Source organism: Mustela putorius, unplaced genomic scaffold, assembly GCF_011764305.1.
Source record: "Mustela putorius furo isolate JIRA1106 unplaced genomic scaffold, ASM1176430v1.1 tig00000179_pilon_pilon_pilon, whole genome shotgun sequence".
Lineage (NCBI taxonomy): Eukaryota > Metazoa > Chordata > Mammalia > Carnivora > Mustelidae > Mustela > Mustela putorius.
This window is the reverse complement of record NW_025421305.1, coordinates 4,298,617-4,442,795: the sequence shown is the minus strand read 5'-3', so window position 1 is coordinate 4,442,795 and position 144,179 is coordinate 4,298,617.

Genomic DNA, 144,179 nt, shown 5'->3' with positions numbered 1-144,179 from the left:
CACTGAAAAAATATGATAAAAACTGAGAAAGTGCTCAACCTTCAAAATGCGCAAATATTTACAGTATAAGTTTTGTGTAAAATAAACTACAAATCTTAAAAATCCTGAGACGGATATTTCATTTTGTGTTACTTCTTCTTACAGTTTGAACACACCTGTTAAATGAAATATGGGATTTTTGTGACCGCTTTTTCACAGTTAACTAAAATACAATATGTGTCATATGTATATTTGAGAAGGATAACTGAAAAAACAAATTTTTAAATTCTGTTTTAATACTTTCTGAGTACTTAGCACCATTTCATTATATACCCTGGCATTTTCTTCTGTATCTATATAGATATAGGTGTGAATTTATATTTTATATCCATTTTTTTCCCTCCTAAAAGAATAAAGAATTGTGTTGGGCAAATTTTTTAAAGTAAAATCTAAAACTCCATTAAACAGTTGTTTTTCTATGTTAAATTTACTTACAAAATGGAAAATTTTTCTGATCTCTGTATTCTGTAGTGAAACGGGCAGTGTGGTGACTAAACATAGGTTCTCAGGAGGCAGAGCCCTGCCTTAACCACATTCCATACTGATTGTCTAAACTTGGTAACATTTTTTTTCCATAGTTCACTTTTCATTTATAACTTATTAAGTAACTTAAATTTTCCACATAAACTTGAAATAATAGTAGGAAGAAGAACAAGAAGGAGAGGAAGAAGAGTGGGAGGAAGAGGAAGTATACCATTGGGTTGTTTTAAGAAATAACTAAAACATGTAAAACACTTAAAATAATACTGATATGGGGAAATAAATCATTCAATGTGAACTATAAATTTTTGTTCTGCTGTGGAAATTAAAGTTATTGTCATGATTCAGCAACAACAAAAAAATACCTCTACTCCTAGATTACCAGTGAATTACCAGACTAATTTTTGGTGTTTGTTTTGTTTTGTTTTATTATGTTAATCACCATACAGTGTATCATTAGTTTTTGATGTAGGTTTTAACAATCTATCCAAGACTCTGATTCTGTTTATAATATGGGAGTTAAGATGATGAGTTTGATCAAAATGTTGTCATCACAAAATAAAACCTCTCAGATAGGTTCTGTAAACATCACATTTTATAACTAGGGAAATTAAAAAAAAAAACTAAAGAGAAGATATTAAATAATTTGTATTCTTTTAAAGTATCTGCATTTTACTTTGCAACCCATTTGGGAAAAATTTATCACAACTAAATTCAATTTCATATTTCTTCTCTAAGGAAAATTCATAATTAATGATTAAGCAATTTTTGCTCCTTAATTGGTATACCTTGTCAGTTTAAAATATGTCACCTCCGTATAATGGTATCAGTGATTTTTAGGTTTTGAGCATCTTAAATATCCCTTAACTGGTATTTCAAAAAGCTATAATATAACTATCTAACTCTGCCATGTATGAAAATTAAGTTATAGAGGCATTAACATTTGAAAATTACAGGAATAAACTTTTTCTGGGAATTAAAGTAACTAAGTTTCTTCCTATCTACTAAGGTAATTTGTTTGGTTCATTTCAGATCTTCTGAAAAATATCGTTCCAAAAAGATCTATGAACTTACTTTTACGATTGCTAATGTACTTACAGCTATTTTATTTAATATGACAATGTGAAATAATTTTAGTATTTTATGTGCAGAGAATTGAGGTAGCCATACTTCTCAGTTCTCAGTTCTTTTTAGCCCCTTCTCTTGAGTTATGAGTGCATACATACATACATATGTTCTTTTTTATTCTCATTAGTATTCACATTCAATTATTAATGTATGTAACACATATTTTATTTAAATATAGTTCTTTTTTGTTGCATTTTTTAATATTTTCAGATGCTAGCTTTATTCAAGAGTATAAAACATATTGTTACAATCCATAGTGGAAAGGACAGTACACTGATGACATTTGCATTCATATTCTTTACTTTCACATTTTAAGTCTAATTAAATGCTATCTATATTAATGTGGCAACGCAGAAACCAAGAGAGTACAGTGTTTCAGAGAGGAGTGGTTGGCCAACTGCATTCAAATCTTCTAAAAATGAACTAATGGAAGGCTGAATTTTATCCACTGGCCTTAGAAGCATATGAGACTTTTATGATTGGATACAAATCAGAGTTTTAAAGCTATATTGTCATATGATTAACAGTAGGAGATGAAGAAGAGTAACAGTGAACACCTATTTCTGGGTATGTGGAGGACAGGATGCTTTTGTAGAGCTTTTATTGGTTGGTTGGTTCAATCTGAATGGAAAACTGCACTGATATGAACACTAATGGCCAAAAACTCAGTTGAGAGGGGGAAAAGGAAAGGGAAACAAAGGGGGAAAGATGATTCTAAGAAGATCATTCATATTATACTCTCTCTGAGAAAACTGCTGGGAATGATGTTCAGAAAACAGGTGGAGTATTTAGCTAATCTAATATGATTTAACTTGGAGACGGTAGGTCCGAAGCTGATAGTTTAAAGTTGATGAAAATTTGAGAGTCTGTGTCATATGACTACTTCCCCCCCTCCCTCTCGCTGAAGGGCCTTGTGTTGATCAGAGATGAGGGAAGAGGAAAGGTTTAAATGCTCTTTGGCAACAATGAGAAGCTTGTCTCATTCAGTAAATAAGGGATACTTCCTGTGAGTTTTGAGAACTCACTTGCAGATAATAAATTTATAATGGCTATAACACTTAGAGCTTGTATTATTTTCACTAGTATAATGGCTTATTTGTGGGTTCATATAGGGATGATAATCCATGCATCCATCAGTGTTAGGCTTTTGCTAATTAGGTGGAACTTAAGGGACCAGTGTTGAGGAATCTTAGTATATCTTAAATAAGAGTAAATGACATAATGTGTCATGGATCTAAAGAATTCATAAAGTGAAAGAAGGGAAAAGAGGGTTGATGAATAGAGACAAAAATCAAGAAAAAATGTATGATTATAGTATCTGAATACACATGTTAAAATAAATGCTTAGGATGCCTGGGTGGCTCAGTTAGTTAGGCATCTGCCTTCTGCTTAGGTCATGATCCCAGGGTCCTGGGATAAAGTCCTGCATTGGGCTCCCTGATCAGCAGGGAGTCTGCTTCTCCCTCTACCCCCCCCCCACTCATGGGAGTGCCCTGCGTCTGTGTGCTCTTTCTCTCTCTTTCTCTACCTCTTGTGAAGATATATAAATTGAAAAAATCTTTAAAACAAATAAGTTTTTAAAAAGTAATTTAGGAGGGGAAACCATTTCTTGTGACAGCAAGTTAAAATGTGTGACTGTAGAAACTGTTGGTGAGATCAAATAAAGAATGAAATTTATGAGAAAGTCAAGAAACAGCATGAAAAGAGGGTTGGATATACTGTCCATAGAATAATAAAGTCACTCAGAATTTTGGCAGCATTTGATTTGGGTAGGAAAATCCTATGCAAGAGAGAAAATATTCGGTGAATAAGTGAATTCAGAGTTTCTAAGAGGGCAGTGGGTTTATATACTAATCATAAGAAGTGAATGGGGAATCTGTGTGGAATGAGGCTTAAAGAAGCAAATAACAAGAATGTAGAAGAAGAATGAAGAACTAGCGTTAGAAATTAAGTAAAACACATAACCCTATTTCCTGCCATTGAGGTAGATGCCACGTAGCTGCAAGGAAAGCAATAGTCTTAGTTGATACACAAATTTTGGTTAAGGACAGGAATAATATAAGGTATAAGAAATACTCAAAGAAGCATTCTGGGCTGATGGATGTAGGGAGAGAGATTATTATTTTTTTAAAAGATTTTATTTATTTACTTTAGAGAGGGAGAGTGTGAGAGGGGAGGGGTCAGGGGGAAAAGCAGACTCCCTGCCCAGCAGGGACTCCATCTCAGGACTCCAGGATCATGCCCCAGGCAACATTTCCCCCAATTAACACTAAACTAACTGAGCTACCCAGGTGCCCCAGGAGGGATTATTTTTTAAAAAGAATATTGGTCAAGCCTCAGATGTTAGTGGAAAAGTTTCTGACATAGAAGAAGAGTGATAATTTAGATCAGGGAATAGAAGGCAGAACTCTGGGGGGCAGAGAGAACATCCAAGTGGTTTGTATTTTATTGACTGTCAAGAAAAGCTTGAACATAAAAGAAGACAAACTTAGATTTGAAGGACTGTTGAAGGAGGCTGGGCAAATGAGCTAACAGACAAGAAACTGACCCAGACATTTTATTTTCTATTGGTAGAGTTTTTATAATATTTGAAAAGACATAATTCTTATTGTTCATAGAATGGAGAAAAAGGATGAAAATTGAGATAATTTGTCTCATGAAGCTTCACTAAACTTTTTAACAGAAACTGACAAATATATTGAAAATTAAAAGTTTCAGTCATAAGTACATTAGACACCCAAATCCAAAATAGAACACTAACAAATACAATTTAACAACATTTGAATGTATAAGGTGTTATTATGAAGCAGATATTTCCCAGGACTCTGAGGATTGATAAATATTAGGAAATGTATAGTATATACATATATAGTATATTGTATCAGCAGTTAAATAAAAGAAATATCCTGATAGTCCCAGTAGATATGAACAATATCTTTGATGATATCCAGTGTGCATTAATTCTAAACTCTGAGTCAACTACGAATAAAAAAAATAGTTTTCTTTTCTTTTTATTTTTTATTTTTTTTTAAAGATTTTATTTATTTATTTGACAGAGAGAAATTACAAGTACACTGAAAGGCAGGCAGAGAGAAAGAGAGAAGATTTTATTTATTTACTTGTCAGAGAGAGAGAGAAAGAGAGAGCAAGCACAAACAGGGGGAGCAGCAGGCAGAGGGAAAAGCAGACTCCCTGCAGAGCTGGGAGCCTGATGTGGATCCCAGGACCCTGGGATTGTGACCTGAGTAGAAGGCAGCCATTTAACCTATTGAGCCACCCAGGCATCCCAAAAGAATAGTTTCTTAAAATGATAATAAAATATTATAGGGGCACCTGGGTGGCTCAGTGGGTTAAAGCCTCTGCCTTCGGCTCAGGTCATCATCCCAGCCTGGGATCAAGCCCCACATGGGGCTCTCTGCTCAGCAGGGAGCCTGCTTCCCTTCCTCTCTCTCTGCCTGCCTCTCTGCCTACTTGTGATCTCTGTCTGTCAAATAAATAAATAAAATCTTTAAAAAAAATATAAAATGAGTCAACATAAAGTATTATGTTTTCATGTAACCTTTCTCTTTGAACATTTCAGTTGCTTTCCATTATACCATTGTATAAATGATAAAATCCATATTGCCGCCTTCAGGGTCTTTGATTGGGTTTTACAGTATCCTTGGTGTCATTCCAGACACCCTTTCCATTGCATTCTTTACTCTGCCCCAGGGGACCACTTGTGTTTTGATCTCTCTCCCTGTAATGCTGGGCTTTCCTGTTGATAAAATATAACACCTTCAGCTCCCAGAGAAATTGGCTATGGCCACATACATTAGTAGGATCCTCTAATTATTTGTATGTCCCCAATCCATCTCCTTCTAACATGATTACACTTCTACTTATAACTTCTCTATTCCTTTTTAACTAATATGTCTATAGGGAGATAGAAGTTGTCAGGTCTATTCTATGATGTAGGTTTTAGAGCCTAATATTTATACATATTAATTGGGAATTCTCCACAGTACAATTGTTCAACCTTCCACCTCAGAACATATGAATGGATTTGGATCTATAATAAAGCTATAGAAACTATAATATAGATAGGCATGTGATTTAGGCATGAATATTTAGGCATTCCTAAGAATATTCTGAAACAAGAGAGTGACAAAGTATGGGTAGTGACAGTAAGGCAAACTGTGACTCCTTTTTCTAGCAGTTGTGGTTGTGACTGTGACAATGCCAATGGCAGTTGCAGTGAGGGCATTGCCATTAATTGGCTTTCTGTGACAAGATATTGGCTAAGGTTTTTAGCCACCCTGATTTCAATGTTTCATCCCAGGGAGTCATTGGCTTTACTATAGATTACATGAGCTATATACTTTACTTCCTTGAATCCTATTGGTCAAAAGCCCTTTTTTAATGTAAAATATAACACAAAGCTTCACATACAGTGACCTTCATGGATATTTATAAGTTGAATACGGAACCAGCTCTTATATCAATAAATAGACTTTCTAGTCATTAGAGAATCCTCCAGATAGCGTATCTCAAAGCTCCCAAACCTGAGATGACCACTATCTGCATGTAATGGTAATTATGTTTTTGTTTCACTTTATAGTTTTATAAATTCAATGGGCATTTTAAAATAATGTAATTTGTTTTTATCTTCTTTTAGAGGGTGCTTATATTTTTTAGATCTTCTTTATTAAATGTTCCCTCCACAAGTTTTGTTGTTGTTGTTGTTTACAATTTCATTTTGCAAGAAAATAGCTAGGGCTTTTTCTTTTTTCACTTGACAATTGAAAATGGAACTACAGCATACCAAAAGTTATGATACAGCAATAGCCATTCTAGGAGAGAATTTAATAACAATAAACACCTACAAGGGTGGAACACTTCCAAATTCATTTCAAGAGACCAGTATTACCCCAATTAACAACAACAAACAAAAATAGACAAAAGCATTACAACAAAAGAAAATTAGAGACCAATATCTCTGATGAACATAAATGCCAAAATCCTCAACAAAATATTAAGAAACCAAATTCAACAGTAGATTAAAAGGATCAATTTTCCATGACCAAGCAGGTTTTATTTCAAAGATCCAAGGATGTGTCAATGTCTATAAATTGGTAAATGTGATATACCACATTAACAAAAAGAAAGATACAAATCTTATTAACTAGTGGAGATAAAGCATTTGAACAATTCATAATAAAAACTCTCAACATACTGGGTATAGAGGGAATACCTTCCTCTGCCCTTTTAGCTTCCTGTGAATTGATTACTTAATCTGGGAATGTTATCAGTTTCAACAGACATATACATAGATGATATTTGTAAATATTTCTTTTAATTATTTTAAATAAATTAAAATATATTTATATAGAAGTATAAAGATATAAACATGTAAAAGATAAATCTATATTTGTATATACATAGCCAAATACACCTAGGTAGGTGATATGTGTGTGTGTGTGTGTGTGTGTGTGTGTGTGTGTGTATTTTTAATTTCCTTTTGGTAAGACTTCTTTGTACTTGACATTGCATTCTCCCAGTAAGAAAAACAGCATGACTGTTTTTCTTTTCTTTTCGGGCTATGTTATCAGTCAATTGTCCTTATATCCTAGAGATACAATTCATTAATGATATTTAATTATATGCCTTCTTCATTTATTGGCTGGAAAATGTATATGAATAAAAATATTTACTTATCTAATATTTTATATCTCAGAACATTTTTACTGAAAACATAGGCTAAATTATTGAATTTTAACCTTAATTTATGTATTTAAAAAACTCTGAATTACTTCTTTATGACCCTTTAAATTTGACAACCTTGTTAAGCTTTTTGGTTTACCTTTATTCTAGTATATGAATTCAAAATATACAACTTAAGATCTAGTGTATGAACTCAGAATTACACATCTTACTACACCTTAAGATTTAGGTCTTACAAAGAGGTCTGTTAGGCATTTTGAATTAATTTTGATTATTTATTAATTTTATATACTATAGAAGGTAAGGACGAAAGTTCCATTTTTCTTTGTATTCAAGTATCCAGATGTCCAGCATCATTAGTCCAGTATCGATGGCTGTCATTTCTCTCCTGAATTTCTTTGAACTTTATAATTTATAAGTCTATTTCTATACTTTTTATTATGTTCCATAAATCTACTTTTCTATCTTTATAGGTATACCACATTATTTTGATAAATGTATCTTTACAGTAGTTCTTCAAATCCATTAAACTAAGTCCTTGAACACGATTCCATTTATGTAAAGTTGTTTTGCTATTCTACTTAAAAAGGAGAGCATTGTCTAATCTCAATATCTTTTATTTTTATAATTCATTTTTTGAAAAAAGAAGTTTGGACTTACAGAAATGTGGGGAAATTATTACTCTCCTCATACATTCTCATATTTTCTTACTGTTAACATTTTAAATAATATCATAGATTAAAATATTTTTTAGGGGCGCCTGGGTGGCTCAGTGGGTTAAAGCCTCTGCCTTCAGCTCAGGTCATGCACCCAGGATCCTGGGATCGAGCCCCACATCGGGCTTTCTGCTCAGCCAGGAGCCTGCTTCCTCCTTTCTCTCTCTCTGCCTGCCTCTCTGCATACTTGTGATCTCTGCCTGTCAAATAAATAAATTTAATAAAGATAAATAAATAAATAAAATATTTTGAATAGCATTGGTTAAATACTATTAATTGTCAACTTTATTCATACTTCATGAGTTTTTCCACTAATATAATTTTCACTTTATTAATTTATGAATACTGATAGTAAGTTTTATTGATTGATTCTTCAACTCCAAGCACAGTGATAGGTTCTAGGTAAATGGATATAATTAAGACCTTCCTATCTTTAAGATCACAGTTTATTCAACATAGAGTGTATAATACAATAGGCAAATGTCACTTCAATTTAGTGTTTAGGAAGACCTTAAAAGACATTAACATTTGAAATTGTATTTATCATTAAATGAGGCAAATAAAGGCCTAATAGAAGATTGTCTTTAATAAGAATTTTCTAGTTGAAAAATATAAACTTAAGCTTTTCCTGAGAGTTTATTTTCTCAAAATTCATCTTTACTTTTCATTTCTAAAGCAACAGGAGACCATTGCAATGAGGCAAGAATCTTTTTGAGTCCTATTATTTCTTTAACAACCAGATGTCATTTTAGTAATAATTCCAAATGTACTATTTTTTTCTAATGTTGACTTATCATTTGAAAAATTTATTTTAATAAGCAATTTCTAAACAATTTATTTTGGATAAAGGGATACATACAGAGTTTAAATATTTTGTATGTAGCTAAGAATGCATCTATACATATTTCAGAGGTACCAAAAAGAGATTTTTGGGGAGAAATAATGCTTTAAAATGGCTTTTTTTTTTTTTTTAGATTTTATTTATTTATTTGTCAGAGAGAAAGGAGGAAGAGCGAGCACAGGCAGACAGAGTGGCAGCAGAGGCAGAGGCAGAAGCAGGCTCCCTGCCAAGCAAGGAGCCTGATGTGGGACTCTATCCCAGGATGCTGGGATCATGACCTGAGCTGAAGGCAGCTGCTTAACCAACTGAGCCACCCAGGCATCCTTAAAATGGTATCTTAAGAGTAATTACCGGGGCACCTGGGTGGCTCAGTCATTAGGCATCTGCCTTCGGCCCGGGTCATGATCCCGGGGTCCTGGGATCGAGCCCCACATCGGGCTCCCTGCTTGGCGGGAGGCCTGCTTCTCCCTCTCCCTCTGCTTGTGTTCCCTCTCTCACTGTGTCTCTCTCTGTCAAATAAATAAATAAAATCTTTAAAAAAAAAAAAAGAGTAATTACAATAAAGAAAACTTGTTTCTAGTTTTTATTGCTTAAATTTGTAATTGTATTTGGTGAAATTAATAACATCAACTCACTTTGGAATTTGACCAGTAAATTTTTATATACAATTTAACAAATATTATAATGTAAGTAATTCAGCTTTTACTCACCATTTGAGAAATTCCATAAGTAATTTAGTTTGTTACCAGTTTGCAAACTTAGCAAAATATTTTCAAAGAAATAATATTCTGTGACAGGCTTATAAAGTTCTTTTCTAGGTATCTGTATTTATTTGGATAATGGGGAATTATAAAAGAAAAATTCACTTCTCAAATGATGTAAGGCAAAAATTGGGTCAAACAAAATGTGTGAATTGTTGGGATATTTCTAAGGTCTGTCTTCACTTTCCCATGGTCTATCCTGCCCATTTCCTGCTACCATATACTCATGCAAATTACCTAGAAGAGTATGAAATAATTCAAATTCTGGAGACATCAATCAATAACTTCAGCAGTCTTTGGTAAAAGGAGGTATGGAGAAGTTTATATTTTCAAAATTATTTTGTATTTGTTTAAAGAATTTATTTATTTGACACAGAGAGAGCGCACAAGCAGGGGAAGCGGGAGAGGAGCAGGGAGCCAAATGCAGGACTCAATTCCAGGACCCTGAGATCCTGACCCGAGCCAAAGGCAGATGCTTAACGGACTGAGCCACTCAGGCATCCCACGCTTATTCTGTAATTTATTTCACATTATTAATTTAGTATAAGCTAAGTCTTCCATTGGACAGATACAGTAATAAAAATAATTAAGAGGTTATGTAACCCATTCAGCCTTTTCAACTTTATTAAACCTATAATAAAAAAGCATATGAATTTGAGATTTTCTCCAAAAATAGAATATACAGAATAATTTACATGCTGGACTTTTTGTGACATTCCCCAATAAATTCAAACAATATCAGTGCCTCAATAATATGGTCAACAAATGCACAGAATGAATCAGTGAGACAAAATGACCACGAAGAATGTGAAAGAAACTGTAAAATTATGTTAGATCATATAAGCAAATAAGCAAAATTATCTGTATTCCATTTTTAGCCATTATCTTACTATAAGTTTCTGTTGTGAATTAAATCCATTTTCTATTATTCTAATTATGCTGTTTTAAAAGTTGTTTTGGCTAAGATCTTATATGCAAAAGCAAGATTGAGTAAATAGTGGCTTAAAAAAAAATGGTCCTCTCTTAAACATGTAAAAGAATTTTACAGGTTGTCAGTGCATGACTAATGTTTTTGAGAACAGAAACCTTGTCTGGATTGTTCTGGATTGTTATGCTATTATCTGTTGCTTTCATTTTCAAGGTTATTTCAAAGAAAATTATGGTTTTTGCAGTTCCAGCCATTGCATTTGCATTCCAGGCAGGAAGCATGAAAGAAGGCAGAAAGAGCATGTGCCCTCAATTTAAGGAATCTTCCTGAAATCATCCACTAATCTTCTGTTCATAGTTCATTAGTTAGAAATTTGCTACATGGCCAGAGCTAGCTACAAAGAGCATTTAAAATATGTCTTTAAACCACAGTGGCAAGTCGCTACAATAAAATTAAGGGTTATGCGCTTTAAGAAGAAGAGAGAAAAAACAGTTAAGGAAATTAGAAGTTTCTGCACAATTGGTATTTTTTAAAATATTAGTTTTTTTCATTGATCTTATATCTAACCAGGTTTTGCAAAATTCTCACTAATTCAAATAGCTTGAATTTTTTTTTTTTTGAGATTACCAGGTAGGCAATAACTATGTTTGTAAATAATAAATGATTTATCCCTTCCTTGTGATATTTTTACATTTATAATTTTTCCTTATCTTAATGAATTGAACGCTGCTGCCAGTAAAATGTTAAACAATAACTTCCATCTTTGAATCTAGCTTTTAATGGTAATGTTTAAAATAGTTTACTCTTTGGCATCTGACTTAAAGGTAATTTATTCAGATCTTTTTCATATGGTCTCAGGTAGTGTATATAAAACGGAAATACTCTTCAAAGCTTCCCTAAAACTAAAAACTGTGTAAATCATATGAGATTTTAGAAAAAGCTCTTCCACAGCAAAATGTTTGTGAGACTTTGTTAGTAGGGTCGATAGAGAACAGGATGAAAATAATAAAAAGACAACAGGCTCAGACAATGCACTTCAGATACATCTCTGTAAAAACTATCAGAGAAATGGGGCAGAAGTTGCAGCAGGATTTTGGATACTGTCTAATAAATACCAAGAATAACGACTCAAAACAGGTTATCTGACGAATTTATCTCTGAGGGAACCCTCCATCCCAAGAACAAATTCCTGCAAATACTGACTTTTTTTTTTTTTTTTTTTTAATTTTTTTATTTTTATAAACATATATTTTTATCCCCAGGGGTACAGGTCTGTGAATCACCAGGTTTACACACTTCACAGCACTCACCAAATCACATACCCTCCCCAATGTCCATAATCCCACCCCCTTCTCCCAAACCCCCTCCCCCCGGCAACCCTCAGTTTGTTTTGTGAGATTAAATGTCCACAATAGCCAAACTATGGAAATACTGACTTTTTAATTGTTTGCCTTGTTAAATACAATTAGACAGTCAAAACTCACCAGGTGTTTTTGGTAAAGTCTATGTCTATAAGGTATTGGAGACCAAATTAATAAATGAATAAAAGACCTTTTCATAAGTTTTATAATACATTAAGGAAATATTTTTTAAAGATATACTATTTTAGATGTAATATATTGAATTCATGCAATAGGATATCAATATTTTCCAGATTACCTGAGTTCCTGTGTAAACACATGGTGGAGTAGTGCTTGGTAGAGAGGTCAAAGGAAGTCTTATGGTTAAAGCACAGATCTTAAAAAAAAAAAAAATAGTCATAAAATCTGAGAAGATAAACCTTTTACAGGATCAGTCCATCTAGAATAATCAACATCATAAGAAAATAGTACATCCAGAATGATAAAGAGGAGAGGTTGAGATGAGGAAACTAAAAAATAATGCAAATTTATTTCATGAGAGTGAAAGATGGCTCTTCAGTAGAAGACTCTTTGAGTAATAAACACAATGACTAAAGAAAGAACCAATGAAATTTATGTGATTGAGTAGTTAAGGAAACTAATAAAGGTTGCTTGTTTGTTGGCATTCAAAGATGGGAATAATAAAAATACATTAAAGATGACATTTTAAAAATTTGGAGTAACTAACTGAGCGACCCCAGATGCCCCACTCTCCTGCTCTTTCTAATCACAAAATTTGTAAATGAGAGAAGGGGTCTTGTATGTCACACTTGATTCTCCAGGCTCCCCTTCACTTTAGTAATTTAAACTCACAAATATTTCTGTTGTGGTAGTTCTGTGATGTTTCCAAATGTATTATTCTTTCCTATTATTTTCTGCTGAGTGTTAATTTTAAAGAAGCTATTTCAGCATTGTTGGAAACAGAATCCCTTATAACAATGTTATATGTCCTTTTAATATAACCTGATCTTCACATTTTACTTCGATCTTCTAGAATGTACCACTTTATTTTGATATTTCAATGAATATACATAACTAAACAATTAAGTTGGACTTAACTGTTTAGCATAGATTCGACAAATGTTCAGACTTCTCAACAATTTAGAGAATTTAACATGTTTTAAAAGTTATTTTAAAACAATGTCAATATATATACATATATATATATACATACATTATCTTATATACATAAGATAAATTTCTACTTATTTTATATTGTGACTTGGGGTAATTAAATAGTTGAAATGGTCTTGCTATGTAGAAGAGAGAAATATCTAACTTCTTCTGCCTCTCACTTTGCCACCATGTATCCCCTCTCTTCTGCTTAAGAAAAGCTAAAGGAAAGTAATTAAAGAAGATTTTGAGGTTGTACAAGATGTATTTTCCAAGGCATCACAGAACTACCATGATAGAAATATTTGTAAGACTAAATTACTGAAGCGGCGGAAGTCTACAGAATTGAGTATGACATATAATATCTTTTGTTTAAAAATTGGGTGATTAGTAAGAAGTTGGAAAGAATAGGGGTAGAATATGTCATCTGTCTGGGTTCTATGACATTATAGGGGGAGAAGTGCAATATATTTTTTCTACTTTCATTTCTTCATTTTCAAGAGATACAATCAGTAATAGGGTATAGGGAATGCAATTTAATGTTATAATATCAACAAGAATAAATGAAAGCATGACCTAGGGGAAAGGCAGCAGACATCAAAATGCTGAGGCCTAATTTTAGCAGATCTTAAAAACAGTTGTGTAGTGGTGACTCCAAATGTTGTGTAGCTAAAAGGACATCACCAAGATGTAGAGAATAACTGCTGATCGATGGAAGTATTTCCCTTAAGAAAATAAACATTGTTGTATAATATCACTATTATCAAACAGCAAAACACAATAAAATTGCATCAATGTAAAATTTATGTAGGTAACATTGATCATATTTATTGCACCTATTGTTGAAATCATTATAGCAAATATATAGATATATTATCATTTCTGTGCTGAGGCTAAATTGTGATAAATATGCCCACCATAGAATTTTATAACTGAAGGGTAATACAGAAGTGATCTTTTAACCACACTGACTTCTAAGTTTACCAACTTAGGATCACACTTTATGTCAAATATGGGGAATACAGGTGAGCTGATTAGTTAAAAAACTGATTTTTAGGTGTGCCTGGGTGGCTCAGTGGTTTAAACCTCAGCCTTTAGCTCAGGTCATGATATCAGGGTCCTGGGATTGAGCCCCGCATATCATTCTCTGCTCAGCAGGGAGCCTGCTTCCCACTCTCTCTCTGCCTGCTTGTGATCTCTCTCTCTCTCTGTCAAATAAATCAACTCTTTAAAAAAAATTGATTTTTAAATGAAATTTGAATACAATAGGTTTCTAATAATTGTGTCCGTAGAGAGTTTTGGAGAGCAAACTTCCTGACCATTAGAAAGTAGTTCTAGGGGCACCTGGGTGGCTCAGTGGGTTAAGCCTCTGCCTTCATCTCAGGTCATGATCTCAGGGTCCTGGGATTGAGTCCCGCATCGGGCTCTCTGCTCCACAGGGAGCCTGCTTCCTCCAATCTCTCTCTCTGCTTGCCTCTCTGCCCACTTGTGATCTCTGTCAAATAAATAAAATCTTTAAGAAAAAAAAAGTAGTTCTATATTAATTAATTCGATGCTATTTAATTACACCTAAACATTAAAAAAAAATTTAGTTCCTAATATGTAATCTGTAGTCCATGTGTAATTCAGTGTCTATGAATTAATTCTTATGTTAGAATTGAAAAACATTTCTTGAAAGGCATAAATATAAATGTCAATGATCTGTTTTTAGATACTGACAGTAAGTTTTGCTTTGTCCTGGAAAAATAAGGATATTTATGAGTAAGATCTGCATTGATCAAGACAAATAATCCTGTTACTTGTCAAATTGTTTTAATAAATTATCAAACCTTATGTTAAACACAGCTTTAAGTTAAGAAAATTTGGCCCAAGCAGTTGTGAATAGTTGTCGTGATATAATCATTGTCCGTATGTTCTTTAAATATTTGCAGACTACATAAGGATAACTCAATCTTTATTAAAAGTTTATAAAATTGAATTTCTTTCCACTTATCTCAGATAACTTTTTGAGAGTGAAAACTTTGTCATAATAGTACTTTGATCACAAAAAGGAAAATAATTTTCAACGTGTTTCAGTTATCTCCTCCTTTTAGACGTGACTTGTTTTTCATTTAATTTATTGTATAGAGTATACTTCCTTTTATTTCCTTCTCATGTATGGTGATGGTTACTCTTCATATTTTTAAAGACTTTGTTGTTCTAGGTTTATAACAAGATTGAGAGGAAAGTATAGAGATGGCCCATGCACCCCCTGCTCCCAAGCATGCATAGCTTTCCCCATTATCATCAGAATGGTACATATTTTTACCAAGAATGAACCTACATTGACACATCAGAATCACCAAAGCCCATAGTTTATATTATAGTTCACTCTCGGTGTTGTACACTCTGCGAGTTTGGACCAATTTATAATGGTATGTATCCATCATTATGGTACCTTCTAGAATATTTTCACTGCCCTCAAAATCCTTTGTGCTTTGCCTTCTCATCTTCTCCCTTCAACACTGATAACTACTGAAACTTTGTCACTATAATTTTGTGTTTTCCAGAATGTCACATAATTGGAATCACACATATGTCTGTGGCCTTCTAAAGGTTCTGTACCCAAATTCAAATGTGTGGCAAACAACTCTTTGATACCAGCTGAGTGTCTTACAATTCAACTTAATTATGACACTGTCTACCCAGAGATAGTATCAGATTCCACCAGTTAAGGGCTAAGTCCAACAAGATTATCCTCCATTTCATATGTTAGTCAAAAGTCCAGGTTGTCATTTGTGCTTCTGACTGACCCAGATACAAATCAGAAGTTCCAATCACCCAGTCCTTATGTTTGATTATTTTGCTAGAGTGGTTCATAGAATTCAGGAAACTTAATTCGCTCACTAGATTACCAATTTATTAAAAAAGACATTAAAGGGTATGAATCAATAACCAGATGAAAAGATACATAGGAGGAGGTCCCAAACAAAGGAGCTTCTGTCACCATGGAATTTGGACCTGACCTGGTGGCACTGGAATCATGTCTCACCAACCTGGAAGCTCCCTGAACCACCTTCCTTCCTTGGGGTTTTTACAGAGGCTTTATTACATAGGTGCAATGGATTAAATTATTATCCATTGGTGGTTGATTCAACCTCCAGCCCCTATCCCCTCCTTAATTCAATCAAGGGATAGAACTGAAAATTCCAGTATTCTATTCACACTCCAGTTCCCCTGGCAATCGGTCCTGTTCTAAGGTACAGTCCAATTGTCCACTCATTAACATAACAAAAGGTAACTTTAATTGCTCCTGTCACTTAGGAAATTCCAAGAGTCTTAGGATCTCTGGGCCAGAAATGGGGACTAAGACCAAATATATATTCTTATTATAAATCACAATAGCATACTTTTCAGTTGGTTTCTTTTGACTTAATAATATGCATTTAAGGATTCTCCATGTCTTTTCATGGCTTGATAGTTCACTTCTTTTTAGTGCTGAATAATATTCCATTGTCTAGATGTACCACAGTTTATTCGTCTACTAAAGGACATCTTGGTTGCTTCCAAGTTTGGGCAATTATGAATGAAGTTGCTATAGATATCCATGGATTGTCGTGTAGATAAAAGTTTTCAGTTCCTTTTCGTAAATACCTTGAGTTTGATGGCTGGATTTTGCGTGTCATGAGCACACTATTAGGGCACATGCACAAGTTGTGCCTTTCCACAACGTCAGCTTTATTCAATCATAAAGTAAAGTTAAATCACAATTATAAAGCAGGTTCAGGATCCGAACTCAATGACAGTTCACCAGGTGATTAAACTTGGCTTGTTACACAGCAGGACAGAAGACAAGCCACACAACAAACAAGATAACAGAATGGTATAGGAAGTTAACAAACCAAACGTGAAGTCCATCTATGGTCCTGCAGTTGAGATAAGGCCTTGGTTGGTCCGGTCCAGGTTAGTTCATGGCACTTTTTGCTTCTGATGTTCAAGCAGTGAAGGATCTCCATTCTGTTGGGAGATCAGCTGGGCAAAGCCTTCAGTAGCCATTGTCTTTTTTAAGTGGTTAGACATAGAGGGGTCAGGTCTGAAGAGTCTGACAGTTTGCTGTCAAAATCCTTCCCTTTTTAAAGGGATTTAATCAGTTTTGAGTCTCTGCAGACCTCCTCTGGTTCTGCTCATTTTCAGTTCTGGGGTGTCAGCTGACATTTTGTCTGGGTGGTATCTCCAAGCTGCAGTACCTTACTTGCTTGCATCATTGCTTGATGCAGGCTCCTGCTTGACATGAGAGACTCTATTTCGCTCTACAATGTTTTAAGAGTATGTTTAGTTTTTTAATAAGCTAGCAAACTGTCTTCCAAAGTGTCTGCACCATTTTGCATTTTCACCAGCAATGTGTGAGAGTTTCTGTTGTTCCACATCCTTACCTGTATTTGATGTGAGTATTTCAGATTTTGACTAGTCCAACAAAGTCTGGTGTGGTATCTCATAGTTACTTTAATTTGCATTTCCATGAAGAATGTTGTCATGTGCTTATTTGCCACCTGTATATCTTATTTGGTGAAATGAGTTTTAAGATCTTTAGCCCATTTTTAAGTTGGGTTGTTTTCTTACTGTTGAGTTTTAAGTGTTCTTTCTCTATTTTGGATAACAATCCTTTATCAGATGTGTCTTTTGCAAACTTTTCTTTTGTGGCTTGTCTTCTTCCTTTATTGCAGAAAGAAATTTTTAATTTTAATGAAGTCTATCTTATCAATTATTTCTTCTATGGTATTGTATTCAAGAAAGCATACCCAAGTTAATATATGGAAAATCATGTTATCTTCTAGGAGTTTTATAGTTTTACATTTTATAAATCCATGATCCATTTTGAGTTAAATTTTACAAAGTGTGTAAGGTCTGTGTCTAGATTCTTTTTTTTGTTGTTTCTTTTTAACATGTCTGTGTCCAATTTTTCTAGCATCACTTGGAGATCATCTTTGCTCCATTCTATTGCCTTTGTTCTTTATCAAAGATAAGTTGACTATATTTATATTTGGTTTGTACTGAGTCAATAGGTAAAGTTGGGAAGAACTGACACCTTGACATTATTGAGTCTTCCTATCCATGCACATGTAATAGCTCTCTATTTATTTCGTTCTTCCTGATTTATCAGTTTTATAGTTCTCCTTATACAGATATTACATGTAATTTTGTGAGACTTTTATCTAAGTCTTCCATTTTTGGAGGTTTTTATGTTAATGGTATTGTGAATTTAATTTGAAGTGTTAGTTGTTCATTGTTGATATATAGGAAAATTGACCTTTTTAAATTTTTATATAATTTTCCCTTTCCAATATTATGTGAAAAAGTCAACATATTAACCTAACTTAAAGGACCATCTATAACTATCTTTTACATTTTGTTATTTGCCATGAGATAAATTATTTATTGCTTTTCCACTAACGTTTCAAAATTTAGTGGTTTAAATGAGTGAAGAATTATATAATCTGAGTGTCTGCAATTGGGATTAGACTATGTTAGGGGAATCTTCTACTGATCTCGGCTAAATTCATTTGTTTACAATATGCTGACAGAAAATGACAGACAATTTAAGTGTGTGACAGTTAGCTGACCCTTGGTTGGTGAATTTGGATTACTGGACCATTATTTTTTAAGCAGAATGGACCTAGCTTATCACATGTTAGTAGCTGTAGGATTCCTAGGAAATGAGAACAAACAACTTCCGACATCACAATTGTTAATATATTAGCCAAAGCAAATCACATAACTGATCTATCCCCCCAAAAGTTTGAGGTTATTCAAAGGTATAAGGTAAGTATTTTAGGATAATTTGTAATCATATTTGCTGTCTACCACCACCATATTCTATTTCTTTGTATCTGTATTTCCTTATATGCAAAATGAAAATATTGATAATAACTTCTGTATAAGGTTTTTATGAGATTCAGTTAATCAATATGTTAAAGTACTAAGAATAAAGCCTAGCAAATGTTAAGTCCTATATATTTTTGGTTATAATTGTTGACATTGTTGCTAAATAAATATCATCAAAGGGGGAAATTTATATCTTAAGTCTGTTGGACTTACACAAATTTGGAATAAAGTTAGTGTCTGCTAGCATCTACATGGAACATAATGAGTAATCTATAAATTCTATGACTAAATTAATTTCTTAAAGTTACATCACTTCATTCAGCTATCACTTCGAATACTTCTTGAAGAGACTGGCTTCTGTTTACAAACATGTGTGTGGGGTGCCTGGGTGATTCAGTGTGTTAAGCCTCTGCCTTTGGCTCAGGTCATAATATTCAGGTCCTGGGATCGAGTCCCGCATTGGGCTGTCTGCTCAGCAGGGAGTCTGCTCCCCACCTCCCCGACTCTCTCTCTCTCTCTCTGTCAAAAAAATAAATAAAATCTTAAAAAACAAACAAACAAACACGTGTGTAATTTTTCAGGCCTGACCACAGGCCATTATGAAAGCTTTCTCTGACAGTCCTCACAGGGAAAGCTGGTCTCTCCATACCAGACTTGGTGCATAGCCACTGCATTGTAGTGTCCAAAGGGAGGGGCAGTCCAGGACTCCGCCCCTTCTGGTCAGTCATGCTTTTATACTTTATTTACATTCCTATTCCCAGTGCATTTGGAGGTCTCTTGATTGAGGCCTAAAACAGAAGACTTAGTGCCTTTGCTGACATCACCTTATTGGAAGGAAGGGGCAAACCTAAAAATGCTCTACTCTGATTCAGTACTCAGCATTTTTCCTACTCTTTCCTCCCCTTACTTCTGCTAAGGTCTGTAAAAACTGCAGCTGTAGAAGTCTTTTTTACACAGGGCAACTTGGCAGTGGAACAACCTGTACGTCTGTGCTCATCCACCTGACCCAGTGTCTGGGGATAGGGGTGGAGGTGGGTGGGGTTACTATATCCAGTCTAGCTTCTCGTTTATATTTTCACTATAAGTGATTAAGGGCTTTATTGTTACCATCATTTTTGGTCTGTTGTTTTTACAACTCAGGAGAGGGACCTGAGCTGCCAGGTATCAGATTAACCAATTAAAACAATAAATTGGTATATTTATGTATAACTAGACTATAACTAGACACTGTTATAAGTAAAAAGCAATGTCAGGTCATTGTGAATTACAACTCTTCTTGAGCTTGGTCAGTAAAAGCTCCTCTAAGGAGGTAGTATTAGAAATTTATTATATATTATAAACAAATTTATTTGTTTACTTTCTGTGTCACCATTTTAATATAAGCAGCGTGGAGATGGAGAATTTATCTCATTCTTTGTTGTATCCCCAGCCAGCGTCTATGAGTGTCAGGCATCATCACATATATCCTCTATAAATGTTTACCCACTATATTAATGGCTGATATTTTGTATAGACAGTAATGGAATTATGTTTGTATCAGAATTACTCTGAGGAAGGAGAATGTATACTGTTCAATGTGATGGTATTATTTCGGTATTGTGCCATATTGTCTTATTGCATTTGTGCCATGTGTATCTCTTCTTTGGAAAAAAAAAATGTCTGTTCAGATTCTCTCATTTTTTAACTGGATGTTTTGTTTTTGTTTTTGTTTGCTATTGAGTTGTATGAGTTATTTATATATTTTGGATATTAGCCCCTTATAAGGTATATGATTTGCAAATATCTTCTCCCACTTAGTAAGCTGCCTTTTTATTTTGTTGATGATTTTCTTTGCTGTGCACAAGCTTTTTAGTATTATAAAGTCCCATTTGTTTGTTTTTGCTTTTGTTACTTTTAGTGTCAGACTCAAAAAATCATTAAGACCTATCCATGCTAAGGAGCTTATTGCCTAGGTTTTTCTTCTAGGAGTTTTATGGTTTCAAGTTTTATTCAAGTCCTTTAGGCAAATTTTAAATAAATAAAAAAAAAACAGACTTCACTAATGGTGCTATTTATTATTTGAATAATGGATGAAAAATCCATCTCTCTTAAACAAACAAATGTAAATGGTTAATTTCCTAGCAGCGTGTGTATCTGTGTGCGTGCATGCACACACATGTGTGTCTATGTATACTTTGAAAAATTTTGGAGGGAGGGTCAGAGGATTTGGGACAGAAAAGACCAAAAGAAGTATTTCATTTTTAGCATTCTAAGACCTTTGTGAAAGTCTCTTTGTTTTAATACAATCCCATGCTTACCTGAAGTGTGTTGAACTCAAGGGTTTAAAAGGATCATAAAAATTCATTTCTTTGTGCTTTTTCTTACTTAATTATAAACCCTGAGATAATACTTGTCATATATATATATGTTCATATATATATATACACATATACACATATAATATATTAAATAAATATATTTATATTATACATACTATATTCTCTATTCACACCCATTCCACATTGTTTGTTCATACATTTTTTCCTATCCATTTAATCTCTATCTTCTGGTACATCAGCAGCAGGGAGCTTTCATTTGTTATTTGTTTAAATCTCAAATCTTCTGAAACATCATGTTTAATGGCATTAATTTCAGCTTCAGTTAGCAAGTTTCCTTTCATGATGGCTTGTCTCCAACCTGTTATATTTTTTTCATTTATTTAATCTAGTTGTCAAGTCAGGATATTTGTTGATAAATTGCTAGAATATTTTCTGTCTCTGCATGATTGTAATATTTTCTGATTGAATACCTCCTCTAAAACAGCACTTACTATAATCTTATGCTTAAAAATTCCAATTACTAGGACATTTTAGGTATAAAATTCTGATAATTGGGTTTCTAGCATCTGCCAAAATAATTTAACCACTTATATTAAAATGTCTTCAGTGTTTGAATTGTTTGTAATACATTTATTTTTGAAACTTTGAGTAATTGGGTAAGTAATGACCCCCATTCTTAGATTTATTTGACTCTTCTGAAAGCTACATCAACCTAGCCTATGGCTCTCTCTACTTTTTATTGTTATTTGAATTACTCTTGTATAGAATTCTCAGATCACCTGCCTACATAGGCAAGATAGAATGTAATAATATATAGTTTTGGAAAGTTTATTAGCATGTAGTACCTGAATACTATATATACTTAACATGCACTAATCACTTTTATTTAGTCACAGGCTTCTAGGTAATTTCAATATGCATGTTACTGTAAAACACATACACTGGGGCACCTGGGTGGCTCAGTGGGTTAAACTTCTGTCTTCAGCTCAGGTCATGATCTGAGGGTCATGGGATCTAGCCCCACATTGGACTCTGCTCAGCAGGGAGCCTGCTTCCTCCTTTCTCTCTCTCCCTGCCTACTTGTGATCTCTCTCTCTGTCAAATAAATAAATAAAATCTTTTAAAAAATAAAACATATACACTACCAAAAATTAGACTCATATTCCTAATACATATATACATAAGGTGCATGTATGCATATACCTGTAAATATACAAATATATAAATCAGCATACATTTATGCCAAATGCAAGATGATAGACACAAAATTGTGCATTCTACTTATATTTCTATAAAACACAAACTAAGCTACACTGACAACATTAGATCTGTTTATCTGAGATCAGAGATTGAAGGAGGAACAGATTGCCAACAAGTGCAAAGAAGTTTTAAAAGGAATGAACATGATCTTTAATGTCATTGCAGTAAAATTCATGAATGTGGATAACCATTTAAATTCAAGTTATACATTTTAAATTATTATTGTGCTTTATTCTCAATATAGGTACACTATTCCTCAATATATTTCATAATGATACAACTTGATGACTACAACTTGATTTATTTTAGAAGAAATATACATTCTAAATAAACCTTAAAGTTCCATTTTATCAATTCCACTAACTTCTAGTATAAGCAGAAGTCATATCTTTGGATAATAGTCTCCTTACTGTTATCACTCCTTCTCTTTATTAAATATTTTTCAGACAAAGTCAGAATAATCTTATGAATTGATGATGCCTATTTTATTTTTAAAATATGGAAAGTCTCTTCTGTGCATTCAGGGTAAGTTCCAAAGTCCTTATTGAGGCCTGAGGGACCATGAATTTTCTGGCAAGCACAGACCTTACCAGCTACAATTGTGTAATCTATTCCAAGCCATATAGTCATCATTTAATGTTATTCAAACATACCAAATGCTTCTCCATGCAGTAACTATGTTTAAATGTCATAGTTTGACCTGTGATTCCTTCTCTGCTCAGAAATTATTTTAATGGTTCATTGGATATCACCCTGGATTGGTTTGAACCACATTCTCTAGTTATATAATCTCATGAATCTGTGGACTTTTTGACTATTTAGTATTTACCATACTGGATACTTATTAAACTTTGAAGTGTCATCTGTTTTTTTTAATTGCATATATCTTTATTTTTTTATTTTTGACTATTTAGTATTTACCATACTGGATACTTATTGAACCTTTGAAGTGTCATCTGTTTTTTTTAATTGCATATATCTTTATTTTTTTATTTATTGAGATATAATTGACATGTAATACTGTATACGTTTAAGATGTATAATATGATTTGATACACATATATATTACAGAATTATTACCACAATGTTAGTTGACATTTCTAGCCCCTTGCCATTTTTGTGTGTGTGTGGTGAGAATATTTAGGATAAACTCTACTAGAAACTTTCAGTATTGTTAACTGGAGTACCATGCTGTACATTTAAATTCCCAGAACATACTCATTTTTGTAACTGGTAGTATGTGCCCTTTGACTAGCATTTCCCATTTCTCTCACCCTTAGTCTCTAACAACCCCCATTCTACTCTCTGTTTCTGTGAGTTAAGCTTTTTCAGATTTCACATGTAAGTGAGACCATACAATATTTTTTCTTCAACTTATTTCACTTGTCATAATGCCTTCATGGTCCATCCATGTTGGTACAAATGGCAAGATTTTCTTCTTTCTATGGCTAAATAATATGTGTGTGTGTGTGTGTGTGTGTGTGTGAGAGAGAGAGAGAGAGAGAGAGAGAGAGAGAGAAAGAGAGAGGGAGGGAGAGAGAGAGATTTCTGTTATCTATTATCCATAAGGGACACTGAGGTTATTTCCATGTCTTTGTTATTGTCATTAATGGAACAGTAAACAAGGAAGTGAAGACATTGATTTGAGATGATGATTCTGTTTCTTTCAGATATATACTCAGAAGTGGGATTGCTGGGTAATATGGTATTCTATTTTTAAATTTTTCAGGAACCTTAATACTTGCTCCCATAGTGGCTGTAACAGTTTACACACCTGTCAAATATATGTAAGTGTTGCCTTTGTCACATTCTTACCAACATTTGTTATGTCTTGCCTTTTTTATAATAGCCGTTCTAATAGATGTGAGGTAGTATCTCATGGTTTTGGTTTGCATTTCCTGTCATTTATAAAGTTATTTATGCAATTAAAATGTACAATGACTTGGACAACCAAACATATATTTAGACATCATTGGGAGGTCTTGCTCAACCTTATTCTAAGTGGCTCTTTAAGTGATAAGAAAAGTAATAGTTGAAACAGAATAAAGAGGGAATATCTATGAACTTTTTTCTTCCCTTAGTAAGCTAGAATAAAATGACGACTGGGAGTGGAAAGAAGCAGCTAATACAGAACATAATTATTCTTAATCACAGTTTTACTCTACCTATTGCATATTTTCATTCTAGGGGAAGGAAATCTTACTGTAAGACGCCCTGTTCACTAGGGAGGTAAAAGATCACATTAATAGATCAGTATTCTGTTTCAGTATACTAAATCAAAAAATATGAGTTTGAAATCAAGACTACCTGACAGGTGATTACTTCTTCATAAAAGTTTATTTTATATGAGTCGATAATTTGGGTTATAAAAAAGTTCTGTCCATCTGAATATTCACATATTACATCATAGCTCAGTATAAAATTTTATTACAAATGTTTTTCTCAGTAACAAGTTTGGTGGGTTTTTTAACTTCCACCTTTATAAAATATTCATTGGTTAAGGGAATCTTGACTAATCACCCTCAAAACCAATGGTGCATATTTAATATGTCATCTTACCATGTAATATTTTAGACTTTTAAAGTGAAGTCAGTGTTATTCAACATACATGTATGTTTGTGAGAAGCAGGAAAAATTTCATGTTTCTTTAATAATTATTTAAATTATTGTACTATGTGGAAACACTATTTAATGTTATAATTAAACATATTTTACATTGGATGATATATATTTTTCAGGTATAATGATGTTATTTACCAAAAAAACCCACCAATGTTAATTACCAAATACATACTTCTGGAAAGAAAGAACTCATTTACACTTTCCTTAATTAAGTCGTGATGTAGAATGCATCTGACTTAATATTCTCTTTGTTTCAGTATATCAGACTTTATTAGGAGCATCTTACTAATAAAGCTTCACAGTAAGTATTTTAGGGATGAAGCAATAACCCAAACAAATATAATTAGAAGACATTAATGAAGAATACAGTGAACAAAAAGAACATATTAAGAAACAGGTAAGATTTCCAAATGAAAGTGACAGTTAAGCTGAGTTTTTAAATATTTAAGATTTGGCAGGCAGAAATGAGGAGAGAACATTGTAAGTGACATGATATGAAAAAAGTAAACTGAAAAAATTCAGAGTACAGAAAAAAAATATCAAGATGATTTAATTTGTAAAATGCTTTAATTGCAAAACTATGTGTTATAAGATATATAAATATATCTATATATTACCATCTAGATATGCCAAATATTTAAGTATAAAGTATACTACAGTGATATAAATAAAATATAACTATGCCAAAATTTTACACATATATAAATTTTTGGCATAATTATATCTTATTTATATCACTATAGTATACTTTATACATAAATATTTGACATATCTAACATGGTAATATATAGATACATTTTATAGCTAAATCCATTTTTAACTGTTTCTTTTTTTTAACTGTTTCTTATATTAATTTATTTGTAAACTAAAATTTATAAATATGGTAATAGATGTGAGTATGGGTTGTGGGCAGATCTATGTATAAATGATATGGCCAACACTTTCCCTGCCCTCATTAGGTTGAACCCAATGTACTCTAGTACTCTAGACTCAGGAGCACTAATACTCTGCACCTTTGCTTCTCCCAATTTTATTGCAAAATGTTGAATATTTACTTTCACCTAAGCTAATAGATGTAAGCCCTCATGTTCTCAAGTTTTCCTTATCCCCAGTTTAAAAAAAAAAATCTGAAATACAGTTACTTTTTTTTTTTGTTAACATGGCAAGTACATGATTATAAAGCTCTTAGTAAGAGAAATTATTGTCAGGATAACAAGAGAAGTTTGAATGATATTCAGTAAGTCCATCACTTCCACTTAACAAAAGTGGGGTGACAGTCATTACCAGAGAAACTGACAGGTTACTATGTAAAAGATAGTAACATTCTACCTTACCAACCAGTAGGTATGCTGAAATTCATGCAAAAATATACTTAGGAAAAAGAACAATTCTTATTCATGATTACTTTTCTAGTTACATGCTGAATATAAAATGATGGTTAATTTTCTGTACATTAGAGCATGGGAATATGTCTGTATTTAGTAAATTCCTAAAAATCCTCTGATCATAATGTAACTCAAATTTAAAACATTGGTTCATATTATATTTAATATAAAAATATATATGCAATAAAAGAAATTTACTACATTAAATCATTTATGTAGGCAAAGAAGTGAACTTCTTCATTAGTTTCTTAAATTTGAATAGGAGTGTATGAGTCCAGATTTAATTTCAATTAAAATAAAATTGAACTTTCAATTTTTGTAATTTCAGAAATAAGAAAAGGATCTAATAACATCACCCAATGAGTTGTTAATATGACACTGAAAAAATATTTTACCCTATGGGTTTTTTATTGTTGTTGTTGTTCATGGTACTTATTTCGAATAGTTATTATAGAAAAACATAGAATGTGTTTTTATGAAGTTTTTATTCTAAAACTTTAAAAAAGAGTCAAAGTTTAAGTGAATAAAATTGTGTAGCATGTCCTTTCCTTGAACGTCTTAAAAAATGAAAACCTAAAGTAGCCCCATAACATGTTTTCTAAACATGGCTCTGTGGGGGAGCAGCTTATTAGCATCCTATTGGTGTTGCAAAGAATTTTGTAGCTTTCAAACAATGAAAATTGTTTGGAAAACAAAATAAAACAAAACAAACAAGCAAACAAACAAAACAGACCTGAGATGAGAAATCCAAAATTGGGTTCGATGGACTAATAAGTTACTGGCAGGGCTATATTCATTCTGGAGACTCTAAGGGAGAATCTATTTTCTTACTTTTTCCAGCTTCTAGAAGATGCTGACATCCTTTGATTCATGGCCCTTCTTGATTCCACACCAAATATGGAGAGTCTAGTCTTAAGATGCATCACTCTAACACTAAATCTCCTTCCTCCCTGGCTCACTTAGGAGAGACCTTGTGATTACACTAGGCCCATCCAGATAATCCAGGATATGCTCCCATTTCCAATCAATTTAATCATAGCTGCAGAGTGGCTTTTCCCATGTCTTGTAACTTATTCACAGGCTCCATAAAGACTAAGGTGTGGACATTTAATGGTGGGAAGGGGATGTAATTTATCTATTGTAGTAGCCCTGAACATCTAGTATATAGTTTAAGAAAGAGAATAGTAAACATCCTTAGAGTATTCCCAGTTAAACATCTGACATTCCTAGACCATATTCTCAATATTTACTTTTTTTATCAGTTCCATGACTTTTCTTTATAATTTGCCACATATCTATATATCTATAAATACCACTTAATTTTGAATATTGTTAAAAAATAACATCAATATGCATATTTAGTTTATTAAAGCTTATTATTTTCATTTGTCCAACATCTAAAACAGACCCCTAATATTTAATGCTTTTCCTTTTTCTTAATGAAAATAATGCAGTATTCTGAAACCATTTTAATGTACATACAAATGTATTTCTATTTTGAAATGTCATAGGAACAGATTGTTCTTAGTTGAGAAAAAAATATCTTTAGCTATTCTTCTAAGATTTCAATTCAAATTTTTTCCCACATGTCTGTATCATAGGAGTCTAGATCACTCATCCACATACAAATTTATTCCCAATTCTGTGTATTTATGTGGTCAAAATGGGAAAGTGAAACAAAAGTTATGGTGAATTAGGTTAGATCTTATGACTAAATATTTTATGTATTATATAGGTATTAAATAGTGTATAAAATGGAAGAATATCATCAAATTGGTATTTTGAGCAGTTCATATTGCTCATATGGGGTATACAAATATACACAATTTTTTGTCTTTTAAAGAAATGAAGAATGCAGAGTACCCGGGCTGAGTTTGTTGGGCTTCTATCAAAATTAGTTTGTAAAAACTGGCCATAATGGAAGGGTAATTTTTCAAATGGACTTTTCTCTTCAGAATATGAATTTCTCCCTCTTCATTTTTCCCTTCTCCTAATGTCCTCCATGCTATCCCTTATGTTCCACAAACAAGTGAAACCTTATGATAATTGACTTTCTCTATTTGACTTCTTTCGCTTAGCATAATCTCTTCCACATTGATGCAAAAGTTGGGTATTCATCCTTTCTGATGGCTGATTAATACTACATTGTGTATATGGCCCACATCTTCTTTACCCATTCATCTGTTGAAGGTCATCTTGGCTCTTTCTACATTTTGGCTATTGTGGACATTGCTGCTATGAACATTGGGGTGAATATGGCTCTTGTTTTCACTGCCTCTATATCTTTGGGGTAAATACCCAGTAGTGTAGTTGTTGGGTCATAGGTTTCTTTCCAAAGTTAGATGGACTCCAACAACGTAGTAACAGAAGCTAAAGGTCTTTCTGTATTAGTTTGTTAGTGGAATTTCAGCCAAATGTTCAGAGAGCATGTGGAAAATCATAGAAGACAACATGTAGTTGTTACATTAGATAATTTGCAGTCAGTGTTTAGTTTACCTTGCATTTACCTTCTTCCATTGATGGATTTCCAAACATTTATCTCCTATAAACAATACTGTAAGAATCCACCTCATATGTGTCTTAAGTCCATGTGCAAAGTTTTGTAATGTACATAGGTAAAAGAAGTATCACAGTGTATATGCCTATATATGGAATTTTGTTTTATATTCTGTAATATTCTAGAGACTTGAAATAATATACTACAAGGGGAAGTGACATATAGGAGCTCTGGAGTGATGGAGCCCAGTCAATTCTTCCTGAGATGTTACTCATGCTTTCAAGTAGCACAGTGTTTGTCATATTTCCTCTTCATTACATAGGACCCATTTATAGTTGACAGCATCTCATTCATTGCTGTTCACCATTTGGTGACAGATATTAGCTGTCAATTGTGAAAGAAACTTGGGTTTCTTATAAAACCTTCAGCATCATACAGATAGGGGAATGGTAAGATAGGTCAATAAATAAATGGTGCAAGATAACAAATGACAGTACAGGACTTTGGCTTTATTATGTGTAAAAATAAACTGATTATAGAATTCTGTGTTAGATTAAATGTGGCAACAGAATGTTTAGTACTCTTTCCTTTAAGAGTGAAGCCCATTTTTCTGTACTCTCACCTGACCTTGCAGCTTGGGGTGCATCAGCAATGATAATGTAGTGAGACTTCTGAGACTCATTCTTAGGAGACCTTGCAGCTCTGTTTTCACATTCTTGGAACAGGTGATGGAGAAGACTGGGTTGAAAGACTGTGTGGAGGAAGCCCACCCCAGCCTAGCCTAGCCTAGCCCAACCTAGCTACCAGATAGTCTCAAGTACATCAGAAAGCTCCGGCAAGACTAGCTGAAGAATTGTTCAGGCACCCCACAGAATTAGAAGAAATAATAAATCATCATTTGAAGCCACTAAATTGTGGGGTGCTTTGCTACATAGCCATGAATAATAAAATTCTTTCCCTTAGTATTATAGAAATCAAAGGAAATGTTTATCTGGTAATTTCAGATAAACAAAAGAGACTTTACCAGTCTTTTTACTAACAATTAACTCTTTTTTTTTTGTTTTGATTTGTTTTGTTTTTTCTCTATAACCCAGCCTCCTTTCCATAGCCTCCTTCCCACAATTAATGGCCAGTTTATTTCTTCCCTTTTTTTTTTTAATGGCCAGATTTCAAAGAATTATATTACTTGTATTGCTAGTAAGCATTGATGGCCATTGTTGTATAAATGATATTTATGAATAATAGCAATTTCCTTCATTTTACCTTTTAAACCATAAATCATAAATATTATTTTGAAAATTACTAATTTGTATTACTTTACATATATTCAGATAATCCAAATGTCTTAATGCATTTGCTTTTTAAAATCAGAATTTAGTTCCACTTTGGAGCAATTAAACCACATGCAGCTGTCACATTGAAATGTTGTCACTACAAACAATCCCTGCCTTTGTCCTGCTGGCCTTCGATAAGATTTACCCTATGTGATGCTTTTCTAACAGACATCAAAATACCAATGGAACTATTACATATTTAAGTCCCTTTGATGCAGCCACACTGCTAAACTTGGTATATTCAGCAAATGGCATCCACAGCAGCTGACATTTAAGCACACTGTAATATGCATAAATGAACAGGGCCCTCCTGGGTTGATGATAGCAGAAGTTCCACTTGTGGCTGAGTTTTGGAAATCAGAATTATAAAATAATTGTAACCCAGCTCAGACATTTTCACATAGTCTCTTCAGAGCTCGGTCTATTCAAGAGGCACTATACAAAAGGTCTATCACTTCTATGCTAATGAAATGGGAAGACTGTTCTCTTTTTTTTTTTTTTTTTTAATCCAATGAGTAAAAATCCATTGCGCTCTGGAAAAATTGTTTGGTTATTAAAAGTTTCTTATTTTTGTAATTCATCCAAGTGGTTTAAATCTTGCAGCAGTAGAATAGTTCTGTGGCTTGAAACAAGAGTGAGCCCTACCTGGGATTCTCAGGCTAAATGAAAGTCCAGATTTGGCACAGTGATTTGTAACCATAAGATTAGAAATGTTACCTAAGCCTGTCATCGGCCACTGCTTAAGAGAGGTATCAAACACTGGAGTTCATCACGATTATAATAATTAGAAGAATGACTGCATTTGATTTACTCTTTTCTATTTCATAGGGATAGTAAGATTTAAATATCTTATCAAATGTTACATGGCTTAAAAACACAGAATTTAAGTACATTTTGATACTCAAGGTAGGATTTAAGTTAATGACATTGACCCTGACATTTAATATAGGAGAGACTGTTGTGTGTTGCATTTATGGTTCATTTATAGTTGAAAAAAAATTAACTTTTGGAAGAATTTTCTTCTTACAGATCAAGTTAGCTTGCCACACATTACCTCCTCAGTTTCTTGGCCAGAATGGAAATGATGTTTGCTCCTAGAGGTAAAGTCTCAAAATCTTTACCTAAGAGTTTATTCTGTCATTCCCTCTGCCAATGTGATTCTTATCTTAGAAGGGCATTAAGGAATTCACTTTCTTGTTTTGCTGACCTAAACTTAAACTTATACCCTTCTGTTTTAACCCCAAACTAAGTATACAGTAAGTATACCCTAGTAGTGGAACTTGAGGTCAGTTCGCAATAGGATATTTTTTCCCAATTTTATTCTATTCTAAAGCACATGATCTGGCAACCTCTCTGCTAATCCATTCTCTTAGACTATGCCTTGGCTTGGCTTGCCTATTTCCAACCAGGAATTGACATTCTATCCTTGGAGCTCATTCTCATAGAAATTTTAGCAAACTGATGGATATTCTTAAGCTCAATCATTGAAACTATTCTGTTCATTGTTTTCTGGTCCTATATTATTCTACTGTACTCTGATAATTTCTATAAACATAGATTTTTCCTAGTAGGTTATAATAAACTGCCTTACACTCTCATCACCTGTTTATCTCCTTTATTTACCCAGTATTATCCTGTATGTGTGTGTATATATTTATACACAGTGATAGTACATATACATACACATGCATATGTATATTACTATATGTAATGCAGTATATGTGTTGATAGCAGTAAGTAACAATATAAGGAGTTTTTACTTTATGTCATGCAACATTCTGAACAATATCATATCAACTTTCTGAACAATTCATAATGTAAGTATTTCACATATTTCATATATGAAGAAACTAAAGCACAAAAGCATGTGGCATTTAAATCACCTTATTGATTTTATGCAGCTAGTAAATGACAAAATAGGAACCCAACTCATGAAAAGTGAACTGCCCAAAGGGAAGATTTTATTATATATATATACATTCTAAGAAAAATTTAGAATCCTTAAAACCATACATTGGAAGATGGTGCTCTCTGGGCTTATCCTAGGAGATAAGATTTTGCCTTTGTTAACAAGTTTCCCTGACAGTGCCTCAAGGGAATGCAGTTGCTCTCCCTCATCACACTACATTTCTTCCTTCAGTCAGGTCTTAGCCAGCAAGTTGGAAGAGAAGATTGCTATCGGCAGCACTGAGGATTGCCTCTAGCCTAACTACCAGGCTTCTCGGAAATGGGAATACATTAAGGCACTTCACATATCCTCTACCTTTCAGGGAAGTTTTCAGACTAGGTGCAAATTCAGGAAAGTTTGGGGCTAAACTCCCAGTGTCAGCTGACATTGATCAATGTCCATCATATACAACATTACAATATTAAGAACATGCGGAGTTATTGTGGCTTCTGAAATAAGTTTCTCTAATACGATTCTATTTTGAAAATGACCTAAGCAAATTTTATCTAAAAATTTATAGTTCTAGGGACACCTGGGTGGCTCAGTTGGTTGAGCAGCTACCTTCGGCTCAGGGCATGGTCCCAGCGTGCTGGGATCCAGTCCCACCTCGCGCTCCTTGCTCAGCAGGGAGCCTGCTTCTGCCTCTGCCTCTGCCTGCCTCTCTGCCTGTGCTCACTTTCTCTGACAAATAAATAAATGAAATCTTAAAAAAAATTTATAGTTCTATAAGTTTGTATGATTATTCTCCTTTTAACTATCTTTATATATTATCATATTTTTTCTAATATCAGCCCCAAACTCCTTTTAATATCTTATTCTCCAATTCTACTCTATCTTCCACTTTGAGAAATAATTATTTTTCTTTTATTCTCATACAAGACAAAAGAATATGCTTTTAATTCTAGAACAATTGTGCTATTTCATATGTCCTTTTTATTTTTCCCATGTTTTCCTTTGGTGAGGTGCTGATGAGTCATTAACTAATATGAATACTGATAACCATTCAGTGTTATTCCACTGAAATTAAAACTTCTACATACCATGTTTATGTCCTTCCATTGGGTATTCTTATAAAATTTGATTTTATGGTTCATATTTTCATACAAATTAATTTTATAAAGGCAACTAAACTTCAGATGCAGTTGTAACAACCCTAGTTTATATGTGCCTATAAATACTATATATTTAGAATATTATACTCAAATTATCACTTATTTCTGAGTTTCTCAAAAGCCTTTTATTTGAGATAATATATAGCATTTTGGGCAGAAAATTCTATGAATTAATACCCAGAATGGTTCGATTTGATTTTTGTTTCTCCAAATAACTATAAGATCATTTACTTTTTCGATGTAATATGATGCAAATCTGAACTCTTAGTGTTATACAATAAAGGTTAACATGAGAAGCACAAGGGATAATAGTTTGATTAGTCATATTCCATCCTTTGGAATGAATACCTACACAAACACACGCGTGCGCGCGCACGCACACACACACACACACACATTTTAAGGGTCCAGGATAGCAAGGAGAGGTCTAAATGCCACTGGACTAAGAGATGATAATATCACATAAGTAGAAGTGTACCCGAGGGGCAATAAAAAATGTTACAAAGTATGTATAAGATTTCATTTTATAATCAATATTAAGCTAAGGAAAGGAGATTTCTTACTAAGAAGTTGAACCCAGAAAGGCAGTTTTGCTTGTGGAAGTATAAAGAATATGTGTTGGTAAATGTGGAAGGAGGGTAAATTCTCAGGAGATGATCTAAGGGAGGTATCAAGGGCCAATGGATTATACTTTATCTTGAGGCTAACTAGATACCTGGTCAGAAAGTTCTGTTCAAGGGACCAACATAACTCATCTGTCAGATTTACAACTTAGAAGAACACAGTGACATATATATGAAGGGTTGAGTAAGGTTAAGTAGGGGAGTGGGAAAAAGAAATTATAGTAGGAAATCCCATTAAAATTACTGTATAATTTTTATAAGTAATGGAAAAATGATGTAAGTATTTAGTAGTTGATATCAATAGATACTAACGTCTTATTTAATATGTGTGTGTGCATATCTGTGCATGAGAAAGGGAGGAAAGATGCCAAAGAAGATTTGAGTTCTGGCACCCAAAGGTTAGAGGCCTGTAAGCCTGAAATACATAATTTGGTTACAGAAAACCTAGACAAAGCCTATATCCAATCTTGTTCTTATCTCAGCACATATTTTGAAGCTGCTGGGAAGAAGGCATGATCAGTAATCGCAGTAAGACTCAGTGCAATTTTCTAAGTCTGTTTTGCATTCTCTTGAGTTATTTATTTTAATTGACATTGTAAAAGAAACACTTAAGCCAGCTTTAGTATTTCCTTGGCCTAAGTTTCTGGTTTCAGACTAGAAAGGGTTGAGTAAGGTTAAGTAGGGGAGTAGGACAAATTGTTCTTATGGATTCTTAGGTAATAAATACAAATGATGTAGCTTTATAACATATATGTGTATTTAAACATATATGCTTTATAACATATATGCTTAACATGAAGGAAATTATTATTGCTTAATAAGGGTGATCTTTTTCCCTGCATTTATTCAATAAGCATATGATATAATTTTTAAAATTTTTCTGTTACATTTACCACAAAAATATATTTAATTATTTTGGAAATTTTACCTAAATTTCAGAAATTCAATGTGGAATTCTGGGAGTATTGAAGGTCAGTTTCACTCTTTGATTTGATAGAGTAATTTCACATGTAAAAAGAGATTGTCAGGACCACATGCCATTTATTACTTAATTTTAGTTATCGTTCTTTAATACTCCAATGAGATTTTTGTTCGTTCAATCTATGTTGAATTATCAAATGACTCTACATCATTACATTCTGGGACAATGTACTGTACTTTGAAGAATTTATTCTTTGTTGGAAAAAAAATGATCTCTTTGATAGGTACAAGTCTTGTTCCCAATTCAGTCTCTTAGAATGTACCTTTAAAATAGCACTTTCTAAAAATCTTTCAAGCACTACATGATCTATTATATGTCCTCTTGATATTTTCTGTAACTGTTCCTTTTATTCATAACATATATCTCAAATTTAGTAATTTAATTTTTTTTTCAAATTGGTTGTCTTTCTGCCTCTGATAAGCTCAGTTGAGGTCAAGACCATATATTGTTTTCTTCCATATTGTATTCTCAGCATCTAACACAAAACATAGTAGGCAAACAAAACAAAACAAAACAAAAACACCGACAAAAACTTGTTGAATAAGTGCTAAGCAAGGCCCCTTCCAAGTAACTTCTTCAAATACCTGGAAACTATTTTATTTCATGATTTTTTTTTTTCCCTTCTCCAAGCTAGTCATCCCCGAACTTCCTTATATGATAGTTTTGTCACCCATCTCCACCCTAATTGCTTTCTGAACATGTTCCAGGGTGTCTAAATGGTTTTTAAGTTGTGATTCCCATAAGTGAATGCAGTCAATTTCATCAGTCTGTGCTTTTGTTATGTGTTTTTTATTTAAAATAGTATTAATTTGACATTATTAAACAAACATCTCAAGCTAATTTCAAATATTTTGAGCCTGTTAAGTCTCACCTCCCTGTGTTTCTCACTCTCTTACCTGGTTTCTGTACAAACTAATAGTCAAATAGTATTCTGGGACATTCATTCAAGTTTTCTGCTAATTTTTAAAAGAGGGCTAGTTTTAATTATTTTCTAAAGAACTCTAAGAGAACACATCATAGAGTGATGGTTAAGGTACATGATGGATACTTTAGAAACTGCAACTGCAAATCAACTAGAACCTAACTTAAGACACACACACACACACACACACACACACACACACACCCTAAAAAACTCCATATAAGTTTTTATCTGGAGAAGTAAAAATCATACCACTGCTAACAAAGGGAATTTGTAAATTAACAAATTCTTCCTCTTTTGTTTGACTTTATTTTGCTTTGATGTTTGGACTCAATGAGCTCTCTATAGAGCTTCATGAGTAAGTTGGTATTTGAACTGTGTAAGATATCTTCCTTTTACTTTCTTTGTAATCAATTGGCAGTTGCCATCATGCAATGGAAACATTTGCAATGAGCTGTGTATTTCCATTGTTGAGAAAGTATCTAAAACAGAATACCTGAAGGTTCTGGTTGCTATTGTTTATTCCAGTTTCAATGTTTCCCCTCTTCCATTTACTGATATTTTTCCAAAGTTCTTTAACAATAAGATAATGTGGGCAGTGTTAGCACTAGTGATGTACTTTAAAACTGACAGTGTATTCAAACTGCATTTAGATCAATTCTTCTAAAGCAGAGCCTTTACTTCACAATGCTCAAGAGCCACTTCAACCCATAACCACTAAATTCTTTCTTACTTTCAATATTGTCCTGCAAAACCACTCAAGGATAAGTAATGAAAGGCTCTGTAGCAATTAAGCATATTAGACAATGTAAGTGTTTTGAAGACTCATTTTGCAATGTGTTTTCATTATAATGTGCCTCTTGTAATTTTCTTCCTTTTTTGGTTTAAACTGAAAAATAATAACAAAATAATAACAAAAATGTCAGGTATGGACAAAACCACCAGAAAATACTAGATTCGTATATTGGTGTTCAGTGACTCCTAACAATATCACTGAGTGAACTTTAGTTCACTTTTTTTTTTTTTACACTTTTTTTTTAAATTTTTTATTTTTTATAAACATATATTTTTATCCCCAGGGGTACAGGTCTGTGAATCACCAGGTTTACACACTTCACAGCACTCACCAAATCACATACCCTCCCCAATGTCCATAATCCCGCCCCCTTCCCCCAAACCCCCTCCCCCCGGCAACCCTCAGTTTGTTTTGTGAGATTAAGAGTCACTTATGGTTTGTCTCCCTCCCAATCCCATCTTGTTTCATTTATTCTTCTTCTACCCACTTAAGCCTCCATGTTGCATCACCACTTCCTCATATCAGGGAGATCATATGATAGTTGTCTTTCTCTGCTTGACTTATTTCGCTAAGCATGATACGCTCTAGTTCCATCCATGTTGTTGCAAATGTCAAGATTTCATTTCTTTTGATGGCTGCATAGTATTCCATTGTGTATATATACCACATCTTCTTGATCCATTCATCTGTTGATGGACATCTAGGTCCTTTCCATAGTTTGGCTATTGTGGACATTGCTGCTATAAACATTCAGGTGCATGTGTCCCTTTGGATCACTACATTTGTATCTTTAGGGTAAATACCCAATAGTGCAATTGCTGGGTCATAGGGCAGTTCTATTTTCAACATTTTGAGGAACCTCCATGCTGTTTTCCAGAGTGGCTGCACCAGCTTGCATTCCCACCAACAGTGTAGGAGGGTTCCCCTTTCTCCGCATCCTCTCCAGCATCTGTCATTTCCTGACTTGTTGATTTTAGCCATTCTGACTGGTGTGAGGTGATATCTCATTGTGGTTTTGATTTGTATTTCCCTGATGCCGAGTGATATGGAACACTTTTTCATGTGTCTGTTCGCCATCTGTATGTCTTCTTTGCAGAAATGTCTGTTCATGTCTTCTGCCCATTTCTTGATTGGATTATTTGTTCTTTGGGTGTTGAGTTTGCTAAGTTCTTTATAGATTCTGGACACTAGTCCTTTATCTGATATGTCGTTTGCAAATATCTTCTCCCATTCTGTCAGTTGTCTTTTGATTTTGTTAACTGTTTCCTTTGCTGTGCAAAAGCTTTTGATCTTGATGAAATCCCAGTAGTTCATTTTTTCCCTTGCTTCCCTTGCCTTTTAAGTTGTTCCTAGGGGAATGTTGCTGCGGCAGAGGTCGAAGAGGTTGCTGCCCGTGTTCTCCTCAAGGATTTTGATGGATTCCTTTCATACATTGAGGTCCTTCATCCATTTTGAGTCTATTTTTGTGTGTGGTGCAAGGAAATGGTCCAATTTCATTTTTCTGCATGTGGCTAGCCAATAGGATTCAACAGTACATTAAAAAGATTATTCACCACGACCAAGTGGGATTTATTCCAGGGCTGCAAGGTTGGTTCAACATCCGCAAATCAGTCAATGTGATACAACACATCAATAAAAGAAAGAACAAGAACCATATGATACTCTCAATAGATGCTGAAAAAGCATTTGACAAAGTACAACATCCCTTCCTGATCAAAACTCTTCAAAGTGTAGGGATAGAGGGCACATACCTCAATATCATCAAAGCCATCTATGAAAAACCCACCGCAAATATCATTCTCAATGGAGAAAAACTGAAAGCTTTTCCGCTAAGGTCAGGAACACGGCAGGGATGTCCATTATCACCACTGCTATTCAACATCGTACTAGAGGTCCTAGCCTCAGCAATCAGACAACAAAAGGAAATTAAAGGCATCCAAATCGGCAAAGAAGAAGTCAAATTATCACTCTTCGCAGATGATATGATACTATATGTGGAAAACCCAAAAGACTCCACTCCAAAACTGCTAGAACTTATACAGGAATTCAGTAAAGTGTCAGGATATAAAATCAATGCACAGAAATCAGTTGCATTTCTCTACACCAACAGCAAGACAGAAGAAAGAGATATTAAGGAGTCAATCCCATTTACAATTGCATCCAAAACCATAAGATACCTAGGAATAAACCTAACCAAAGAGACACAGAATCTATACTCAGAAAACTATAAAGTACTCATGAAAGAAATTGAGGAAGACACAAAGAAATGGAAAAATGTTCCATGCTCCTGGATTGGAAGAATAAATATTGTGAAAATGTCTATGCTACCTAAAGCAATCTACACATTTAATGCAATTCCTATCAAAGTACCATCCATCTTTTTCAAAGAAATGGAACAAATAATTCTAAAATTTATATGGAACCAGAAAAGACCTCGAATAGCCAAAGGGATATTGAAAAAGAAAGCCAACGTTGGTGGCATCACAATTCCGGACTTCAAGCTCTATTACAAAGCTGTCATCATCAAGACAGCATGGTACTGGCACAAAAACAGACACATAGATCAATGGAACAGAATAGAGAGCCCAGAAATAGACCCTCAAATCTATGGTCAACTAATCTTCGACAAAGCAGGAAAGAATGTCCAATGGAAAAAAGACAGCCTTTTCAATAAATGGTGCTGGGAAAATTGGACAGCCACATGCAGAAAAATGAAATTTAGTTCACTTTTTAAACTCCATATTCTAGTTGCTATAGACCTTAGTGATAGAATAAAAGGGTTCTCTGTTGATTATAATATCAGAAATGGTTAGAACAGTTTCGAGACCACAACGTTATGTGATTGTTTCATAGGGAAATGTAAGTAAAGATAAAAACCCACAGGTCAATTTAAATAACTACTTTTTATTACTCCTTCATCCATAAAAACTCATATTTGTTTATGGGTCGTTTGCTTTTGGCTTCTTATACAAATATTCTATTTTACAAAATTTTGCTTATTTTTGTTACTTTCAGGACAAGAAAATTTAAACCAAACAATATCCATCTGTGAAAAAACAGATTTACAATTGTATTAATCATTCATACCAGTAAATGTCAAGCTCCACCATGAATCAGTATACAGAAAGTTGATGCTCTTCTAATTTTTCCAGTGATGTTAACAGTATCCTCAGAATTTGTTTCATTGTGTTTCATGAATGGTGTTTTAAGTTCAGTTTGACATCTGCCATTTTATTTTTCTCCTGCTTTGTACATATATATTTCTATGCTGATATCCTGTGCTCTGCTTAATATGCTTCTATTGCTGCAAAGTCATCAAGGCAGTAAGCAAATGCCAAGGAAGTCTATATTTTAGTTTTTTACAGTCTTTTAGAGGGTGTATTTCTGGTTCACTGCCCATTACTTTGGGAGCTCGATGAATTTGTGTATTCTACAAGTCATTCTCAGTGAAGAAATTGTCATTTACTCTTTCCCACACTCAAGCAAATAGGAAACAAGATATTGTTTCTTAATTTTCCATATAATTTTCTGAGAGATCATTGAAACAGTTTTAATTTTTACTTGTTCTTTGTAATAGCTCCTTCTTCATTGGATTCTGAAATGAGGACAGTCTGAGTAACTATTTCCCATTCTTGGGTAATTTCTCTGCTCTGATCCTTCTAAGCTGTTTTTGCTCACACTTGGGCATTTCAGCTTCTTCTATGCTTGGGATGATTTTTTTTTCAAGAAGTTCCTAATATAAGATACTTCCATATACTGTCCAAATATAATCAGACATGTCTGAATATTAAAGGTGATTATTTCTTAGTTGCCTACTTCGGTTCTTCAGGCCACATGGTCATATGAGCAGTATGTACATAAATCACTAGTATTTACATTCATAGCATTGCATGATCTATAGAGAAAATTATACATTTCCTCTAATAACAAGGGCTTTTTCTATACAAATTCTTTATATTTCCAGGTAAACATGGCAAATGAGCCCAATGCTTACTACATTATATTCTTTCAAACACCAGATTACCCTAGATTTTTTGAAATTTTTGTTTAAATGTTGCTTCTCCTCTAGGTCAAGGGTTGTGTCTATATTACTTTATACCTAGATAGTTACTAACACATAATAAAATATTAAACTTCTAAAAAATTATTTTCGAAATAATTTCAGAATTAGAGGAATTTTTCAAAGGTAGTACCAGAGGTTCTATGTGCCCTCAAATTAGGTTTTCTGTAATGCTAGCTTCTTACATAATAATGTTACGTTTATCAAAATTTTTAAAAATAGCATTAGTACAATACCATTTAAGTAAAATATGGACTTCATTCAAATTTCATCAGTTTTGCTTCTAATTTCCTTTTATGTTCTTCCAAAATCAAATTCAGGATATCAAATAATATTTAGGAGCCATCCAATCTGTGACAGGTTCACAAAATTTTCTGATCTTTAAGGACCTTGAAATTTGAAGAGTAGAGTCGAGGTAGATTGGCTGGTCAAAATTTTTTATTGATAGTTGATCTTCTTGAATTTAAGTGTGACATGACTTAGTGGTAGTTTCTTCATGTTTCTTGTACTTGACATTAGTTGAGATTCTTGAATCTGTTACTTTAGTATTTTAATTGAATTTATAATATTTGTATGTATAGTATTTGCAGCCCTTACTTATTCAAATATTTTTGTGCCCTCCCTTTCCCTTTTGGGATATCAATGATATCTATATATCTTTATCTATCTACATATATATATTTATTAGGGTACTTGAATTTGTGCCACAGTTCATTAGGTTTTCTCTTGATTTTTGTTAGTTCTCATTACTCTCAGTGTTTCATTTTTTGTTCATTTTATTTCTAGGATTTCAGTTAATTATTTCTTTAGCATTGCCAATGTGACTAATGCCCTCATTTGGGGTATGCTCACCTCATATTATAGTTCTGTTACAATAAGTTTCATTTGGATCTTCTTCATATCTTTTATGTCTCTACTTAATTTTTGAACTACAAAATACAATTATAATTATTATATCTATGTCAATTCTCTGTCAATTTCCACTGATTGATTCTCTCCTCTCCCCCACCCTCCCACCCCCGCCCCCTGCCACCCAGCACACACACACACTTTGGAAACCTTATTTTCTTGCTCTTATGTATGCCCGGTAAATTTTTATTGGAAGACAGACATTGTAATTTAAACTTATTGAGTATATCTTTTTTTGTTTTTCCATAAAGATTATTGAATTTTGTCTGTGATATTGTTAATTTACTTAGGATGAGTTTGATATGTTACAATCTTGCTTTTCAGATTTATTAGGCAAAATTGGATAAATATTTATGGTAGGAAAAACTGTTTACCATGACGTTTTTGTACTCAGCCCAGTGCTTCATGAATGTCATTTTCCATTCTAACTGTTAATCCCATTCTGTGAGGCATTAACTAATCCTTTGTTCTTCCCAGCACTGGGCAGTTTCCTATATCCTTCTGTTGATCAATACTTATTTGAGTACTTAGGAATCTTCTACAAATGCCTAGTGTGATCTCTGTGTCCAACAACCTCCTCTCAGGTCCTCTGTTCTGTGAGCTCTGCCTTTAATTCTCCTGACTCTGTTCACTGTTATCTTTTCAACTCAGGTAGTAATCCAGTCCAAATGGGTCTCTTCTCCCTATATCAGAACTCGGAAACTTCTTCAAAACAGTTTATGGAAATAAAGAAACAAAGAGTTCATGGGTACAAAGATAAGACTCACCTTGTCTTCCATCTCTCAGAATTATTGCCAGTATTGCCTGACGTTCATTGTTTTGCACACCATTTTCTCATCTGTTATGTCTGTTTTTGTTGTGTCTGGCAGGAAATTAAATTTGGTCCATGTTACTTCAACCTGACTAGAGTATAAGCCTAAAACTACTTTTGAGTTAACAAGTGCTGAACTCTAAATTATTCATATGTAGAATAATTTTATTTTATAAAATTATATATTAAGGGCTATCTGGGTGTCTTAGGCATTAAGGGTCTGACTTTGGCTCAGGTCATGATCCCAGGGTTCTGGGACCCAGCCCCACATTGGGCTCCCTTTAAAAAATAAAATAAAAAATTTATATGCTAATATGTGGAATAAGTCATGAAATATTTATCATATATGTATATTTCCTAGTAGTAGATGATAAATAATATATTTTAATAAAAACTTCTAATATATGGCCATATTCAATTTAACAAAATATGTTTTTCTTTTTTTTTCTGTCTATGTTTTCTAATTAATAGGTTTTGTATACCATTTATAACATACATTATAGCATAAAACCGGAAATATATTTACTTGCATTTTCTACTAAAATTTTAGTTTTATTTTTGACATTTTATCCTATAATGATACAATAATTTTTATAGTTTTATTAAAACTTTTCAATGTCATTTAAAATATAATTCCCATTTTTCTTGAGTATAATTTAAGATCTGTCATTTATTTAAAGTAAAAATAATTGAAGTTGAAAACTGAATGTATTTATTGTTACATGAATGTTCTAGTTCATAAATTTATATAATCTTCAAACTGAAATTTTCTCCAAAAGAGTAAAAAAGGCATAGAATGGAAGATGGAAATGAAAAGTCATATATTCCAATTTCTTTTTCTTGTGAGGGAATTGAGAACTGTTGATTATAAATGACTTGGCAAAATTCATGCTCAGGGCCATTGGCAGAACTTAAAACTATATCTCTTTCTTCAAGTTACTACTTCTTCTACTGCATATAATCTACTCAAGTTCTGAAAATTGTTCTTGGATTTTTATTCTCTAATATCAGGGTAAGAGTTCTATCAAAATAGAGCCTGGTAGTAATCCTTCTATGACTTTATAATAGCAGCAAAATGGCAGAGCAGAAAAGAATTAAATGTTATTTTATTCTTACTTAGACAAGAGGTAGAGCTTTGGTTAAGTTTATTTCTTATTTATTTATTTATTTTTTTTACAAATACAAAACTTGGCTGCATGCAAAAGCAGACATTTTCTTTATTGAGAGGAGAAAGACAATTTTTTTTTAAAGATTATATTTACTTATTTGACTGAGATTACAAGTAGGCAGAGAGGCAGGCAGAGGGAGAGGAAGGGAAGCAGTCTCCCTGCTGAGCAGCTAGCAGATGTGGGGCTGGATCCCAGCAACCCTGGGATCATTACCTGAGCCAAAGGCAGAGGCTTTAACCCACTGAGCCACTCAGGCACCCCAGAAAGACAAGTCTTTTCAGGGTAGATGAATGGATGATAGATATTGCAAGCACTAATATCAAAATTGTATGACCCTTGAAAATATTTGTTTCTTCCACATTACACCAATTTTAAGAAACCCTAGAAAATTATATATTTTAACTTTACCTAAGGGATTAATTCAGAGATACCCTGTTAGAAATCTCAGAGGATTTATAAAGTAATAAATGTAAATGTTGATGAAAATTATTATGGATTATAATGGATGGAGAAGAGAAAACCTATGGTGGGTGTGAAGGCCCTGATGCCATGTAGGTCAAATTGATATCTTCGGATGGTCATGAATTTATTGTAAAAAGAGAACATGCACTAACATCCGGAACAATAAAAGCCATGTTGAGTGGCCCAGGTCAGTTTGCTGAGAACGAAACTAATGAAGTCAATTTTAGAGAGATCCCTGAACTTAATAGGAGCTAAATTTAGTGGTGAAAGAATCACAATGCTCTATAAAATGTTGTAAGTCAAGGGCTAATTGAAAACAGCACAAAACCAAACCCAGTGATTAAATTCAATTATCAAATCTACACCTTCATACATATATATATGCATACAATGGCAGCTGATATAATAATGTCATAATTACTACTTTGAATACTGTCTCCAACGTGCCATGATATATCTTAGTAACCTTTGCTCTATAACTGAATAGAGAAAGTAATTTAAAATCAATAAAGTTGGCTACACGTCTACATAAAAAGATAGGAAACTAAAATTGCAATAGCCAGTGACCATTCATCTATCACTAATTTATTCATATATATATGTATTTATGTAGTTTTATGTGATATATATGTATAGGCTTCATGTGAGACATGTTTCTTCAAATAGAGTTAAAACTAATTGCTAAAGTTAGCAATGTCTTTAAATGTAAGAAAATATTAATAAAGGTAAAAAATTTAGGGGCACAAGTGTGGCTCAGTTGCTTAGGGTTAAGGGTCTGCCTTTAGCTCAAGTCAGCCTGCATGGGGCTCCTGCTCAGTGGGGAGTCTGCTTCTCCTTTTGCCTTTGGCACTCGCACTGCTTCAGCATGTGCTTTCTCTTTCTTTAAAATAAATAAATCTTTTTAAAAAAATTATTGAAGTTATTGCAATTAAAAGATGCAGAAATACAGAAGTAATATAGTCAAATATGATATTATTACAGAAATAAAACTACATTAAAAAGTATAGAACGTGTTTAAAAGACAAAATTTTAAAATTCTTTTTAAAATAGTTTAATATTAAATTAACTAAATTAATGTTTATTTAACACTAAATTAAAAATTTAAAGGGAAAATACTTAATATGGATAATATATCAGTATTCAACCCTTCTTAGAGATAATATATCAAGTTTTATTATGATAAAAAATTTTCAGAACACTACTATTCCTATATCCTGGAGAAAATCTTTCTCCGTTTTTTTTTTTTTTGAAACAATATGAGTTCTATAGTAATATAAACAGACTTGAACTATAACCCTCACTTTAAAATTGTGGGTATAACTCTCTGAGCTGGTTTCTTAATATGAAAAGGTGATGAGACTAGAGAGATACCATACACATAGCTAGTTGTTTTGTGGCCCAAACACAATAGATTCTCAATAGATGACATCTATGCACTTTTCAATAAGTACATATTGAATACATATGTCAAAAACTATTTTAGATACATGAAATGTACACACACACAAACTTGAATAAAATGCATGAACTAGTGCTTGATATAATTATGTTCTGTTGTCTGAGACAGACTAAAGCAAAACCTATATTAGTTCATGAACATTGTTTATAGAAAATACACTGCTTGATTATTTCACCTAGTGTCTGTTATAGTATCTTGGTATCTGCTTTTGAGCCTGGTCATATAGTATAATATTGTCTCTGTGACCACAGGTGTATGAAAGATGCCTCCTGGAATAAGACTGATTGTCTCCTAAGACTTAGAAATCTTGCCCATGTATTTGCTGCTCACAAATCATAGACTAATCCCAGTCTATGCTGAGAAAGGACTCAGAGCGATTCTCTTTAGGCTGGATCCTCTCTGACGTTTGCCTGGGCACTCTTTTCCTGTTGTATCATACCTTTTATTCTTATTAAAGCTTTATGTGAATATACATTTTAGAGCTTCATTAATCCTTTAAATTTTCTGACCCTGTGTATCTGCTGTATTTTTTTTTATTCCAATGTGAATACCTGTATGCTAATACATACTCATAATTACCAGTTCATTATTTAAAATTTTATTATATAGGGCATAGTACCTACTTTACTCTTAGCTAATTGCTGATGCATACAAAGCTTAAAATAGGTCCATTAAATTGTCCATGCCCCCCCCAAATTTACTGAGACTTTGATTGTGATTACTTTGAATCTGTAGATCAATTTGGAGAGATTTAATAATTTTATGATATTTTTTCTGGTCCACAAATACTCTATATCTTTCTATTTATGCATTTTAAAGTATCATTAAATGTTATTTATTTTGTCCATAAATGTCTTGGACATGTTTCCTTTTATTATTTTTACTACATTTTTTGCTTTTGGAAGTGTTATCATTTAAATTTTATTTCCTGATTATCTTTCTTTTGGAATATAGAAATGTACTAGATTTCTGCTTATTGATTTTTTTAAATCTAACACATTTGACATATTCAATTAAATTTCAATTAATTTCAATTCTGTATTACTATATTATAAGATAGATGGAATATTTTATGTATGCTTTAATATTGGCTATAAATAATCAATTTCATCTTTTTTCATAAACTATTTTTTAATTTGTTTCTTTTTTCTTCCTTCACTGAATTGAACAGAATCTCTAAAGTAATGTTGTAAAGATGAATTTTAACAAAGGCAATCATATTCAATTTTTTTATACCAAAGGGTAGTTTTTTCATTGCCCTGCTAACTATGTTTATATATTTATTAAGGTTATTCCTTTTCAACTTAACAAAATTTCTTACTCTTTCTAGCATTGCTGAAAATTACATCATGATTACCTTAATTTTTTTAATCTAGTACACTCTGCAATTGTGGAATTTAAGATAGTTCTTCAAAGAAATATTTTTATATTTATGGCTTCCATGTTCTTATTATATCACTTATTTTTAAGAGTTGTATGGTTTTTCACATTTTAGTTTTTATTTTTCTATTTTAATTTGTTCTTATGTGAACTTTATTTAGTTAAATATAATGTATTAATCGTTTTCCATTTGCATCTATTAATTCTCTTATTAATATTACTAATGATACAATTCTGTTAATTTCTTTTTTTTTTTAAGATTTTATTTATCTATTTGACAGAAAGAGAGGTCACCAGTAGGTAGAGAGGCAGGCAGAGAGAGAGGGGGAAGCAGGCTCCCTGCTGAGCAGAAAGCCCAATATGGGACTTGATCCCAGGACCCTGAGATCATGACCTGAGCCAAAGGCAGAGGCTTAACCTACCTAGCCACCCAGGCACCCCTGTTAACTTCTTCTTCTTTTTTTTTTTTAATAGTACCTTATTTCTTTGCACATAATTTTGTATTTGTTTTTTGTACCATGGGTTCATATTCACCATCTACTTGTATCATTACCAGTCCAGAATCACTCTACTTTAACATCTTGATTGAGGTATCATTGTGTGACCAATGTAGTGTGAGCTTGTTGCACAAATTTACATGACTGCTGTCTTGACCTTCCAAAATCTCAAGGGTGATTGCAACCCACAAGTTAAAATCTAAACCAACTTTCTAAATAGAGTGCATTCCATGGCTAGGGAACTATTTCTTGCTACTATCATACACTAAATTTGTAACCCTTCATGAACCCATCTATATGGGAGAAAGAGCTCCAATTAGATTGTCTCGTGTATTTCTTGGTTTTGTTCTTTTATTATTTCTGGCACCTGCTGCCGAGGAATGAAAACTGAAGTTTATATCCAAACTCAATATCAGCACATGAATTTGGTTTTAAATCTAGATATACATTATATCGAACTAAACCTGTACTTGAATAGCCTTTAGTTAGTCTTTTTGTTCTAAGAAATCCTTATTTCCAGCTAGTTTGTTGTTTCATTTAAGACTTCCAGAAAAACACACAGAATTTTTCACTTTTTTAAAATTATAAAGTCAATCAAGATATCAAATCAGATATATGGCACAGTTCTAGAGAGCACCTGTCACATTGTGCAATAAATGAATAGAGATCCTTGAAAATACAAATGATACAGCCTGTGCAATCAGATTTGACTGTCTGACCAGGCTTTCAGTATTACCAAACAATGAAGTCTTGAAGATTTTTTTTTTCCCCAAACTGATGCTTTTAATATAATTTGAATCTATAAGCCTAAGGGATATTAACAGAATCAATACCTTTTAGAAAGGTCTTCTCCCACACTGTGTATCCTAAGGATGCCACTGAATGTGTATTAAGGGAGCTTGAAAAAAAATAGCATGTAATTTCTTCTTTCAATTAAATACTTCCAGTTATATGATGGCAAGTGCTGCATTTTATGAAGTGCTGTGGGTAAAGAAGCCAATGTATTATCTTACATAGAATACAGAAATAAAACAATAGAGGCTCGTCAAGTTAAAAATGAGAAATAGGGACGCCTGGATGGCTCAGTTGGTTAAGCGGCTGCCTTCGGCACAGGTCATGATCCCAGCGTCCTGGGATGGAGTCCCACATCCGGCTCCTTGCTCGGCAGGGAGCCTGCTTCTCCCTCTGCCTCTGCGTGCCTCTCTGTCTGCCTGTGTTTGCTTGCTCTCTCTCCCTCTATCACTGACAAATAAATAAATAAATAATCTTAAAAAAAATTTTAAATGAGAAATAATGGGGTGCCCACGTAAAACATTTATTTGAAAAATAATTCAAAATTATTAAACTGAGAAAATTAATTAAAACATATAAGAAAGTAGTAAAATTCCTATCATGATTGAAGACAGAAAAGCAATGGCTAATTGCAATAGGAAAAATTAAGCATTCAAAGAGGTTGCTGAAATAGCAAGCAAGCACAAAAAAATGGGGAAAATGCAATATTGAAGATGCTCATGTTGAGATTTTAACATCAGAAACTTGTTCATTTAAGAACTTATTCTGAGAAATGAGTGCATAATTACAGGGTCAATCACAAGTCAAAATAGATGTGTCATTCTCTAAATCCACTGCATCAAATGAAACCAAAACAAATAATAACCAAAAAAAAAAAGTATGTAAAAATTGCTAAATGAGAAGAATATGAATATAAAAGGATAAAGTAAATGATCCAATGTTACGAAAAACAACACTCAAAGGACTTGTACAGTTTTAACATCCAGAAAACAAGCTACCTTTTACAAAGTGAGATAACAAACATTTTATGTCCTTCAAAATGTTAAAGTAGGCAGCTCTATGTGAAATTATTCATAATAATACTAGATTAAAATGTTCTCTGGCTTGCAATTATGAGTGTAGGTATATCTAACATACTTCAAAATGTCTATGAAAATAAATGAAAAGATAAAAGGAACTACTGCCAATAAAAATTAGGACTGACTACTCACATGTTCTCCCAGAATGTAGGAAGGAACTTATCTAAAGTTAGGGTAATAAAGTGAATTGAAAAATCCCGTTAATAAAATATAGTCACGGAAATAAAATTAAAGTGCCTACCTCAAGGTAGGCAGAAATTCCATTTAACCTTACTTTACAATATGCCTCCAAAATATTCATTTACCATTAGTCTTCTTCTTTGAGAATATTAGCCAAATGATCACCTCCTAATATCAGTATTATCTATTTTCACACATTCATTTTAAAACCAAAAACCCAGAAAAGAACCTATATGACACATTGGTAATATAAGTTGTAAATTCTATCATCAGTGTTAACACAGAAAAGAAAAACCACTCTATATAGTTTAGGTGAAAAAAAAATCTAGCATATCAAATACATAGAAAATTGGTGGAACAGTTAGAGGAGCTAACTTGTAACTGGCCCCTAGAAATATCACCCAGAACATTACTCAAAACTAGTGAACCAGGAGACCTGTTAACCTTCCAAGAAAAATGGAGTCAGAAAATTCATAAACTTCCATTCAAATAATTCAGTTCAAGAACTTATTTCCTTAGATGATATTCAGGGATAAGAAAACTGAGATCAGAAAGGTAGAGATAGTGTATGTAATAAAACTTTGTGTTTTGCTTTTATTTCCTCCCTATTGTTAAAAAAAAAAAAAAGTAAGGCTCAGACACTACTACTTTCCTCACTTTCAGTTAATCTTAAAGAGATAAGTCTCTACACTTCTATTGCAAAAGATATTTCCAAATATCAACACTCTTTGACAGCATTAAATAAGTAAATGCTGTCATAATAGGACCTACTATCCCATCGAACTTTATATCTACTTTTGTGTGCTGTTTATTCTTTAACTCTATCTTAATCAAATATTCGAGTCTTAAGTCTAAAAAATACATTAAATTTATCTACTATCACCTAATTTTGACCAAGGTTTCAGAATAGTAAGGACAGCATTTACTTTTCTTCCTGAAATAATAAAAACAAAATAAAACCAAACACAGTATAAGAAACAATTTTCAAACTAGGTAGCAGTCAAAGAGACAGTAATTCCTGGAGAAAAAAAAAAAAAGGAAAGGAAGAAAAAAGATTGTAAATAAAAAAGTTGAACCCTAGTTCCAGGTTATTGTCTTGAAAGAGTATTTAGTCTCTTGGGAATGAAATGAACTTCCTGATTGAGGAGTCTGAACTAAGAATTCTGGAAGAGTGAAGAAACAAAAGTCCATTTAGAATAGCTTATCAGAGAGGAGGTAGCTAGACAGGACCCCAAACATATGCACAAGATCCTGGTCAAGTATTGATTTCATTCCAACATGTATTTGAAGAAGCTATTTTCTATCTAAGTGTGTTGTAAGTGGGGGAGTAACTCCTCTTTCAGTGGTCTTTAAAGATCAATCTTACATGGTCAGGGAAATTACACTCAGAAAAATATGAAATTAAAGGATTTATTGTACTCACTGGTCCTAAAGAAGGAGGCATGACATGCCCAGAGGGCCACACAAAGTTACCCAGAAGCTTGGATAAAGTTTGGCTATGGCAAGCAGAGAAATCACAGCAAGGACCTGTGCCCTTAATAAGGACCATGAATGGGGTAGGTTGGTTTCATAGGAAACATAATTTCTCATCCATATGAGTTATAAGTAACAATTTTTGGAACTTGATCAGTCTGGACACAGTGCCCATTCCCATGAGCTGGAACAACAAAAAACACTAATTTATGTGACAATGGGTACTTCAGAAAGTTTTGCTTCAATAGCATAGAATAATTAATCCAACACTGAACATTCATTAGACCAAGCTAATCATAAAAGCAAAACATGAAGGCATCATATTCTTTTCAATAATTTATTTTAGCATTTAAGAAAAAAGTTAAACTTACCTGAAATATAAAGTACCCAGCACTCAACTTGGTAAAATATAAAATGTGTGACATCTAATTCAAGATTACTGGGATTGGATGGAAAAAAAAAATGTTCCATAACGAGGAGAGTAAGTAACCAATAGTAATAGATGTATGAGAGATACATATATTGGAATTAATAGATAAGGATATTAAAATATTTATTATAAATGCATTCAACATGTTCAAAAAGTTAAGTAGGGATCTGGGATAGAGTCCCACATCGGGCTCCTTGCTCAGCAGGGAGCCTGCTTCTCCCTCTGCCTCTGTCTGCCATTCTGTCTGCCTGTGCTCGCTCTCTCCCCCTCTCTCTCTCTGATAAATAAATAAAATCTTTAAAAAAAAAGATATAAAGAAGATCAGAAACAGCCTTCTAGTGATAAATCTATAATACTGAGATGGAAAATACAGCAGATTAGATATTGCAGAAGAAAAGATTAATAGGTTGACATTAGAAGGCAATGAAACTATCCAAAATGAAGCACAAAGATAAAGAATTGAATAAATGAAAAGACCTTCAGTGAGCTTTGGGACTGCTTGATGTGGCCTAATTCATAGACAGTTAGAGTCTCTGAGGGACAAAAAGGAAAATGGAAACAAATATTTAAACATGTAATGGCCAAAAATGTGCCAGTCTTGATGAAAATTGTAAATCCACACATCCAGAAAATCATAACCAACTCAAACACAAGCAACAAAAGGATAATGACAACTCCTATCAAAATTAGATTGCTCAAAATTCAGTTGTAAAAATAAAATTTAAAAAAAAAACAGCCAGTCAGAAGGGAAAAAAAGACATGTTAGAGAGGAATGAATGTAAAAGTGACATTCAATTTCTTCCTGGAGACAGTATGATCAATGATGATACAGAACATCGTTAAAATAGTGAAAGGCATTAAAAAATAGTAAATTAAGGGATCTAGTATCCTATACCCAGCAAACATATCTTTCAAAAGCAGAGCTAATAAAGATATTTTTAGAGTTATAAGAGCTGAACATAATTACCACCAGCTGACTGTATAAGAAATGCTAAAAGAAGTCTTTCAGGCAGAAGAAAAATGGTACCATATGAATGTCTGTCCCTGTATAATGGAATGAAGAGTACCAGAAATGTCAACTATGGGAGTAAATATAGAGTTTTCCTTATTTTTAAGTGATAAGTGACTCCTTAAAGAAAATAATGCAGTCTGAGGCTTATCGCATATGTAAAAGCAAAGCATCATGACAAAATAAAGGTTAGGAGGAATGAAATGAAGGTAAAGCCTCACAAATTACTTACCCTATAAATGAAGTAAGTTAATATCACTTCAGGCTAGAATGGGATAAGTTTAAGATTAATCTTTTAAACCTTGAGGGGAAAAAAAGTTCTAAAATTAGAGAAAAAAAAAAAAGCACTAGATTCATCCAAAATAGGGGATATAATGTCAGGCAAAGTTTTAGTGATGGTAGCTGTCTGCCTACCCTTGCCGTAGGGCTTTCCACCAGTGACCTCAGGCTACACAGTTTTTTGACCTTCCTCTTGCAGACTAAAGCTTTTGTCTAATAGGAAAGATGAGGGACATACGTAGCTGAGAAAAATGGGAGGAAATGGGTCTGAAAGGAGACTTGTGCAATGGCTGCTCTTCCCCCTCGGCCAGTACCAGGGAGGAGTTTCTTAGGATTCTCCCTGTTTCCTGTGACTACCCGGTAAATTTGGAGGAAAAGCCTGCCAGAGGGTGCAAATTTCCCTATTATCTATGGTGACTAGATTCTTCACACTATTGTGCCTGTCCATATTTGGTCTGAAGCAATTTGTTAACAACTTATGACTCTTTTCAAAGATTGATATGCCTTTTAGTAGTATCTGCTTCAAATAAACTAATCCTCAGGTCTTGCTTCTCACAGCAGAGGATGGTGTCTCTCAAGGTAGTGTGCCCATGATTTTAGTTATTTGATGCATTCAAGAATATCCAAAACAACCAGTTTCTTCAGCTATTTTATTAAGAGTCTGAACAATGTTCTTTATAGTTCTCTACATCTCTGAGCTGTCAGAATTTGCTTCATGGGCTTTGAAGCACTGCTTTTAGGACATACATATCAGGATTGTTATACTTTCTTATAGAATGGTGTCCTTTATCATTATTAATCTTTTTGTTATAATTTTAAAGTCTAATGTGCCTGATATTAATATAGTTAATCTGGACTTTTGAATAGGGTTTACAATATATAACTTTCACCATCCTTTACATTTAAACTATATATTTAAAATGATTTTTTTTTAAAGCATTTTTTTTTTTAAGATTTATTTATTTATTTATTTGACAGAGAGAAATCACAAGTAGGCAGAGAGGCAGGCAGAGAGAGAGAGAGGAGGAAGCAGGCTCCCTGCTGAGCAGAGAGCCCGATGCGGGACTCGATCCCAGGACCCTGAGATCATGACCTGAGCCGAAGGCAGCGGCTTAACCACTGAGCCACCCAGGCGCCCTAAAATGATTTTTTTATAGACAACATATAGCTGAGTCTTGCTTCTGTTATCCAAACTTGACAATCTCTGTCTTTTTTTATTTTTTTTAAAGATTTTATTTATTTGTCAGAGAGAGAGAGGGAGAGCGAGCAAGCACAGGCAGACAGAATGTCAGGCAGAGGCAGAGGGAGAAGCAGGCTCCCCGCCGAGCAAGGAGCTTGATGTGGGACTTGATCCCAGGACGCTGGGACCATGACCTGAGCCAAAGGGAGCTGCTTAATCAACTGAGTCACCCAGGCGTCCCAACAATCTGTCTTAATTGGTGTCTTCAGACTGCTCTCATTTAATATGATCATTGACATTGTTGGTGAAATCCACCGTTTTTCTAGATGTTTTCTATGTGTTCTTGATTTTTTTCTCTGTTGTACTATTTGCTAGTATATAAATTTAATTTATAATTTTTATAATTTTATTTCTATACTGGTCAATTTTTAATGCCTTGGGCTTAATTATACATTATAGTTAATGATCTATTTTCAAATAATTTTCTATGGCTTCATATGTGCTTTAGGGATCTGACTCAATTTCTAGTCTTGATTCAATTTCTCTGTCATGTACTTTGTGCTTTTGCTATTACAAATTGCAACTTAACATACGCTCAAAATCAGTTATTTTTGCTTTAGACAGTGAGTTTTCTTTTAGAGCAATTAAAATATGAATTAAAAAGCTCACTTTCTTTTTCTATTTCTAGTGCTCCTCATTTCTTTGTATAGATCCCAATTTTTCTTTATTATATTTATTCCTTTGTCCTTTAACATTTCTTATAGTGCTATGAGTTGCTGGCAATGAATTCTTTTGGTATATGCTGTCTCTTTTAGTTTGTTTTGTCTTAATTGGTCTGAGAATTGGTTGTTCATTTTTGAAAGATATTTTTGTGAGAATTCTGAGATGACAGCTTTCTTCTTTAGCACTTTACATATGTCACTCATTCTCTTCTGACATACCTGGTTTATGATGAGAAGCCTACTTTTGTCTAACCTTTATTCATTTGTATATAGTATGCCACACACCACTCCACTCTGACTGTTTTTAATAGGTGTCTCACCTGTACTTTGCTTTGGGCCATTTATTTTGGAATATTGCAGGGGTAGTTGTTCTCATCCATAAGATCTATGGATGCTTATAGCATTATAGATGCTTTCTGAGGACCCTTGTTAATGAGTGTGTGCTCATGTGTGAGCACAAGTGCATGAGCACATACACATCATTTGACCTTAACTTATTCATTAACAATTTTAGGTCAGTTTTTCTCACTGATGTCTGATTTTTGTCCAGTTAAGCAAGCGTGGCTTGTCTCTCCTCTCAGGTTTAATCTTTCCTTAGTTTCAGAATAGGTGATTTTTCTCTGTTCTTTATCAGGTTCAACAAAATCATTACTTTCTAACATTTTTTGTGGTGGTTGTAAAGGTGGGAGTGATGGTATTTCCACCATTTCACAGTTTGGGAAGTAATCAGAGTGCTGTCCTTGGTTTAAAATGTATCTGCAAATTCTTTGCTTCTCTCCCATAAAAATATGGAGTCTAAATTTCTTTTTCTTAAATATAAGCCTGCTTTCATGATTTACTTCAACAAGATAAAATGTAGGAAAAGTGCTACTACATGCTTTTTTTAGGCTGGGTCGAAATAAAAGGTAGTTTCTCCCTGTGAAATTTCTCATATTTTGTGCCTTAAAAGCCCTAAACCTCCATATAAGGAAGCTAGCTCATTTAAAGCTGCCACATTGTAGGGAGACCATGGAGAGAGAGAGAGCACACAGAGTTGGGGAGAGGGGTGCCAAAGGAGCTTCTCCAGCAACAGTTCCAGCACCCAGCTATTTGAATCTTCCCAGGTCAGACATTGGCCATCCAAGTAAAGAAGCAGCAATCAAGGTAAGGTGACTGCACTCCTTGCTATCATCTGACAGAACCCTCATGAAACCCTGAGAGAGTCATTCAGTCAAGCTGTTTCCAAAATTCTGACACAAAAACCATGAGAGATATTAAATCAGTATTTTAAGCCCCAAACTTCTATGGTGATTTGGTATGCAATGATAGAAGACATAGAATCTTATTTATGAATTCCAATTTATTTAGAAATTCCACTCTAAGTCTATGTTGATTGCTTCTCTGAAGTATTCTTATTGGGTTTTTCTCATTAAATCTGAATTAAAATGAACAAAATGAACATGATCACTAGAATTATAACAACATTCCAGAAGCTGTTTAAAAAAAAAAAAAACAAACCCAAAATTCAGTTGTATTTTTCCACATTCCTTACAATTATGACAGAAATTCCTAACTTTGGACAGTGATCCTTTCAGTCTGCATAAACAGAAATAAAATTATGCAATATTTGGGCTAAAAATTTTTAATTAAATATTGGGTATTATTTAAAGTAACTCTAGAAGAATGCTAGACATCTCTTTACACACAAATTTACTTAGTTTTTGGCCAGATAAGTCTCCCTTGCCCTGAATATTTATCAAATCATTTTAGAGAAAGTGTTCCCTGATTCCCAGATCTGTTTTAGAGCTCCTTTTATTTCTTTTGTAGGCTCATGAATTTCACTATTTTACATACTCCTCTATTTATCTGATTATCATATTGAATAAGCTATTTGAAAATAAGATCTATATCTCATTCATTTAATATCAGAAATTGATAAACAGTAGCCAGTTGATATTTGCTAAATATTGAATGCACTATTATATGAATTTATCAGATAAAATGTCAACTTCTGTGGACAAATGACATAGAGTGGGTCCTTATGTTTTTCCTTTTCCTTAAACTCTTGTCACTCATACCATGGAATTGCAAGGAAGAGAAACGTATCAAAGTATTTATCATTTTTCTGTATATTACTTTAGGTGTCCAGAGCTGCAGAAGGAGACATGAAATTTGATAATATATGGGGAGAGACCAAGCTTTCCTAGACAAGGGACTGAAATGTGATGAGTTTTGGTAAGGAAGAACATAAGATACACTGTAGATACTATGAGTTTTTGCCTGTAGTAAATGAAACCAGAGATGAACAGAAGTTTATAATCCTTGAATATGTTTTCTTAGTTGTAGAAGAAACATCCCCAACCTACATCCAGCTAGGTATATATAAAAGAAGGAAGGATAGGAATTAAGTATGATATTTATATTAAAAGCTGTTAAAAATGGTATGGTCTTAAATTACTTTTTTTTTTTTTTTAGATTTATTTATTTATTTATTTGACAGGGATCACAAGTAGGCAGAGAGGCAGGCAGAGAGAGAGGGGGAAGGAGGCTCCCTCGTGAGCAGAGAGCCCGATGTGGGGCTCAATCTCAGGAGCCTGGGATCTTGACATGAGCTGAAGGCAGAGGCTTTAACTCACTGAGCCACCCAGGTGCCCCTCTTTTTTTTTTTTTTTTCTTTTTAAGATATTTTTATTTATTTGACAGAGATCACAAATAGCCAGAGAGGCAGGCAGAGAGAGAGAGACGTGGAAGCAGGCTCCTCGCAGAGCAGAGAGCCGGATTCGGCACTCCATCCTAGAATCCTGAGATCATTACCTGAGCCGAAGGCAGAGGCTTAACTCACTGAGCCACCCATGTGCCCCTGTATGGTCTTAAAATTCTTATAGTAATTCTGTTCTTATTAAATTTCCATATCTTTGAATTTGAGTTTATAGTTTAGTCAACACCTATATCCCACCAGAAAAATGAGAAAATGGACAATTGTAGTAAAGTGTTTATTTGTTTGTTTTTTGCTGAATTAGGAAGGTTATATCAACTCTAGCGTAGATGCATATTAAAACGCAGATCCACAACAATTTTTTGGTACAATTCTTCTTTGTTTTACAAATAACCTCATGAAATAATTAACAGAGGGGGTCTCAAAAGGTGCCAGATATATTTATCATCTCGTACAAAATACATTTTTTAGTTCATATCAGAAAAATAGTTTTTATAGCTTGCTATAGATACTTATTTAAAGTAATTCCTCAATTCTCATTTTGCTTTGTTTTGTTCCAGTCTAAAGAAAAATTAATTTCTCTATTTTTGCTTTCTTTATGTATTGACCTATATCATTTTTTCAGGTTCATAAATCATTTTTTACTCACCTTATTATTGTTTTAGGTTTTTGTTGATCTAAGGTCATTGGAGTCATCTCTTCTATTTTACCTCTGTCTACTTTCAAGTATCCCTAATCAATTTGATCAATGAAAAGCATCAATTAAAAATCAATATATTTAATTTATGGCTTAGCCCCTTGCTAGTTCTCTGATCTTGAGTAAAACACTAAATTCTTTTTTTTTTTTTTTAAAGATTTTAATTATTTATTTGACAGGCAGAGATTACAAGTAGGCAGAGAGGCAGGCAGAGAGAGAGAGAGGAGGAAGCAGGCTCCCCCGCTGAGCAGAGAGCAGATGTGGGGCTGAATCCCAGGACCCTGGGATCATGACCTGAGCTGAAGGCAGAGGCTTTAAACCCACTGAGCCACCCAGGCGCCCCCAACACACCAAATTCTTCTGAGGCCATTTCTTTGTTTGTAAAAAAGGGAAACTCTTTTATGTGAATGTGTAGGCAAAAATGTTAAATAATACATCCACAATACTTGGTACTGTGATAAGACATACAGGAGATGTTTAATACATTGGATTTCATTACTGTTCTATACTATAGGAACAGAGTAATATATTAGGGTGGCTAACTTTAGGAATTTGAAATCAAACGTTTTAGATTCTAATCCAATTTTTTTAAATAAATGGGATGTTTTGTGACTTTGGACAGTTTTTTTACTTTTTTTTTTAATCTTAAAGATTATACAGTGAGCGTAATAGTATGGGAATAATAGTAACATATACATATGGACTTGGGAGAATTGATTAAATTAGTACATGTTTGTTGCTCAGAACAGAATCTGGAAGATAATAAGCACTCAAATATATCAGTTGTAATTATTTTATTTATAAATAATATGTGATTTAGTCTTATTTCAGATAGCCCCAGAAATTTAGCCATGAAATTTGATTGAATTTCTTCATGCAAATATTGTGTTTAAGATGGAACATAGACTCTACACATAAAGAAGCTATTATTTAATATTATTATCATAAAGTTTTATCTGTAAAATAATTTATAATGGTTCTTTTTTATTTTGCATGTCATATTCAATACTGAGAGCATATTAAGATTTTTATTTATTTATTTATTTATTTATTTATTTATTGAGAGAGAGACAGTGAGAAAGCATGAGCGAGGAGAAGGTCAGAGAGAGAAGCAGACTCCCCGTGGAGCTGGGAGCCCGATGTGGGACGCGATCCCGGGACTCCGGGATCATGACCTGAGCCGAAGGAAGTTGTACAACCAACTGAGCCACCCAGGCGTCCCCTGAGAGCATATTAATGTCTCAGAACTATCAATTTAATTCTCCATTAAATAACTTATACTCTGTCAGGGGCCTCTCTGATGCCCCCCAGATTCAATGATTTGCTAGGAGGATAGAAGACTGAAAAACTCTTATTCTTCTAAGTATGGTTAATTATAGTGAAGGCTACATGAGAAAAAAGTAGAGCAGAATTAAGTCCAAGAGAAAACACCTACATGTCCACATCTAGGGGAAACTCACAGGGATGCATTAATTCATTTAATTTTCCCATCTTCAGTGTATTACATTGGCCAAGTCTTCAGGCACACAAGAAAGTCATTTGTCATAAATGCAGTGTGCCCCCAAGGCCACAGGCATATGAAAACACACTTAGAAAAAATATTCCAAAAAACTCAGAGATTTTCTGCCAGTAGCTGGCCAAGGGCCAGTTCTTAAAATAGGTCTTTCTTTGGAATATATAGAATTTGAGTAATTGAGGTCTGCTGAGTTAGTGTTTTATTCACAGTTGTCCATTTTCTGTATTTCTTTCTCATGTTTTCCTCATTTAGCCATTCCTTCTCAGATTTTCTCAATATCCTTAATAAACTTGTTCCATATTAGATCTTTATATCAATAATTTTTCCTACAGTTTATTTCCACCCACTTCCCATCAATCAAAATATTTGATGCATACACACACACACACACACACACACACTTATTTATTTATTTTCTGGTTTCTATATGTATATTCAAAATATACTTCTTTTTGTAGGTTTTGTAGGTTTTGTTGTCTTTTCATTCTGACCAGCAATTCTGCAAGATGGTCAGTCTATTTCATAAAATTATTTGACCATATTATCTTGATTTACTTTGATAAAACATGAACTTATAAAGTTTATGTTATTTTTTAGAATTTTTGAGGCATAATTGAAATATAAAATGATAACATATTTAAAGTAGAAATCATGATGATTTAGTATATGTATACAGTATACAAATATTCCCCCATCTAGTTAGTTAACACATCCATCACCTCACATATTTCTCTTTTTTGTGAGAATATTTAAGTTCTACTCTATTGGTAAATTTCAATTATGAAATTAAATGCAATTTTCTTAACTATTATGATGTTTTAAAACAGTTACTCAGAACTTACCCATCATAGACCTGAAAGTAAACATCAGTGTCTTCCTATTTTCCCTAGCCTCTGGCAATCACTATTTTAATCTACGTATTTTATGAGTTTGACCTTTGTTTTTAAGATAGCACATCCAAGTGATAACACACAGTATTTGTCTTTCTCTGTCTGGCTTATTTCACTTTGCATAATGTCCTCAAGGTCCACCAATGTCATCACCAATGGCGGTTTTTCTTTCTCTCTTTCTTTCGTTCTCTCTCCTTCTCTCTTTCCTTCCTTCCTTCTATATGTAATATATATTAAAATATGTATTTTATATATTTATACATATTAATATGTATGAAATATATATTATGCATAATATATATTCTGTTTATTAAATAAATATAAAATATATATTCTATATGTTATGCATAATATATCATACATATTATACATAATCTGTATTATGTATATTCTAATATATAGATTCTAATCTAATTATTTTATATATTATATATACATTATATATTTTATATATGTATTATATATAATACATTATACATCATATATATTATAAATAATATATATTTCATACATATTACAGATATAGATATAGATATAAATATAGATATAGATATACACACTTAAAAATCTCACATTTTCTCTATCAGTTCATTTGCTGAAGGAAACTTAGGTGTTTGCCGTATCTGGATATTATAAAAAATGCTACAATGAGTATGGGAGTACAGATATTTCTTGATACCCTGTTTTCATATCTTATGGATATATATCCAGAAGTGACATTGCTGGATCAAGTGGTACTACGGTTTTTAATTTTTTAATGAACCTCCATATTGATTTTTTTAGTGGCTGCAACTGTTTACATTCCCATCAACATTGCACAAGGATTTTCTTTTCCTTGCATCTTTGCCAACACTTGTCTTTTTTTATGTTAGTCATTCTAAATAGGATGAATAGACTTACCACTATTTTCTTTAGAAGTACTACTACACTGTATTAAATTAAAAATGGTCAAACATTTTAAAAGGTAGAGGCACTTACTAAGTAAAGAGAGCCAAAATATAGAAATTTGGGGAAAAAAAGATTTTTGCTGCAGACTTTCAAAAAGTCTAAGAAATTGGCATCACCACTTATATTAAAATATAGAAAAATGGTGGGACTTGCTCAGAGGAAGATCTTTCTGAAAGTTCATACAAGAAGCACATATTTCTATCATATGATCTCCCTGATATGAGGAAGTGGTGATGCAACATGGAGGCTTAAGTGGGTAGAAGAAGAATAAATGAAACAAGATGGGATTGGGAGGGAGACAAACCATAAGTGACTCTTAATCTCACAAAACAAACTGAGGGTTGCCGGGGGGAGGGGGTTTGGGAGAAGGGGGTGGGATTATGGACATTGGGGAGGGTATGTGATTTGGTGAGTGCTGTGAAGTGTGTAAACCTGGTGATTCACAGACCTGTACCCCTGGGGATAAAAATATATGTTTATAAAAAATAAAAAATTAAAAAAAAAAAAGAAGCACATATTTCTTCTATACATCTGCCCCCAAGGCATTAAGCACAATGAAGTCAAGTTACCAACTCTGACAAGAGGAAAGTTACTCTTCCCAGAATATGAACAAACTAGAATCTAATGTTAAGGATCTTAAGCATATCAGAGTGCTACCATGAGGCTCTTTACTGAAAAGGAAAGGCTTGTATATAGAATGAATGATAGGAACAACTGGCCTTTCCTCTTTAGCTTCCAGAAGCCTGGTATTATGTTTAATCTTATCAATAAAAATAAAAATGCATAGGGATTGTCAGACAAAGCAAACAACAATAACAACAACTAAAACTTGTTGCAAGAGATGGAAAATGATGTCAAGTCCCAAATCATCACAGAAATGTATACTTGTTAATACCAACTAATAGTGTAAAGTTACTCTGATGTAATATTTTACTATTGACATCATAAATTTGGAGTTACATCCCAAAGGAAATATTAGAGTTGGAAATGTTGACCTCTGAGCTATAATAATCAAGGGGAAGATAACATGGGAAAAGGACATGCCTTTGCCATTATAATCCCAGTAGTGTAATATAACTTCTGTGTGGGAACATTTACATTTTCATATGTAAAAATGATGACTTTTATAAAATGTATGTCATGTTTACAAAATGAATAACTTTTGTAAAGTGACTCCTGTATTTTGTGTTCAACATAAAGGAATGATGACTTGGCTCCAAGAAAAGAAAAAGCTGATTGGAATTTTAAAGGGTTATTTTGCTATACTCTATTTATTGGTCATTTAGAATAGTTATTTTGACAATGCCAAATGCTGTTGAGGATGCAGAGCAAAAGGAACTCTCATTCATTACTGGTGGGATTGTAAAATGGTAGAAACGTTTTGGGAGACAGTTTGGCAGTTTCTTGCAAAATTACATATATTCTCACCATAAGATTCACTCATCATGTTCCTTGGTATTTACCCAAAGGAGTTGAAAATTTGTCCACACAAAAACATGCACATGGATGTTTATAACAATTTTGTTAATAATGTAACCTGGAAAGTAACAAAGATGTCCTTTAAGAGGCAAATGGATAAACTGTGGCACATCCAGACAATGGAATATTATTCAGTGGTTAAAAAAAAATGAGGTATCAAGCAATGAAACAACATAGAGGGAACTTAAATGCATATTACTAAGTGAATGAAATGGGTCAGAAAAGGCTACGTACTCTATGATTCTAATGATAGGACATAGGAAAAGGCAAAACTATGGAGCAAGTAAAATGATCAGTGATTGTCAGGAATTTGGGGGTATGGGGATGAATGAGTAGGCAAAAAACAGAGGAGGATGTTTAGGGCATTAAAAATATTGTATGATAACCATATTGATGGATTTTTGTCATTATACATGTGTCTGAATGCACAGAATGTATATTACCAAAAGTGAGCTATAATGGGTGATTATACTGTGTCAATGTAGAGTCAACAAATTAACAAATATACCACTCTGATGAGAGATATTGATGATGGGGGAGATCATGCATACGTGGAGGCAGAAGATTAATGGGAATTCTCAGTACCTTTGCTCTCAAATCTCCTGCTTTCATGGAACCTACAGTCAGAGCTGAAAGTTTAGTCTTCCCAGGTGTTTTCTGAGCATGCCCCCAGTCTAGGGCATACATATGCCCTTCTAAATTCTTCTGCACAAGTGAATTTTTTAATAATACTTATTCCCTCACATATCTTTATCCTCCTCTTCCTTTTTCAGACTTTTTGTCTTTGTCTTTGCCCCATAAAGTTGCAGCTTATATGTTTTCCTTTAAATGCTTTCAACATATACCATACAGGAGCATGCTTCAGCCCTGAGAATGTTCTGAAGTTGGGGAAACAAAGGCAAGCAAACCCCAAAGCTATGTCTCAGGAAGCCATTGAGCAAATCAAAATCCATAATTACAACTTTTTGAGTAAAATGTCTGTTGTGTTAAAATGAATAATGACCTCTTACTGAAATTAGCAGCTTCTTTCTTTATTGAGTGCTCCTCAGGTTATTGTAAGATGTTGATTCAAATACAGAGTTCAGTAGAAGTTTATTCTGCTAAGTTTTTCCAGCCTAATTGCTGCATTCATAGAGGAATAGAGATTTGGAGTTCTGTACTCTGCTGATTTGGGCCCATTGCCAGCAAAGTATTTTCTATCCTCCAAATACAGCTTGATTAATAGTCACCATATTTTATTGCAACAAAAGTAATACTGGATTCTAGCTGGACTATATTCCTTCAGATATTGAACATCTTTTAAAAAGTTTTTGATGTTTTAACATAGATAATCAAATTACAGTGAGCAATACTCTGACCATCTTAAATCTGACAATAATCATACAAAGAGTGAATCATGGTGCTGTTGTGGCCTGGGTATTTAGAATGACTACCAAACAATCCATGCCTTTAAAAGAAGGATGCTTTTAGGGGTAAAAAAATATATATATTGTGAACATAGAGCTTTGTGCCTATAAGAGGAATGCCTACTTGGTTAATCTGAAATATAGCTAGAATAAAATTTCACAATAGAAATAAAAATGATTTTATATTTGTATGTCTAATGTCACAGAGTAGTAGGAAATACCACAGTATCTAGCATGTCAGCACATCATTTTCTTTTGGTTATTTCCTGTCTCATCCTATTGCTAATGAAGATAGCATGCTGTTACTACACAATTGGAGACTGATTGGAAGTCTCATAAGTATTCTGGGATATTTTGATTGCATTAATTGCATGCTCATACGAGGTAAGCTTGTTTATTTTTTTTCATTCATAAAATTTCCTTTAATTACATATGTAATCTGTGCCTGTGTTTTGCTCAAGTATTTGATTTTATATACTGAATGCAATCCTTATATTTTGAGGAAATATAGGTAAACGGTTCATCTACTCAGATTCATGGCAGGAAATGTTCCTTTCTGTTTGTAGTATTTTTGTCTTAATTCTAGTTATACAATTTGAACATGAGACTGGAGGTTGGGTGGGATAATGACTAAAGACATTGTTCACTTTCATTTTACATGTTGTATTCTTCCCTCTTGTATTCTGGATTTTTAAGAGTTCTTTCCTCATGTTGCCTTGTCCTGGAGCAGAAAAAAGGAACCCAAAGATGACAAATCATGTGTTTGATCCTTTTAATACTTCATGCTCTTCCTGGAAAATTCTTTGGAAGTAGCTACAGATATGCAGCATATCTATGAAAAGCAGATTCTTTTATTTTGTTCCAGAGGAGGTTATTAAGTTCTTGACTTAGAATTCCTCTAGTTCCCAGTACTCCCTACAGTACCACTGGTTCCAGAAGCAAGATGGTTCAGTGATTCTCTACCCCTACCTTCATATTAAAGGTAGAAAAAAATGTTATTTAAAAGAGAGAGGGAAGGACTAAAGAGGGAATATTGAGAACTTTCCACCAGTGCATTTTTTCATCTTGCCCTTTCATAAACTTTTTCTCCATTTATTATGTATGATAGAGGTAATCACTAGTGTGAAATTAAAGTACTAAACTTTAATTGTATTTTTTAATTTTAGAAAACATTTTTAAAATGATGTTTTGAGTATAATGAAATGTATTTTCTATTTAAGTGTCTAAAAATGCTCTTCTTATAATTAACCATTCTTACTCCATTAGCAGTTTATCTTGGTAGTTGGAATTTAACTGCAGATTTAAAAATAACATTTATATTACAATATATAGATATTTTTAGTTTTATATCTTGAAACAATGGAAGGTGTGAATGCAATTCTATTTCAACCAAATCTTGCTTCATTTATAACAATTTTTGCTTAAACCAGTTTTTAGAGTTTGCATCTGTATGACAAAGTATTTTTCACAATATATTTATGTACCATTCCCTGACTTCTTTTTATTCCTTTACAACTTTCTTTCTTTTTCTAATAATTGCCTATTTTTTATTTTCTTAATTTTACTATTCACTAAATGATCACCAAGTTTCCTGTCCAGAGACTGTATCTTCTTACAATAATTTTGAGGTTCACTATTTAGTCTGAATTGTGTGTTTTCCAGACCTATTGCAGCACACACATCTGAGGACTGCTCTCAACATTGCCTTCAGCATCTTCTCTGCCCCTCCCTCCACGGCTGAAAACCCTAAGTCCTAGACCTATAGCTCCCTCCTTCTGGCTTTACTTTACTTTTGCAAGATTTCTTTCTTTGTAAGATGACTTTCTGAGAATGTTGAGAGCATTTGCATATCTAGGAATATATTTATTTTACACTCACACAGGTCTGATTATGTGATTGATGTAGAATTCCAGCATAGAAAATAATTGCATACAGGATTTGGAATTCCTTGGTTCATAAAATGTGGAATCCAGGACTGTTTTAACTGTTTTGAAACTATAAGTCTCAATCATTTAAGTATGTGTGTGTGTTAAGTATGTGTGCATGCATACGTGTGTATGTGTGTGTTAATGTGTCTGTCTATGTGACTTCTCTCTGGATGTTTTTAAAATATTCTGTTTTATTTCTGGCATTTTTAATTTCACAATTTTGCAATGGTAAGTCTTGGTATGGAATTTTAAGTCTGATTTTCCTTCAGTATGTAGAAATTTTATTATGTAGTTGATAATTTCTTCCCCTTAATTTTCTCTATATTCAGTTTTAGGGCTTCTTTTTCTTAGCTGTTGGACTTCTCGGCTTAATATTCTAATATTTCCACTAGTTTATACCTTTTTTTGTTTTCATGTGTGATTTTAGAAGAATTCAACAATTCTAATGCTTGTTTAATTTGCATAGCTTATTTTTAACCCCTAATACATCCTTTTATATTTTCTGAGTTTACTCTATATATTCTCATGTAAAAAAAAATATATATATATATATACTTTTTTTCCTTATGAAGTATCTTAGATTTTTGTTTTATTTTTCTGTTTACCTGTTTTATTCTTTATTTTATTTTAAAGGGTTTCCTCAAATAAGTATTGGACCTAATGGTTTCTTTACACTTAAGCTATGCCTTTATAGAGATTAATGAAAACTTTGTCTTTCATGAGCATCACTATCAGTTGCTCAAATCAGGACCAAGTATTTATATTTAAGGGAAATTAACTTCCATTAACATTTGACACATTATTTGGAGCTATCATTTTTCTAAAATGCTTATCCAACCTTCCCTCATTATCAGAAATGTGGCATGTGTGGGAAATGCCTCACCATCCAGTATATATACTATCTCATTTAACCCCCCTTATTTTTATATATTCCCTTGCCCTCATTTGTGATTCATGTTCCCAGATTCTCTGAAAAGATCTCTGAGAGAGAACAAACTTTCATTTCTTTATTAGATTGATGGCTGGTGTTTAGTTTTCTGTGGCTGCGATTATAAGTTAGTCATACTTGGTGACTTAAAACAACAAAAACTTATTTTCCCACAGTTCAGGAAGCCAAACATCTTAAGTTAAGGAGGGATTGTGCTTCTACCTCCACTCCTACCCCCTGTCCCCGGATGCTCTAGGAGAGAAGCTTTTCCTTGTTCCTCTCATCTTCTGGTGGCTGTGGTCATTCCTTACATGGTGACTACACCACTCTTCTGCCTTCATCTCCATATCACCTTCCTCTCTGGGGACTGTGTTTTCTCTTTTTCTGTATCATATGTCCCTCCATTTTTTTCTTATAAGGATGCTTATCATTAGATTTAAAGCCAGTGCTGGTATTCCAGAATGAACTCATCTCGAGTTCCTTAACTTACAATTGCAGTGACTGTTGTTCTGAAAAGGACACATTCACAAGTTCCAGGGGTTTGGATTTGGATCTATCTTTTAGAGGGCCACTATTCTATGCACTAAAGGTGAGTAATTCTATGACTACACAGGTCAGCAGATAGGCTCTAGGATTTCTTTTTCTTATACAGGCTTCATACCAGTCTTTTCATTTTTGGCATTGCACTAAATGTTTTGGAGGCATTTTATTACAGATGTTGTTACATGGTTCTAGGCCATAAACTGTTGTTATTTTTTGTCATTATAGGCATGGTTCTCCTGCACTTCTGCTATGATAGTTATCCTCTCATACCTGCTCTCCAGCTTCCAGAATGTATTCAGCTGCTGTTAGCTATTGTAACCTTTTCTGATCTCCCTGTCATTATATTCAATGACTCTTATAAATGTTATAAACGTCTTTGATAGTATTGTCTTTTTTTTTTTTTACATTTCAAAGATACAAGAAGAATATTTATAATTTAAGTCTACATTTGGAACATAGGAATAATGATATACAACTTTTTAATCTCCATGTATTAGTAAAGTGCAACAAGGTGGATTTTGTTTGCTAATTACTATCAACAGACTAAATTCTCCATAGCATATAAATGTCTTATAAAGATTTTGAGTACCCTTCTACTAAAGCTGTTTTTCATTCTCTGAAAACATTTGGTAAATTTACTGTTTCATGAATCAGCAAGCTTTGACCCTGCAAATAAAATCATTAAAGGAGGGATTGTGTAAATTACCATTCATAATTAATGTTTTCAAGAAAAGCCAAGTAGATCTGAAAATATTTGTTAGTCCAAATCCACCTAATGCATTTATATGAGTATCTTAGGTTATGTATACTGCCTCCTGATCCATCATGCTGATATTTGTTTTCACGAATACTTTAAAGGTTGAAAAATGATTCATCAGTCCACGATCAGGTGCTCATGTATGATCAGCTTATTGACCAAAATGAACAGTCTGCAGTTCCATTAAACTAACTAACCAAATAATAGCAAGAAATTAACAAAATATGGTAAAGCAAAAATTTAAAGAAGTTGAAAGATTGCAATAAGTTCTAGAATTCATAATAGACTAGTGATCAGGAGAAATATATATCAATCTCTACCCATGTGTTATTAAGTCGATTTGCCTTCTGAATTTCAGTCTCTTTATTTCTAAGAGAAGTACATTTGCTTGCAATTTGGTATCAGAGTCCTGCATATGGTGCATATTCAGAGTTTTTGAATGAATTGCTGGCTGGAAGGATTAAATTGTGGATGAATGAAAGAATAAAAAATATACATTTTTTTAAAGGGTTTACTGAAATGCCAAAAGCCATGAGGAGAATTTTTGCTAGTAGTTTGGACTTCTAAAATACCAATCATTTTGTGAGAGCTGGCAAAACAGTCATTAAATATAAACTTATAAAAAAATCCATTTATCCTTGAAAAGGAGGAATGGTAGGGAACAGCTACCTTTTCTCTGCTGCATCTGCTGATTTATTTACCAACAAACTACAGCAGACAATCAGAAAAGGACTCAGAGAAGAATTTAGGACTCAACCTTCTATTTAAAACTGGGTCATTTCTCTCACATGTCTTCTTGTTATCTATTTTATGATCTCAGAACTCATAATACCCTGGGTAAATGGCATACTAGTTGCGATAGTATACTTAAAGAAGTTGTCTGGGGAATTAGATCATACCCTTTGAATTTCCAATTCTCTATTACAAATTGTACTTTAACTTGTGCTGTGGAAAAAAAACATTTACTGACGGCATCCTTTGTACACAAATAGTAACAAAACCTATTTAAAAAGGTAACACATTGTTTCACAAACAGCTCTGGCCTAGTATAGTTTCATCTGATGGCTTGTTTCTTCTTTTTTTTTTTTTTTTTTTTTTTTTTTTTGGGTTTTGTTTATTTTTTAAAATTATTACTCCATATTATTTTAAGGTGAATAAGGGTATGACACAAAATTTCATAGTGGCACACATTTTTTATAATAAAAAGACAAAACAGGTAATAAATAAGTAATAAACATATACAACCTAGTAATTGAATAAACCAATATATTGAATGAAAATGATATACAAATAAATGCCTAATATGCAAAACTTTGAAGGAGTGATGTACATTAACTGTTTTTATGGAGTATATAATTATAGCAACCTATTTTTAAAAACATTAATAGAGCCTAAAATAAATTTACATATTATGATTATAATTGTTTGGTTCAAATAAATGTAAATATTAAAAATTAATTATTAGTTTATTTTAAAATATTTATATTTCAAATATTTTTCAATATCAGTGATGCTTTATTTACTTTTGGATGGTTTCTGATTATTGCTGTCATCCATTTTTATCTCCCACAATATTCTTATTTATTCATATAAATTTTAACTTAAAAACTATTCATTTGATGCCTGTGTAGTGCCTGTATTTTAAGCACTTTCATAAACTACCTACACCTAATTTAGCTTTAGAATAAGTTACTATCAGGTAATAACAACTAATACCCTCAATTTGTATCTGGTATAATTTTTTGCCAGAAGGTAATATAACTGGCTAAGTTTACACAGCAAAAATTGAACAAAATTAGGTCTTGATTCCAAACATGACTGAATTTAAAGCCCAATTTTTTAACTTTATTATTATCCTTTATATACATTACACAGTATAATTAGTGACATAATTGTGATAATCCAAGTTGCTATGGATGCAGAAAGTAAGAGAGAACTGCTTAGAAGGTTAGGCAAACATTGCATGAAATAAATGCTGATTGCCCTAAGACTTGCAATATAAAGAGCATTTTATCAAGGATAGAAGAGGAAAGGGGTATGGAGAAATAAAAACCACCATCAGAATTTCTGTACCCTGGGTATATATCTGGAGGATTTAAAATCCATATCTCAAAGAGATATGTGTACCCCCATGTTTATGGCAGCATTATTCACAATATCCAAGATAGGGAAACAACTTAAGTGTTCTTTAATGGATGAGTTGATAAAGAAAATGTGACATACATACATAGAAGAGTAGATATTGGTTGTAGTTTTCTATTCTCTTATTCTTACCCAAACCTCTTCTATACCATATTAGTTAACTATCATTATTAGAGGTATCCATGCCAAAGAGCTATGATAAATATTTAAATTGTTATCACTCTCAGTGTATATATTCAAATGTGCAGTTTTAAATGGTGTAATTGAAGTTCTATGCCAAAAGAAAATATTATGTGTGAAAGGGATTAATCCCATTTTCTTTAAATTATATGGGAATGGAACTTGATAAATTATCAAAGCAAAATTTTCATCCTAATCCTTGTCCCTACTAAGGAAAGACTGTGCATTCTAAATTGGACATTGTATTTTGAATATTTAGGCACATAACGGTCTGAAAATTCCTAATGACTATTTGTTAATCACATTTTTAAAGACCCTTTGGTAAAATTCTTTGAGAATGACCAACCTACATCATAAACTATGAACTTTCACTGATATAGAGACATCATACTTCCTACCTCAAATGTCATATTTTAAAAATATGCAAAATAATATATAAGTGGGGAGGTAGAGAGATAATTATTTTTTTTTTTCTTATTTGTTTTCTTTTTTGTTTTAGTTTCTTATTTCTTTTGATAAATATCCCTTAGACTTGTAGTAAAGAAAACATGCATTACTTGAAAATAATACAGAATTCAAGTAATTCAAAATTGGAACTTTTTTTAATAAATATTTTTATTTATTTATTTGACAGAGAGAGAGAGATCACAAACAGGCAGAGAGGCAGGCAGAGAGAGCGGGGGAAGCAGACTCTCTGCCGAGCAGAGAGCCCCATGCGGGGATCGATCCCAGGACCCTGAGAACATGACCTGAGCCAAAGGCAGAAGCCTTAACTCACTGAGCCACCCACGTGCCCCCAAAATTGGAATTTTTAAAATACCCAAATAAATTCAACAATGAACACAAATTAAACAAATGCCAAAAACTGTCAATGAACTTCAGATATCTGGTGGGTTTCTGAATTGTTGACAGGTTTCTTCCTGACTGCTGTGAAATCTATTCTATCAAAAAAGTCACCTTTGGTAGCTTAATTTCCATATTCCATGAAATTCCTAATTATTAATTGTTCTTCAGTGATTTCACTAATACTGTGTTTGGCAGTCATTATGTCACCAATCTGTAACAAATCTGTGTGTTTTATACTGTTTGCTACTGCCATATGGTACTACAGCATGTTCTATTAGATGGTGGACATGCCCAGATATGGAACATCATTTCTCTCTTCATCTTTCCTCAGTCAGCATTTTATAATCCCCACACAATTTATTCAGGAATAAGGGGGAAATCTCACAGTTTTGGGATTCCTAGTAGGCTAGTGCATTAATTTAATAGGCAAGAATAATGATCTCATTTTATTTTATTTTATTTTATTTTTTTAAGATTTTATTTATTTATTTGACAGACAGAGACCACAAGTAGGCAGAGAGGCAGGCAGAGAGAGAGAGGAGGAAGCAGGCTCCCTGCTGAGCAGAGAGCCAGATGCGGGGCTCGATCCCAAGACCCTGGGACCACGACCTGAGCCAAAGGCAGAAGCTTAACCCACTGAGCCACCCAGGTGCCCCATGATCTCATTTTAAATTAATGAAACTTGAAAGTAAAATATTCCATGTGTGGACAGTGATATTTACTGACTCATCTAATATTTCCTTTACATCCCTATGTTTTGCATTTCTGATTTAATGGTTTAGGTTTTATAGTTCCTCTTGGTGACAGAAAAACAATGTAACTAGGTCTTTAAACAAAACCCCTAATAGACTATAATACTTTTTTTTAATTTTTTATTTTTTATAAACATATATTTTTATCCTCAGGGGTACAGGTCTGTGAATCACCAGGTTTACACACTTCACAGCACTCACCAAAGCACATACCCTCCCCAATGTCCATAATCCCACCCCCTTCTCCCAAACCCCCTCCCCCCAGCAACCCTCAGTTTGTTTTGTGAGATTAAGAGTCACTTATGGTTTGTCTCCCTCCCAATCCCATTTTGTTTCATTGATTCTTCTCCTACCCACTTAAGCCCCCATGTTGCATCACCACTTCCTCATATCAGGGAGATCATATGATAGTTGTCTTTCTCTGCTTGACTTATTTCACTAAGCATGATACGCTTTAGTTCCATCCATGTTGTCGCAAATGGCAAGATTTCATTTCTTTTGATGGCTGCGTAGTATTCCATTGTGTATATATACCACATCTTCTTGATCCATTCATCTGTTGATGGACATCTAGGTTCTTTCCATAGTTTGGCTATTGTGGACTATAATACTTTTAACTGGCAATGAAAAACTGAGAAACTTAAAAAATAATACAGAACATGTAAGGAGACAGAAGCCTTCTCATCATCACAATATAGTACTTCATCGTATAGATGAAAATTTTTTCCTGAAATTTACAGAAAATAAATATATAGAAACTTCTACTATTCCAAAATTTCTACTAATATTCTGAGAGCTAATTATTGTTGAGGGAATTTCTATCTACTCTTAATGTTTTCTTCCTATCAGAGGGAGATGAATAGAAATAACTCTCAGTCCATTCACTTCTTTACTGACTCTATCCCAATGGGTGGAATTTTTGGTCATTAGGCAATGGGCCAGATATTTCTTTTGTCTTTTTGAGAGCAATAGTGGTCATAAAAAGTAAAGAGTTTCATTGACTTTTCCATTATATAATAATCATCAGGTATGTCTGCCAATGATGCCTATAGTCAAGTGGCGAATTCAGCCATATTTAGGTATGTGAATAGCAATCACACTTAGTCACCATTCTAAGCCACACCTGGCCAAAATTCTTCTACTTATATTACTTAGATATTTCCATTTCATCAGGTACATCAGTTCTCACTCTTTTCTACTTCATTTAAAAAAAATCTCTATTAGATTATTGTCATCAACAATCAAATGTGCTGTTATCTCCCTATGACACTTAAAAATTTCCATTTCTACCTCACTCTAGCCCTGTTTTTCTTCTTATTTTTATAGGAAAAGTGGTTTCTATTTGTGATCTCCAGTTATTCACATTATTTGTGGAATTCATTCCAATTAGTCTTGTGCAGAATGCCATTCTGACAGCATGTCAAATTCACCCGAGATCACAATTTTGATAAATTATACTGCCATTTTCCAGCCTTCCTAGACCACTTGATGTGCTTGAAGGAATTTCTTGTAGAACACTCTACTGGCTTTTCCTTTCCCTCACTGTTCACCCCCCGACACATACTCTGTTTTACTTGAAATAAAGAAAAAACACATGTAACTGGAACATTCCATTCCAGGCTCAGTCTCATTAAATTTAGTCTTCTGCATCTATACTCACTGCCTTGAGGACTTCATCTAGTTTTATTACTTTAAATGCCAGGTATATATGGAAGACTACAACTTGCACAATTCTTGGCCAGGACTTGTCATAAACTCTAGTCTTATAAATCCCACTGCCCACTCTATATCAATTTGGATGGCTGACCAAGCAAAGTCTCAGATTTATTATGTGAAAGACATAATAAATTTTATTTATTAATTATTATTTATTTAATTTATTAAATATTAATATTACATTAATTAATATTTATTTAATTATTTACATAATTTTATTTTCTCTTTTCCCTAAACTTACTCATTCAACAGACTTCCTGAGTTCAGTAAATGGCAACTTTCTTCTTCAAAATATTTTGTAAGAAAACTTGGATTCATAACCTCCTCATTCTATGACATATTACATCTTGTGTATCATTAATTGTGTATATATATGACTTTACATATAAAATATATTTGTTTTCCATTGTTTTCACCAATGCGATGCCACTACCTGGTACAAGCTATTAACATCTTTCAAATAGATTACCACAATAGCCTTCTAAATTATCTCCTTCTTCATACCTTCATCTTTAACAGGTTATTGAGAAGACAGCATCCAAATTGAACTTGTTAAGTATCAGTCAAGTCATGTCAGGTCTCTCTTCAAAATTCTCCATGAGTTTCTCATCAAATTTAGAGTCAATATCAAAGACATTTAAGTAGTCTATATGCTCTGCATTGATTGACTCCTCTCGTGTTATACATCTTATATCTTACATCCCAACACTCTCCACTAGACACACCAGCAAGGTGGATAACCTTGGATCACACCAGCAGTACTTTTTCTGTTCCCTGAACCTAAACTCCCTTTTTTTTCCACCAGATATTCCCAGGACCATTCCCTTTGCCTCTTTTAATCTGATGTCCTTTGAAATCAACCCTATGCTCTCACCCAACTCTCCATCTTTGCTCTATTTATCACTGGAGTACTTATTTTTATACAATATGGGTATCTATCATATACTTATGTGTTTATTGTACTTCTCTAAACAGACTGTAAGTTCCACATGGACAGGGATTTTATTTGCTTTTATTCATTGTTCTGGTCCCAAAAGCTATTCAGTGTCTCTCATGGAGTATCTCTTTAATAAACATTTGTACATAAGTCATTTCCATTAATATTACTTTTTCTTGCTATTTCAGTTGACTTCATATTGAATTTTGAATGTCCTTTACTATACAAGCAGAATCTGCTTCTCAGAATGTTTATTTCCAACAGTTTAATATTTTTACCTCTACTTAGTTATAATTTTTTAAATTATCAAAACATACGTACAACATAAAATTAAAGGGAAATTTATTTTCAAACATTTGGGACATTTAAATTTTAAGGAATTAAAACTAATTTTTATAAAGCATTTCAATAAGGACATCTAAGCTGATCAAGAGAGCACAAAAATATTAGAAATGGCCATAATGAATATTGATGTTAAGAATCTTGATATCTGGACAGTTTGCAATTATAGGGTGTTAATTCCTTTTTGTCAGTTGGTGACACTTTTTTTGTGACACTTTTAATTATATATTTGAGGTTGTTGTTGCTGCTGTTTTGTTGGTGATAATTCCTGATATTTGATAGTAGGTCTCTTTTATTCTTTATACTTTAATCATTCTTTAAATTTTGGACACTGTGTGCAACTACATTTATGTTTTGGCTCACTAATGTACATTTTGTCTAATATGAATTTTAATATATTGAACAAGGATTTCATTAACAATGCAATTAGTGTATTTTTTTCATTTCTTAGTTATTCATGTAAGCATATTTTTAGTCTTTTTCTTCCACTCAATCCATATTTTTAGGTTTTCTGGCATCCAATCCTGCTGCTTATTAATTCTATTATGATATTCTGTCTTTTTCTTTCTTGACTTTTTAATATTTTGTAGTTTGTTTTCCTTCTCTTTTTTGTCTATTATAAATTTAAATTCTGAGAGCATTTTTGAAGGGCTTTATGGTTTAGAATTCTGGCAGGCCAAGGACAGGTTTCTGATTAATATGTAATTTGCATTAATTTTTTCCTAACTTCTTGACTATTTCAACCTAAGACCATTTGATGTTGATTCTTAAGCATAGGGTTCACAAGGTCATACATATTATGAAATTAGCCAATCCATAGGGAGCCCTTGAGAAACCTAGCTAACTCTAACCTACATGCCATACATGGACTGTCCCCTATAACTCTAGCACTGTTATCTTGTCCCTATGTGCATGCCCTTTGTGGACTTACCTGGAGTCCTTTTTCATTTCTGCCTTTCATCTGAGTGTCAGTCTGTTGGATCTTGCCATCAAAAGAATCTTTAAATCCTATAAAACTATTGACTTCACGCATAATGGGATGGCCAAGACTGTTGACTCTTGGTTGGGTTCCTGGAGGGAGAAGGTGCTCTTGGCTTCTAACTGGTTCCAGAACATCTTCAGAGCTGTGTCTTGTTGGCAAGTTTATGCTTAACTTTGTTGCTTGCTGCTTTATCTTCAGGTGGTTCCCAAGTCTCTCCTTACCCAAATTTCCTCAGGGGGTAGATACTATCCCAGGTGGGGGTTCACCTGGGTCGATAGAAGTGAGAGGCCACTTGAACTGTGCTTTCCTAGGTTGGGGCATCCAGGTATTCCTGTTACAGTTTATGTTTGACAGAGAACTTTTTTAGAGTCCCAATTCTTCTTCAGCATTAGTGTTTTTAAAATTATTATTTCGGGGGATGCCTGGGTGGCTCAGTTGGTTAATCAGCTGTCTTCTGCTCAGGTCATGATCCCAGCATCCTGGGATCAAGTTGCAAAACAGGGTCCTTGCTCGGCAGGGAGCCTGCTTCTCCCTCTGCCTCTTCCTGCCACTCTGTCTGCCTGTGCTCGCTCTCTCGCTCTCTCTCCCTCTCGTTCTGACGAATAAAATCTTTAAAAGTAAATAAATAAATAAAATCATTATTTTGGGTTAGAACCCAGGTGACCTTTGTTTAATTAGATGTTCCGCATTACCTGATCTCTTTTATGATCTCACATTGTTGATGTAGTCTTACTATTAGGAAATTTCATACATACATGTCTTGAATCTTTTGGTGTCAATATTCACAGACTGTGGTTCAGTTTCCCCTGTGTATAACTCTTCTCATTATTACCTTTTGGTGAGGAGATAGAAGGTGTCTTCTTTCTAGAATTAATATAATTCAGAAAATTAGGAGTAAAGGAGTGAAGAATGAATGTTAGAGATAATTTATGAGTATTTAACCCTATTATTTTTATAGCCAATGTTTCAATTTTTTTAAAAATAAATTTTGATGAGTTCTTTGCTCATTATTGCTTCTCACATCCCACACTTCCTTTCTGATTTCACTTCTCTTTTGGCTGGTGCATATCTTTTAATAGTTCTTTCATTGAAAGTCCGTGGGATATAAACATTCTGAAAGTATTCATGTCTGAAATTCTATGTACACCTCCACAAATTTCAAGTAACAACATAGCTGTTATATGGCTTCTGTATTTGTTGCCCTTCCTTGGTATTTTATTATATGTCACCATAATTTTCTCAAGTTTAATATTATTGCAGGTGAAACATTACAACATTGCAGCATTGCTTGTTAAGACAGTATTCACATTTTAGGTATTTAATGACTGTAATTCCATACAATTCTCTCTGTATTTTCCATTCTAGAGTCTCTCACAACTGCATTCAAAAAAACATTTTATTTTGTTTTTAATTTTGGGGCATGGGAATGATTTATATAATCTGTCATAGTTTCCTGAAGCTTTTTGAGGGACATAGATTCAATATGTGCTCCCTTATGATCTAAAAATATAAAACATCCATTTCTTTTGTATACTTTGTAGTTGGTCAGTGTCAGATGCAAAGACCTTTTTATTAAAGTTTAAAATTCACATATACTTATAGGAAAAGCACACCTATTCATTTACATTTTACCAAGGCCTTCTGGAATTGAATGTAGTTTTCATTGAATCTAATATTTCCTAGGTATTACTGGATGTTTCCTATCTTCCTCTTCATTCCACACCACTGATTTCATGCAAAATTGTCTGGAATCTTCTTATTGCATGCATATAGTAGCTCTACTTATCTCTTCCTTGGGTTGTTTTATTTATTTAATTTTTTTTCAGAGTCTATCTTTTTTTGCAGAGTGTGTATATACATATGTATATATATCCATATACATATATATAGGTATATATATATATACCTAAAAATATGAGTTCTTTATAAGATTATCTTTCTGAATCTACACATAACTTATTTGACCTCTAATCCCATTCCCCCCTTATATATTGGCATTTAAAAGCATTCCGAGATATTTTGTTTTATACTTAAAAGTAATGAAGTTCAATTTGTACAGCTCATACTACTCAAAGACATATATGCCTTATTTTAAATACTTTTATTTAGTAAACCATAACTCCCTATAGAAATAATTAATATAATTCTAATAATGATAACACCTGCCATATTATGTTCTATTTTTTTGCCAGTGTACTAGTTTTATCACATACATCACCACATGAAAAACTTACCAGTTTTAGAGATATAAAATATTAGATGTTAAAAGATAGAGTTTTGAATTCATATCTTTTTGGAGCAAAAGTTCATCTACCTCTTACCACTCTGTACTGCCATATGCCACAAGTATGAATAATTTTAAGTATGTTTATAAAAATAACATAAATCTATAATCTGCATTAGAAATGCAGGAAATAAAATTACAGGGAAGGTCCATTTTATAGTTTTAAGGTTTTGTTGAAATACTTATAATAATAACAAATTCATTTATCATTCACTACTGTTTTTATTTTGCGGTATATTGAATTTACAGAACAATTAACTGTAATATGTTTGTTTCTTACTCTTGGCATGAAATTGTGTTTAGCATTATGAAGAAACAAAAAATGTTATGATGCAGTTCCTCTTCCTAGGTCTCTAAAATCCAGTGAAAAGTTCTTATTATAGGGTAGGATAAATGGGATAGAGACACCTAAAAAATATTTGTTAACCAAAATAATTTAATAGTATTTTCATATCATGCAATAACAAAATTATAAGAAAACTAATGACTTACTTCTCTTTTGAAGTCTTGTTATCCTTTTGATTTACAAAACCAGAAACCTCCATCTATGCTTAACTCTAAACAATTTAACAGCCTGAGACTGCTCCATTTCATAATTGGGACTATCCACTGACCTCTATGTTTATGAATTTAGGCTATTGTCTCTTGTTCCAAAAAGAGGTACAAACTTCCTTTCTGAAGTCCTAGGAGCTCTGTTTCTGGATGACTTTCAGTCTTCCGTGAGTTGTTCCCAGGGGAATTATCTACATGCAAGATGTGTCCAAAGCTCTAATGAGTCAATTAAAACATGAAAATATTCAATGTTTTTTATAGAGTTTAGTTTGATGAGTCTTCAATATCTGGAAGATAAAACTACAGAATATTTTTCATATTTGTCAGTATAGTTCCTTTTATACTCTTCCCTCAAGGCTAAGTTTAAGGCTCGATAAATATTACAAACATTCCTTTGCATATATAGTCTTCTGAATTTCTGCAAAAAATTGAAAATATTCTAAGAAAATAACATAATTTGGAGGCACTGAAAATCAAAAGTACAAATTTAGAGAGAAGAAAAAGGATAAAGCGACAAAACTGCAAACTCTTCATGAACCCAGTTTGACTAGTAGGTGCAGTAAATTTTATCAAAATACAAAAACAAAAACATCCTTTTTTTACATACTTCATAACGTAAGTAAAACATTCATCAAAATGTTTTAAAATAAATTAATTTATGCATACATGCATACATAAATGCCTGTGTGTATAAATATACATAAATAAAAACTTGTCTCTTTAGACTGATCTTAGCTCTACCCCCATGGAATATAGAAACCTTTTACAAGGCTCAAATAATACTCCAGATGCAATAACTTTAAAGACACATTCCCAACCAGACAACCATCATGTAATTTGATATTTTAATGATTTATAGTGAAGTGAAAATTATCTCATTAGAGAAATGACACTGGGAAGGAAAAGAAAGATTAATAAAACTTTATTCATGAAGAAATAACTAATCAGCCTGTGGAAAGAGATTTAGATGTTAAACTTAAAGATTTGAAGTCTGAATTCTTCCTATAAAAATTATATTATCTCTGATATGAAAAGCAAAAAGAATGTCATCTTGTATAAATGATGTCAAATATTATGTTAAACTTGAGGATCCTCACAAATCATATAACAGTGAGTAATCAGAACTAGAAATTACTAGAAATCTAGTAATCAAACTAGAAATTGAGAGTTTGTATTAGGGTTTGCTAAAGAAATAGAACCAATAATATATATAATTTATATTTAATATAATTATAATTTAGTTAATATATTTCATATAGTCAGGTATAGTAATAATATAAATAATATGTACTATATAACACTATAAATAAAATAATTGACACATGATTCATATGATTAAAGGGGCTGAGAAGTCTTATGATCTGCCATCTGCAAGTCAGAGACCTAAGAAAGCTAGTTGTATAATCTCAGTTTTAGTCTACAGGCCTAAAAATTGTGGCAGCCCAGTCCAAGGGCAGGAAAAGATCAATATTCCCCCGAAGCAGTGAGTCAGGAAGGAAAAGCGAATTCCTGTCTCTTGCCTTTTGAAGGATTTAGGCCCTTGAGGGATGGAATGGTGCCCACCTACACTGGGAAGGGCAATCTACTGAGTCCACCAATTAAAATATTAAACCATCTAAAAATACCCTCACAGACACATCCAGAAATAGTTTCCAAGCAGCCTATGACACAGTCAAGTTGACATGTAAAATTAATCATATAGAGTTGTATTCATCCAGGTTAAAAAATGAAAATGAACGGTTATACCATTCTTGAGGATCTGAGATGAAGAGAAAATTGATTACCTAACATTAGGAAACTTTTACCTTTGTAGGATATGAGAACAAAGGAATCAAAAAGGAAAAGGAAAAGTGTTTTAAAAGATCAAAATTAAAATCCTTCAAAAATTAGTAAAAATTCTATAGAAATTTGTAATGTAACTTTCTTTAAATGTACCCATGCAGAGTTTGCACAAAACCTGGAGAATTACCAACTCCTTTTGAATTTAGATGATGTCTTAGAAATTCTCAGATTTCAACATATATCTTTATGTACTCATTACACAGGATCTGAGAATATTCTTATACAAATCTGTATATATCTTCACTTTGGCTTATGCAATTTACCATGTTATCCCCATCAACACTCAGCTGTCAAGAATGTGATGGACGTTAAACTAATGAAGTGGCAAAAAAGATGCATTTGCTTCTGTAGTCTCTTTGCTGCAAATAAACTTCTGATGTCCTTTTTTATCCTCTCTTATTTCTTTGAGCAGTTCTGGGTCATCCTCGGTCCTGATCCTGTCTGATTACTAAGCAGATACAGTGTTCAGCACTCACTGTCAGATGTGGCTGCTATTTTCCCAGTGGGTGCATCCTGTGACCCTGACAAAGATTCATCATACCACTGATCCCTTTGATTGCTGTGCTGATTTCTGTGATTGTTGCCATCTGCTATACATATCAACAACATCCACAACAACAAAAAAGAAAACTAGAGAAAAAAAAAACTAATGAAATCACTCTAAACGGAAGTAGCTTAAATTATATATCTTACTGCAACTCACAGACTGGAAATGAATTAAACAGTCTAAATATCTAAGAGTTTATAAAAGTTAAGGTACATTTTAAATATGTTAAACTTAAATGAATAACAACATACAACATAAATGTAATTAATGTTAAAGCTTATAAGACAGATAGTTATCTTTATTTACCTCTATGCAATTCACAAAAACAACACAGAAGAAATTGAAATTCTAAAGAATGGCATCTCCAGGAAAAGTTATAACATAGTACTATCTGAATTCCCTGCCATATCGAATTAGGCAATGGCTTTACAATTTATACATTTCATATTTATATATATAGATATATTATATTTATTTTATTATATATAATTGTATATAAAATTTCATTTAAAATGCAAACATTTGGGGCTCCTGTTTGCTCAGTCAGTAACATTTATGACTCTTAATCTCAGGATCAAGAGCACAAGACCCACATGGGTATATAACCTACTAAAAACCAACCAACCAAACCAAACCAAACAAAACCCAAAAACAGAGCATTACCATTCCACAAATAGTTAATTTGCGGAATTTCTAGTATTCCAAATAACCCCAATGTCACATATATAAAATATCTAGACTAGTATATTATTCTGTTTACTACTTGGAACTCACTTAACTTTATTTGCACCAAAAGACATTTCTTTTATTTTTATTCTATGGAATTTAGGGTTTTTCTAGTTTCTAGTTTATTTTGAGACTGAAAGCACAAGATGTACAGCAGAATTCTTTAACTGAACTACCAACATCTTGTGATATGAAGCCTGAAGGAAAAATTAATTTGTTTGCATGATGAAGGGGATGACAATGCATTTTTCTCAAAGTGCAGGAAGTATCTTTGACATGAAGTGTTCCCTAACTTCCATGTGTATTAAAATATGCTTCTTATAAATAACATTAAGATTTTACAAAATTAGTTTATAGAAGTGTAAGAAATACTGAGCGCTTTGTGTTCTTTTATTTTCTGCATAAGATAAATACAAGGAACTACTTATTTCTGTCATCCATACTTCTGTTGTCACTGAAAGTGAATAAAATTTACAGGGATAAGTTAGTCGGAAAATAGATTTTTATAAGTGATGTTATTTGACCAATAATAATCATGGAATTGTGATTTGGCCAAAATGTATAATTTCTTTATATCCATGGATATATTTCTATGGTCACTCTTCCTTTAATGTATATTCATTATTTGCAGAGGATAAAATAGTTTGTCTAGTAAATTAACAAGAAAACTGTTAGAAACAATGGAATTTAATAAGGTAGCTAGCCGCAAAAGTAACATATCAAAATAAAAGATCCTTTATCCAAAAATGTCACATTTACAAGTTTAAAATACATTTCTTAAAAACTAGGAATAAACATAATAAAAATTCTAGTGAGGACCTTAAAAAAATGTTAAATAGCTGCAAAATGCAAACAAAATTTCTTAAAACTTTTTCTCCCTCACTATCTAAAACAATTGGAATTAAAGTAAAACAACAGAATGTTTTTACAGATTGGCAAAACTATTTGAAAAATTAATATTTGAATATTTAATTGTACAAAAATAACCAACATATTTGGAAAGTAAATGCAATTAGTGGGAGAGCCCAACATGATATAAATCACATTATATTTCACCTGATAATTAAAATTGATTAACGTTGGAGATGATTTAAGTAAATGCTTCTGCTTATTAGAAATATCGAGTAGGTTTTTAAAATATTAAGATCATGCAACACCATAGATTAACTAAATTAGAAACCCTTGGGGTTAAGCCCAGGCAACATCATTATATTTTTCCAAAATTCCCAAGCAAGCATAACTGTTGTAAATAAATTTACCTACAAAACCATCTAAGCACACCTTTGGAAATGTTGCTCTCTGCCTTCCTCTCCACATCCACGTTGGTCAGTACTAATTGGCAAACACTCTCTTCACCTCTCTTCACACTAGCTTTCAATTTCTTGACCTCCTGAGACTGAAAATTATTTTGATTTTTTACTTTATTTTTTATTATTATTTTCAGCTAGCCAACATGCAATACAAAAAAGTTATTTTTATTTTTTACTTCCCACTTCAAACTCCTATTATTATAATCATTTCCTCTTCATTATCAAAAGTAATTCTACAACACCAGTATTTCCATTTGAAGTATTTTACATTTGAATCACTATTATCTTTGTAGATCACGTACTCTGACATCATTACTCTAGCAACTCAACCCAGTTGGTATACCCAATTCCTGATCTACAGACAAACTTCACTCTCTTATTTCTTGTCTCTTCACTCAATTAATATTCCATTTCAAATAAACTTATGCCCTTGTTAAAACCACTTTCTCCATTGACTCCCTCATCTTCTATAATAATTTCTGGGAAAAGACTAGTACTTCTTAAGCTCTCCTATTTGTTTACAGTACTGCTGAAGAATTTTTTTTTTTAATGTGCTGAATGATGTCACTCAAATATTATGATAGGAAATCATCCTCATCATATAATCTTGTAAATTTTTTAAATATACTTCTTCCCATTTTATAGACTAAATTGTGTTCCCCACCATCTCTAATTCATATGTTGAAGCCCTAATTCCTAGAATGACTATATTTGGAGACAGGGCCTATAAGAAGGAAATAGAGGTTAGATCATAAGAGTGAGTCCTTATAAGGACACAAGTCCTTACAAGAAGAGGAAGAGACAAGAAAGTGCTCTTTCCATATTCACACATAGAAAAGGCCATGTTGAAGGCATGGCAAGAAGCTGGATGCCTATTAACCAGGAGGAGAGATCTTACCAGAAACCTACCTACCCTGAGCATACTTTGATCTTGAACTTTTAGCCTCTGTAACTGTAAGAAAGTGAATTTTTGTTTTGTAAGTGTGAAAAAATAAGAAAATAAAAAAAAGATATCTTTCTATCTTTCTATCTACCCTTGGTTCCTGGCCCAGAGCTCCAAAAATCCTTTGTAAATGGGGTGTTAGGAGAATCTTTTGTTCTAGAATTTAGTTTTTGACTCCAGTTCCTGACACAGAGCTCCAAAATCCCTTTGGAATTTCTTGGGTGATTGCAGTGTCTCTGTTCTAAAGAGGTAGTTCTTGGTGGGTTCCTAGATAGGGCTGGTCACCATAATGACCAAGCTTGTAATTTTCAGCTCTATACCCCATTCTTCAGAGATGGAAAAGGGATTGGAAGTAGATTTAATAATTGATCATTCCTGTGTGATGAAGCCTCCATAAAAATAACAATAACTTTCATTCTTACTAGCCAATAAAATTGCTTTTGTCAATGTAACCAGTTACCTTCATCTTTTTAGATGTTATGGTCAATTTGCCACCTTTTTCTAAATGGAACTCTTATAGGATCTGAGATATTACTCTCTTCTTTAAAAAAAAAATCTTAAAAAAAAAAAACAACACACAAAAAAAACTTGTCTATTTGTCAGAGAGAGAGCACAAGCAGTGGTAGCGGCAGGCAGAGGGAGATGCAGGCTCCCTGCAGATCTAGTCTTGATGGGTCTCCATCCCAGGACCTGGGGCTCATGACTTGAGCTGAAGGCTGACAATTAATCAACTGAGCTACCCAGGCATTTAAAAAAAAAAAAAAAAAAAAAACATCTTTATTAAAATATAATACACATTTCAAAACTTCAGCCATTTAAAGCATACAATTCAATTGTTTTTACCATATTCACAGTGTTATATAACCATCGTCACAGTCAATGTCATAATATTTTCATTATTCACAAAAGAAACCCCCCCCCCCTATTTGTCATTCCCCACCTCACCCCCAGGGCCTAGGTAAGCACTAATCTCCTTTTTATTACATAAATATGTTTATTCTTAACATTTAATAAAGAGAAAAATATAATATGGGAAATTGCAACTTGCTTTTTGAAATTAGTATAAAATTCTCAGGGCACCTGGATGGCTCAGTCAGTTGAACACCTGCCTTCAGCTTGGGTCATGATCCCAAGCTTCTGGGCTCAAGTCCTGCATCTGGCTCTCTGCTCAGTGGGGTGCCTGCTTCTCCCTCTACCTCTGCCTGTTGCTCTACCTACTTGTGCTCTTTCTCTGTGGCAAATAAATAGAGTCTTTAAAAAATATAAAATTCTCAAGATTAATTGATGTTGTAGCATGTATCAATATTTCATTCCTTTCTTGGTCTGGTAATATCCCATTGAACAAGTATACCACCATTTGTTTAGAAATTTATAAGTGAAAAGACATTTAGGGTGTTCCACTTTTAGGATATTATAAATAATATGATAATGAACATTTTTGTACAGGTTTTTGTGTGGATATAGTTTTTCATTTCTCTTGAATATACACCTAGGAGTGGAATTGTGTCATATAACTTTATGTTCAGCATGTGAGAGGATGTCAAATTGTTTTTCAAAATGGCTGCACCATTGACATACTCAATAGTGAGGTAGGAAGGTTCCCAATTTTTCACATCCTTACCAATGTTTAATATCATCTGCCCTTTGGGTTATAGCCATTCTAGTGTGTGTGAGGTAGTATCTATATTTATTTGTATTTTCCTAAATAGCTAATGTTGTTGAGAATCATCTCATATTCTAACTAACAATTTTTTATATTCTTCTTTGGAGAAATGTCTATTTAAATTCTTTACTCACTTTTAATTGGTTTATTGTCTTTTTATTATTAAGTATTTAAAATTGTTTACACATTCTGAATAAAAGTTTCTTTACAGATAGATGATTTACCAATGCTTTCCTCCATTCTGTGAACTGTCATGACACTTTAATGGTATGATATACACATGAAAGTTTTTACTTTGGTATAGTCTAATATATGCATTTCTTAGAAATTTGTGCATTCAGAGTCATCTAATAAAATTTCACTTACCTCAAGGTCATAAATATTTGTTTCTGTTTTTTTCTGGGAGTTTTATAGTTTAGGTCTTATATTTAGGCCAATGGTAAAGTTTGACTTAATATGTGTGTGTGGTATGAGTGGGGATCCAATTCCATTTCTTTGCAAGTGGAGGTCCAATTGTCCTAGGACTATCCAGTTATCCCAGCACCATTTGTTGAATAGACTATTGAAAAGACTATTGTTGAAAAGACTATTGTTGAAAAGACTATTATTTTCTTCACTGAATCATATGGATGCCTTAATTAAAAATAATTGATTGTAAAACTATGGATATTTTTGTGGACTTTCAATTGTGTCTCACTATTCTATATCTTAATCCTTATATTAGTAGCATAGTGCTTTGATTAGTGTAGCTGTGTAGTAAGTTTTCAAATTGCTATGTATGCCTCCTCTGTCTTTGATATTATTTTTAAAGATTGTTTTAGCTATACTGATTTTCTTGTATTTCCATATGAATTTTAAAATCAACTCATCAATTTTTCCCGCAAAAGGCAATATGAGTTTGTCAGAGATTGTGTTGAACCTGATGATCAATTTGAGGAGTATTGTTATCTTGATAATGAAGTCTTCTGACTCTTGAACATGGGATATCTGTTCATTTTTTATATTTTTTAAAATTGTTTCAACATTTATTGTTGTTTTTTATGTATAAATATCTCACTTCTTTTGTTAAATTTATTCTAAATTATTTTATTCTTTCTTATGTTATATGGAATATTTTTATCATATACGGAATTTTTTTAAATTTTAGTTTTGTAGGGGCGCCTGGGTGGCTCAGTGAGTTAAAGCCTCTGCTTTCGGCTTAGGTCATGATCCCAGAGTCCTGGGATCAAGGCCCCACATGGGACTCTCTATTCAGCAGGGAGCCTGCTTCCTCCCCTCTCTCTGCCTGATTCTCTGCCTACTTGTAATCTCTGTCAAAAAAAAAAAAAAAAACAAAACACAATTAGTTTTGTAATTATATGTTGATTCTTACATCTTACATACTCACTAATTATCTTTATTCTTTTTTTTTTAAGATTTTATTTATTTATTTGACAGAGAGAAATCACAAGTAGATGGAGAGGCAGGCAGAGAGAGAGAGAGAGGGAAGCAGGCTCTCCGCTGAGCAGAGAGCCCGATGTGGGACTCGATCCCAGGACTCTGAGATCATGACCTGAGCCGAAGGCAGCGGCTTAACCCACTGAGCCACCCAGGCGCCCTAATTATCTTTATTCTTTTAGGGTTTTTTTTTGGTAGATTCTGTAGTAACTTATATATATAAAGAATTATATATTATACTCATAGAGAGTTTAATTCTTTCTTTCCAGTCTGGATACCTTTAATTTATTTTTCTTCTTATTATTAACTTTGGCTAATTGTCCAGTCAGAAACTCTAGTACTGTGTTGAAGAGAAATAGAAAGAATGAACATCTTTATCTTGATCTTGATTTTAAAAAATTTCTTTCTTCTTGAAGGATTCAGTTCTGTGGAAATTGCTAACTCCACCCTTTCCTTATTCTCTTCTTTTATCATAGTCTATTTTATATAAACCTTGTTTTCAAATTTGTCTTTCTTTCTTCGATTCTAAATGTTGAAATTTCCCTAAGATTATCTCCCACCCGTTTAATATTATTTCTATTTCCACTCTTATTTCTCACTTGAACTCTTGGACTATCATTGCCTTAAATATCATCTCCATGAAGATTAATCCCTAATTTATGTTTCCCTAATTTCTTACTTGCTTCATTCTTGAATATTTCAGCTGATAATTCCCCCAAAAGTCCAAAAGTCACATGAAACTTATTTTAACTAAACAGAACTCTTGCATTCATCTTACTAGACTGTTCTGTCAATTCTCTCATTTAATCATACATCTGCCCATTTTCTCAGGCCAAAGCTTAGTTAATCATTCTTTCCTTACTTGGCATAACCAAACAAAATTATGAGCAATTTTTACTGTATCTACTTCCAAAATGTTACTTTAAAAAAGTGCTTTGTATCATCCCCAGTTCTTCAGTCAAATCTACATGTCTTTTTCCTAGGCTTCTACGATAACCTTGTGCTTGGTCTTTTGACCCATTATTCTCCACATCATATATTCTCCACAGTACTAAGAGATCCTTTAAAATCAGAAAATGAGATTATGTCATTCCCTTTCTAAAACTTTCCAAAACACCATGTAATTATGTTATAATCAAACTTTCCCTCCTTTCACAACAAATAACTTGCCCAGTTATTTTTCTGTTAGTATTTTTATCCCTTCAACTTATTTTGAGAGAGAATAAAATGCTATAAAAGTGCTGCAAGACTAGTAAAATCAGCTCTTATATATTATTTACCTAGATCAGGAAATCATTAACATTTGCCACTTTCTCTTTTATCTCTGCGTGCTCACACACACACACACACGCTCACACAGTTTTTGGAAACTTTTAAAAATTACGTACAGACAGCATGTCACTTCATCCCAAAACATTTCAAATATTTTATAAAAACTAAGCCATTCTTTCACATAAATCCAATATAATAATCACATTGAAAAAGTAAAATGTTGACTTAAAATTGATACAGACTAAAATCTAATGTATTATCAACATGCAGATTTCCTCAGTTGTCTCAGAAATGTCCATTAGTGAACTCTGTGCCAAGCTGGAGAGAACAATTTCTGCAATTGTAGTTGTTCTTGCTTCTTTTCCACTGTATTTCTACAGTGGAACACATTTTCATTTTTTGCCTAGAACTGAGGTAGTAGGTATTACTATCTCCTCTCTGATTTTTTCTGGTTTTCCATCTAGCGGCTAACATAATTCTTTCTAAGCACCATCTAAGTATCATTCATGAGAAGTCTCAGGATGTTATAGTTTATTTTATATCCACTTACTGTATTTTAGTGATGAGAGGGAGGAAGAGGAATTAGCCTTATGGAGATTTTCTTTTATTTTCCATTACATTTCCTGGATGTCATTTTTCTAAAATTATTGGTTATAAAAATTATATTTGATGCTATCTTAAGGTTTTGCTAATGATTGTGTTTTTGAGTTTAAAGAAGTTGTTTATTTACATTATTTTAGATATTAAAAGCTTGTGATTTTGATTTGGATTATTTTCCAGAAATGTTTTACTAACTCTTTTAAATTTAAAGATTATATAATCTATTATGACAGAAAACACCATTAAGGATCATGCATATGTAGGGTAGTAGGAAATATGTAAAAGATTTGCAATAAGAAATAAAATAAGAAACAGGGATTCTTGAAACATCACTTAAAAGTAATACTTAAAATTATCTAATTATAAATTATACATATGAAAGAATTGATTACTACATATTCTTTACTCTTTGATTATAAAAATATATGATTTGCACTTTCCTTTTGCAACAGTTACATGTTCAATACAAAAAAAAATAAGTACTTACAAAAAAAAGGGAAATTGCCTTCAGCACTTATATTGGATGATATGATATCAGAAATGCTGATAAGGCCAGGTCTGTAGAAATTCCAGTTAAGTCCAAAAGTTGCTTGATGACACAGTCCTATACCCAAAGTCTAGACAACTTACAAAATTTCAGGAAAAGGAAAAAAAAAATGATGAACTGCTGTTATAAGGTACTCAAAAATCTATTATTCCTTACTTCATATCACAGTACATGGGCTATCTCTTCTGTCACCTACCTCCAGGCAAAATCACACCTAATTTGTCAGAGAGATGAGTCTCTTCAATTCTTAAAATCCTGGGAAGCAGATATCATAGTTGCCTTAATGTTAAAAAAAAAAAAAAAAAAAGCTTTTAATCAGGAAGTTCCTCTCCCTGCACCTAACCTTTCATGCTATATACTTACTTCATTTTCTTTTGTATAACTCAGAAATATTTTAAATTAATAAAATGCATGCATTTTCTTAATTGCATTAACGAAACAGCAAACTGTTTTCTATCCACTTAGGTTTTCCAAAGTAAAGTTAATCGGAAATAAACGTCTTTTTTAGAAAAATATTTATTTATTAGAGAGAAAGAGAGAGGACAAACAGGAAGAGGGGCAGATAGAGAGGGAGATAAGCAGACTACCCACTAAGCAGGGAGCCAGGATACTGGACTTGATATGAAGACCCTGAAATCATGATCTGAGTCAAAATCAAAAGTTGGACAGTTAACAAACTGAGCCATACAGGTGCCCTGGGTATAAACTTTTAAGCAAAGGGATGACTGGCTTGGAAGTTATAGTTTAGAAAATTGCTATAATTGTAGAAAAAAGCAAAGGGCAGGGAATTAGCCAGAAAAGAGTTAGAAAATTGGATTCTTTGTTATAACAATGGGAAGGGAAAAAAAATAATGGGAAGGGAAGTGAGAATATGAAAAATGATAAAAAGGTAAGGACTGATAGAATAGTCTGGAGTAAAAAATATATAACTTAAATATGGGAAATGATATAGAAAAAGAGAAGAGTATTTTGAGATCATTTAAAGGTTACCCTAGAAAAGAAAAGAAAGACATATATGTATATATATGTGTAAACGTGTGTGTGCATGCACCCTTATGTGTCAGTAATGAATATATATATTATTTTGTTATAAAAATAATAATGATTTTCTCATTTAAAAATTGTCTATATTTAAAATTATATTTTTACACTTCTTCCAATTCAGTTATTTGATTAGGAAATTTCTGAATGCACACATAAATCAATTCAATAGTAACAAAATATTTTTTCTAAGTTTGCACCTTTATTAAGCATCTGGACTTTCTGGATGCATTGTGATTCACTTTGCATTAACTACAATATCACAGATAGCAATATTAATATATGTCATAATTCTGCATTTAAATATTTCTTAAAAGCAAATTTGGTGCTTTTTTGATAAAATTTTTCCTTGCTGATATTAAAAACAATCAAGTAGTCTATTTCCTATAGTTCTTTCAGACATTGAGCTGTTTCTAATACTAGCTTTATTGTGCATTGTCAAATTATAAATAGCCCCTAATTAACAGGATTCTTCTTCAGTCTCCTTCCTTACAATGCAAAATCAATAATTCTAATGATAATATTCATGGATGAAATAGATGAAAGGAGACATTAAAGTTATGTAATAGATCAAAGTAACAAATAATAAATTGTAATTAAAACAAATCCTTTTAAAAACCACATCCCTATAGATACTTCTTTTGGTTCATGGTAAAATATCAGCAATATCATGCAAATTATCCTGGATTAATATGATCATATTTATCTTGATGAAAGCAAATTAGAAAACTCTCCTTTCTAAGGAAAGCTGCCTCTGTCAGATATCATTAAATGTTTATATTATGTAATGCATTTTAATCTAATATTAAGGAGAAAACATATGCATACATGTACATTACCTATATTTCCTACTAAATATTTTAAAATTTAAGACATTATCTAGAAGACAAAGTATTCCTTTTAATCATACATTCCTTTTTTATATGTAAATATTAACCAGTTAAAGTCTGCATACTATGTACCAGTACTACACTTTTAAGCAAATTACTTAATGTAACTTTTGTCCTTAAGACCTTGATCATTTCTGGAAATGTAGGCAGATAGGAAATATACTTTTCAGAATTCCATGAAATTTAAAGCCATATTTGAAACATTGTAGGTTTTAAATACCCTTCAGATGATTTTGATTTTTAAATTATTACTTAATTATTAAAAAATTCAGTAAATAAGGGCTAAATAAACTTCCTTCAAAAACATTTGATGCAATTAGTAGAGAAATGTAAATATTTTATCAAAAAGAGAAATGTTTCTTAATAAGAAAAAATATACATATATATGTACATATATTGAAAACAAAATTCAGGAAAGTGTCACCAATAATGAATTAATTTTTTCCAAACATATTCATGTATACATCTGTTCCCATAACTATAGCATTTCCAGGGATCCCATGGGAAGACTGAAGAAAGCATCAGCTTTTTGTTTCAGAGTATATATGTGTACAGAAAATCATTCATCAGATGCTTATTGGATTTATAGTGTTCTAAAACATATGAATAATGTGAAGAATACAACCTATCCCTTCCAAAAATGTGCTCAAAATTTGGGGCAGAAAGGACAAAAAAATATCAGAAATAATTCAGTACAACAAATATCAATTTCAATGTAGACACAGTGATGTAAATAAAAGAGCTTGAACTCAATCCCGTTATCTAAGAACCTGTAGAAGAAACACCATCTACTTTGACTTCTAGTAGACAAAAGAAACATAGGCAACTGATAAAAGCAAAGGCAGTACTTTTTGAAAAATGACACTAAGGCCAATTTTTTGTTTATTTTAAAAAAATAAAAAAAGGAGAGAGGGAAAAAAATGAAAAAAAGAGGGGAGGAAAAAGGCATGGAAGGAAGAAAACAGAGCAGTTACAAAATAGAAATATTTTGGCTTTAGAGCAAGAATTATTTTCTTCTTTTGAACTGTATGTGCCACAAACACTACTACAAATGTCCTTGTTTTACAAATGTAGTTATAAACACTATTGGACTGTTTTGAAGATTATAATGACCAGTTACAGCTAAAATTAACCAAATACCTAGAAATGAAAACTTCTGTATCTTTTGTCAAGTCATGGCTTATTCAAATGTCATGTTTCAGGAACTAATAACTGTAGCACAAAATGTTCTGTCAAATCAAATATGAAGTTGATCAAAAAATGTTCAACTCTGAGCAAGTCAGTGTCAAGGAGCACAGTTAATTTAAATAATGATTTGTTCTTTTACAAAATAAACTGTCCTTACTTTTAAAATATTTCACACTATGGGAACACTAATCTCACCTAATGTTTTATTCTTAAAGTCTATTTTAAATATTTTATTCACAATAAAATTCTATTCCAAAGAAGATATAAAGAATGTAATTATTAACAATTCATAGAACTTGAAATCCGGTTTTGAAGATGTTACCTTCCCACTAAGCGGTAAGATTCTCAGTAACTCAGGTTGTAGTGGCATGTGCAAATTGAAGAAATAATCCCCAAATCAACTCTATTATATAGGCTTACTTGGAAATATAAAAATATTAGTTTGGGAAAATGCACAGATTATCAACCAAACAAGTAGATAAAGATCCCATTACCTACAGACCATTCCTTCTGGCCAAATAAGTTTTTTATCAGATTGTCAAGTACATAATGAATCCACTTTTGATATCATTCAAGAAATTTTTGGAATATCCAAATATCCTAAGTCAAAATATTGAGATTACCTGTTCAATAAAATAGCATCATGAGGAAAATATTACATTTTGAAGTTCACATTTTTTTATTACACAAAATTTTCCTAGGTTAATATGTATTATCTATGACTTACTTTTTCTAGCACTTTTTTTTTTTTTAAGATTTTAGTTATTTATTTGACAGGCAGAGATCACAAGTAGGCAGAGAGGCAGGCAGAGAGAGAAGAGGAAGCAGGCTCCCCGCTGAGCAGAGAGCCAGCAGCAAGGCTCGATCCCAGGACCCTGGGATCATGACCCAAGCCGAAAGCAGTGGCTTTAACCCACTGAGCTACCCAGGCACCCCTGACTTACTTTTTCTTATGTAAAATCTAGGCACTGAAACTCATGGTAAGTTTACTAGGGAAATACAAGAGCCTAATTAATTATACAGAACCAAATGTAGATCTTAGGAAAAACAGTTAACAAACTGGCTATGGAAATGTAGTTATTTTATAAATTTTAAAGTCTCAGTGTACACTAAGCACTTCTTTTTTTGTTTCTTTTTTTTTGCTTTGTTTTATTATGTTTTAATTTTTAAATTAACATATAATGTAAAAAATTAACATATAATGTATTATTAGCCCCAGGTGTGCAGGTCTGTGAATTGCCAGGTTTACACATTCACAGCATTCACCATAGCACACACCTTCCCCAATGTCTATAACCCAACTACACTCTCCCCAACCCACTCCCCTCAGCAACCCTCAGTTTGTTTTGTGAGATTAACAGTCTCTGATTGTTTGTCTCCCTCCTGATCCCATCTTGTTTCATTTAGTCCTTTCCTACCCCCAAAACCCCCCACATTGCCTCTCAACTTCCTCATATCAGGGAGATCATATTCTCTGATTGACTTATTTCTTTAAGTAAAATACCCTCTAGTTCCATCCACATTATCACAAATGGCAGGATTCCATTTCTTTTGATGGCTGCATAGTATCCCATTGTATATATATACTACATCTTCTTTATCCATTCATCTGTTGATGGACATCTAGGTTCTTTCCATAGTTTGGCTATTGTGGATATTGCTGCTATAAACATTCAGGTACATGTGTCTACTCTGTTCCATTGATCTATGTGTCTGTTTTTGTGCCAGTACTATACTGTCTTGATGATGACAGCTTTGTAATAAAGCTTGAAGTCTGGAATTGTGATGCCGCCAACTTTGGCTTTCTTTTTCAATATTCCTCTGGCTATTCGAGGTCTTTTCTGTTTCCATATAAATTTTAGGATTATTTGTTCCATTTCTTTGAAAAAAATGGATGATATTTTGATAAGAATTGTATTAAACATGTAGATTGTTTTAGGTAGCATAAACATTTTCACAATATCTGTTCTTCCAATCCATGAGCATGGAACATTTTTCCATTTCTTTGTGTCTTCCTCAATTTCTTTCATGAGTGAGTACTAAATTCTTTGCGTCTTTGGTTAGGCTTATTCCTAGGTATCTTATGGTTTTGGGTGCAACTGTAAATGGTATTGACTCCTTAATTTCTCTTTCTTCTGTCTTGTCGTTGGTGTATAGAAATGGAACTGATTTCTGTGCACTGAAATTATATCCTGACACTTTACTGAATTCCTGTACAAGTTCTAACATTTGGAATGGAGTCTTTTGGGTTTTCCACATATAGTATCATATCATCTGCAAAGAGTGATAGTTTGACTTCTCTTTGCCAATTTGGATGCCTTTAATTTCTTTTTGTTGTCTGATTGCTGAGGCTTGGACTTCTAGTACTATGTTGAATAGCAGTGGTGATAATGGACATCCTGCTGTGTTCCTGACCTTAGCAGAAAAGATCTCAGTTTTTCTCCATTGAGAATGATATTTGAAGTGGGTTTTTCATAGATGGCTTTGATGATATTGAGGTATGTACCTCTGTCCCTATACTTTGAAGAGTTTTGATCAAGAAAGGATGCTGTACTTTGTCAAATACTTTTTCAGCATCTATTGAGAGTATCATGTTTTCTTGTTCTTTCTATTAATGTATTGTATCTCACTGATTGATTTGTGGATGTTGAACTAACCTTGCAGCCCTGGAATAAATCAAATTTGGTCGAGGTGAATAGTCCTTCCAATATTCTGTTGGATCCTACTGGCTAGTATTTTGGTGAGAATTTTCACATCTGTGTTCATCAAGGATATTGGTCTATAATTCTCTTTTTTGATGGGATCTTTATCTGAAATGAGTTTGGAAGTTTTTCTTCCATATCTATTTTTTTGAAACAGTTTCAGGAGAATAGGAATTAATTCTTCTTTAAATGTTTGGTAGAGGGGCGCCTGGGTGGCTCAGTGGGTTAAAGCCTCTGCTTTAGGCTCAGGTTATGATCACAGGATCCTGGGATTGAGCCCCTCATCTGGCTGTCTGCTCAGTGGGGAGCCTGCTTCCCTCCCTTCTCTCTGCCTGGCCCTCTGACTACTTGTGATCTTTGTGTGTCAAATAAATAAATAAAATTAAAAAAAAAAAAAAAGTTTGGTAGAATTACCCTGGGAAGCCATCTGGCCCTGGGCTCTTGTTTTTGGGGAAATTTTTGATGAATGCTTCAATCTCCTTACTGGTTATGGGTCTGCTCAGGTTTTCTATTTCTTCCTGGTTTAGTGGTGGTAGTTTATAAGTCTCTAGGAATGCATCCATTTCTTCCAGATTGTCAAATTTGCTGGGTGTGCACTAAGTACTTCTAAAAGCAACTTATCTCAGAATAGAGTCACTATGTGCTTCGGTACATTCAAATATCAATTTTTGGTTAAAAAAAACATAGATATAGGTGAAAATAGGTTTTTGGGTTTTTCATAATTATATTTTATCTTCCAAATCAATGTGTTTCTATTGCCTAGAAATTGGTACAAGATTACCTTAAGAATATACTTATATACAAGATGCACTGCTCAGATACTTAAATATTATTGATACTATTGCAGTGACCTAGAGGATATTCAGTTGAAGGCATAAGTAATAGAAATGTTCTTGAATTAGCTAAGATAACATTCACTTCTAAACTGATGAACTTAAGTCACAGTCAGAATGGGTCTTCCTAATAAATAATCCACACTATTATTCAGGAACATTGGATGATTAAAATTCTACTATCTATGGCATCCAGCCTATGGCTTCCATTACTGATAATGATCTTGGTGTTAAGATCTTTAAAAAATCTGGGGATGATAATGAGAAATGCCTAAAGATTCTCCATATGTAAAAAGGATAAAAGAAATGAACAGTATCTTCTCCCATATGGCATTGTCAAAAACTCAGCTATATGGCTACCTCAAAATGCAGAAAGAATAAGGAAGAAAATCTAAACATATGCCCTGTGAGTAAAGGAAATGGAATTATAGATATTCAGACAATCTTTATCAAATTTTATTCTTCTGATTATTCTTCCTTCTCAAACAAAAAATGTTTTTATCCAATAGTAACACTTAAAATTGGCTTCTGGCTCACTCATGCTTGTGCACTATTTCCTCATAAAGTGAAATCATTTCCATCAGTTTTATACATTATTCACATACTCCACTGTTCTGAAGCTGGGGTCTTCAAATATGACCTATGACCCAGCTGCCTATTTTATTAAAATACCGTTTTATTGAAACACAGCCATTTTTATTTATTTACATGTTGACTATGACGACTTGATGCAACAGTGATAGAACTGAGCAGGACTGAGCAATTTTGACATAGCCTAAAATAGGAGTTCTTGGATAGCTCAGTCAGTTAAGCATCTAACTACAGGTTTTGGCTCAGGTCATGATCTCAAGGTCCTGAGATCAAGCCCCACATTGGACTCAATGCTCAGCAGAGAATCTTTTTGAGATTCTCTCCCTCTCCCTTATTGCCCCTCAAATGAATGAATGAATGAATGAATCTTAAAAAACATAGCCTAAAATACTATTTAACCCTATAAGAAAAAGTTTGCCAATGCCAATTCTAAAGAAAAATTTATTTTTCTACCCAATATACAACGGTAGAGAAGAGATAAAATAACCATTCCTCCATATTCCCCATATCCCCCCCAACACAAAATAAATAAAACTCATTAAAACCAAAGAAAAATGGAATATTTGTCACTGGCAGGAAGTTCAGCAACCATTTGCCTTGGCAGTTAGGAGAATTCATAGATTTGACTTTGAGTTTATTCTTTGTGAAGAATGTCTTACCCATTGTTCCCTTACTGAGCTGCACTCTTGCAGGTCCTTCCTTGTGTGTTAGGCTACTTGGCTCTAACTGTTAGTTTTATGTGTCAATTGTATTGGATTAAGGGATGCCCAGCTAGCTGTTGAAACACATTTCTAGAGGACTATGAGAGTACTTCCAGAAGTGATTAACATTTGAATGGATAGATTGAGTAAGGGAGTTTGTCCTAATAAGTGTGAGTGGGCATTATCTACTCCCTTTAGAGCCTGAGTAAAATAAAAAGAGGAAGGGTGAATTTGCTATTTGTTTGAGTTGGAATATCCATCTTCTCTGCTCTTGGACAAGAACTGTCATAGTTCTCAGGCCTTCAGACTCTGTACAGGATTTACAATACTGGCCCCACAATCCTTAGGCTTTGGGATTTGACTTGCACCAACAGTTCCACATGTACTCAGGCTTTTGAACTTGGACTGTATTATACCACTGACTGTCCTGGTTCTCTGACTTGCTGAGGGCAAGTTGTGAGACTTCTTAGCCTCCATTATTGTATAAATCAATTTCTATAATAAATCCCCCATGGTTCTGTTTCTCTGAAGAACCTTGATGAATACATTGGCCATAAATGATGAGGGTGATTGGAAGTTGCTGTCTTTTGGGGCTCTACACTTTTTCCATGTCACTTATCACCATGATAGTTAAAGGGTCATGTTTTGTTTTAGTGCTCAGAAAGACAAAAAAGATTATTTCTTTGACCAAAATTTTTTTTCCTAAAATTTAGAAGCTGTGTTATTCATTTTTGCTTGATTTTTCTGTGATGCAAAATAGCCTCTAAAATATCAATGACTTTTAACCTCAACAGAAGTTTACATCCTCATCATATTTCACTTTGGACATGAGTCAGCAGCATCTTTGATTTTCTTTCAGGTTACAAATAGGCTTCATGTCAGTTTCACTTTTCTTCATTCTCCATCCACTTTTCTTCATTTGGGATCTGAATTATTGTAGTAGCCCCAATTTTGGACATGCCATCCTCATGGCAGAAGAGCAAGAGAGTTGAATGGAATGTGCAATAGTTTTTAAAGCTTTTGCTCCAATGTGACATATGCCTTATCCACTCACATTCTACTGGGCAAGCACACCCAATGTTATTGGAGAAAAGTAATATACACAATACAACAATGCACTGAAAAATAAAAGACAGAGAACATAGGCAGTAATCTCTTCGATATCAGCCACAGCAACTTCTTTCAAGATATGTCTCCAAAGGCAAAGGAAACAAAAACAAAAATAAAATTTGGGGACTTCATCAAAATCAAAAGCTTCTGCACAGCAAAGGAAACAGTCAAAAAAACAAAGAGGCAACCCACGGAATGGGAGAAGATATTTGCAAATGACAGTGCATACAAAAGGTTGATATCCAGGATCTATAATGAACTCCTCAAACTCAACACACACGAAACAGGCAAACATATCAAAAAATGGGCAGAAGATATGAACAGACACTTCTCCAATTAAGACATACAAATGGCTATCAGACACATGAAAAAATGTTCATCATCACTAGCCATCAGGGAGATTCAAATTAAAACCACATTGAGATATCACCTTACACCAGTTAGAATGACCAAAATTAACAAAACAGGAAACAACATGTGTTGGAGAGGATATGGAGAAAGGGGAACCCTCTTACACTGTTGGTGGGAATGCAAGTTGGTGCAGCCTCTTTGGAGAACAGTGTGGAGATTCCTCAAGAAATTAAAAATAGAACTTCCCTATGACCCTGCAATTGCACTCCTGGGTATTTACCCCAAAGATACAGATGTTGTGAAAAGAAGGGCCATCTGTACCCCAGTGTTTATAGCAGCAATGGCCACGGTCGCCAAACTATGGAAAGAACCAAGATGCCCTTCAACGGACGAATGGATAGGGAAGATGTGGTCCATATACACTAGGGAGTATTATGCCTCCATCAGAAAGGATGAATACCCAACTTTTGTAGCAACATGGACGGGACTGGAAGAGATTATGCTGAGTGAAATAAGTCAAGTAGAGAGTCAATTATCATATGGTTTCACTTATTTGTGGAGCATAACAAATATCATGGAGGACAGGGGGTGTTAGAAAGGAGAAGGGAGTTGGGGTAAATTATAAGGGGAGGTGAATCATGAGAGACTATGGACTCTGAAAAACAATCTGAGGGGTTTGAAGTGGCGGGGGTGTGGGAGGTTGGGGTACCAGGTGGTGGGTATTATAGAGGGCACGGATTGCATGGAGCACTGGGTGTGGTGAAAAGTAATGTAATGAATACTGTTTTTCTGAAAATAAATAAATTGAAAAAATAAAAAAAAAAAACTAAAAGACAATGCGTTAGAATCCATAATAAGCTTATACAAAGGTGGAATTAATATACAGCATAAGAAGAAATATATTTTGATCCTGTAAGCCTCAGGTCTAGTTTACTTCTAGTCATTTCTTAACAAAACATAATTCTTAAACCTCACTTATTTCTTTTTTTATATATTAAAATCCATCTTTGTCTTAAATTTTAGAAAAGCTACTTTGAAGCCATTAGGGTTGAGTTTTAAGAACTCATCCTTAATTTAATCTTTCCTGCAAAGATGAGTCTTAGTAGACTGCCCATGTGTATTTGGTGCTATAGTAATGGGTTTTTCCTTTCTATTTCTGCTAGAAAACCAGCCATTTCTTGCCTGAGATAATCATCTTCTATTTAATAACTTCCCTAACAGTCTGATAACTGTCTACACTCACTACTAACAGTCTGTTTTCCAGTTACTTTCCAAAAAGCTACAGTATCAATAGACATATTGTCTGCCTTTCAAATTATCATAAGAAGGAGTTGTCCCAAATGTTTTGGCAGTGAATATGTAGGATCTTCTAGCTGGTATCAGTATTCTTGCCTTAAAATTCCTAACTTGAATACCACATGTTTTAACTTAATGTTTGAAAGCATCTCATTTCAAAGTAAAAATTCTATATATATTCATTCCATCTAGTATAACAGATTAACTATGGAATTTTACCCATCTGAATTTAAATTTAATTCTCACATAAAGTATTAATAGTGTTGTGTAGATGTTCAGTATGTAGATCTAAGGTCAGTTATGCTAGATCAGTTTGGAAGAACGAAGGTAAGAAGTAAATCTTAATGTTTTAAAAAGGAGTACTTACCTCTTTGTTTCAGCATCCATTGGTCAAAACCCATTCAGATGGACATAACTAATTAAGAGGGAAGCTGGGAAGTATGGTCTTGGTCTGTGCCTCAGATAAATCGATCAATCAATTTATCTCTTTTGGTGTCCCTGAACCAACTGCTGAGAAGTTTATCTCTAAATGACAAGAATCTATTTATTCTAAATTTGGAGTTTTTGTTTTGATTTGTTCCACTTAGTACTTCAGGCAACATTAATTTAATAGTGAACTCTAGGGAGTTCATTTAACTTTTATATTATCATCAGTAGATTTCCTAGTAGGAAAAGGTTAAGTTCTTTTTTTTCCCTATTACAATTAATGCATGTAACATATATGAGAGAATATATATATATAGTAATTTTGGAAAATGGCCCAAACTCCACAAATGCTTATTATCTCACTATCATAACTTTCTAGAATATCACACAAAATATTTAGTAAGTTATTTTAAGGTCATATGTTACAAAAAGTAAGATTTAATTATAATTTCAATGGTATATTATTAATCAAATTTATGAAACTCTATTACAATTTAAGAGCCTTTAAATGAAAACTGCTAACATATTCTCAATTTCACATGACATTTTCCACGGATAAATAAATAATAATGGACTAAGAAATTAGATAATTTAAAAATTCTTGAAACTTACAAAGTAGTTTTCTTCACATCACCAAAATAAGTATGTGTTTTTACTAGTAAATGTGTGATGAAAATAGAATACTTATAATAATAGTATCACCTTCATAGAAAAGGACCTCAATTTTTCATACAACTATTTAGAAATACAATTGAGAAAACATCCTCATTTTTTTATATTCCAGTCTGTTCTCTCTCTTTTTTTAAGTTTTTAAATTCTAATTAGCATATAGTATAACATTAGTTTCTGGTGTACAACGTAGTAATCCAACAATTCTATACAATACCCAGTGTTCATCACAGCAGGTGCACTACACATGTTTTTGATGCATGTATTTTTTTTTTATACAACTTGAAGTTCTGGAAATGTATTTGGGAAAATGAATAAAAACATTACTAAGCTTATAAAAGATGAAACCCATTTGTATTATAGTAGTTGGTACATTAAGCTGCCATTGTCTTGAATGAAAACTTGGCCCCTATAATAAAGTCATTAGTATTTAAATGGCTTTTATTTGCTTGGGTATCCAGATAATATTAAACCCCATGATAATACCAACATCCTTTTTGTTCTATACAGACATCTTGCTCACCTTAGTCTGAGTGATATGATTTTCCTATGAGGCAGTGTGATAAGTTATGCTGACATTGCTAAGTTGAAAAATAATGTTGATTCCAAAGAAGTTGGTGGAAAGTGTAAAAGTATTAATTTCAGTGTAGCATTGTTGACAAGTAGGCAAAAACAGTTTATACAATGAGTTTCCTAAAGTTGTTATCCTTGATATTTTCCTTTATTGATTTTAGGGAGAGAGACTATATAACTGCATGTAGACATGTAAAAGTCAGATGAAGGTAAAGGAATTTCAATTTCAGTCATCATGCCTTCTATTTTGTATTGTTCTTAAAACAATTTAAATGGCAGTCATCCATAGAAATACCCCTTCTGCCTACAGGATAATTTCCAGATTCCAAAGTATGAATTTTTATAATTTTGTTCCGGCCTAATGTAACAGAAATATTTCTCACCACAACAGTTTATTTTCCAAACATTTTGAGTTGGGAGTGCCATCTTTCAGTTAAGTAACTTACTTGGTCAATAGAGACTTGTGCTTCATGTTTAGTTTTTAATTATTTCATTCAGATAAAACTTATACACACTAAAAGGCATATATTTTAATTATATGTAGTTCCATGGATTTTTGCACAGGCACACACACATGCATATACACACACTGAGAACCTGTTTATAAATAAAAATTGAAGATATTTATACACCCCTAAAACCTTTACTTTGACCTCTCCATCCTGGTGAATGCATATTCAAAACTTAACCACTATTCATTTTGTTTTCTCTTATTTAGATAAACTAATTGTTGGTAATGTAAACTTAAATATTTGGTGTTTGCAGTTGCATTTACTATTGGAATTTTATAAAATTTCACTTGATGAGAAAATCTGAAGTTGCTTCATTTATTCCAAAATATCTTTCATATTTTATGTCTTAATATCATTTATAATTAGCTGCATTGTCTCTGCTGTTTATCCTTTTTTGATAAATTTACATGTCCATCTTACACCGTTTCCTTTCTGTCTGAAAGACTTTCTATAATATTTCATGTAATATGTCTGCTGATGGTGAATTATTTCAATTTCCACATGTCTGCAGGAAAAAAAAATCTACATTTTACTTTGTCTTTTAAATAGAGAACATTTCATCTCATTGTTTTATTAGTATTTCTGCTTGGTATAGAATTCTGAGTTGTAGTGTTTTTTGTTTTATTTTGCTTTCCTTTTATTATTTTAAATATGTTGATCCACATCTTGCCCACATTATTTGAAAGAAATATGCTCTCTTTCTTGTTTTTTCCTCAGTAAATAATGCACTGCCCATCTAACCACAGAATTCTGGGTGCTTTTAAGATTTTCCCTTTATTAAATTTATTAAATTTAAATGAAATTTCCCTTGAGAAATTTCATTATGCTATGCCTTGGTATGATTTCCTTCACATTACTGTCTCAGGATATCATTGAGTTTCTTATATTTGTGAGTTTATAATTTTCATTGTATGGAAAGATTTTAGACATTATTTCTTGAGTCATCTTTGTACGATCCTTCCTCTATTTTCCCTTTTTAGGATTTCATTTACCTGGATTTCAAGCCAAATAAAATTGTCTTATTGTTCATTGATTATTGTTTTTGATTTTCTTATCTTTCTATATTTTATTTTGTATAGTTTCTATTGCTCTATTTCTGATTCTATAGAAGAAATAGAAAAGAAGCTAAAATATAAAGTATTATTTCTTTGGATAGGGTTCAATCTTTGTTTTCAAATAATAATGATTTGACCTTAAAATCAATAAATTAAGAATATTCATTTCACCTCATATCATCAATAAACACATGATTCATAAAATTTGTGCTTGAATCTGGTGTCCATTGTCTTTCATGGCTAGTCATGTGTTCTGAACACATCTTTCAAAAACCATTCTGTATGAGTCTACACTTGCTTCTGAATGTACAGAAGTGTAAACGTGTAATTATAGTTTTCATGATGTCTAATGTATGGGAAGGGATGAGACATGCAAACATTTTAATTTTTACAACATAATGTGATAAGTTCTATAAGAAGTATATGAGTAAAATATTTTTCAATCAAAATACTTTTTAGAAAAATAAAAGAATCACAGTTTCATTGCATAAGTATTTAGTGTGTTTAAGAAAGATTTCAAAGAGGAAGTAATAATTATGATAAGTCTTGAAAACTATAGCAGTGTCTTTTATGAAAGGAAGGAATAGTCCATGACTGATTATTGCTTTCTTGCTGTCTCTTGGTTCTGGTAAACTAGCTTTTTACCTTTGGTTTGACTAAAGACTACAGAAAGGTGATTAGATTGATTTAAATAAATTGATTAAATTAAAATAAAATAATAAAAATAAATTGATTAAAATGATTTATACTAGTTAACTTATTATATCCCTAAAGTGGTTTAGGTATTAGCATGTATTACATTCACAAACTAGTGCATATTCATTGCTGCCAATAAGCCTGAGCAAGTGTGTGTGTGTGTGTGTGTGCAAAATATATATAAAAATTAGTTTAAATTAAATTTATTATGAATTTTAGATCCATTTATTACTATCCATATTATTATACTACAGTGTAAAATTATCTGCAAAAATAAAAAAAGTAACAGATTTTTAAAGTACATTATTGCACATATAAAATATGTACTAAAGAAACAACTTGAATGCTCTAGTAAAAATATTTACATTTACTTAAACTCATCTCTAAAGTTGTATATAAACATGCACAATGTAACATGTTTATTTCATTTTTATATTTTATCCATTATATTTCTTCTATTAGAAAACCAACAAAGGCACTTAGTTTTTAAATTTTACTCTGTAAATTATGTTGTCAAATAATGAATAAACTTGTACATGTATACATTTAAATATAAGTCATTCAGAAGCTTTAAATCATAGACCTCAGTACTGAACTGATTTGTGTTTGAATCCTGACACTGAAGACTTGAGATCAAATAATGATAGTAGTGTATAGAAGGAAGAGTTCCAGAACATATGTAGATTTAGACAACACTGTACACAAGAGGTCTTAATATAAATTCCGGGGTACCCGGGTGGCTCAGTGGGTTAAATATTTGCCTTCAGCTTAGGTCCTGGGACTCAGGGTGCTGGGATCAAGCCCTGCATCAGGCTCTCTGCTCAGCAGGGAGCCTGCTTCTCTGCCTACTTGTGATCTCTGTCAAATAATTAAATAAAATCTTTAAAAAAAAAAGGAAGTCAGTATTAAAAAACATTATATATATATATATACACAGTACCAAAGAGAAAATTCAAAAGGAAATGCTTTCAAGAATGTGCTAAAAATTTGAAATATATCATAATATAAAAGAAAAAATATTTGGGTATGTACATATTGATACTAATAACATTTTAGATGACAAGCAGAGCACTTCTTGTTTCTATTACTTACAATATTGAGTAAGATGAACTCTCAACAACAGTTAAAAATATTCTTTAAATGAAACCACTGTGTAGTTTTTAATATGTGCTTTCTTCATTGCTTGGGAAATAAAGTATTAATTATAACTAAGTATTAATTATAAGTATTAATTATAATTATTAATAATTAAAATATTAATTATAAGTGAGATTTATGAATAACCAATCATTTCCCAAAAATCTAAGTTGCACTTTAGTTGCAAATTAGATACTCTACTAAGGGGTTAATTTTTGTATAGTTTAGGAATATTTGATAATTACCTAAGGTCAACTGAATATTAATAAAGATTTTACAAAAGACTAAATTAAAATAAAATAGAGTATGACTCAAACACTAAACTAATTTAGCTCTCACATTAGGGCTTTTAAAATATGGTTATAAACAATCAACCTTTAAAATCAATAATACTTAATTTTTTATTTTTTAAGCTTTTATTTATTTATTTGACAGACAGAGATCACAAGTAGGCAGAGAGGCAGGCAGAGAGAGAGGGGAAGCAGGTTCCCCGCTGAGCAGAGAGCCAGATGCAGGGCTCCATCCCAGAACTCTGGAATCATGACCTGAGTCGAAGTTAGAGGCTTAACCCACTGAGCCACCTAGGTGCCCCAATAATACTTAATTTTATAAGAAATTTTAAGTACACCCATTTTATACCAAGGGGTTATTTGTTTCAAAATGTTTATTATTATTTAAATAAAATTACTCAAAACTCATCTTCATTTATTGAGGTATAACAATATAATATTTTAAAATATTAACATTTAAGGGTCTAATAAATATATTCAAAACATAGTTTTATTAATGTTGAATGAGAAAATATCTATACTCAAAATATTGACCTAATTATTTAATTTACCTTATTACCTAGTCTTTGATAAATTTTTCTTATTTTAATCTCTTTACTGCTTAAAAATCTAAGCTGTAGAGGTCATTTTCTATGACAGAATCTCTGAACATTCATTATCAGCAAACACTGAAAAGATTTAAACTGTCATATCTAGAAGTATACATTGACAGAAAACTGCTACTTTGGTGCCTAATTTTGTTTTGAGAAAGTATTTAATATTAGATTGTCCATCATGTTAGTATGGAAGATCTAAATATCGGGGATAATTTTAAAGCACTCAGTGTCAATGTTATGTCATCTACCAATTAAAGCATATTGAAAGAAAAATGAATGACATGCACTATTCTGAAAAGCATTCAATCTAGAGATTCTTTTTTGATGGTAACTTTATATTGTGTGCATTTTTCTTTTCTTATAGTTGATAATATGGCAGGAAATAATTGTGGTTTATGTAATAGGCTGTAAATTACATCCTAAATTTCTCACCAAATAACAGAACCATATATGATTGCCTCAATTATTTTTCATAATTAAAAATAACATTTTGATAAATAAGGTTTTAGAGATCTTGTGAATTTATTTAGATTCCATTAGTATTATAAACATTGAAAAATAATTTATTAGAAGAATGACTGCAAATATGCTTTGGTAATTTGTATTCATCATTTTCTAGTAGATAATTAAAAGATAAATACATGAATGTTTGTTTTACCTTCCTTGGTCAATAAATACATCCTGAAACAAACAGAATAACTGACTCATATGAATCTAATGTCAAATGGGAAAATTTAGAAAAATAACTCAGAGTCTCAAAATTAATTTTGACTAGAATGTCCCTGAATGTCTATTTTAGTATGTTTGGGGATTTCAGAGAATATGTTTTTTTTTTTTTTTTTTTGGTCTTTCAATAATTTTAAAACATTCCTATCTATTTTTTAATAAAATAAAAATTTTCCCTTTCTTCTCTCTTATCCTTCTCAATTTACTATTACATGTGTACTATATCATTTAGTATCATTCAATAATTCTTGTATGGTATGCATCAAAATTTTCTCACTCATTTTTCTTTTGAGTAATTGTCATGGGCTTGTTTTTCAGCTCACTTACCTTTTTAAGCTGTGTCCACTCTGCTATTACATCCAAATAAATAATTTATAATGTTCAATATTGTGTATTTTAGAAATTCTAGCATTTGACATTTTAAAAAATTCCTTTTATTCTGCTAAGGTCTTTCAGTTGTTTTTGTATATTATCTACTTCATCCACAAGTTTCTTAAACATACTACAATAATTAAAGTTTCTACCTGGTAACTCTAACTTTGAGGAAAGTTCTGATTTTGATTCTATTAATTACTTTACCTTTTGATAAGGGTTTGAGAGTTTTTTCTTACCTTCTTGTGTTTCTCATAATTGAGGCTTAGTAAACACGTGAAGCAATGATCCTATGGAAAAATATGTCTGATGCATTCAGGAGCATCAAAAAGACCTGAATGTATGGAAGTAAATGAGTGAGGAGAGAGAAAAGCATATAAGTTAGAGATACCACAGGAGTCAGATCATTTGGGGTTTTGTAGATCCTTTTCAGGACCTTGGCTTTTATTTTTTTTAATCTTTTTTTTTTTTTTTTTTTTTTTAGATTTTATTTACTTATTTATTTGACAGACAGAGATCACAAGTAGGCAGAGAGGCAGGCAGAGAGAGAGAGAGGAGGAAGCAGGGAAGCAGGCTCCCTGATGAGTAGAGAGCCCGATGTGGGGCTCAATCACAGGACCCTGGCATCATGACCTGAGCCGAAGGCAGAGGCTTTAACCCACTAAGCTACCCAGGCGCCCCAGGACCTTGGCTTTTATTATGCAAGAAATGATGGGAGACTGGAGTTTTGAGCTTGAGCTGAGTATTGGCCATCCAAGTGCAGATATAAAATACTCAGTTGAATAAATAAGCTTCATGAATGTGGGAGAGGTCTGACATGATAATTTCAATTTGAGGTAGTATTGTTCTTAGATAGTACAAAGGTAGGTTCTGTCCTGTGCTTCAAGACTTAGAGGATAATGATTTAGCCCTTGTCTGACTGTTCAACTCTCCTTAGTGCATATCGTTGTACAGTTAAGGCACATACCCACCTGGAATCCCCACAACCCCTCTAAATCTTGTTTCAAATATTAAATATGTCAGAATATTCTACCAAAATGTTCCAAGAATACTTACAGTACCTGTATAAGACATTTCTTGAGTCTAGTATCCAGAGGATAAAGAAGCAATGACTCTGCCTGGGTATAGATAGAGTTGATACTTTCATCCAGGAATATTTTATCACATGTATGTGGCACAGGAGAGAGTATATTGTGGAAAGACATGGTGGGTTAGGGTCATGCCCCAAATTCCCATATTACTATAGTGAATCACTCCAAGACTTTTCAACTCAAATTCGGTCATTCATATTTTTGATATATACATCAAAGTATGCTAGTATAATGAACTTTGAGTTTATTATATTCATAAGATTCATAATACTGTAACAAAATAAACAAATGTTATGTGAGCTTTCCTGGGAACTTTTATACTATGCTACCTAAATGTTAGAAGGTCTATTTTGGATTTGTGGATATTAAAAGTTATTTGTAGCAACATGGATGGTACTGGAGGAGAGTGAAATAAGTCAAGCAGAGAGAGTCAATTATCATATGGTTTCACTTATTTGTGGAGCATAACAAATAGCATGGAGGACATGGGGAGTTAGAGAGGAGAAGGGAGTTGGGGGAAATTGGAAGGGGAGGTGAACCATGAGAGACTATGGACTCTGAAAAACAATCTGAGGGTTTTGAAGGGGCGGGAGGTGGGAGGTTGGGGTACCAGGCGGTGAGTATTATAGAGGGCACAGATTGCATGGAGCACTGGATGTGGTGCAAAAATAACGAATACTGTTATGCTTAAAATAAATAAAAAATAAATTAAAAAAAAAAGTTATTTAAAGCCAGAAATGAGAAGACCCTACAATGGCAGTAATAAAAGCAGAATAAAAAGTAACAAGATAAAAACTCTAAAGATATTCCTAGTGTAAGAAATTTATGAGAAGAAAAATAACATGCAATAGGTCCCCAAAATAAGTTATTAGTGAGGTAGAACTTAAAGTAGGAGATTGAGTCCAAGTATAGAAAATGTGTCAAAAATAAGGAAATGGCCAACTATGTCACATGCTCTGATATATTAAAGAAGGTAAAGACTGCAAATTGACCTTTGGTATGTATGAACCTGGGAATCATTGGTAAACTAGATCAGAGTGTTCTTCATGGTGTAATAGTAGTAAAAACGTGATTGGAAATTCAAAGTTTATTTTCTTAAATATAATGAACCATGAATATTGATAAAAATTAGAAAAATATTTATGAATCTTTGTGTCTAATAGAAGACATTAAAATGTATTAATTAAAAATAATTATACATGCAAAGAAACCTGACAAGTAACTACTTGCAGAGGAGACTTTAAGAAAATGCTCTTACTTTTTCCTAAAGTAAGAATTATATAAAATGGCAGAGAACAATCTCAATTCTACAAGTTATAAATTCTGGCTTTATAGATAATATAGTTAAAAACTTGTAGATTGCAAATTATATTTTGTGACTTAATAGCACAATTTGGTTTGTATTCCCATCTTTATATTTTGAGAAAATTAAACATTAATGATATTTAAGTCTGGAGTTCTTTTATGGAAAGTTTTTATTTAAACATTCATTCAGTTTCTAAAATAGATATGTAATTATTAGGCTTTTCTGTTTCTTCTTGTGTTAGTTTTTAGTAGTATTTTTCAAAGAATTTTTTCCATTTTATTTTGATTTTTTCTTTTTATTTTCTGTTATTTTTACAGTCTTATTGAGGAATAATCAATATGCCCCCCAAAAAAATCCTAAGCATATTTAGTGTATAATTTGATGAGTTTTGACATATGTGTACCAATGTGTACAACATTTTAAAATCAAAATGATAATCATATTCATCATCTCCAAAAGTTTCTCTGTGTCTCTTTGGTTTTATTTTATGTGTATGTGTGGAAAAATACATAACATGAAATCTCTTAACAAATTTTTAGTAGATAATAGCATACTATTAACCTTAGATACTGTGTTGTATTGAAGATATCTTTAACTTATCATTTTGTATAACTGTAACCTTAGATTTTTTAAATTTATTTTTTTCATATAAAACTTGTTATGGCTCTTTTTATCTATTTTAGTAGGATCTTTTTTGAGTTCTTTTTTTTTTCTTCTGTGACATTAGTGGCTGTTAATTTAATCAGTCTGACCTAAGTTTATAAATACAATTATTCTTGAAGAACCAATGTTTATATTTATTATAAAGGAATTTTATTATTTCATTAATTTTGGCTCTAAGTATGTGCCCCATTATTATGACTTAATCTAATATTTTATTTAGATGTAGTACATGCATATAGATTGTCAGTCAGCTAGACATTGGATGGTGTTCTCAATGCCCCCCATAACTGTCTTATTGCCCAGATCTTTGTGTTGTATTTCTGCTTATTCTATTAGTTTTTTGCCTCTTCTAACTGGTTAGAACTGCATCTTTAGCCTCTTTGAGGCTCTCAACTTCTTTCATTACCTACCCCAAATTACCATTGTTACTGGAATATGCTATAGGGTATAGAGTTCCTGAGCTCCACTTTAAATCAAGTAAGCACCTTCAGGCAGAAAAACTTCTGGTTTTCATAGCTTGTCTGACCCTCAGTCAGTATTGACTAACCCACTGGAAGAAGAGGAGGATGGACAGTCTCATATAATAAATTCAGTGACTCCCACTGTTTTTATTATTATGAATAAATTCTTAGTTTTTTGCCTTCTTTGTTTGATTTTCATAGCCCCATAATAACTGTTTTTGAAAATTTTATCCAGTTGAAATTCTTTTTAGTAATAAGATTTGTCAATCTCCTCCTTTACTGTAATGAACTCCCCATCCTCAAAAGCTCACTTTTTAAGTAGAGGCTACAAATGAGTGTGTCAGCAAGCAGAGAGAGCAATCAAAGGGTACATAAATATCCCCTGGTTTACATAACTTCAGGACTCACTAGAAGTACCATGAAGAAAATTGTATTTCTTACATTCACATGGGAATTAAGTAAATTCAAGAATTTACTTAAGTCTTAAAGGAAAGGGTAATTCAGTTCCAGAATCCTAGAAATCCTGGAAATGTTCAGGATATGCAGAGGTGTTAATTAATTCAAGTTAGGTATATTACTCAAAGTCTTCAAAATGAAATGGTATTTAAATTAGTGTTTGTGTGATCCCAGAATCCTTTTTCTTAATCGCTAAAACTGAAAATCAAGTAAATACAGTGGTGTAATCATCCTTATTTTAAATACATTTTTTGAGACAGCCAATATCTCCTTGATAATAGTATTTATTCTGTATTAGGATGTGCAAAACAATTTTTTTTTCTTTTAGGTCATCTACAATTTGTGGTCCTTCTCCCCTATTATATATTTCTATTTATCTACCTTGTAGAAAAAATCAAAGGGGATTGCTCACTTATGTAATCACATTAGTAGAATAAATTTTTTTTTTTTTTACCTATGAACATAATAGCAAGTAATTTCATCAGAAAGTCATCCTCAAGCATCTTTTTTTGCTTTTACTTAGTAAGTTTTGATTGCAAACATCAGTTTATTTTGGTAAATGAATATACAATTCTTAGATAGCTATTATACTCTAAATGTGGGTTGTCAAAGTTTATACACACATACACATACACGAACATACCCATACTCAAAATGTCAGTCACCCTAAATTCTGGGAAATGTGAATTTCTGTGAGCTACAATGAAGTTGATGAAATATATTTCCAAGGTAATGATTAATGATTTCTGAGGGAAATTTCTTACTTCAGAGTACTAAAGTTCTCTCTGTTGACTTGTTCTCAGAGTCATAACCATTTCCAAAGGTCAGGAGTATAGTCAAAGAAACAGAGGGAAATGATTGGAAAAGTGTGGAATGGAATAACAATTCCTAAGTTCCAACAGAAGGATGGAAAGAGTAATCTTCGACACATAGGCAGTGATACTCAGAAGAGTTATTTTATTTGAATCACAAAAAATTAAGAATATAAAAACTATCTAAAATATAAGGTATCCTATAATTTATGGTCTATGCGAGATTAACTCTTGAGACTCCTAGTCTTCTAGCAGTTCTATATTATCTTCTTCATTGTGTTCTTCCTTAAATAATTCTCTGTTGGAGGGGAAAAAATGATATAGGCCAATTTTACTTTGCTCACCAAAGAAGATTTGCATTATTTCTTGTACTGAGTGCTTTTAGTTGTTGCTTTAATGTTTCTTTGGTGTTTGTCTTTCACTTCTCCCTTCTCCCCCATTCAATTAACATTTAATGTGCTTTGATTGATTTTTTCATCCACAATCCATTCTCAACTATGATTCAATTATCCATCATTATTGTGAGAAATAAATTTTTAAAAATCCATTTAAAGACAGAAAATGAGTTAAATCAAGTTGTACTTAAATAGAAAACTCTTAAAGCAACATGCCAAATATATTGGGTGGCTGATCAGAGCTTGAACGAATAAAAGACCCAAGGGATTATGATAGTGCATGTTCTTTTACAAATAAAATCATCTCTTTAGGGTATATGTGGAGATAATAAAAAGAGAGAAAGATGCTGTTTCCAGTAAAATATTTACTATCTGGAACCTGCAGTCAATTTTAAAGTCAAGTTGATCACAAGCAGTGAATAGAAGAAAAGTATGAGACAGAGCTTCTCAGTAATCCATAGAAAATCAATTACAGTTGTAATTATTTTTGATACAATGTTGTCCATGTTTCTATTTTTAAACCTATTTTTTTGTTTAAAATAAAATAAAAAAGCCCATTTTTAATCCAAAGCATCCTTCTATTTTTATTTCACAGCTTATTTTTATATACAGCTTGGAATTCTATGATAATCTATGTTTTACTAACAAGCTTAAACAGAAAGGAAGTTTGGTTCCTAAGGTAACTTTTAAATGCATACCATTAGTTTCATATATATGACATCATATCAATAGACATAAATAAAAGGCTTCAAAGAAATAATTTATATCTTATTTTAAATTATGAAAATTATTTTAAAATATAATCTTTTACTTGTGGTTTGTAGGATTGAAAATACTTACTGTTACCATAGTATTTTTATTTACTTAGACTATGCCAAGGTATAGAGTCTTTGCCAATCTTTTGCTAAGATGTAACACACATGAAAAGGAGTGAGACTCCAAAAATGATTTTCAAATTGTTCTAAGACAGAGATGGGCTGGCTGCCCTGACTCTCCTTCAAGGAAAGGCTTGCCTTCCTCTTACAGAGAGTGTGATTAGCCAACAGCCAACACCTGTCAATCGCTTTAGGATTTGCCTTAGCTGCCTGTGGTCATATCCTTACAGAAAGACCCTATATTCCATGACAGAACAAGGTGGAAATATAAAAGCTCAGCCATCTGGCCCAATGTGGGACAACTTGGATGGACAATATTTGCTCCAGAATTTCTTACGGGGATGGCTGAAGTTTCGTTGGTCTGAATCTCAGTTCAGCTTATCCATCTGCCTAATTTTACCTCTTCCTCCTTCCCATCATACAACTCATTCCCTAACCAACATCTTGCCATCCAAACTTCACCTCAGTGAGTACTTTTGGAAAACGTAACCCGCAATTAGAATAAAGTAGATAGCTTATTTGTTAAGGACCCTTATTAAGGACCCTTTAATGTTAAGTCTAAGCTACCTTTCTAGCTTTGTGTTGTTTCTAATGGTCAGTCCCAATAGAACCTCTGTGCTGTCCTTTAGTTCTTTGTCCTATATCAGTAGACTGTTACACCCAAAGAAGTGTGACTCCTCCATACAAGTGCACAGATAGATGGATAGATACAGATATGCAAAATATCCCTTTTCATGCAAAGATATCCCTTTTCAAAAAGTTAAGGGTAAATCAGTATCTACATGCACAATAATCTTACATGATATATAGCCAAAGTATTCTTTTTTTTTTTAAAGATTTTATTTATTTATTTGACAGACAGAGATCACAAGTAGGCAGAGAGAGAGGAGGAAGCATGCTCCCTGCTGAGCAGAGAGCCCGATGTGGGGGGGCTTGATCCCAGGACTCCGGGATCATGACCCGAGCCGAAGGCAGAGGCTTTAACCCACTGAGCCACCCAGGCGCCCCTATAGCCAAAGTATTCTTAAGAAATGGTTTTATTTCCAGTAGCATGTCTTTCTAAGGTTTCCAAATAAATACTTTTATATTTTGTCCTATAAATAAGCAGTTACATAAGCAAAATAATTACACTGGATTTAGAAAATATTAGTTCATTTAGCTGTGATAAATGTGATTGTGCATGCATTTTATTCTATCATTCTGAATAATTTCCCCTATAATCAATGCCTATAATTTTAATGACCAGGTCTAAATAAGTAAGTAGAATGATATTTATTTTCCTATCAAGGATTTCTGTTTTATTTTATCAAAGCAGACTATGGCTCTGTGCTAGGCATTAGTAGAAGCCCTTGTATCATTTTCTTTTATGATAATTTTAATTTGTTTTGGTCATTACAGTTCTGTAAAATGCCTGATTATTTAAAATATTAACAGACTAGCTAAAGATTTTTCCTAAAATGCAAGCAGATTCATCTAAAGTTTAAATAAATGCTTATATGTTAAATGGTTGCTCAAATTCAGGAATCTATAAAATTACCCACTTTTTGTAAATTATATATAAATTTTCTTCTTTCTACCTCCAGTTATATTTCCTTCCCCACATGAATTTTCTGTTGTTACACTTAGTGTTAAATGTTTTTAAATACGTGTTCTACAAATACATAATATATCAATTTTTGTTCCTCTTGATTAGTGGCATAGCATTTTTCAAATATGCTTTTTGGAAAGATAATAGATATTCATTTCTATAAGAAGGAGAATAAAGACATTGATTTGAGAAAATGATAACAAGTTTAAAGCTGTAAATATGTATTCCACATTTACTAGAGAGAAAACATTCAGAAGATTTTTTGTAACATAGGGCAAATTCTTCATAGTGAATACTATCAGAATTCCAAGTGTTTTTGTCATGAAGAGTATTGTAAAAACAAGCCTTTGTGACAAATAGGGATAATTCTCACAACTAGGCATCTTTTCTCCAAGTCTCTGTGTCCTGGACCGTCAAAGAAAATAGAACATTAAGAAATTTAGAAATGAAAAGGTATTTCATGTAGCAACAGCATATCCATTTGAGGGAGTAGTGAGGCATAGGTCCACCCCAGTGAGGAGGGGTATTTTATCTTTGACATTATTTAGAATTACTGTTACACATAGGTAATAAAAAACAGACTGATGTTCAGTCTATGATTACTTTTCAATCGTGTACACATAGGGCACCTCCTGTTGCCTGCACACAGATGGTCTACTCATACCCACTCTTTCTTCGTACAGATGGCAGCCATAGAAGAGTTCTACTCACATTACCTAACAAAGAGAAAATGCTACAGAGAGCACCAGGGAGTGTACATACGTACCTGATGCGCCTTCATATTCAAGACAGCATTACTGATAGGACCACTCTGTCTTGAGCATTTCTCAGACAATAACTGTGATGATGGTGATCCTAGAACCAGGCCATTGCTATCCTATGAGGGACTCTACTAACCACCTACATTTCTGCCAGGACTTATTATGAGCTTTGCCAAGCTTTCTCAGAGCTAAATGGCAGTCTAAATTTTTCTATATCATCTCTTTTCTTCTCATTTTCTGTCACCAGTGTGACGCTTGCAGTCTTAAGAGTCTTCCTATCTCCTTTTGTCCTCTTGCCCTTTAACTTCTACAAGTGTTTCTCCCATAATTCTCTCACACACTGTATTCCATCATGGTGTCTGTTTCTTAGATGACCAGAATTGACAAGGTTGGTAAATAGGAGTAGTCAACAAAAGCATACAGTAAAGTGGGACTTAATAACTAGATCACCCACAACACTGCAAGAAAGAACTCCTCCCATGTGGAATATAAGATGCAGCCGGTAAAGATTTCACCAGTGATAACCTGCCAAAATATTCTGATTGCCAGTGTAATTGCTTAGGCATTACAGATATATGGCTTTAACAGTGCCTACAAAGTCAGCCAGGTTAGTTGGTTACTATAAAGTTGTATTGAGACCTGTGGAGATTAATAAGACATTGAGGGCAATAAACAGATAAGTCTATTGTGAGAGTTAGTGGGCTTTTTTTTTCTCCTTTTTTGGTAGATTACAAAAAAAGTGTTTCTAACTTTTAGTGGAAAAGCAGACAATCTAAAAAGCTGACTCACTTGTATATATTGAACTATTCCCAACAGAGTCCAATAAAGTCTCCGTTCTAGAGAGGCTAAATGTTCAATCAAGGCAGATTTATTATACTAAGATCAAAGTTTTTACTGAGAAAATCTCTGAAACACTGGATGGAGATATCTGGGTTGGTTCCCACAAAGATCTTGCATCTACCCTCTTCCCTATTAGGAAGTAGCGTTTGGTCCATGAGGAAAGATATTTCAGAGACCACTACTTTCAAGGCAACAAATGCCTTCTCTCTTGGACAACAGTATGATAACTAAGGTTAATTCTAAGCATAGTCTGGGTCTTGACCAGGGAGGAAAGAGATTCTACCCTGAATGAGCTAAAAGGACTATCTAAAATACACTATCAGGAGAACAGAGATGACCTCTGAGATTGGATTTGAAGGTGCTTAATCAAGGAATCCATTAGAAATGTGCCAGTGAATGGGCCTCCGGCATCACTAAGAAGTTTTGTGGTGGCTCTTTTTTCTAGGCCTGGGCTTATAGCTGAGGTATTAGTTCAGTTAGTCTTGTTAATAACCTTGCAGATGATGAGATCCCAAAGTAATAGAGGCTAGGTAGGGGAACCTACCTGACAGAAGACAGCGGGCCCCAATTACAGAGACAACTAGAAGAGCATAAGGACCACCAAGCTTTGACCAATTTAAGTTGTAGAGATTGTTAATGGAGCGTGATATCAGGGGGTCCCAAATTAACAGACAGATAATGAGGGTGTGCCTTAATATGTGCAATCAAAAAAGAAGATTCCTGGTGGTTCATATCATCACCCAGCTTAATTAGTTAATCTGGTCTCTGCAAAAACCAGAGAGAATGACTGTCAGTTACTAAAAGCTTAAGCAATTGGTATCCATGATTGCAGCTGCTGTGCTGCATGTGTATGCATTATTAAGGCATAAGCCTTCAGGTACAAGCTGTGTAGCTGTAGATTTGATGAATGCTTTTCTATTCCTCTCAAGAAAAACGGTTAGAGATAGTTTGCATTTCCATGAACGTTCAAAAATATTTATAATTTGTCCCACGTTAATTCTCTAAATTTTGTCATAATACAGTCAGAAGAGATTTGGACCATTATATCATCTCACAGATCAAAACATTGATCCCTGCTATTGATGGTGTCATGCTGATTCAGCAGGATGAACAATATATGGCTAGTATTTCTCTATACTTGCAATGTTATCAGGAAATACAAGTTTTAGAAATAGTATTTGTAAAAACACCAAAAATAGGATACATAGGTAAAAATTTGTCATGAACATGACTCATATTAGCAGAGTGGGTATGATACATCTAAAACACACTCTTTTTACTTGAATTTCTGCTTTGAAATATGGAACATCTGCAGCATGACACAATTAGCCATGTTTTCACATCTTTCCATTTCTGAATTCACGATGAATCTTACACCTGATGATATCTTACAATGGTATTGGTCACCACCCCCCCATTTTTTAGCACATCTAAAATCAGAGTATGTCTAATGATCACTGAAATCTTTGACTTAATGACAACAGCAGTTTGTTTGACTATACTCTTCATATATTCTGGTACATTTTCTTCATTTATATAAAGGAATGAATTGATATATACAACTTTGTGTTGTTCTGGTCATACACAGAATTATCTGAGTTCTAGGTGTTTTGTGTTTCAAAGGTTTTATTTATTCATTTGAGAGAGAGTGAGCACGAGTAGTGGGGGAAAGTCAGAGGGAGAGAGAAAAGCAGACTCCCCAGTGAGCAGGGAGCCTGCTACTGGACTCGATCCCAGAACCCTGGGATCATTACCTGAGCTGAAGGCAGGTACTTAACAGACTGAGCCACCCAGGTGCCCTAGATGTTTATTTTTAGGAGTTACTGCAACAAACTGGAACTATTACGTAAGAGATCAATGAATGTTCTGAAAGAAAAGGATGATACATACTATAAGGAATGCTTGAGTAGCCTGGGATTCTTGAATTGGATAAGAAAAAAATTGAGAGATATTCTTCAAATATCCAAGAAGCTGTCATTTGAGAAGTAGGAGAATTGGGACTAGAGGAATGAAGGAAGGAATTGATACTTCTGTCAAACAAATGATTTAACATTCCTCATCTCATTTAGTTATTTCAACAAAAGTTTTGAGGCTCCATTTTCAGATGAAGTAAATAAGGTGATACAGTGCAGTATGTAGGCTCTTTAAACTCAGTCTATGACCTGGAAGAATAATGGATACAACCCAAATAGGTAGGATTCCAATTTGACAGGAAGAAATAATTTGTATTAAAAAAAAAAAAAAAGTTAACAGGCAAAATACATCCTTGTATCTAACAAAGACTGGAAATAACAAAGTCTTTTCTAGGAACCATATTCAAGATGATAATTATATAATACATGGATATTAAGATCCATTGAAACCCTGAAATTTTGAGGTTTGATGGAAAAATATTTATTGGCTGAATGCCATATGGTATTTAATAGAGACCTTCCTAATAACCTTTTTTATAAGCAGCGTATTGGTCAGAGAACAACCAAGCAATTGGAAATACATGTAAGTATAAGGATTTTATCCCCAATTGTGATAAGTGTATGTCTGCTTGGGGATTAAGAAGTAGAAAGGAAAGACGAAAATAATTCATCTAGGCTAGGGAGGTTCGTATTGTGGGGACTCAAGGATTTCCCTGCCAGCACTGACAAGAGAGAGATTTTTGCCCTGCAAGGAACTTGATGCAGGGAATTAGTTATATCATTGATGAAGGAGTTGAAAATTCAGACTGGATGTAATGTGATGAACAAGCCTAGAAATCAGAAAGAGAAAGAAAAAAATAATTCTTCTAGGCTAGAGGAAGCGATGTTGTGGGGACAAGGTTCCCTGGCAGAAGATTCATTTATTATTGAAGATTCTGCCCAGGACAAAGAGAGAGAATGAAACAGCTAGCCTACTCCCTTCTCCCTGCCACACTCCAGCAGGCTGCAGTGACTCTATTTACTTAACTGATGTGAAAGCCTTGACTATTTATTTACCTGCAGTGAGCAGCACCCCACTTCCAGAACAAACAGAGAAAGACGGAGAACAATCCTAAAGGGAAGAATATCCCAAACTGGAGTAGTTAGATGGATGTCGTGTTGCTTTTGGAATATCAGCAAAGAACAATCTTGGATGAGTAACTTACCTAAGACCCAATGTCTTTCTTTTTGACACAAGAAACTTTACTATCAGAGAAGTAAGAACCTGTCCAGTTACACAATTTTTATGTGTATTTCTTTGTGTTTAGATGAGGGAGAAAAGTAGAAAAAAGGTCTTAGTAGCCTACTTTTTCAAATGCTGTTTGCCTCATAGTGATTTCATTACAATGAAATATGGTTTTGATATATCATCGCTTTAAAATGAAATTGGTTCAGGAGGCGAGTAAAGGTTGCATTTATCCAGGTTACTAGGGGAATGGTGGTTTTCTTAAAGACAGTTTATTAAGAAGTAATGAGTACATAACTGGTGTGCTACACCGACGCTTTCTTTTCCAGTTTGTCATTCACCTGTCTTCCTCACTTGACTTGATGTGAGTTCTCTGTCTCATAATGTGCAAAAAGCTTATAACAAAAAAAGAATAAGCCTGTTGTGCAAAGTGGGGAAGCAAAAGAGAAAAGCATCGTAGAAGAAAATGATTTCTCAAAAGTGATATTGCAATCTATTTTTTCTTTTATAAATAGGGTTTTTAAATGAGAAAGAATGCAATGCTAAGTTTAGGAAACTATGAATGTAAAAGCATTTAAAGTCTCATTATTCATCTGTCAAAACTTTTATGGTGTCCCAACCTGAGGGAAAAGGAAATTCTCTTTGAGACAAATTGTAAAATGTAGCTATCAAAAAGTAACATATGCCTTTGGAGGTAGAGCTTTAGAAGAAAACAATTTAATAATAAAGAAAAGGGGGGATATAGACTACTATATTGGTTAGAAATGGAACAATTGACACTAAATACAACATACATACTGCATGAATATTACAATGCCACTTAAAGTAGTAAGAGAGGCAAAGTGCTACACATTGAAATATGTGGGTCTCAGAAAATCTGACTTTTATATTTTGGAGTCATAGAGAAAGTACCAGTAAATGACAATTAGGTAAGTTTTTATGGAAGATAAGAAACAAGTAACTCTTTGAGATTTTACTGATATTGAAGTTGATATATCGCATTAAAAGTGAGGAATAAAGAATAAAAAATAAATATAAAGAGTAAAAAAGTAAAGTATATGTTTTGAGGTACTTTTCACTAATTTATACTTTTATTCATTGAAGATTTTTTTTTCCTGTTGAATTCAATTACAGTGGTGTTAGTATGGAAACACCATTGATTCTATATTCTATGTATGACATAGGAGGGAAGATGTCAACTCACAGATCAATGTTTATGCTGTTAGGTGCTGGATGAAGGAATTGATGGTAGACAGGCTCTCTAAAAGTCTATGATGTCCAAGTCCCTGACCTAAGTCTCATCCTAAAATCTCTTTACCCAAAATTATCTTCCTGTGCCCTCTTATGTAATAATTCCAGTTTGTTGCAATAACTCTTAAATGGAAACACCTAGAACTGAGATAATGTTGTGCATGACCAAATAGTGAAAAGTAAATTGTATTTATCAACTGATTTATATATAGAAGTGAAGAAAATATACAAGAGTATTAAAGTCTGTAGGTGTTTTGATGTATTAAAAGATGTGTTTAATAGGATACTAGCTTCAAACAAGAGGGATTTCCTGAACGGATCATTGAAAATGTGCTTCCAAAAAATGTTTTCAGTTTTACATAGCCAGTGCTTAATTGTATGCTGTTGGATCTATACAAAAAGTCTGATTTCATACTTAATGAGTTTTTTCCTATAATGTAAAAATTCTCATTCTCATGTTAATATAATCATAACATATGACACAGGCTCTTTTTTTTTATTTTTTAAAGATTTTATTTATTTATTTAATTTTATTTGTATTTTTTATAAACATATATTTTTATCCCCAGGGGTACAGGTCTGTGAATCACCAGGTTTACACACTTCACAGCACTCACCAAAGCACATACCCTCCCCAATGTCCATAATCCCACCCCCTTTTCCCAAACCCCCTCCCCCCAGCAACCCTCAGTTTGTTTTGTGAGATTAAGAGTCACTTAGACACAGGCTCTTTTTGCACATTGTAGCAGAAACAAAATATGCACATTGAGTTTAACCAGTTATGTTGCAAAGGAATCATGTGCTAACTTATTTGAAATGATTTATTGATGAGTTATTTGTAGGATGAAGTGTGTTCTGAGAATGAATTCCCCAGCATAACAAAGCCAAACACCATTACTGTCATATGAGAAGTAAGAGAATCAGTAAGCAAAGATTTCCCCACCAGCAATGTTATATCCATCTTTATAAACAATTTTTAGACACCAGAATAAAGGTATCATTTATTATATAATCCCCTGATTGATTTAAAGGTTTTTTTTTTATTTTTTATAAACATATATTTTTATCCTAGGGGTACAGGTCTGTGAATCACCAGGTTTACACACTTCACAGCACTCACCAAAGCACATACCCTCCCCAATGTCCATAATCCCACCCCCTTCTCCCAGCCCCCCTCCCCCAGCAACCCTCAGTTTGTTTTGTGAGATTAAGAGTCACTTATGGTTTGTCTCCCTCCCAATTCCATCTTGTTTCATTGATTCTTCTTCTACCCACTTAAGCCCCCATGTCGCATCACCACTTCCTCATATCAGGGAGATCATATGATAGTTGTCTTTCTCTGCTTGACTTATTTCGCTAAGCATGATACGCTCCAGTTCCATCCATGTTGTCGCAAATGGCAAGATTTCATTTCTTTTGATGGCTGCATAGAATTCCATTGTGTATATATACCACATCTTCTTGATCCATTCATCTGTTGATGGACATCTAGGTTCTTTTCATAGTTTGGCTATTGTGGACATTGCTGCTATAAACATTCGGGTGCACGTGCCCCTTTGGATCACTACGTTTGTATCTTTAGGGTAAATACCCGGTAGTGCAATTGCTGGGTTATAAGGCAGTTCTATTTTCAACATTTTGAGGAACCTCCATGCTGTTTTCCAGAGTGGCTGCACCAGCTTGCATTCCCACCAGCAGTGTAGGAGGGTTTCCCTTTCTCCACATCCTCGCCAGCATCTGTCATTTCCTGACTTGTTTATTTTAGCCATTCTGACTGGTGTGAGGTGATATCGCATTGTGGTTTTGATTTGTATTTCCCTGATGCCGAGTGATATGGAGCATTTTTTCATGTGTCTGTTGGCCATCTGGATGTCTTCTTTGCAGAAATGTCTGTTCATGTCCTCTGCCCATTTCTTGATTGGATTATTTGTTCTTTGGGTGTTGAGTTTGCTAAGTTCTTTATAGATTCTGGACACTAGTCCTTTATCTGATATGTCGTTTGCAAATATATTCTCCCATTCTGTCAGTTGTCTTTTGATTTTGTTAACTGTTTCCTTTGCTGTGCAAAAGCTTTTGATCTTGATGAAATCCCAATAGTTCATTTTTGCCCTTGAATCCATCAAAATCCTTAAGGAGAGCACAGGCAGCAACCTCTTTGACCTCAACAGCAGCAACATCTTCCTAGGAACATCGCTTTAAAGGGTTTTTTTTAAAACACTGGCAACATGGATAGGAACGATGTAAAATGTATTGAGCTGTAGTGTTAACAGAACATACACATAAATTTGGTGTTTATCAGTTTGTTGATGAATGTGTGCCAGTCTACTTCAGGTAACTTATGTATATTTACAAAGAAAGCAAAACTTGCTATAGAAACAAATAAAAATACTATGATGCATTTGTGGTCAAGACAGAGTTATTTGGAAATATTTTTCATTGATTCTTAATTATAAACATAACCTGCTGATTTTTAAGATTATTTATGTATAATATATTTTAGAGAGAAATGGAGAGACTGCACAAGTGGGAGTAGGAGCAGAGGCTGAGGGACAAGCCGACTCCGTGCTGAGCATGGAGCTTGTTGTGGGTCTTGATCTCATGACCCTGTGATCATGACCTGAGCCAAAATCAAGGGTTGGACATTCAACCAAGTCACTCTGGTGCCCCAGCGTGTTGATTTTTTTTTTTTTTTAAAGAAGAGTAGTAAAGATAGAAAAGAAAGGACACATACTATGAAAATGAAAGTTTGTGATAATATTTGTCTCTAATTTCTTTCAACTGATTATAAATAATAGGCAGATTTTTCAAGAAAAAGAAAGTATTTCCTAAAGAAGGAAATAGTCTTTGAACTTTCAGTTTTTAAAACTATTAATCTTCTAAAATGTAAATATTGTGAGCACTGATGAATATAAAAAGATCTCAAAAATGTCCCAGTTTGACCAGCCCACAAGATTGTATGAAAGATACATGGAATTCTACTCAGAATAGAATTCAGACATTTTCATGACTCTTAAAGTAGCCATCTTAGTGTATTAGATACTGCCTTAAGTGGTTTGCAAAGATTACAGTACAGTCCAACCTATAAATTCTGTTTAGAGAAAATCGAGTATAAAATTCCGTGGAAAATTCTTCTTGTAAGGTGAGGTCAGATGAGGAGCATGAGAGGAATATTTCAGAATGATTATGGTGCCATGGAAAAAGGAGAAAAAGAATGTTTGAGTTGTTAGAGAACTTAAAATGATCACTTAACATCTCCTTCCATCGAAATGACAAAAGATATTCTTTAAAGCTAGGCAAATTTAACCACCAGTATCAGATAAAAGATGAGAAGAATATTACCCACAGTTCAGAAAAAAAATTTTTAAGTGTCTAAATGACTCAGTGAAAATGGGATCAGATTAAGTATTGGTCTTACTTTCCAACAGTGCAGGAATAGAAAGTTCTTGCTCAGGAAATAAAAATGCCTGAGCACTGAATCCAATGATGTTAAATGTGAGTAATCCTGTCATGGACAATCAGTGAAGAAAATCAAATGACTTCAAGAACTGTGACCACACTTTATATCCTCAGATTGTGGCTTGTATCAGAATTATATTAGATTGCCCCAACTGGCAATCTGAGCTTCTGCTTCAGTTGGTCTGTGGTGGTGTGAGAACGTGTATTTGTAGCAAATTTCCAGGTGGTGGCACTACTATTGGTCTGGAAACTACACTTAAAGAGTCATTTCTCCCTTACACAAAGGAGCCAACAATGATATTTGCTTCATCTGGCAAAATTTCAATCTAGTCATACAGAAATATAGTTGGCTACACACTCTGAAAAGAGTATGAGCTAAGGACTAGACTGCTTCTTGAACTTGAATCCCTCTCTGAATTTTACTAACTGTGACACTGGGAAAATTATTTAAGTTCTCAAGCTTTTACTATATTGAATTATTATGTGCTGAGAAAAATACTCCCTACAACTGAGGTTACAGTTATAATTGAGATGATCTTCACAAGCCTCTTAATACAATGGCCAGACCAAAATTAATAATTAATAAATAGTATTTTCATTAATAAAGGTTGCCTATATTATTATTGCTTTAGAATAGAATAACCCAACTAATCTTGGTCCACAGAACAAACAGAAAAATAAACATACTATTTGGAATTTCCCAGACGATTCACAATCTCCATAGAAATCTGTTCTCATTTTCTTTGCTTGTTGTTCTGCCCTCATACAGGCCCCTTTGGGTCTTCAGCAGCAGGTGGCAAATATGGTTTATTTATTTTTTATTTTTTTTTAAGATTTTATTTGTTTATTTGACAGAGAGAGATCACAAGTAGGCAGAGAGGCAGGCAGAGAGAGAGAGAGAGAGAGGAGGAAGCAGGCTCCCTGCTGAGCAGAGAGCCTGATGCGGGACTCAATCCCAGGATCTTGAGATCATGACCTGAGCTGAAGGCAGCGGCTTAACCCACTGAGCCACCCAGGCGCCCCGGCAAATATGGTTTAAAGAACTTCATCTAGTGGTATCCACATTTAAAACATCACATCAGGTAAAACAGAAACGTGCAAACCAATAAAGTTTCACACCATGTATTTTTTTTTCCCTGCTCTCCATGAGGAACTCAAACATAAACCTTTTCATAAATAAAATTACATGGAAAGGAAACTTATCTTTTCTCTTACCTATATGCATAAAATATTTGAATACTGAAATAAAATAGTACTCCTGACAGCCCTCTGTTTTTCATCTTTAAAGATTAGCAGTAAAAAAAAAAAAAAAAAAAAAAAACACAAAAAGCAAAAAAACTGTGCAGTTCCTTGCATGTACAGCTAGGCAGCAATTGAAAGAATCACCATCACCTTAAGGATACCACTCTAAAAACCAAACTTACTTTGGGAGATCATCAGTGAATGAATTAAAACTCTGACATAAAGCACTCATTTAGCCTGTTTTTATCTGTACTTACTCAACAGTGTTCAATTCTTTGCTACTTTTTTCATCCCATTTACATAGTTTAAAACTTTAATCATTCTCTTGTCAGTATCAGCTTTCTTGCCCTATTTTGACTGAATTTATCCTTGAACTTCTAAACACTATTTAGAAAAAAGTGTATGCATAACCAAATATTGAGAACATTAGAAATTTTGGTCTGTTAATTTTGGCACCAATATTACCCAGAAATTCTATATATCCACGGATAGTCCATGCTTTAATTTAAACTTCACTACCTCTGTCCTAAGTTTTATCAAATAAGAAATTCCTCAATATCTTGTCACTAAACTTGCAACCCTACCTATACATCTCTTCTTCCCTTGTATTACAATGAAATGACATATCACAAACTAAGGCTAATCCTTCCCCCCAAAATGGATCCCAATTTTTTCCTCTTTCCCAGGGACATGCATCTGTTATTTTGGCTATCCTCCGTGACTCCAAATTCCCTACTGACAGTTTGATAATATTAAACACACATCTTTCCCATCCAAAAATGAATATCCTCCGTATGTGTAAACACACACATACACGCACACACACACACACACAATCTCATGACTTCACATACTTTTGAGCTAGTGCCTTTTACTCGCCTTTTGAATTTCCTTTTTTTTTTTTTAGATTTTATTTATTTATTTGACAGACAGAGATCACAAGTAGGCAGAGAGGCAGGCAGAGAGAGAGAGAGAGAGAGAGAGAGAGAGAGAGGGAAGCAGGCTTCCTGCGGAGCAGGGAGCCAGATGCGGAGCTCGATCCCAGGACCCTGAGATCATGACCCAAGCTGAAGGTAGCAGCCCAAACCACTGAGCCACCCAGGCGCCCCTTGAATTTCCTTTGGAAAGGAAGATTAGAGAGATTCACGGTCTCTGACATTGATGGTAGTCCTTACCGATTTTTGCAGGCAGAAAAGGGTGATAGTTGATGGCATTTCAGGACACAGAAATGTCATAAGCAAAGGAGTCAGAAAGAAAAGGTAATAAAGTGCTTAGTGGTGGTATGATCTCATACTCTCTAAAACTGGCATTCTGCCAATGAGACATTTAACCATTTTCTATGTTCTGTACTGGAAAACATAATTAGTTTTTAGACCAACCTTCTCTTTATTCTGGGAAAGATCTGAGCAGTGAACTTTTAGTCACCAGATACAAAGCAAATACCTACCCCATTTCTTTAGGAAAAAATTCCAAAATGAAAGGTATTTCTGATTACATGTTAAATACTCTTTTATAATTAAAATTGAATGTATACCAGGTTTTTCACCACTTCACCTAATACCAGAGATGAGTCCTCATTAACATCTGGATGGCATATGATCCAGTTACTGTTTTAAAACTTGCTTCCCAGGACCATTTCTAAATCCAAATGTCTTGGGTGAGGTTTTCATAGAGCAGATGCCAAACCAAAGATTAAGGTATGAGAGATACATTAAGGAAGTGTTCTCAGGAGAAACCAGTTGTGTGTGGGGTGGGGCTTGGGGGGATTGAATAAGGAAGGAGAGGAAACCAAGCAAGCCTGTAATTTCAAGATAGTTCCTATAGTCAGCCTGATCCTGCAAGGAGCCCTGGAGAATAAATTCTCCTTATACATCAAAGCAAAGAGCTGTGCTTTGTACTCTCCTTTTCAGTGGAGGAGTGAACATAAAACTCCTAGCACTTTTCTTTCTTTTTGTAAGAGATTGAACAGCATTTTAGGGCAAAATCTAACACTGGATACTAGTTGCTGGCCCAAATATTATTTCCATATAATAGAATCCTATATAGTAAGAAAATACCTCAAAAATGTATTCCGCTTTCTGATTCAGGTAGCAGACTGACCATACATATATGTATTCTTCCTCTTAAATTTCTACTACTATGGCAGCAAAAGAGTACATGTGACAAATTTATAATGACACAAGGCTAAAAGGATGGTCTACTGGTTAAGCAGAATTTTTTATAATTTTCTGGAATACAGCAAGCTGATAGATTTGTCATTAAGTATACATCTGAGTTGAATTCCAAAATATGTACTGAAGAAGACAAAAAGATGTGTGATTTATTCTGCCAGGTAGAAGACTAAGGATTCTTCAAGCTTAGAGTTTGTAGACAAGTTTTGGGAGAATTATTAATCAAGAACACTTCATAGGAAACCTGGTTCAATTAATTCCATTCCTACTTTGCTTATCTGCCCATAAACAAAGGCCATTTATTAGACTATTTGCATTTAATCAAAGAAGGAAAGAAAAATAAAGAAGAAAGTTTTTTTGTTGTTGTTTTTGTTTTTTAATAGATTACATTATTTGTCTTAGAAGGGCTACGTCTAAATGGGGTAGAAATGTTAAAGAAAAAAGGGGGATGTGCCTATAAGTTAAATTCCAAATTTCTATATCATCTCTTTTCTAGAGAGTCCATACATACTGTCACAAATAGCTAAATCAAGAGTTAGAGGTGGAATCACTTCAGAAATTGATTTAACAAGGTAGAACTTACCTGTTAGTAATTAGGAGAAAGAGAAAGACAGAGAGTGAAGAAGAGAATTTACTATCAATCCATAAATAGTGCATAGTGCTAAAGAATACTTCCCCAAGTGAGTATTTAAAGCCAGACAGAAAATTGTTTCTTGCTTAATGTCAGTTCCCTTGTGACTCTCTTGTGTTTCCCTATCCTTTGTGAGTCCAGTATTTACAAGGAGATGCAATTTTTAATTAAAATAAATGGAACCTGGATAAAACCCACCTACTTAATATGTTGCTTTTTCCAGGGAAACCAGTATTTTCCAAAGCAGAAGGGGACAAAAAAGGCCATTATGAAATATCTAAAAATTCTAATTATGGCCTGTTAAATGTTAATTACTCCAGAGAATTGCAAGAACAATTTTGACTATATGAAACTTTTATCTAGGATGGCTAAACACTGTCCTCAATATTCTAACAATAACACTGTATTAAGTATATTGTTTGACATTCTGTGATGATGGAAATGTTTTATATCTGGCTTTCCAGTTGGATAGCTGCTTGCCACATATGGCTAGTGAGCACTTGAAATAAGGCTATTGTGACTAAGAACTTGAATTTTAAGAAAATGAATTAGAATTGATGTGAGGTTAAATAGCTGTATGTGACCAGTGGCTACTGTGTTGGGAAGGATAGTTTTAGAATAATAAAAACTGAATACCGATATAATGAAAATGACTACATTTGAGAATTGAAACAGTATATAGGAAGGGGAAATAAACTTATTTTTTTCCTTTAATATTATTTCTTACTTTCCAGAATTAAAATTTATTATGTTTTCTGTTATAATAATATCTTATAAATAAAGCATGCATTTTCTAAACTCCTCCATGTGAGACACTTTTCACACATTATCTCTTTGATCATCTAGACAATATGTATGATTTATATTATTACTTCTAGCTCACATATAAATGTGGTTAATAACTTTAACTCTATGCAGGCTCTTTTGGAACTGGAACAGACAATGCTATCTAATGAAATATTTGGCATATGGGAATTATTCAGAAATTGGTTTTGTGAATATTCATATCACAAATGATATATGATATAATGTTTGTATTTGGAGGGTAAACAGGTATAAATTTGCAATACAGTGTGTTAATGCATATTCGTCTCTTTTTGAAGGTATAGAACATACTTTTTATTTATTAATACATATCCTTCCATAGTGGAAAAAATAACAATCTGAACTTGGATCAAGATAATGAGTCTCTCTTATAGGCATTCTACGTGGTTATAGATAGGGACAGGAATACAGAAATGGGAAGTTTGAGATGAGAAGACTTTATAAATTTAAAAAGCCTCAAAAACTGCATAAGACACAGGGGAGGTACAGTGGATTGAAATAGATATTACATGTAGACATTATATAAGATATACCTAATATAGATATAGCATATAGAGAATGTATAATACATAATAGATATTGTATAATATAAATAATAGTTTGTGATACATTCTTCCATTAATTCAAAGTTTGGAACACAGTAACATGGTTTATTTGGAGCATGGACATTTTCTGGTTAGGTGCAAGCGCATCATAAAAAAAAATGTCTTTATCTCTCAATATGTGATCTTGGAATTTTTATACTGATATTGTACTGACCCTTTAACCTTATATTACTGAACTGTAATTTAAATCTGATTTGTAGATCCTTGATATTTCAGTATATTTTTCAGCTTTGTTTTTAAGATTCTCCTTTTATTAAATATATCTGTCATAGATACTCTGTCACTGGGCATAATAGCCTCTTTATTTTAAAAATGAATCACACTGTATTATTTGCTCATATCTCGTAACATATCTCATTTCCTTTCTGCTTCTCTCTGTTTTTAGTGATTTTCAAGGCTGACAATTTAGGATAATAAGTTATTTTAGTTAAAAGCCTGTTTACTATCTTTCTTGAATCAGTGTGATTGAGGATGTCATGGATGACTTTTTCAATATGAAGTAAATTCAATACTAGTGATAGAGAGCTATGCATTGGTGTCATGCTGGAACTCTGCTGTAATTCTCTGTGCAACTCTGTATGATCACTGATGCTTTTGTTCTGTTTCCTGGATATTGCTAATGTTTATGGAACTGCACTAGATGACAGTAAATTGATCTGGATTGAAATTATTTTCACTCTTTTCTCTGCTTCTGAAAATGATGCTTATTCTTCAAAGCATGACTATGTTACTACTGCTTTTTATTCTCTCAGTATTCTATTAACATAATCATTTTCCATCTCAAACACATTATTATTGAGAATAATAACAGTTATTGAAAACAATGCCTACTATATATTAACCATCTAGTACATAGCAGAATCTACGTTAAGTACTTTGTGTATGCATGTGTATATACACATATACACATGTGTATTTCTTATATATAGAGAAATATATGTAAAAGATAATGACCCCATACTGCCTTTATATGGACCTTCGCATCCTCCATCCATAATACCTGGAAACCATTAATCCATTCTCCATTTCTATAATTTTGGCATTTCATGAACATTTCTTATATATATGTTAAATTCACTTATAACTCAAAGTAATATTCTGTGGTAATTTATGTAGTCTATTTCAAGTGACAAAACTAAGGTTTCAAAGAATTAGATCCCTTGCCCCATGTACATTAGTCTACAATTGGGCTAATTCTATAATTAGTAATAATAAAAATATTAAAAGAAGAACTTTATGAATAACAGAATGAGAAAACTGTTTATTTATATTATTGGTAGGCTAATACTTTAGATTGTTCCGATAAAGGCATCAAGAGCCACCTGCTTCACTATACTTTCCATGCCTTACTTGGCTTTACTGCCAATGTTGCATGTAAGTCTATAAGTCCTATGCTATTCAACACTAGACTAGTTTCCATATACCTACTTAAGAAGATGAAAATCTTCACCTATGTATGTGGCAGTGCAAATATGGCTGGGATATGTTTAGATGGGAGTCTGTTATTAAGATAATCTAGGAAATGCTTTCTCAATTCTTATAGGAGGGTCTAGACATTTAATTAAATTTACTGATCAGAATTTTTCTCATGTTGTCATTATCACCATTAAATATTAAGCATTTTATTTTCAAATTAATGATAGATTCATATGCAGTTGTGAGAAATACCATGGATGCCCTGTACACTTTACCTACTGTCCTCTGATGATAGTATCTTGCAAAATTGTAATTGAGTATCAAAATCGGGATATTGAAAATAATATATCAAGATGCAGAATATCCCCATTATCACAAGAATGCCTCATATTGCCCTTTTATAGACACATCCATCTCCCCCTATCCTGTTCTCCCAGAAGCCACTAATTTGCTCTTCATTTCTATAATTTTTTCACTTCAAAAATGTTATATAAATGAACGCACACAGAATACAATATTCTGTAACTGGCTTTTTTTTCAATAGCATCATTATTTGGATATTTATCTAGATTGTTCTATGTACCAAGAAGATAAGGAAAATGTATTTATTCATATTTTTGCTTTTTATCTTTACTTTCTTCCTTCCTGATATTCCAAAATTTCTTTAAGTACCACATACTTTCCATTCAGAGAAAATGCCTTTGACACTCTTAGGGTAGACCTGTTGATGTCAAATTCACATAGATTCCCTTCATCTGGGAATGTCTAAAAGATATTTTTGTTAGATACAAAATTCTGGTTGATGGTTCTATTTCAACTCACAGAAAATGTTACATCACTTTCTTGAACCTCCATTTTTTTCCCTTATAGGTAAATTCAGATATCTTTCTTGCTTATTACAAAATGTTTTCTTTCTCTTTCATTGTCAGAAGTTTGGCTATAATAAAATCATCTTCCTTGGAGTTCACTTAGCTTTGTGAATGTATAAAATTCTGTTCTTTGTCCAACTTGGGAAGTTTGACTGCCTATTTCTCTCTGTACCTTTTCAGCTTCATCCTCTTCTTCCAGGACTCATGTGACACAAGCATTAGGTCTTTAGGTTTAGCCCACAGGTCGCTGATAATGTGTTTCCTTTTTTTTTTTTTTTTTTTTTTTTGGTGAAGTATGCTTTTTCTCTATTCACACTGTGTAATTTCTACTGTTGTCATCAAGTTCACATGTGTTTTCTTCTGTAGGAGTTTTGACTGTCCTTTCTCTTTCTCCTCACCTGTAGAATGTCTTTAATTCTGCATTTTAGCCTGAGTTGCAGGCACACATTTCCAACTGACTTACATGTGAAAGCCATATAGATACCTTAAGTATATCAAAAAATGAAACAACTCATCTAATTTGAAACATGAGCTTCATCTTCTGTTCCCTATTGAAGATAATATCACATTATTTATACTCTAAATTTCAATAGTTTTGTAGCATCTGTATGTATGGGAGGAAATGAAATGTACCCTAAGACTCACTGTCACAGAGAAGATTTCTGCTTAAATATTTCTAGTAATTTTTCATAAGAATCTTGGATTTAAAATGTTATTTATATTTAATTAAAGTTTTATCTTTACTGGATATGAAGATAGTTTGAGATTTATCTTTTGTGATCCGTTTCTATGCATAGTAAACAAATATGGAATCTGGTATTTATATATCCGGATATTTGTAATATTTCACCAGCTTTAAAAATTATTCACTTATTATATTTATTAAAATGTTTATGTTAGAGCTATTTGATAATGAATACTACTTAAAGCTTTGAGAAAAATACAAAATTAATTTTTCCTCCATATCCTATTTATACTTTTAAAGTTCTGATTTTAGTCATGTCAATCCAAAGTGCTAATAAAAGAAAATTTCATCCCTTATGATCAGATGGTGAAGTGGGTGATTCTGTCTAGTCAAAAAACAAAAAGACATGAAAAAGGTTGAGGGTGTCATGGAGTTGTTACATGAGCTGTTCAACTGAATGCTGTATTCTGCCTCTGGCTGGTGTGGAGGAGTATGTGTCTGTGCCTCTCACAAGTTTCTGACAGAGTACTGATATTCACAAGTTCTATAACCCAATCAAGGCAACATTCACTTTTTTCAACTGTCATCACCCTGAAATTATCAGACATATGGTCCCATTTTAGCAACTCTTCAAGATATCTGTCAATCTAAATCATTTGCTAGGACACTTGGTTATAAGCAGTATGCGATTCTTGTCTCCTAATTTTCAATCAGCATTTTACCTTTCCCTTTTTGCAAAGTCCTCCACCTGTGGGATGGTTCTGAATATTAAATCCAGAGCAGTTTGTCAAAAGATGCCTAATATATTTCAGATGACCTAGCTTTTATAAATGTATCCTATCATTTACTGATGGTAGCAACTTTTATAGCTACATGCTTCATTTGGCCTTAATATGGTATTTCTCACAGAAGACAATAGAACATTCAAGCAGCTGCTATGTGTAGCTTTGTTAAATCATCTAATTGTAAACAAGCAACTACCAAAATCCCTATGGTCATGAACAGAAGCTCAATTTTAAAACAAATTGTGTGCATGTATATATATAGTTTGAAATATCAAGGATAAAACATCCCTCTTCCTCTTCCTCTTGTCACCTGTTGACACATACACACACCACTCATAGGCATTTTACTCTAGTATTTTTCTGACTCCATGTCCTATAATTTGTATGACTTGCTATTGAAGAGACTTTAATTATTAATAGTTTCAAAAACATATTATGATATCTGTTATTCTAGAGAATTCATCCAATTCCTCATCTACAAAACCAGAGTAATAAATCCTCCAGTAGATTAAATATAGCCAAAAGTTTTTCTGTACTTCTTCCCGTCCAAAGTGGAACTATTTCCACCACTTGAATCTAGGCTGCCTTTGTGTCTTTGATTAAAAGATTTTGGTGGAAGTGTCAGGTGAGTTATGGGGCTTAGCCTCAAGAGGTTTTTCAGCTTTCATCTTCAAAAGCGTGGAAAGATGCTTTGAATATAGAGGTCGATATTGTCTACTAACTTGAGTAAGAAAGCAACATGAAGGAGAAGCGAGGCAACTCTGTTAACCACCAGCACTATCCACCAGACAAAAGAGGGGCCTTGTCCGACAACTGATCCACCAGATGGATGCAACCACAGGAGTGAAGCCTGACAAAAGAGTAGGGAAATCATCCAGCCAACCCATAGAATCAGGGGGGAAAAACAGACCATTGTTGTAGTAAACCACACCCTTTAAAGGAAGTTAACTGTGTAGCAATAGTTAGATGATACTAATGCAGACATTAAAGAATAATATGAGGGCGCCTGGGTGGCTCAGTGGGTTAAGCTGCTACCTTCGGCTCAGGTCATGATCTCGGGGTCCTGGGATGGAGTCCCGCATTGGGCTCTCTGCTCAGCAGGGAGCCTGCTTCCCTCTCTCTCTCTCTGCCTGCCTCTCCGACTGCTTGTGATTTCTCTCTGTTGAGTGAATAAATAAAATCTTTAAAAAAAAAAAGAAAGAATAATACGAAAGATAATGCTTTCCTAATTTCTGAAGAATTTGTGGTTTACTGTCTAATTCTGAATGGAATCCAGGTAAAAGTTTCTTGCTTATAATATCTATTCCCAAAGGTATTTGAGGTCATTGGTGATTTGATTCAGTGTTACAAGTAAATATTTGATATAGCATTTATGACTTTACTCAAGTTATATTCTAAACTCATAATGAGTAGAGAATTAAGAACCTGAAAACTGGATTATGGTACTAATTCTGTCACAAATATACAAAGATAATGACTCCTTCATATATTTTCACAGGAGTTTGTTAATTTCTGAGGTAATATATGGAAATATGTTATGGAAATGTTTTAAACTGTCTCATAGAGAGTATAAAGTAAATAGATAGAGATTCATATAGATGTAAATATATACGAATAGATGTGTATTTGGGGAGTGCTCAGGCAATATTATAACAATGCAGTAATATAAAGTTCCTTTCTATTTTTCTGAAAATTAAGGAGAGTTTCACTTCATTGCCTCCTTAGAATAAAGTGTGACCATGTTATTTGTTCTAGTTAATGAAATGGGAGTATATGCTGCTTGCAGTTGAAATATTTAAGAGATAATGTAGCTCTTCATCTTTTTATTCTCCTGTGTCATTCAGAGATCTTCCAATTGTCTTATGTCTGAGTCCTTGAGCATATATATTATAAGCTAATTTCCCTTCTGGCTAGCATTAGATACGTGGTATGAGTTAAAACTAAAGTTGTTGCTTTAGGCCACTGGACTTTAGAGGTAAGTCTGGTGACTAAGTAGGTCATCTACCTGCCTGAGAGTCACTACCACCACTGTGGGAGTACATATAAATTAGCATCCTTGTATATAACTTAGTATGTTCAGAGGCACCACTTAAACATGGTTTAGTTCCAACCTTGATTTTATGTTGAAATAGTGCCATTTATTTTAATTTAGAAGCATACCCACATGGCCAAATAAATTATTTCAAATTTGCATCTCAGTGTTGTATTACATTTCATTACAAGGAAAAGCATTTTTCTTATTTTAGTATGCTTCATAGTAGTTCCTATATAGCATATTTCACTAGCATTATAAGTTATGTTTTATTTTTATCAGATAAATAGATTATGATTAGCCATATCAGCATTATAATGATCTGTAAGTTCAACTAAATTTAGAAATTTTCTGCCATTTGGACTTAAATAAATTCTTCTGGTCTTCTAAGATGTAAATTAGTTTTTGTATAAAACTGCAACATTTAAAATCACTCTCAAGATAATAGGCTGGTTTTGTTTATTTTATATAATCAACTTCTACAAGGTGTCAAGTATTAAAATATTAGTTTGAATATTTTTCAAGTCATTTCTATTTTCAAAAGCATCATAACATAAATTGGAATTTTTGCGGTCATAATAATTTCTTCCAATCTTTTGAACTTATTTTGAATTGCAAATATATTATACTATTGTATTACTGCTAAAAAGAACACCTGCAAAACAAAACAAATGCAAGGTTTCTTTCAAATAAAAGAATGAATTATGCTGAATCAACTCACCATTAGAACTTTTTATTAAATAATTTTTTGAAAAAATTTGGCTGTCATGTGAAGTAAACTTTCCAAAATCTGCATCTTTTCCATGATTGGCTCTATTATGTTAAAATCACTTTTTTTTTTTTTTTTAATTAAAGCTAGTTTCCAGGGGTGTCTGGGTTGCTTAGTGGGTTAAGCCTCTGCCTTTGGCTCAGGTCATGATCTCAGAGGCCTGGAATCCAGCCTCGCATCAGGCTTCTGCTCAGCAGGGAGCCTGTTTCTCCCTCTCTCTGCCTGCTACTCTGCCTACTTGTGATTTCTTTCTCTCTGTCAAATAAATAAATAAAATCTTAAAGAACAAATTTCCATAGAGGAGGGCAATTAAAAGTATTTCAAATGGCATCTTATTTTCTTATTGATGATTACTAGAGGCTGAAACTTTTAGCATTATCTTTTTTTTTTCTCACAACTTAAAGAATATTCATTAGTTAACTCATCAGTGTTAGAAATTCCATAATTTTCAGTGGCTGGATTACTGTAGTTTTCTAGCCGAAGTTGTAACTTCTGCTATAATTATAATCCATTTCTGTAATACTTTTCTTTTTTCTCTAGATATTCTACCACTTGACGTTTTAAATGTCTTACTTTTTTAAAAAGATTTAATATATATTTAAAACATGTTTATAGTATTTAATTAGAGTAAATATAATGTATAATATATAGTTATAATAAATAGTTTATAATATTTTATTTATATAAATTGGAATGTTTACTAACCAAAAAGGTGTACATAAAGTTTATGTATTTATATTTTTAAGTCAGCGATACAGCATAAAGTTGTACTTCAAATTTCTGGACAAGTTTGGTTTAAAAAATGAAAAATACATGATTGTGTAAGGAAGTAAATAACAGTGAACAATATTTTACATTGTTGTTGTTAATGAAATAGTTTCTGTAATATTTTCTGTTTGGTTATTACCAATGTAGAAGAAAGCTACTGAATTTTGTAAAACCACTTTGGCATCCGTGTGAAACTTTCTTCTAGGTTCTAATATTTTATGATTACTGATCATATCATAGAATCATCTAACAAAACTTATCATGAATAATTATACTTTTCCTTTCTTTTAACTGTTTTACGGTGCTTGCCAAGGTTACCAAAACTATAGTTTTATTCTGAGAGAAACCTAAAACTCACTGTTTATACCACTTTGTATACAATGGAATATAAGGTAATAATTATATGTAAAACTGAAGTATTTATAGATGATTAAGTCATGTGGTTAGGATTCTAAAATGTCAAACATATTAGGCTTCACCAATAGATATGAGCATTTAGTTCTTTCTAATATGAAAATCCAGTCGGCTATAAACTTAAACAAATTATTTGAAAATCCCAAAATGCTTGTTTTTCCACTGTTTTTGACCCCAGGCTTACCCAGAACCCTATACAAGAGTTTCTTTGTAATACAGAAGTAATTTTGGTAGTGGCATATTTCTGTCACAATATTCTCTCTGATTTGTTTTCATCTCCTGGTACCTGATATGGCTGGGTTTTGTTTTGTTTTGTTTTGTTTTTGGCTTCCCTCTTGAACCAGAATATGGAAACACTGAACTGTGTCTGGATAATTCTATGCCTCCACAATCATTAGGTCTTTATTCCAGGACCTTCTTCAATAGTTTATTATAAACTGTTGTGATTTTCTTTGAAAAACAACTTCTATGTATGTCTTAAATAGCCAACCTTACCACTGTTCTTGCCTTTTAAAATTATAGTCCTATCCCATTTATCTAATACTTAACAAGCCACCGGGTTGGCCCAAAGATGATAGGGGAGAAATTTTTTGAATTTTAGTTCATTCATATGTCTAGTTGTTCATGCTGGCCATCATTGGGAGCTTAGCCAGCCATGTCAGCTGGAACATTTACACATGACCTCTTCCTATTTCTTCACTACATGGCAAATGGACCCAGGGTGAGCATCCCAAGGGACAAAGAGCCATGGGGAAGTTTTATACTATTGTATAACCCAGCCTCAGTGTCCTGCAACATCAATCTCACCATATTTTAGTTTTCAGAAGCTTGTTATTAAAGCTGGCCCACATTCAAAGAAAAGGAAATCTTGATAAAGGGTCAAGGGGTTTGTGAATATGTTTTTAAAAAGCCAGAGTAGAGATCTATTTTGAATTTCATCTATTTATTATCTATGTGTCCAATATTTTCTCAGAAAGATGTTTTGTTTTTTGATCTCCCCTATCCTTGTGCCAGGTCCTTGTGTGCACATATATATTTTTCAGTCTGGTCCAGTTAGCTCTATCATGAATTCGTTTACATAATTTATGTGATTTTGTTACTTTAATTGCACCTCTGCTGATGATTTTCATATTTTATTCTCCTTTATGCTGATGAATTTGGGCCTAATTTGGTAGCATAAAAATTGAGCTCTTATTACTCGTTTATATATTTTAGAAATGTCCTATACCTTTGGATATTACCTTTTGGTTAATTTATCACTCCTACACAATATTGTTTTGAGTATTATTCCAAAGAAGACTGCGTCACTCATTAAGAATATGAATAACTTCATGCGTAAGAACTCCCATTCTATTACCATTGCCCTGAACAATGACATAATTTGGTGTAGAATTTGTTGGTTGTATATTTGTTTCTGAAAATTTTGATATTGCCTTCTGGCACTTAATAATATATAGGATAACCTGAGTCCTTTCCTTCCAACTAATATACACTTTACTTGTTCTTTTTTATGTTGACTTTGTTTTGTTTTTCCTACATGTTATACAATTAGTTTAAATCTATTGCTTCCTGAAATTCACTGAAGACTTTTGAATTTTATGCTTCAGTCCATCTTTAACTTTGAAAGTATTTTTACTAGGTATTTGAATATCTTCAATCTTACATTTTCCTTATTTTATTCTTCTAGATTCGCCACTAACTATTATATCTTCAAGGTATGTTATTAACTTGTGTACTTATATCATATAGCCTCTTTAAATATAGATTTTCTGGCATTTATGCCCTCTCTTTTGGTTATAACAATTCTTAATCTCAGTTGCAGAACTTTAAGAACATATGGTTCTTATTTTTCATGTGAAGAGCAGCACAGCATAGAGATTTATGGTAAATAGTTTTTGTTTGCTTCTCTATGTCCACTCTGCAACCCATGTTTGTGCCCCCAGGGAGCTGAATTTATGGAGTTTGTTGGTTCCTTTGTTCTGTGGATTTTACTCAAGTGCAGAGAGGTAATTTACTCAGTTCTGCTAATACATGATGTATATCTTCCTAATTAATACTGCTTTATGTAAAACTACGAGTTAAAAACCATTGTGCTAATGTCAAAAATGGTAAACCACTCAAAAGCTTCTCTAGTGTAAACCTGGCGATTCACAGACCTGTACCCCTGGGGATAAAAATATATGTTTATAAAAAATAAAAAAATTTTAAAAAAAGAAAGAAATTACATTCTGATTAAATGTAAGTATTTACAAAAAAAAATGCTTCTCTAGTAATAGATACATTTAAAAACCTACATTAAAAAAGCAGAAGTCTAATGAAAATGGTAGCATAATTTCCCACATGTTAAATGGTTAAGAAATGCATAAATGTTACAATAAAGACAGCACTTTCTATTGAAAGAGACCCAAAGTTTGCTTATGGAAGTAGGTGTGGAAGAGGTATAGATTGGTGTTATTCTAAAGTAGGAGAAAGAAAGCTATCTTAAACAGGAAAGAAAATTATAACACCAGATGTAGATGGCATGGCTTCTATTGCAGGCAATGAACTGAAATAGCTGGTAGATATGTGAGATGTTTGTACATGTTTGTTTGCATATCCCTATAATGCTCTGTTCAGCCAGGTAAAGTTTTCTGTGCTTACATAGTGTTTCTTTCAAATAACTTCTCACATAAGACAATGCAAAGTTCTTAAGCATAAATGTTTCTTGTTATCAATTGCCATTTTTTTTTAATAAGTATAGTATTTACCTGGCTCTTTCCCTGTGTAATTACATGTTGCAAGTTCTGTGTTCCTCCATTGAGTCCTCAAATCCTTTAAGGAAACATCTTCCTCCTATTATAGCAGGTGTTCTAACTGTTTCTGGGTTATAATCATCCCTGTCATCTTGTCTCTTCTGGACTCTGATAGATAAAGTTTCATGATCATACCTTGCTAGTTCTCCCTGCCCTTTCTTACGTGTCTTTGATCAGTCCCCTCATAAACTTCTACCATTAGCAAATTTGATTGTGCCATCTGTTTTCAAAAGGAATTCTTATTGACACAGGTAATATACAGAATATAGGCAGCTCTCAATTAATATTGGTTTATTCAATAACCAGCTGTATAACTGGGCAAATTATTTAATCATTCTGAAATTCCATTTCCTCATCTTTGAGATAGAAATTATGATAGAATATACCTTATGGGATTCTTGAAACGTTTAAAAGAGATAATATTTTAAAATACTTAATGGACTATCTGACATATAGTGTGTCTTAAGCATTGACAAAATTATATAGCATACTTTCTTTATAGAATCTAATTCAAACTAAGTTCATATAAATACAGTAACAATACTGTTTGCAAAAACTTTTCATCTTAGTTTTGACAATGGTTTTGTTTGATGCTGGTAATGGACGCAATTTCTTCTCCTTGCATAATTACTGCCTAAGGACACCTACAACCATATTTCTGATCTTATATTCTTTTTTCTCAGTAATATGTGTCATCATTCACCACCTCCAGAAGTCATAAATTGAGAATCACCCCTGAGAGTACATCTAAAATTGCAAACTCTGTCAATTCTACTTTATTAATTATGTTTTAATTACACTTCTCTGCATTTGTTAGTATTTAGCCTACGGCTTCATCAGGTTAGACCTACCTTGCTAAACAGTTCCTTAACTATTCTTCTCAACAGTCTTACCAACAAAATTATTGATCACATTGTGAAAAAGAAAAATATGTACGTGAAACTGGAGTGGATAATCATTTATATATTTGTCCATTCATTCACTTGTTATTTTTATAACAGTATTCACTGAGATATAACATTGTATATGATTAAGGTATAGTTTAATGATTTGATACACACATATTCCAAAATGTTTACTAGGATGAGATTAGTTTGCTGTTATTTTTTTAAAAAGTAATTGTGTGAAGTGAAATCTTCTACAAGGAAGCATGTGATGATTTTCAGTTGCCTTCAGGATAAAATTCAAAGTTTTTTTTTTTTTTTTTAATTCAAAGTTTTAATAAGCATGGACCACAAAGCTCTTTGTCATTCAGAGCTGTCTCAGAAAATATGCATGCAAGGTCCTGTGCTTAGGATATTCTGATCCCTTACAACCCTGCCTGCCCAGCATCTGTACACATTCATTTGGTAAATATCAATTAAAAATCTCATTTTCTTAAAAAAATCTAATTTTTTAAAATACAGGTCAATTATCTTATCAGTTATTGAGTACGTTCAATGAAATACCTTCAATGAATTATTTTCTGTCTCCCCCGCAACTAATGAATTGGCATTTTAAAAAAAATCATGCCTTACTTTATCTTTTTCTTCATGTAATCTCTAGAAAAGTTTTAACTAGATTTTGCTCCATATGTTCTCTGTATCTTATTTATAGGGGAACACTAAAGGTGAAAATTTGTGCCACAGAGTCTTCTAGGTAACTGGGACTTTTTAACTAAATAGAATAAAATATCAGTCTTTGTGTCAGGTCTGTCTTGACCAGTGTGGACTTAGCATGAGAATAGAGATAAGGAGAAGTGTAAAAGGGATAGAGTTAGTGTACTTGATGGATTTGATTTAGGATGTGAAGAAAAGGGAATTATTAACAGTAAGTCCTGGATTTGTGATCTGATTATCTGAGAAGATGGCATTTATATTTTCTGAAAGGGAGAAAAATGGGATACAAACATATTGTAAATCATATCAATCCAGCATTTTTTTTTTTTTTTGCTTATTTTTCATTTAGTTTATGTTTATGGCATCTGTCCTTTTTTTTCTTCATGACTCTGGAATATTTCTGACCTCTTATTTCTTATTCTGATCTACTTAGTTTTTATGTAGAGCTCCTGCTGTTTGTCATTTACCTTTAAGATCATTTATTCTCAAACTTTATGTGCATGCAAATCAGGCCAGATTCCAGATCAGTATGAGGCAGGACCTGAAACTCTTTGTTTCCTCAAGATCTGAGTTGAGACTGATACTGATTCAGGTGAGACAGATGTGTGGGAGTAATAAGGCATCAGACCAAAAGGAAGTAATTCAAATTATTGTATGCTGTGGATGTAAATCTGTAGCATTGTGTATAGTTACAGAATTATTTCTTACTGATAAAAATAATTTGAAGCAACAGATAGGAGATGAGGGGCTCTAGGGGAAATCCTGAAACTGTCTGAAATTACTCCATAAGGAAATTTTCTTTGTCTACATAGTTGTCTGCTCCCATAAGAATTGGCTGTGTCAAATGTGCTTGAAGTCCTTTTACCACACTGCATAAATCTGGCCATAAATACACATTTAGTAATAAATGAGGTACATAGGTGTGTTTGCTAACAGTTTTTACTCTATAAACAATTTATCAAAGCTCACTTTGAATGGCCATACTGAGTAAACTGTGTACAACAAACACCCCCTGCCTATCCATCAGAGGATCACACTAGGCTTGAGTCAGTATCTGTGGGCACAAAGGGGGGGGGAGAAGGAGTCAAACTAAACAATTTAGGGCAGAGAAGAATAATGGCTACTATACTCAATTAAATTAAAATTAATGATTTAATTAATTGCACATTTTATTGAAAAAATACAGCACTGCGAGGTAACATTATTTTCTTTTATTAACATATTATGTGTTTTACATGAAATATTTAATGCTTGCAATCATCTAGAGTAAATATTATTATTTTCAGCATTTTCTAATTAATTATCTTAAGATAACACAGTTTAGTAAGTAGTAGAAGCCAGAATGTAATTCAGGTATCCTTGACTCTAAATCACTTGCATCCTCTTTTTTCCTCAGATTCATATTTGTCATAATCTATAGATATGCTACATGAGAACACATAAAATGAAAAGTGATACAGAAATTAAGATATCTGGAATCTTGGTTAGCACGGCTTGGAGTCTGTAAACACTAAAACTTGTGCATTTACTTTTTCTGATTCACTACCTTCGAATCTGTCTTGTCTTCCCTATACGGATGCTGTGGAATTTAAGTAAATTATTTTTATAAAATACTTTAAATGCTATTACTAGCAAATGTATGGTTAGATTTTCTTTCCTTA